Source organism: Eptesicus fuscus, chromosome 2 (assembly GCF_027574615.1).
Source record: "Eptesicus fuscus isolate TK198812 chromosome 2, DD_ASM_mEF_20220401, whole genome shotgun sequence".
NCBI lineage: Eukaryota > Metazoa > Chordata > Mammalia > Chiroptera > Vespertilionidae > Eptesicus > Eptesicus fuscus.
Window position 1 is genome coordinate 91,450,785 of NC_072474.1, and position 144,179 is coordinate 91,594,963.

Sequence of the window (144,179 nt, forward strand, 5' to 3'; positions counted from 1 at the left end):
TTTTGTATCTTTCTTCAATTCTTCGAAGTCACTTTTCTGGGTGTTTTTTTTTTGTTTGTTTTGTTTTGTTTTTTTAAGAGAACGTTTTTCTCCCTTATCTCTGAATGCCAAGAAAATGTTAAATACTTGATACCCAAGTAAAAGCTCTCTGTTATGTCAGGGAACTGACCAAAAATCGTCCAAAAAATTCCATTTGATCCAGTGAATGGAAGGGACAACCAGTGATGATCTATCTAGGAGAGAGACGGAATCCAAGATTTCCTTCCAGTATTTTGTACATTCACACTTTAAACTCATCTTTCCTACTCACAGTATCTTTCTATCAGGAGGGGGCAAAAACCCTGCCGCTGCTACTCATGACCCTGAACAATGAACAGTTGCTGATTATATGTGGCTTTAATTTAATTTATTTATTTACTTTATTTTTAATCCTCACCATGGACATGTTTAGAGGAAAGGGGGGGGGAGAGAAAAAAGCATTGGTGTGAGAGAGAAACCTGGATCTGTTGCCTTCCATACACTCCCCGACCGGGGATCAAACCCACAACCCAGGTATGGCTGTGTTTAAGTTCGGGAGTTGAACTGGCAACCTTTTGGTGCACAGGACAACGCTCAACCAACGGAGCCACTCTAGCCGGGCTGCTTATGGTTTTTAAATAGTGATCTGAGTACAGAAGCCATGGCCAAAGTGGCATGATGGTGTCTTCTCACTTTGAGTTATTGTATAAAATACAAACCTGACATATCAACTCCTATAGAACAACATTGAAGTATTGTTTTCTAAATCAGACTAAGTGAACACTAAGACAAAACACATTGTTTCATTTTAGGGAAAATCTAAAGATGTTTTACTTTTGCACTAGAAGATGCAATGTCTTAACCCATAGTTATGAATGGAAGAGCAAGAATTTAGTCCAAATAATCTGAGTTTGAATTGGGATCACAATTAAAATTATTTTATTCTAAAATAGTAAAAGGATTAAATGACTTGGGGTTTTGGATGTTTTGTGGCAGTTTGTACAAGGTAAAACTATAGATCAAAAAAGTATTAGGAACAAATTCTGCAGGATACAAGATCAATATATAAAAATTAATTGTATTTCTAGACACTAGCAATAAGTAAGAAAACAATTTCATTTTTAATAACATTGGGAAGAATAAAATATTTAGAAATAAACTTAACAAAATATATATATAGGCTCTGTATACTGTGAAGACTACATCATTAGAAGAAAATTTAAAAGATCTAAAAATAATGGCAAGACATCCCATGATAAAGGAGTGGAAGAATTAATATTGTTAAGGTGGTAATACTCCCCAAATTGATCTACAGGGTTATTGCAATTCCTATCCAAATCCCAGCTGACTTCTCTTGAAATTGGCAGGCTAACCAAAAATGAAAATGCAAGAAATCCAGATGGGCAACAAAAATAAAGCCTTCCGTTTGCAATCAATTGATTTTTAACAAAGGTGCCCAGACAACTCAATGGGGAAAGAATGGTCCTTTTCACAAATGGTGCTGGGACAACAGGATATCCACATCCAGAAGAATGGTGAGGCCCCTACCTCACACCGTGTACAAAAGTTACATAGACCATAGACCTCAATGGAAGAGCTAGAATTACAGAACTCCTAGTAAAACAAGAGTACATCGTCACGATCTTGAATTAGACAATGGTTTGTTCAATATGACACACGAACGACAAAAGAAAGCAATAGGTAAATTAGACTTCATCAAAATGAAAAACGTTTGTGCTTCAAAGAACACTACAAAAATAAAAACCCACAGAAGGGGAGAAAATATTTGCAAATCATACATCTGATAAGTGACTGGTTGGTGGCTCTACAACAAGAGAGGGCATATGATCTCATGTGAAGAGTCTGCCGGGAGGGAGCCAGGGAACCAAAACCCCTCCTCCTCCCTGCCATCTCCTCTGAGGCGCCACGCCAGCCGAGAGCCACTGAAACCTGGGGCAGGAGCACCCATTGATGTCCATGCAGGTGAGCCCCTCGCTCATGAACAGGGTGCAGAAGGGCTAAAGGGAAGATATTAGGCACCGTTGATAATGGGGGTGAGTCAGACAGTTCAAAGGTACCTCTGGTTCCACCTCATGGAAATCTAGAGTTAACTTCTTTACATAAATGACCCTAACTCTTAATAACTTGAGTAGTTAACATTTATTAAGTCAGTAGGTAAGTGCTTTACTATCATTATTGCATTGAATGTTCTTAACGAGCCCATGAGGTAAACTCTAATATTACCCCACACACACACACACACACACTCTAAAGGTGAGAAAACTGATGCTGAGCAACATGTGCCCAAGGTCAAGAGCTCGCAGTGGTGAAGCCAAGTTACTGGTGAAGCCAGGTGGGCCAACTCCAGGTGAGAAGCCCATGTTTTAACGCCAGAACAACTGATCCTCCAAGGTAATATCTTTAAGACTTTCAAGACTGAGAGAAAAAAGTTGCGACAGTGAGCCTGGTAAAACAGTAACTACCTCTTAAGACTACCCAGCTCTGGCTGATCAAACTATAATTCATCTCTCAATTTGGCCTGAGAAGACGGCTGCTCAAAACCCTGGGAAAAATGCAGGATGAATACAGGTGCAGTTCCTGGGTGCCAGGCGAGTCTTGGTTCTGATTCAGTCCTGACGCTCCACAGAGACACAGCCTCAGTGCCTCCGCCAAGCAGTATTCTCTGCTCCTGATTTTAAGAAACCTGCTTGCTTCTATGAATGAATGAATAAATGATAAAGTAGAATATCTTGGTCTTTGTACTTATCAGTTGTCAAATTTTTATATATTGCAGTCAACCATGGTTTTGAAATACAACTTTAAGATAAACATTCTCATTTCATAAAAATGTTATGGACCAGATTAATCCATTTTATTTTTACCACCTTTACTATTAAATCTCAAAACTCATCAAGCCAAAAAGGAAAAAAAAAAAAAAGACAAAAAGAAAAAAACTCATCAAGCCACAAGAATATGTAAGAATACTGCTAATGAAAATGAAATACAATTAACAGTAGGCTGCGTAGTGAAATAGAAGCGGGGGGCCAGAAAATGGAACCAAAAATGAAAACAAGTTTTTTAGTTCTGGCCTGGTAGCTCCGTTGGTTAGAGCATTGTCCCGATGTTGCAGATTCAATCCCCAGTCGGGGCACATACAAGCATCAACCAATGAATGCATAAATAAGTGGAACAGTAAATCGATGTTCGTCTCGCTCCTTTGCTCTTTCTAAGATCAATAATTTTTTAAAGATATTTTTTAAAACCCAAGGTCCAATTTCCAGCAGTAAGTGAGATTTAAAACCGACACTCTTCACTCTACACAGATTCCAGGAAGAAATCCAGGCCCTGTCTGGATGTGAGGAACAGGGATATGAAAATGTCTCCTAGTCTGTCTCATATTTTGTGCCAATTATGATTTTTTTCTCCTTCCTGGCAACACAGAAGCATTTTTAATTCAATTGAAAAAAAAACAATAATTGTGTTTAATTGTGGCTTTTGTTGTGTTTTCTATTAACACTTTGTGCTAAATAATTACCCTTTAAGTTTCTGGTGTATTTTTGGATAGACCGCTTTTTCTGTGACTACAGAAGAATGTCAAAGCCAAAACTAGGCTCATGACGTGTGAAATACATGATAGCTTTAAAATGGGTAAAGAGTGAAGAACTCTGACACATGTCTCCTTAAGGATACATAATAGGGAAAATCTCATGCATCTATAGGGAACTATAAACATTTATTTAATGAAGAAGTATGTAATCCTGGTGAAAAGTATGAAGGAAGCCCATTCTTTGAAGTGTCAATCCATTCCTTCTATGGGTAGAAGAAATTTATAGATCTAATTCAGTAGGCAGTTGCCATCACTTATGGAAAAGTAAGGCCCAGAAAATTCTAACTTGCTCAAGTTCATGCAGTTATTATCAACTAGTGGCCCGGTGCATGAAATTTGTGCATGGGGTGTGGGGGGTGTCCCTCAGCCCGGCCTGCACCCTCTCCATTCTGGGACCCCTCGGGGGATGTCCGACTGCCGGTGGGATCGGGCCTAAACCAGCAGTCGGACATCCCTCTCGCAATCTGGGACCACTGGCTTCTAACCGCTCACCTGCCTGCCTGCCCGATCGCCCCTAACCACTCTGCCTGCCAGCCTGCTCGCCCCCAACCGCCCCCCTGCCGGCCTTCTCCCCGCAACTGCCCTCCCCGGCTGGCCTCATGGCCCCCAACTGCCCTCCCTGGCTGGCCTCATGGCCCCCAACTGCCCTCCCTGGCCGGTCTCCTGGTCTAATTAGTATATTGCCCTTTTATTAGTACAGATATCTAAATGAATATCAAAGTAATCCAGTCCCCTGGAACCATGAGGTTTTTTACAACCACTTGTCCAAATTCCTTATTTGGGTGTGTCTCTTTTTTCCTTGGTTGCCAGGAAACTCAGTGTCAAGTTGTATCTCAGTTGATGCCTCCCTTAGCTCAACTTTTCGGACAGCATGTTCTCTACCACCATAGACCACCTTTTTTCTACTCCTGTCTTTGCATTAATCTTAGGAAATTATAACAGTGCTTTATTATTATAAGCTGCCTATTTCTACCTGGAAGTAGGTGATGTACATTAGAATGCTTCCTGGAACATAAATGGTGTTCAAAAACTAACCTGAGAAATCAGACATCTCCTTCCCCCCTCTCTGCCGTCTACTCCCCGCATCCCCACACCAACAAAAACATTTAAAACTGTTTGTTCCAAATTAGGCACCTGGAGTCGATATCTTCTCAGCCTTGCTGTCACTGGACCTCCAGGGTTCTGCCCCCTCTTTGTCCACAACGAGGATAAAAATCTGATGGATAAGGAAAAAGGAAGGATTTTGCCTGGAGGGAAGTGCATGAGACGCCAAGGCTCCTGATCACTCCTTCTCTGGGGTCCTAGGTGGGAGCCGTTAAGCAGAGCAAGCTCTGAGCACGTATCTGACAAAAGAGTTGGAAGGGGAGGTAATTTAAGAAGAAGCAACTGTGGTTTAAATCACGGAGGCCTCAGGGTTAACTTGTTACTGCAGCATAACTTAGTCTATCTTGACTTATCACAAGAGTGATTCTAACTCTTGGGTAAAGAAGACCATTCTGAGAATCTCATAAAAATGAGGGACTCTGTCCTTAGATGAGCAGGTACTCAGCATTTCCCAGGAAATTTCAAGGACTTCTTGAATCCCCTAAAGCTAGTCCATGGTCCCCACATTAGGAACTCCTAATCGGGAACCTTATTCTATGCTCAGAATCACTTTTTCCCTGACAGTTTATCTTACACTTCGTTTCTTCTCCTTATAGCACTTGGCTGCATTGAAAGGCTTTGGAGTAAAATATGGTGATAACTGCTGTAAAATGTTAAATGAATTGCTCAAACTATTAGTCTAGAAAGAGAGTATTAGAAAGGCAAACAGATGAGCCTGTTCCCACAATGAAAATTCCACTCTTAAAAAAGCATTGTGCTACCATCATTATTGAAGCAAAGCAGCTTCGCTCCCCCAAACACCCTAACCATTAATGCGTGCACGTCTCAAAATTGTGCCAAGCCTTAATCCGATGGGTGCTTTAATATTAAAAACTTTATGGTATAACTTCCCTGGCCAGATGCATAATTTGGAACAACTGCTTAGCTGGTTATAGTGTCTCCCTTCCTCTCTCTAAAATCAATTTAAATTTTTGTTTAAAAACGTTGTGGTATACTAATAAAAATATGTACAGGGAGACATTTTTAAGGACAATTATTCCATGCTGGAAACCATCCTTCCCATTTTGTTAGACAGACAAGCCTGCCGATTTATTTTGCAGGCAGGACACGCTGCAGACAGCCACCCACATCATTCCCTGCGAGTTCCTGCCCTCCCCACCCTCCCCGGTGCTCTAATCAGAAAAGCAGGTGGAATTGTTTGAGTGCCTTCACTGTGCAGTGGTATCTGTTCAGCACGCAGATGTTTCCATTGCCTAGGTACTAAGTGCCTTGCCATGAAAGTACTTGGGGAGAATATTGAAAATCTGGCCACTTAAATTTTTTCCTAAAAGGAAGCTACTTTTACAAACAAGTAACCAGATAAGGACCCAATGCTTTTGCCAGGTACCTTTAAAATCATTGTTTCTTGTCTCTTCCTGTCCTGGTTCTTAACCAGCAACTAACAAAAACCAACTTTAGTTCCATCTCCCTTTTGAACTGTCAAAGATAAACACCCATTTTATTTCCTATTTCTCTTCTTTTTCCTTAAAAAAAACGTTTTGTAATTTTATTTATCGATTTGAGAGAGAGACACATCAATTTTTGTTGCCCCACTTATTCCTTAGTTGATTCTTGTTTGTGCCTTGACCTGGCATCAAAGATGATGCTCTAACCAACTGAGCCACCCAGCGAGGGCCTTTTTTTTTTTTTTAAAGCGTTGATGGAGTGGTTAGGAGATGCGAGGCACTCTGTGAGTGGTCAGTCCTGGGCCCTGCCCTTGGCTCTCCATTGTCCCATCACCTGGGAAAAGATGGGATATGGAGGAAGAGTATTATGATCTTTTCCAGGAAGACACTGGGGCACCTTTCACACCAGCTGAGCTGTCACTGGGCTCCATCCAAACAGTGGGCCCTGGTTGGAAAGAATCAGAAATAGCCCCTCTGAGAGCTGATCTTTTTGAGACAGGGCCGTGGGCTCCTGCAGGGACCATGCTCGGCTCAGTTTCTCCCAGGACACAGTTTGTAATGAATACGTGGATCTGGGTGGGTCCCTGATACTTAGGTCACCTAGGTTACAGCCAACCTTACAGCTTTTTAAAAATCCACACCCATTTTTAAATGACGTGCCCACAGGGAGGAGTTTTCTCCTGGAGTCCCATGGTTAAAGCCTGTGTTATAGCAAAAAATCCCTAGTTAGATCTTTATTCTTAAAAACCATCATTCTTTGAGTAGAGTAGAAAGGATGAGTAACTTTCAAAATAATTGCAGGCGACAGTCCTTCCTACTCAAGAGAGTACGCTAGAAATGCCTTGTGAAAAAGAAATCCCTTGGGCCCAAACGTGCGAAAGTTGAAAGATGGTTTTATTACTAAACTGTATTCCTTATTGTCAACTTTGGGCCTGGTGGTTTTGTGATAGTTTCAAAGTCTTCAACATGTTTGGCAAAGGAAGAAAATGGCTCTTCCCGTTGAAATTGTGGATAGCAGGGAATAGCCACAGGAATACCCTGGAAATCTGAAAGGAAAACAAGCAACATTACCGGGGTAATAATTCTCAGGGGACTCAGGGGTTGTTCCACTGTTTCTCCTCCAACTGCTCCCAGTAGGTCCTCCTTTATCTGTCACGGTATTCTGTTGCTTTCCTAGCACTATGACAATATTGTCATTAAATGTGTATGCCTCGTGATACTTTTAGCTCTGTGATGTCAGGGGACCATTTTTTTCACCTTTTTATATCTTTCCTATTTTTTTGAACTTTATTTTTGAATTACAGTTTACATTCAGGATTATTTTGTACTAGTGGCCCAGTGCACGAATTCATGCACATTGAAAGGGAATTAATTAGAAGAAATATTTTAATATTGCTATTCGCCCTTTCTCTATAATAGAAGTGTCAACCAAATTCACAATCAAAACACACACGTGCAATTGCCACCAGGGAGAGCTTTATATGGATTGTGCATGTGTGAGTCAACTTAGCCTTTTATAGATATAGAATAAACTTGCTTAATTAGACCTGCTTTTGATTTAGCTAAACTTTTTCCAGCCCACTGAAGCACCCCAACTTCTCTTTCAGGTAATTGTCAGCAACACAGCAATAAATATCAACATGAAGCAGATTATTATTGTAGATCATGCAGGGAGAACAAAGGGTAAAATATTTAACTGCAGCAGGGTTTGACTATATTACATTTACTTCTTCTAAGCCCTGGCCGGGTAGCTCAGTTGGTTAGAACATTGTCCTCATATGCCAAGGTTTCAGGTTCGATCCCTGGTCGGGACAGATATAAGAATGAGTCAATGAATGTATAAATAAGTGGAACAACAAATTGATGTTTCTCCCTCCCCCCTTTCTCCCTCTCTTTAATTAAAACTAACATCTTGCTATTTTTTATTTTTTGTCATGTTTTTTGTGTTCCTTGTTTACTGCCTTGTTTTGGATTAGTTGAGTATTGATTCCATTGCATCTCCACTGTTGGCTTAGTAGCTACTCCACTTTGTGTGTGTGCATGTGTGTTGTAGAAGTTGCTCTATGATTTACAGTGTGCATCTTTAACGTATCACAGTCCGCCTTGGAATGAAGTCACATCACTTCATGAGTAGTGTAAGAATCTTACAACAACACACTTCCGTTTCTCCCTTCCTGTCCTTTGTGCTATTGCTATCATATATTTTAATTCTACATTTTATGGGTTTTTAATTCAACTCTGTTTTGGTTGAAGAACATATTTTGTGTGATTTAAATCTTTTAAACTTTAATGATACATGTTTTATGGCCAAACATATGGTCTTTATTGGTAAATATTTTGAGTGCCCTTCAAAAGAATGTGCATTTCTGCACTAGCTGATTTGGCTCAGTGGATGAAGTGTTGACCCGTGGACTGAAGGATCTCAGGTTCGGTTCTGGTCAAGGGAACTTACCTCAGTTGCAGGCTCGGTCCCTGGCCCTGGTGGGAGCACGTGCGGGAGGCAACCAATCGATGTCTCTCTCACATCGATGTTTCTCTCTGTCTCTCCCCCTCCCTTCCACTCTATCTAAAAATAATCAATGGAAAAATATCATCGGGTGAGGATTACCAAAAAAAAGTGCATTTTTGTTTGGGGGTGGAATATACTATCCATGCCAAGTTGATACCTTGTTCATAATCTACATTCCTACTGATTTTTCAGTCTATTTCTATTGATCATTGTGAGAGGGCTGTTATGTAGATTTATCTATTTCTTCTTTCAGTTCTGTCAATTTTTGCTTCATGTATTTTGAAGCTCTGTTTTTATTTATTTATTTATTTATTTTTATTGATTTCAGAGGGCGGGGGGGAATAGAAACATCAATGATGAGAATCTGATTGGCCACATCCCACACACCCCACACTGGGGATCGAGCCCACAACCCAGGCATATCCTGGGCCTGGAATCAAACCATGACGTCCTGGTTCATAGGTCAGCACTCAACCACTGAGCCACAAATTTATTTATTTGTTTTTAAATAAATAAATCTTAGGATACTTTTGACCTCTTGAAGAATTAGCCCCTTTATCATTATGCAATAGCATTCTTTATCCCTGGTACTACTTTTTATTCTGAAATCTACTTTGTCTGATATTAATATATCTACTCCAACTTTCTTTTGAGTGGTGTTGGTATGGTATATCTCATTCCATACTATCATGCTTGATCTATGTGAATCTTTATAATCACAGTGGATTTCTTATAGGCATTCTATAGTTGGTTCTTGCTTTTTTTTTTATCTAATCTGACAATCTCTGCCTTTTAATTGAAGTGTTTAGACCATTTTACATTTACTTTCATTAATATAGTTTATTTTAAATCTACCATATTGCTATGGGTTTTCTAGTCCCATTTCTTATTTCCTTTTTACTCTTTTTTGGCCTTGTTTTAGGTTCTATATTTTTATGATCCCATTTTATGTCTTTTGTAGGCTTATTGTATCTCTTTTCTTTTTTTTCTTGTTCCTAGTCTTTGCTTTACCGGTTAAAATATATATCTTCAACTTTTCACAATCTGCCCTCAAGCAATATCATACCCCTGCAGATATAAGAACCTAATAACAGCATAGTATTTCTTCTCTGCTAGTGTCTGTTCTGTTGTTGTATACATTTCAGTTCTACATTTAAAATATACCACATAATATTCTACATTATTTTTTGCTTTAAACAGTAAATCATCCATTTTGTCTTTTTTAGTTTTATTCATTTATTTGGATATTATCAGTCTTTTTTATTGAATTTATTGGGGTGACATTGGTTTGCAAAACCATACAACTTTCACGTGTACAACTCAATAAAACATCATCTGCACACTGCATCACCCCATTTGCCCATCACCCCAAGCAAAGTCTCTTTCTATCCCCTTTTCCCCCCACTTTGCCCACTTCCTCCTACGCCCTGGCTATCATCCACTGTTGTCTGTGTCTATAGGTTATGTGTATATATTTTTTGGCTAATCCCTTAACCATCCATTAATTTTAAAAATAAGAAAACATTTTTATATTTAATCACTTCAGTGCTTTTCATTCCTTTGTGTAGGTCCAGATTTTCATCTGGTTTCATTTTCCTTCTGCCTAAAGAACTTGCTTTAACATCTCTTGTAGTCGAGGCCTCCTGGTGATTAATTCTTCCAGTTTCATAATGTCAGAAAAAATTATTTATTTCACCTTCATTTTTGTGAGATATTTTCACTGAGTATAAAATTCTAGGTTGAGCATTTTTCTCTTTCAGCACTTTAAGATGCCAGTCTATTTTCTTCTGGCTTGCATAATTTCTAATGTTACGTTTCCTATATTTCTTATCTAAGTATCTTTGTAACTATATGTCCTTTTTTTTCTCTGATTGCTTTAGATGATCACATCTTCAGATTTGACTGTGATGTGCCTTGGTGTGGCTTTCTTTATATTTCTGCTTGCAGTGTGTTGAACTTCTTGGACCTGTGGGTTTCTCTTTTACATTCTATTCGAAATTTTTTCACTCATTTCTTCAAATATATTTTCTGATCTTACTTCTCTCTCCTCTCCTTCCAGCACTCTGATTGCATGTTGTGGAAAACAGAATAATGACTCCTCAAAGGCATCCCTAACCCCCAGAATCTGTCAATATGTTAGGTTCCATGGCAAAGGAGACCTGAAAACAGGGAGATTACCCAGGATTATCTGGGTGGGCCAGTGTAATCACAACGGTCCTTAAAAGTGAGAGAAAGAAGCATAAGAGAAAGTCAGAGTGATGAATGTGAGGAGCTGACTCACTGTTGCTGGTGTTGAAGAGAGATGGAGGAAGCCTCGAACCAGATGCAGGTGCCCTGTAGCAGCTGGAAGAGGATTCTTCTCTGGGGCCTCCAGAAGGAAATGCAGCCCCGTCACCACTGTGAGGCCTCGTTGAACGCAGAGTCTTCAGAATTATAAGGTAATGCATTTGTGTGGTCTCAAGCCATCAATGTGTGTTAATCTGTTATAATAGAATTGCAAACAAATACACACATATATTACACTGCTTGATATTGTCTCACAGGTCACACGGGCTCCTTTGTTTCTGCCTGTGCTTTATTTCAGATAGTGTATATTGCTTGAAATTCATTAACTTTGTCTTTCTCAGTGCCTAATCTGCTATTAATCCCATCTAATGTATTTTTCTTTCCAAATACATTATTACTTATTTCTTGATGTTTCCATTTGTTACAAATAAATATGAATATATATATATATTCATTCACATCTGTCTTCATTATGTTCATATTGTCAATGTAAAGAAACATACAAACCTGTAGAGAATTTTTATGACTGTATTTGAGCCAAACTGATGACATATGCCAGGGAGCAAGATTCAAAGGCTCCAGAGAATAGCAGTTTTGCAGTTTCTTTTATGCATCTAAAATTAAAGAGCGAATATAAGGAAGATTACATGAGGGTGGGAGAAAGCAAGGCAGGGATCAGATCACCGGCTACTTAAGATTCTAAACTCTTTTGAGAATGGTCATGCTTTAGAAGGGGTTATTTCAAAGGTGTGTTAACCTAGATGCACAGGAACAATGGACAGGGCTTGCTTAAGACATAGAAAAGCCTTTTAGTAAAGCAGTTATATGCCTGGGGCGTGACTACCCACTATGACCTGCCCAGTTAGGAATTTAGGATCAGGTCACCCTGTGAGGTTGCTTTCCATAGAACCCCTTTTTACCCACAATGCTTTCATTTACGATCCTGAGCAAATCTACATTTATATACCTGTATTTAATCTCCTGTCTGCTGATTTCTTCATCTCTCTCCTTTCTGGGTCTGTACCTAATGATTGCTTTTTCTCCCCAGTTATGGGTCGTCTTTTCCTGCTGGGAATTATTGATCAGATGCTAAATATTGTGGATCCTAGGTTGTTGACCGATGGATTTTGTTGTATTATTATACAAAGTGTTGGATTTTGTTCTCATATGGAATACTTGCAGGTCAGTTTGATTCTTTTGAGGTTTGCATTTATGCTTTGTAGGGCAGGTCAGAGAAGCCTTTACTAACTTAACCTCACTAAGGTGTGACCCTTCCAAGGACTCTACCGAATGTTCTGAATATAAGGTTTCTCTCCCTTCTGGCTGATGGGAAAACAAACTGTTCCCAGCTTTGCGTGAGCTCTGGGAATTGTTAGACCTACTGACTTCCAATTTTTCCCAGTTTTGAGGAATTTCACCACATGTATGCACTAATCAGTACTTAACCACACTCAAGGGAATGTCTTTACAGATATGCAGAGCTTTCTGTCTGTGTACTTCCCTTCTCTCTTATAATATGCTCCACAAATTCTGTCTTCCTTGAACTCCAATTCCACCTCAGAGATCTCCAGGCTGTTTGGGTTATCTTTATCTGTGCTGCAGCCTAGAAACTGCTTGAAGCAGTAAGCTGGGGCAATAGTCAAGGCCACTTCTATTTGAATTACTTTCGAGAATGATCTATACCAGTGTTGGCGAACCTATGACATGCGTGTCAGCACTGACACGTGTAGCCATTTCTGATGACACGCGGCCGCTGATGAAACATTTGCTGCTCCTGAGGATGAAACATTTGCGAAATAATGTCTTTTCCTCAAAGTGACACACTACCCGAGTTATGCTCAGTTTTTTGGCGCAGTTTGACACACCAAGCTCAAAAGGTTGCCCATCACTGATCTATACTAATAAAAGGGTAATATGCTAATTAGACCGGGTCAACTGGCCATCTTCCAGCCGTCCGACTTCCTTCCGGACAAAGCCATGGTGGTGGGGGCCGAGGCGGACAGGGAAGTTGGGGCGATCAGGCCAGCAGGGGTGGGCAGTTGGGGTGATCAGGCAGGCAGAGGCAGTTAGGAGCGATCAGGCCGGCAGGGGAGAGCAGTTAGAGGCAATCAGGCAGGCAGGCAGAGAGGTTAGGGGTGATCAGGCAGGCAGGGGGGCAAGGTAGGGGCAATCAGGCCAGCAGGCAGAGGGGTGAGAGGCAATCAGGCAGGCAGGCAGGCGAGTGGTTAGGATCCAGTTGTCCCGAATTGTGAGAGAGATGGCTGACTGCCGGCAGTCGGACATCCCCCGAGGGGTCCCAGATTGGAGAGGGTGCAGACCGGGCTGAGGCACCCCCCCTCTGTGCATGAATTTCATGCACCAGGCCTCTAGTAGTAATAATATCAGTCTCTAACCAGGCATGAAACAGGATAGTGTTTTACATCTGATGTCTTATTTAATCCATCTGGGGTTGGGTGATTCTGTTTTCGCCATTTAATAGTTAAGAAAACTGAAGCTGGGGTAAAGCAAGCCAGGTACAGAAGGTCACCAGGGTGGAAAGCCCAGGAGCCTAGCAAAGGACAATTGCTGGAGGAACCTCACCCCCAGGGTGGCTTTTCCTCCTCTAGCATATCCTTAGTCTTGCAGTTTGGGCCCCCTGACCTTTCCTCCCTAGAGACAACATTTAGGCCACAGTTGTATTTCAGCTCTAGGTCCCAGAAGGCAACAAAACCAGACTAGTGACTTCATGGCTAACCTCAGGACCAGCTGCATTGTATAATGACCCCCTGCCCTGGTGCCAGTCAATCAATCGGTGGAGACCACAACCCTGAAAGGACACACCTGGAAAACTGCTGAATATTCTATTAAGATCTTTCCCTGGGACCTCTCCTAAAAACTCCACCTTAAAACCATTAGGACAGAGGACCCAACACTCCCTCCTGGGTCCTCTCCCTTTTCCTTCCCCTGAGCCTTTCCCTTTTCCTTCTTCTCCCCCGAGGCAGGTTACCATTACCTTCCTCACTCCCAAGCAACTAGAGCCCTTCCAATCCTATCTAATAAAAGAGTAATATGCAGATTGACCACCACTCCAACACACAATATGTCTGCCCCCATGTGGTCAAAGATCCTGCCCCCATGTGGACACAAGATAGGCACCACAAGATGGCCAGCAGGGGAGGGCAGTTGGGAGGCACCCGGCCTGCAAGGGAGGGAAGTTGGAGGCGATCAACCCTGCAGGGGAGGGCAGTTAGGGGTGACCAGGCCGGCAGAGGAGGGAAGTTGGGGGCAAACAGGCTGGCAGGGGAGCAATTAGGCATCAATCAGGCTGGCATGGGAGTGGTTAGGGGGTGATCAGGCTGGCAGGCAGAAGTGGTTAGGGGCAATCAGGAAGGCAGGCAGGCAAGCAGTTGGGAGCCAGCAGTCCTGGATTGTGAGAGGGATAACCAACTGCCCATTTAGGCCCGATCCCAGAGGGATAACCAACTGCCCATTTAGGCCCACTGGGATCGGGCCTAAATGGGCAGTCGGACATCCCTCGAGAGGTCCCAGATTGGAGAGGGTACAGGCTGGGCTGAGGGACACCCCACCCCTCCGTGCACGAATTTTCGTGCACCGGGCCTCTAGTCCTATATAATAAAAGGCTAATATGTAAATCGACCAAATGGCGGAATCCACCAAAGGCTAATATGCAAATCGCTATGACATGCACTGACCACCAGGGGTCAGACATTCAATGCAGGAGCTGCCCCCTGGTGGTCAGTGCGCTCCGACAGGGGGAGCACTGCTCAGCCAGAAGCCCTGAGTCCCGCTCACAGCTGGTGAGCACAGCAGCGGTGGTGGGAGCCTCTCCCACCTCCGTGGCAGCGCAAAGGATGTCCAACTGCCAGCTTGACACCCCCGAGGGCTCCTGGACTGTGAGAGGGCACAGGCCAGGCTGAGGCACCCCACCCCGAGTGCATGAATTTCGTGCACTGGGCCTCTAGTAATTCTATAACTTGTTTCCTAAGCCCATTTCTTCTAGAAATTATTTTTCCTACCTCTGTAATTTTATAAATAAACTAGAGGCCCGATGCACGAAATTCGTGCAAGAGACTTGGCCCTTGCAGCTGCAACAGCTTGCCTTGGCCCTCGCAGCCCCGGCTTCGTCTGGAAGGTCGTCTGGAAGGACGTCCGGATGGATGTCTAGAAGGACATCCAGAAGGTCATTCGGCTGTCCGGACTAGAGGCCCAGTGCATGGGTTCATGCACTGGTGGGGTCACTCGGCCTGGCCTGTGGGATCAGTGGACCTCCATGCTGCTGCAGCCCGGCCTTATCCACCAGCTCATCAGGCTCCAGCCCACTGTCTGCGTAAGTCCCACACAGCACAAGGTAGTGGGGGAAGCAGCAGGCGGCCGTGGAGTAGCCTGAGCCCGGGCTGGGTGCCACGGCGCCTCTTCTCATCCCAGCCCTGCTGCACCTGCCGCACTTGAGCATGCAGGGGAGTGTCCACGGGAGAGGTTTGTGCCCCCGCAGCTGCACTCACCAGCTGTGAGCCTGGTGTCTGGCACCATCTGTCAGCTGAACGGGGCTCCTGTGACTGACCACCAGGGGGCAGCTCCTGCATTGAGCCTCTGCCCCCTGGTGGTCAGTGTGCATCATAGCTATTGGCCAGTTGTCCAGTCATCCAGTTGCTTAGGCTTTTATATATATAGATAGATGTTCTCTTATAGTTTGGGTCTTGGCTCTGAATTCTTTCCTAGCCAGAACCCAAGAACCGAGGGTGCTAATCCCAGATCCCTTTTGTCTGCAACAAAAGGACAGGAACTTATTTTAACAATGTTCATAGCATGATTAGGTCTCTTCCTACAAAATGAATTGATGATTCACAAACACAAAACAGATTTTGTTATAGTGTTCTTTTTTTTCCGTCAATAACCCACCTTACCCATCCACCATCTTCATCAGTCTTGGGTCTAACTAGGTTTAACTGCTTCCTAAAAATCAAATTTATCCTCAACAGATGAAATAGTGACATTCCGTCAGACCTATTTTCACAAATGGGTGACATATACTCCAGTTAACTCCCAAACAGGCGTTCCAAACATATCCTGAAGATGGCAGCATTGTTAGAATAAGATAGCCTCATAGGAGATTTCTTTTTAAAGGAACTCTTAGTTGAACTTTAATGTTTACTAAAAATACTATTGACATTATTTTATGGTCATACTTTGGATACAATTCCAAATCTACCCCACCCCCAATTAATTAGGTAAAAAATATTATTTTGTAAGAGAATTCATGGTGATCTTTCTTTAAATTTTACAACACCAATAACTACCTATCATGTCTTATTGCAGCCATGCCTGGCCAGTATGACTCAGTGACTGAGTGTCAAGCTTTGCACAAATAAGTGGAACAACAAATCGATGTTTCTGTCTCTCTAAAAAAAAAAATCAATAAATAAATATTTTAAAAAGAAAGTTTTTAAGAGAATAGATCTTAAAAGTTCTCATCACAAGAGGAACATTTTGTAACTAAGTATGGTGACAGACCTTAACTAGACTTATTGTGGTCATCATTTTGCAATATATGCAAATATTGAATCATTATGCTGTACACCTGAACTACTATAATGCTGTATGTCCATTATACCTCCAAAAAATAAATGAAGTAAATAACTAATAAGAAAAATTGAATTCCTTTAATCTGAAAACACTGCCAAGCTTTGAGGGGTGGTCTTCAGGACACAGCAAGGCCCTGGGCCTCAGAGAAGTGATGGTAGCTGAGACCCTCCCCCACGAGGAACGCCAGGCTGGGCAGAAAAGAAGTCCCATGGATCAAATGAGGTGGAAACAACTCTGACATATATTTCTTTCCTTCTGGAAGTCCAGACTTTTTCACATTTAGAAGAAATAGAAATTCTATATCAAATATACACTGCCCATAAAATTTTAAATTGCTTCAATCTGAGTTTAACAGCCACCTCTCCTTTCATCTCTTACTAAATCATCTAAGGCTATATCTAGAATTCAATAAGAAAAATTACAATAAAAATGGGTTTTAGAGTTTTCTCAGATTTATTTAATATTTCTACTGAGAATGGGTAAACCACAATTCAGAACTGCAGCAGGAAACAATACCTTGAAGCTACACTTAGGAGGAAACACGTTAGATACACAGAACTACAAGAGACAGTATATATACCATTTCAAAGCAGACACGAGAGTCTTATCCATTATGATTCTCCAGATCCTGCAGAAATGTAGCCACGTGGAATTCACTCAATACTGAAGGCCACAGACCATCTGTATCTACACTCAGGGAATGAAAATGCATGCTGAAATTCCTGTTAGAATAAGACTGGGTTAGACTGATTGGACATACTTTCCAGTGAAGAGCAATGGGCATATTCTGCACATATTCTGTCCCTCTTGTCTAGAACACTCTCCACCCCCACTGTCTGTGTACCTGGCCTTGAAGGGCACTTCCAGGAGGAGGCTTTCCTACCCACGCTGCCCAGGTAGTTACAGGGTAGCACAAGGCACTCAAAAATATTTGTTGAGTGAATGTAATGATTAAAGGCTCAGTTTTTAGATTTTATTTTGCAGTCTTCTCTGACATTGTTTTACAATGACCAGTAGTGAGATCTGAGAGTAGTTCAGATTCTATAAAACAGAGTTAAGCACACCACCATGTTGAGTTCCAACAGTATATGCCCCTATCACTGGGGGTGGAAATCCCTATGGGAAACTTTTGAAATCTAATGTTAAATTTAACCCAAGTTAAAAACAAGAGAGGAGAAACCAAGATGGCGGCATAGGTAAACACCTGAACTTGCTGCCTCGCACAACCAATTCAAAACTACAACTAAAAGACAAAATGGACATCATCCAGAACCACAGGAAGGCTGGCTGAGTGGAAATTCTACAACTAGAAGGAAAGAGAGAAGCACACTGAGACTCAGAGGAGGTGCGGAAGTAAAGTGCAGAGGTACGGAGGCACGCATGCATTGCTTCACAGCTGGGCCTCATCTGGGCACCTCCAAACCCCAAACAAAGAAGAGGAATCTGCAGATCTCTCCATAGCTCCTGCTGGATGGCTTTAGGCAAAGGCTAACTTAGCACCTCCTTGGAGATTCAAGAGCCAGTGTACCCAGTGGTCATAGTAGGACCATCCAGATTACAACTCTTCAGATCCATAAGGGACACACTCGGGGTCAGACTCAGTGAGCACCAAAGCCCCACTGAAGCAAGTCTTGCCCCATAAGGGTGTCTCCAGCACAGAAGTTCTCCCATTGTAGACACAGCTGATCCTCACAGCCAATTGGCCTGGAGGGTAATTCCTCCCAGTGATACCAACAATAATCAAGGCTTAACTACAACAAGACTGTGCATACAGCCCACAAAGGGGTGCATCAAGAGTGTCCACCTCAGGTAACTGGGGAGGCTTAGCCACTGGGCCCTATAGGACAGGGAGAAATAAAGGGTTTGCCATTTTATAAGGGGCAGCGAGGAAAGGCCTCACTGATAAGGTGGTTTTGGAGCAGATATTTGAAGCAGCATGCTGTGCCGGTAGTGGTGGGATAAATACTTCAGGCAGTGAAAAGGCCTGGAGTTGAGCGCATGCTTAGGGTGTGTGAAAAGCAGAAAGGCCAGTCTGGCTGGAACAGTGAGGGAGAGAACAGTAGGAAATGGGGTCAGAGAGAGAGAGTGGGGAAACTCAGGGAGGACTTGTTAGCTTCTTCGGGACTTTGTTATTCTGTGTGAGAGGAAAAGCCATTGGAGGGCTCTGAGAAAGGAAATTACATGATCTGACATATTTTCAAAACATGACAAGCTGCTGTGCTGAAATAGAATGTGTGGGCTAGGATTGCAGGGGGAACCAGTTAAGAGGCTATTTTGAAAATTCAAGCAAGATAGGATGATGGCCAACATTAGATAATAATTGAGATGATAAATGGATTCCAAATATACATCAGTGAATCTTGCTCAGGTGTTGAATGTCCATTGTATAAGAAATGGAAAGGAGTTAGGCATGAGTCCGAGGTTTCAGGCAATTGAAATTATGAAAATACCATTTATTGTTAAGAAAAAGACTGCAAGAGATTTTTTTGACAATGAAAAAATTGGGGATTTTGCTTTTGGATATGTTGAGTTTGAGATATTAGTCATCTCCCAAATCTCAGTGGTGCTCACAATACATTGGTTGGTTGCCTTTCTGTCCCATGTCTTTTTCATTAAAAAATCTAGGTAGAAAAACAGCCCCTATCTGAAACATACCATTCTCAGGGAAGAGGAAAAACAACTATGGTGGAATAGTGCGATAGCTCGTAAAATACCTGCTCAAACATGGCATATGCTCACATTTTATTGGCCAAAGCCTATTTCATGACGTAGTCTACTGTCAATGGGAGGTACTGCATGGCAATGGGATGATTATGGGATGTATAGTATGGTATGGCAATGGGATGGTTATTCAACTGGGATGTATAGTCCTCTTACATAAGGGCAGTGAATAATTGGGAACAACCATATAATCTACCACATCAGCCAAGTGGAGATGTCAAGAAGGCAACTAGATTTGAGTCTAGGGTTCAGGTTCAGGTTTCAACAATAGTTTTTGAAGTAATGGGATTGACTCACTAAGAAAATGAATGTGGCCTGAAACGTGTAGCCCTGGGACACTCCAATGCTTGGAGGTAAGAGAAATGAGAGGAACTTGCAAAAGGCACTGAAGAGTGGCCAGTGGGGTAGGTGGAGAACAGAGTGGAGTTCTGGCAGCCAAAGAATTCAGTGTCAAATGCTGCTAAGAGGTCAAGTAAGATGAGGATTTAAGATTAATCACTGTGCCCGGCTGGTGTGGCTCAGTGGTTGAGCATGGACTCATGCACCAAGAGGTCACCAGTTAGGTTCCCAGTCAGGGCATATGCCCGTGTTGTGGGCTCGATCCTTAGCAGGAGGTATACTGGTATGGGAGGCAGCCAATCAATGTTGATGTTTCTCTCTCATTGATGTTTCTATCTCTCTCTCCCTCTCCCTTCTCTAAAATCAATTTTAAAAAATCTATAATAATAAAAGAGTAATATGGTAATTAGACCGGACAGCCGAACCACCTTCCGGATGTCCGGATGTCCTTCCTGACAAAGCCGGGGCCCGAGGGAAGCCGGCCAGGGTCCTGGGTGCCTGCAGGCGGCCCGGGGGGAGCCAGCCAGGGTCCCAGGTGCCAGAAGGAAGCCAGTGCTGGCAGGCAGGATAAGGAAGGCCTACTCTTGCACAAATTTTCGTGCATCAGGGCTCTAGTATATATATAAAAGATTGACCACTGTACTGAATAGTATGGAGGTCAAGGACAGGGTGAATGGAGATACTGACAAAAGCCTGATTGGAGTGGGCTTCTGAGAAAATGGAAGAACTACAAGTATAGACAACTCCTGTGAGTTTTGCTGTAAAGGGAAATAGGAAAGTAGTTGAAGGGGTTTTTAGTGTGTTATTGTTTTAGTCTGTTTTCCTAAGATGGCAGAAATAACAGCATGTTTATAAAAATCCAGGAATTTTGTCTCCGACCAGGGCTGGGGATGGAGCCTGCAACTGAGGTACATGCCCTTGACCAGAATCGAACCTGGGACCCTTCAGTCTGAGGGCCAACGTTCTATCCACTGAGCCAAGCCGGCTAGAGCCACAAATAAATTCTTTATTGGCATAGCGCAGAATACCTCCCATTCCGTGAATTCATAATAGGATCACAACATAGTCTATACCTGAAATAGCCTGGCCATCACTGACCCATAATTACCAATTGCTTGTTTCTGATCCTGGCAGACCTCAGTGAACCTAGGAAAGCCAGAGGTCACAGCCAGGAGTAATTTCACTGTTCTGGTTCTCAGAGGAGGGGATAATCTAGATGAGACATCCACCACCCTAGACCAGCAGAAGGGATTAGGGTAATATGGTAATTAGACCAGACAGCCGAACCACCTTCCGGATGTCCGGATGTCCTTCCTGACAAAGCCGGGGCTTTGTTAACACTGCATTATCTTCCTTCTTCTAGTACATCTCTCTCTCTCTCTCTCTCTCTCTCTCTCTCTCTCTCTCTCTCTCTCTCTCACACACACACACACACACACACACACACCATAGTATATAGTAAGTGCTCAATAAATTTTGACATGGGCTGTCAATCCATACAAAAAGTACCATAAAGAAATTAAACCGCCCTATCTGGTTTGGCTCAGTGGATAGAGCGTCGACCTGCGGACTGAAAGGTCCCAGGTTCAATACTGGTCAAGGGCATGTACCTTGGTTGTGGGCACATCCTCAGTAGGAGGTGTGCAGGAGGCAGCTGATCGATGTTTCTCTGTCATCGATGTTTCTAATTCTCTATCCCTCTCTTTAAAAAAAATCAATAAAATATATTTTAAAAAATTAAACCAATCCAAGCAATTCCTTGGAAATTCCAATACTATTGGTATTAGACCATCTATCACCCAATTCCTTAATGTCCTTCTAACTCACCTGACCTGCTATAGTTCCAGGAGCAATCTAGTCAATCTCCTTTCAACAGGATTAAACAAAACAGAGATAATAGGATTCACATGGCAAAAAGATTTCTTTAAATCATGATCTTTAGGTGCTTTCAAAAATACAGATTTAAAAATACTTAATTTACACAACTTCCAGGAACTTATTTCTTATATAAAATGTGGTAAACTTGTAACTTCTCACCATTTGGGCCCACCAATTCTCAGTTTCATCATCATTTGGTGATGAATGGTGTGATAATGATTTAGCACCTTGCTGGAACACCATGTAAATCAATATTATCCTTCATAATCACATAATAAACATAGGTAAGAACTTCTAATGGCTCAAGAACACTTTATGGTTGACTTGTTACTTAACATTCAGAATGTTCATTGTGCATTTGAATGAGAGTTGAAGTCAAGTTCAAACTATTTTGAAGATGAGAAATTTACTTGTTCTAAGTAATACTAGTTGGTAGCTTCAAGTTTTAGCCCAAGAGCTAGTTATATATCAATACATTTATAAGTGCTAAGCTAGAATTTAACTTTGACTCCAATAAAAACTAGGCACTATTCTATTATACACTATAAAGATGCTCTCAAATATTAGAGAGATTAGGATTACTTTTATCTGCCATATTAGTGCTGTGCAAAAGAACTTTCTATAATGATGGAAATGTTCCATACCTGCCCTGTCCAACAGGTAGCCACCAGCCAGCCACATGTAAGCTACTGAGCACGTGAAAATGTGCTAAAGCCACTGGAAGACTGAATTTTTAATTTTCTTTAATTGATTTAATAGCCCTATGTCACAAGTGGCTATCATATTAAAGCACAGTGCTACATTGTTATATACTCTTGATATAAAAACTTTCAGTGAACACAAAACTCTGAAAACTGGCTGTGTACTTTTTAAATTATAAGATCCATTAATGTATATGTATTTTACCATCGGTGTAGAACAGAAGAAATATAAATTACAAACATATGTATGTACACACAGAGTGTCCCCCCAAAATGTATACACACTTTGAATAATTTTTAATTCCAATGGGTTAAATCTGAAAAGAAAGAAACATCAATTGAGCTATCAGCTGTTAAAGCATGTATCATTTTTTGGGACACTCTATGTTTGTGGTTATGTATACATCAAATATAAGAACATATCACAAGCTTGTAACATTAGTTGCCTCAGAAAAATAAATGGGTAACAAGGGATCAAATACAATTTAAAAATTTTAATAGTTTGATTAATGCTATTTTCCACACCTTGCCCCAAATTTCTTTCCTACATGGTTCAAGTCAATGACTGGCAGTTGAATTAAATATTATCTTCTGGATAAGTGTAAAAGGTGGCCTGTAAGTAATGTTTGAAAATAAACCTCCACTGTAACAGATAATTCCTTGGCTTCCATTAATATCAACATCCCACCCCAAATCCATCCTGCCATCCCCGTTGCAAGCAATCCCTGTTAGATCTGGCTAGTTGTTCTGACTACTGAAAACTCATTCATTTGCTTATTTTAGAACACAATGAATAGTTTGATTCTACTTTCCATATAGTGTTACTTCTCTTGGGCTCTTCTGCTCAGCAGTGACTTACAGAGCTAGACCATCTGATTTCAAATCCTAACTGCTCCTTACCAGCTGAGGATCCTCAGACTCGCTGTGTATCTGTTTCCTCGTATACAAAACTGAATAAGACCCTTACTTCACTGGCTCTTTGTAAGGATTAAATGGGTTAATGCATATAAAATGGTACCTGATATAACTAGCTTAAATTATCCTGTTGATAGCTATCCTATATAACAGAGTCCTCAAACTTTTTAAACAGGGAGCCAGTTCACTGTCCCTCAGACTGTTGGAGGGCCGGACTATAGTTTAAAAAAAACTATGAACAAATTCCTATGCACACTGCACATATCTTATTTTGAAGTAAAAAAACAAAACGGCAAAAACACCTGCATATGGCCCGTGGGCCGTAATTTGAGGACGCCTGCTATATAATAAAAGCCTAATATGCTAAGTGTCCTGTCGGCCATTCAACCAATCAAAGCATAATTTGCTAATGATATAAGGCCACTCAACCTTATGCTATGACATGCACTACCACCAGGGGGCAGACAGTCGACCGGTAGGTTAGCTTGCTGCTGGGGTCCAGCAGATCAGTACTGAGCGAGACTGGCCAGACATGCCCTGGAGCCCTCCCACGGTCCCTCCATGGCTGGCCAAACTCCCGTGTCCCTCCCTGGCCCCCATGGTGCACCGGTGGGATCACTTGGCCTGGCCTGCGCCTTCTCGCAATCTGGGACCCCTTAGGGGATGTCAGAGAGCTGGTTTCGACCCAATCCCACAGGTCAGGCTGAGGGACCCCACTGGTGCACAAAATTTGTGCACTGGGCCTCTAGTTATAATATAAACAGGTATGTTTTTACTTTAAAATCGCGTTTTAACCCTCTATAGCCCTTAAACACGAACACACAATTCTGTATTTTGCTCTAGTTTATCAAAATGTAATATTATCTATCGCTAAAGAATATACTTTCTTAGATTTGTGCTTTAGCAAACACATGACATCCTAATAGCAGACTAATAACAAATAGTTCTCTTTATACTGAAAACTGACTTTAGAATTAAGAATTGTTGAAGCCTTAACCAGTTTGGCTCAGTGTGTCGGCCTGCGGACTGAAGGGTCCCAGGTTCGATTCCAGTCAAGGGCATGTACCTCAGTTGCAGGTTACTCCCTGGCCCAGGCCCTGGTTGGGACTCATGCAGGAGGCAACCAATTAATGTGCTTCTCTCACTTCAATATTTCTCTCTCTAAAAATCAATGAAAAAATATCATTGGGTGAGGATTAAAAAAAAAAAAAGTTGTTACAGTTTTGTGAAACCAGGAAACTACAATCTAACAAACATACTCAATGAATAAATTCTGTTAAAAAACATAAGCATGATTTTTAAGGTAAAATATATCCAATTACACAAGCTTAGTTTTTTTGTGTGTGTTTTTTTTTATATTTTTATTGATTTCAGTGAGGAAGGGAGAAGGTGAGAGAGAGAGAGAAACATCAATGATAAGAGAGAATCATTGATTGGCTGCCTCCTGCACACCCCCTACTGGGGATCGAGCCGGCAACTGGGCATGTGCCCCTGACTGGAATCGAACCCGGGACCCCTCAGTCCGCAGGCCGACGCTCCATCCACTGAGCCAAACCAGCCAGGACACAGAGCTTAGTTTATAATACATGAGGTAAAGAAGGATTTGTTACCAAAAAAACACATTTATTTATCAGGGGGAAAAATCCCAAACTAGTAAGTGAACTGCTCTTATTTACATAAGACATTTATTAAGAAAAAAAAAAGCATCCTGAGGGACCAGGACCATCTTAATCTGCCAGTGAAATCAGACAACTGAAACACAACGTAACAGAAATGAAATTTCTCTTTTTCCATAAAACCAAGTCTAGGAATGCTAGTAAACTTAAATGCAAATATAAAGGCTGCAAGACCAATTTTCTATATAAATCCTTCCAAAGTCCCATTTCAGAGACAGGGAAAGGGAGTTAGGAGAGACAATCTCTGAATCCACCTTTTACATTCAATTCTTTGCTTCACTGACTTCTGACAGTTTGGCGAATTGGAGGTCAGCATTATTTTTAAATGCCCAAACTTGACAAATACAATTTGAGAAAGACAGTATAAATCCCAAATGCCTGTGCAACTTTCTGTAGTTCCTAGAATTCTACCTCAAAAAGTTACCAGATTTAAGACATAAGTAATTTCCTTTATTTAGATGGTACAATTTTAGCAAAAAGTATTATCCAAATTATAGGATAATTAAGGTAGCACTAAAATCATATACCCCAAATTCAAGTGTTGTTATGCCTTTTGTTATTCTGGGTTATGTGGGGTGTGCGTAGGATGATGTATGCAGAGATTAACTTTTCTGGGGGGGTGTGTGCGGGGGGTGGGGGGGGGGGCGGGTGTAGATTTCCAATCTGATCCTAGCTCAGTTTCCTCTCTATGTTCAGAAATCTTCCTCTTTGTAATTGGATACTATTGGCCAACAATATGGTCCACTTAAAAACAGGTTTCCATCCCTCATCCTCCCTCCCTCTGCCATGGTCTCAAAAAATGTGCCACCTTACCTAGTTCGGGACCTGATTAGAGATCCATTCTCAGCCAAAGCTGAAAACAAGCACACTTGACCTCCAATAGTTCCCAGATTTCAGCTTAGTACAGAGAGGGGTCTGGGCCCTTGGCCGTCCTCTTCTGTCCAACATTATTCTTACTACTATTCTACTACAGGAGCTAGTTTCCTTTAAAATATTAAGATTTGTATGTTTAAATATTCAAATGCTATGGAATAGGACAAGACTTAAAAGAAGAAGTATTAATTTGGAAACACACACACACAGACACATACAAATAAGAAACCTGAATGAGATACCTTATTTTAAAAGAGAGACCCAAAATCCCTGGCTTTAAAATTCAAATTTGACTCAAGTTTAAAAGGAAAAAGGTCCAGAGAGGTCTTACATTTCCTGATCCCACAGAAATATTCAAATTGCTTGATATGTACTATGCTTCTTCATATCCAATTTTGCTTAAACAAACTGTAAAATACCAGTGCACAACAGCACTGAGAATAAGACAAACATAAGCCTTCAATTATTTAAGAATAGTTATGACCTCAATCAAATCAGATTAGAAAACCAAATTTGAGATATTTTTTAATGAGTTAAGTTATTATTGTCTAACTACGTGAAATTTTTCAGAGTAATTTTACAAGGAGAGAATTGGATAGAATTTGGTACTTTCCCATATTGGCATTGACATAGAAAAACAAATGGCAGGTGAAAAGGGGAGAGAGGAAGAACACAAAGTATAGAGTGAATTATAATGGGGGAAAAACAGTTTCAGAAAAAAATGAGTGAAGAATTTGAAACCATAAGAACAGAGAATCAAATTATATATATATATATATACAATAATTTTTTATCTTAAAAAATAAAACTGGAATGTAATTTCATTTAAAATGTACAGCATGCAAAATGCTCTGTAATGGTAAAAATAAATGTACCACAATGTACACTTTCACAATTTTCCAGTAGATAACATTTATGGATCAAAAATTATCATTATAAACCCTTTAATCAAATGTTATTTTTTTTGTTTCAGCATTACAATTTGCTATAATTCATTAACTTCGATCTAAGTAAGTTTTAGACACTGACCTCATATAGGTCGTTAGGTCCTTATGTCAAGCACTCATTTACCCAGCAAAGAGATCACTCAGCCATCACTCGTGTGGACAATGCTCAGTGCTACCTGAACCATTTAAAGTGCATGAGTTGTTTTGATGAAAGGGGACAGAGCTGTAGTTTTGCACTAGATTTTTAATTACTCAATTGTATTTCTTTTCACCTTGAGACCTTATGATCATTAGAAAGCTACTTACCTAATGTTATAGCCATATTTATGCTATATGACCATTTATAACTGTGAGGAACTCAGGTTACAGACATGCTACAGACTATGGTGTTATAAAAAATCAAGGACACAAGTTCTGCATAAGAGATTTACTTCTCTCCCTTTCTCTTAAAGCAAGAAACATCCCACAGTTCAGATTTACATAAGTAGTGCCTTTTTAAATAAATTAAAAGTAAAATGTTACCTTATCTATAAAATTATAAATATTTCTAGCCCATTATACAGAATGTCAAAATACTTATAAATGCATTATGTCCTAATAAATACACAGGATGGCACTGAAGCCAGTTAAAAAAACAAAAAGCCAGTCATTACACTGGCCCATGGAAACATATAGGGTTATTTTATATCTTTTGCCATCAGAAAAATTAAACCAAATAAGAAAAAAAGCAAAGAAGAAATAAGAAATTTTACAAAATGGCAACTACTCTGACCTTAAAGGCTGTATTAAAATGCCTTCCTTCAATTCAGTAACCACGCCCATTCTGGAATGAACATTTATGGATAACCAGGTTAGGAGAGTGCTCCTCTTAATGCTCAGGGCAAAATTATAAGGTATGTAAAAATAATTTCCATATTCTATAAAGGCAGACTGAAGCGGTGTTACTTTAAAAACCACAAACCAAGATTTAGCCAGCATATTCAGTATTGGCAGGTTTCAATGGAGTGAAGTCTTCAGTGGAAATAAAATTAACAACCCTATGGATGCTGCTTATTTTTACCAATATGAAGAAAGGAAACATGATTGTAAGGTACAATATACTCCGACAGGCCAAAATGAGAAATTGTGATTAATTTAAGTTAACTATTTCCTATTAAAACATAAAAACATGATGATTTCCAAACTGGTTCAACTTGTAATGTGTCTCTTAGAAGTAAGAAGTAGTTTTAGTTCTGTAGATTGTTGAATTGCCCTTTTACATAAAATATTTCCTTCATCTTAAAAAAGAGTGGCTTCTGAATGGCGTTGACTCCTTCAATGTGGGAGAGAAGGCTCAACAAAATTGTTTCCAAGGTTCCTCTGAAGTGATTCATTCCATCAAATCTATAATATCTCCAAATCAACATGTCGAACTTCAGGATTTCGTTTCTGGAAGGAAAAATCACCACCATGTTATTCAGAGCAAAACAGAATCTTCTCTTTCTTGTATTCCTTTTGATCACTAAAGCCATTGAAAACATTTGATCAAACTATTTCATTGTAGCATACTAGCAAGAGAAATGATTTGATGAGGAAAAAAACAAAACCAATAGATGAATAGATCAAACATACTATAAACGATAGAGTAAGTAGTCTCACCAATATGAGTTTGTTCACATGTCCATTAACACAGAAATGGTTTAAGGATCTATTATGTGCTAAGCATTACAAAGCACTGAAAATATGCTCATTTGTGGTAAAAAGAAAATCATTGCAAAACAATAATTGGAAAAAAATACACTGATATTCACTTATTTTAGTAACAATCCATATAGTCTTGGGCCAGGCATTTTGCCAGGAAATGGAGCTATGATTATTATTTTTTAAAATATATTTTTGTTGATTTCAGAAAGGAAGGGAGAGGGTATCAATAATGAGAGAGAATCATTGATCTGCTGCCTCCTGCACACCCCCCACTGGGGATTGAGGCCTGGGCATGTGCCTTTAACTAAATGAACCCGGGACCCTTCAGTCCACAGGTCGATGCTCTATTCACTGAATCAAACTGGCTAGAACTGGAGCTATGATTATTAAATAAGACTCTTAATACTCAAATGCTAAGGAACTTAGGTTAGACAGGGAGATTAAGTGTAGCAATAACCATCCATGAGCTTAAGCACTATCTATACCAGTGATGGCGAACCTATGACACGCGGGTCAGCACCGACACGCGTAGCCATTTCTGATGACAGGCGGCCGCATGCCGAGGATGAAACATTTGCGAAATAATGTTTTTTCCTCAAAGTGACACACTACCCGAGTTATGCTCAGTTTTTTGGCGAAGTTTGACACACCAAGTTCAAAAGGATGCCCATCACTGATCTATACTAATAAAAGAGTAATATGCTAATTAGACCAGACAGCCAAACGACCTTCTGGATGTCCTTCCAGACAAAGCCACAGTGGCAGAGGCTGAGGCAGGGGCAATCAGGCAGGCAGTAGAGCAGTTAGGGGCAATCAGGCCAGCAGTGGAGCAGTTAGGGGCATCAGGCAGGCAGGCAGAGGTGATTAGGGGCAATCAGGCAGGCAGGCAGAGCCGGTTAGGGGCAATCAGGCAGGCAGGCAGAGGGGTTAGGAGTGATCAGGCAGGCGAGCAGTTAGAAGCCAGCGGTCCCAGATTGCGAGAGGGATGTCCGATTGCTGGTTTAGGCTGGATCCTGAAGGGGTACCCGATTGGAGAGGGTGCAGGCTGGGCTGAAGGACCCCCCACCACCCCCATGCATGAATTTCATGCACTGGGCCTCTAGTAGTTAATAATAATAGTTAACATTTAATTAACACTTACTCGTGTCAAGAACTGTGCTAGTAAAGGGTTTCACGTGCAGGTAGTTTTATTTTTTATTTTTTTAAATTTCTTTATTAAGGTATTACATAAATGTCCTTATGCCCCCATTACCCCTCACCCCCCATTCATGCCCCCACATGTACATGTAGTTTTAAATCTTACCTAATAATAAACATGTAAATTGATGGTACCTCTGCTATGCCCACAGCCAATCAGAGTATGCAAATTAACCCAACAAATATGGCGGTTAATTTGCATACATACCTGGGTCCCGGGAACTTCCTCGGCACCGAGGTCACTCTCAGCCAGCCATTGGAGGGGGGAAGGGGCCGAGCCTGCAATCGGAGGGCCAGGAGGGGGTGCTGCTTCCCAAGCCTAAAGCCTGGGGTGAAGGCTTTAGGCTTGGGAAGGGGCTGAGCCTGCGATCGGAGGGAAGGGGAAAAAAATCAATGGAAACATATCCTCAGGTGAGGATAAAAAGAAAAATAAAGAAAAAAATGTCATATCCTATGAAAGACACATCTTGAAAATGCCTAAAGAAAGTTGTCGTTTTTTCATGGTGAAGGGACTGGAGTCCGTGTTGATGAAAATACCCTGGTGGCTGCAGTGACTGGCAGTGGCTGCAGCAGTGGGGTAATGGGGCTGGCGCTTTCCCCTGATCAGCCCAGTGGCCTCCCGCAAAGGGAGGCCAGACTGCGGCTTAGGTCCGCTCCCAACAGGGAGCGGGCCTAAGCCATCAGTAGGACATCCCCTGAGGGCTCCCAGTATGTGACAGGGGGCAGGCTGGGCTGAGGGACCCCTCCCCAGTGCACGAATTTTGGGCACCGGGCCCCTAGTCTATCATAATAACCCAACTGTTTCCATTTTACATATGGGAAAATTTAAGTTTGAAGAAATAATCTAACCTGTCCAAAGTCACATGGCTAGTTAATGATGCAGTCAGCATGGATTCCAGGCCTGATTCCAGACATTAATCTCTTAACTGTTACAATCTATAATAATAAAAGGGTAATATGCTAATTAGGCCAGAAGTCCTTTCGGACGGAGCCGGGGCCAGAGCAAAGCCCAGGTCCCAAGTTCCTGCCGGCGGCCAGAGGGAAGCCCAGGTCCCAGGTGCCGGAGGGAAGCCGGTGCTGGCAGCAGGGAGAAGGAAAGCCTGCTCATGCATGAATTTTCATGCATCGGGCCTCTAGTATACTAAATGATAACTCTGGGAGCAAAAATGTGAGATATATTACATATGATCATGAGATCCAGAAAAGCTTCACTGAGGATATAATATGAGGTTTGAACATGGCACTTTCCAGAGAAAGGATGAAGAGGGTCTAGACAGAAGAAACAGCATGAGCAAAGTCAGTCTGGAAATGTAGGCAAGAAGCCAGGTTGTGAAAAATCTTAAATGCTAGCTTAGGAATTTTCAATTCAGTAAAAACAAAAATATCTTTAAAACACGCCTACCCAGGGCCAGGCACTGAAGTATGTACAACAAGCATGTCAAACTCAAAGGCTAACATAGGCCAAATAAACAAGGTTTAAGTTTATGTAGGCCACAAAAAAGCAAAAGCTTCAATTCTCATAGAAATGTAGGTTTATTTCGATAGAGACATGCTGAATCCAAAGGGCTGAAATAAATGAGTAATCGTTAACATAAAATAATAGAACATTTTAATAAAAATATATTTTCTTGAACATTAACTTACCAGACACTGAATAACTGCACAAATTAAGCATAACGCAAATAAACCTATTTTTCTTGTTCTCCAAAAGTGAAATATTTCTGGTTGCTCACACCAAACAAGTCAGTCCAAGACTAATGACGTGGCAATTGGCTGCTAAAATATTCGCTGCTAGTATTAGTGGAGAGAAATGGTGAGTCTGCGCATAAGGCGCGTAAAGGAAATGAGTGCAACACGATTTTAGTAATCAAGTCGTTAACAAACGTTGTAGTTCGTTATTAATAATTATGTATAACAGAATATTGTAAAAATTAAGTTACAAAACTTTTATTAGAACGTTTCTTATATACCGTTATATTAGCTAGGCCGTAAAAATATTTGTTGTGGGCCACATGTGACCCGTGGGCCACAAGTTTAACATGCTTGGTGTACAACGATGAATAGGAAACAAATACTACTTGTCCTTGATGAACTTATGTCTAGTGAGGATATACAGGTAAGCAAGCAGGCAATTACAATAGTTTGCCACTACCGAGCAAAGGAAAGGTGTTGGCTTATTTTTTCCCCATGGGTACATAAAGGAAGTACACCTAACTCAATTTGGAAGGGAATTAAAAGTGCAAAAAAGCCCTGACCAGGTAGTTCAGTAGGTTAGAATGTCATTCCAATACACCAAGGATGCAGGTTTGATCCCATTCAGGGCACAAAGAAGAATCAACCAATGAATGCATAATTAAGTGCAAAAACAAACTGATGTTTCTCTCTTCCTCTCTCTCTCTAAAAACAATAAATAAAAAAGTTTAAAGTACAATAAAGTGTAATATAATGATACTGTGAGAATTCTCAGAGGGGAGAAGAGAGTATATAAAATAACTAAATCTACACCTATCAAAGACAAAATAATGTTTAAGTTAGGAGCAGTATAAGACTTTAAGTAAAAATATAACAGTAAATATAAAAAATGTGAGAAGTATTAAAAATGGTTATCTCTGAAAAATAGAATAAGGAATGAGGAGGGTGAGGCTGGTGACACTTATTTCTGTTATAAGCTTTTCAGTTCTGTTTGATTTTATAGACTTTGTATACTATTTGGTTAAAACTGTAAAAATGAGTCAGCAAAGGAAAAAGAGATCCTCTAAGTCAGAGGTCGTCAACTGGTGGTCCGCGAACCACTGGTGGTCTGTGAGGTCCGAAAGGTTGGCGAACACTGCTCTAAGTGATCTGATAATCAGTCAGGATCAGTAATTCTTAAGTTAACCCTTTGCACTCGTTTGCTTTTTTCTCGATTCCTTTATTCTAATGCTAACCGTGTCGAGTCACACTCGACATCCGAGTGCAAAAGGTTAAAAGGCATGCTAGGAACATTTACATATTACTCACGTTAAAGGAATCTATCTATCTATCTATCTATCTATCTATCTATCTATCTATCTATCTATATGAGCCTAAGCTACCGAAAGACCAGTCAACCGGTCGCTATGATGTGCACTGACCACCACAGGGCAGGCGCTCAACGCAGATCAGGGGCAGCTCCTGTGTTGAGTGTCTGCCCCCTGGTGGTCAGTACAGGTCATAGCTACTAGTCGGATGGTCAGTCGGCCAGTTGCTTAGGCTTTTATATATATATATGTACTAATAAAAATCTTGTCTCAAGAAAAAGACACCAAAAAGTTAATTTACTCTGCTCTTTTAAAAATCATTTTCAGAAAAAAAACTAATCACATTCCTACAATATGTGTCCAACACAAAGCAGATACACAAAGGTTTGCCAAATGAATGAAAAATAAAATAAGTAGGATTAATATCCTTAAATTTTAATATTTAGTACCTAAGAAGCTGCCAGGTACATAATAGAAATTGAATAAATATTTGTTAAATAGAATTGAAAATCAATAATTGTGTCCAACTTTTAATTTTCCTTCACTTATTCAACAAATACTTATTGATCTATTGTGTCCCAAGCTCTGTTCAATGAAAACAAACATTTTACACACCACAGATTTTATTCCAACACTCATATTATGTAGCGATAAAGACCCAATTATGTAATCTATTTTGAAATGCTGCAGTCTCAAGTTAAGAAAATGCTATAGGAGGATGCAATTAGAGAAGCAAAAGACAAAGTACAGGGCAGAGTATTTAACTGGAACATTACTTATTAGGAATTTGCAAATGCTATGGCATTTTTCCCATTTCCAACAGAATTATTTCCTTACAAAGAAAAAACTTCTTGGAGGTATAGAGAAGGGTTGACCAATAGATTGGAATATAGAGGTAAGACAACAACAACAACAAAAATCTTTCAAGTTAACATTTCAAAGAACAACAAAATAAGAACAAGATATATCTCACATTTATAATATGGGACTTTGTAAATTAGATTCTATTATTTTTTTATATCTTTACATAGAACTATGCAAATTACACAGTTTAAGCTAAAACTACCACCTATTCTAGTAGTTGGATCAATGGCATTACTCAACAGAGATCACTATTCTGCTGCAGAATTTTCTCACTGAGTGTGACCTTCCAAAGTAATTCAATAATTAGGAAAATTTAAAATTAGAAGGCAAGCATTCTTAGGTACTAAAAAGGAAGAAATATGCCAGTGTACAATGGTTCAGTTTTCAAAGAAAATCAGTTTATTTTCATAAGAAGAAAGGAGAATTATATTCATGCATTTTCTGTTTGATGCCTTAACTATAAAGAACTTTCTTTGACTTAAAATTACTTATGCCTTATTATCTTAGTCAGAGATGTTTCCACCTGAAAATGTGGGCTTCCTGGTTTGAAAGGCTTATATAATTGAAAAACACTTCTGAGATAGTCCAAACTATTAATGATTAAATAGTTTCTTATTAAAACATAAAGTTAGCAAAAAAACAGTAAGCTTATCTACATTATAAAAGGCCAGGGGCCGTCACAACCTAAACAAACAGATGGACGACCAGGAAGTGCATGGAGCACCCCTCAGTTCCTCCCCCATAGCTCACAGGCTCCTATCATAGCAAGGCTGGTGGCCGGCGGACGGGCGGGGTGGTGGTGGTGGTGGGGGGTGGGCTGGGTGAGGCGGGGTCATTAGCCTCCAGTCCGGGGCCCAGCCAGAGGCCTAACGACCTCACTGCTGCCATGGCGGCTGCAGATCAGGCCTGGAGAGAGAGGCAGGGCCTGATCCGCAGCCACCACGGCTACTGGTGAGGCCTGGAAAGAGAGAGAGGTGAGGCCTATCAGCAGCCACCTTGAGAGAGAGAGGTGGGGCTTTATCAGCAGCTGCAGTGGCTGCTGGCAAGGCCCAGATATATATATATATATATATGGAGAGAGAGAGAGAGAGAGAGAGAGGTGTGTGTGTGCAGGGCCTGATCCACAGCTGCCGCGGAGGCTGCTGAAGAGAGAAGCAGGGCCTGATCTGCAGCTGCCACGGAGATAGGCCTGGAGACACTGACTGGCACAGAAACCGACCAATCAGAACCAAATCTGGGTGAACTGCGAGGAACCAATGGCTGCCTAGGAGGCAGAGCTTTTGACACTGACTGGCATAGAAACAGACCAATCAGAACCTAATCTGGGTGAACTGTGAAGGCAGAACCTAAGGTGGGGGCTGAGGAGGGGTTTTAAGGGCAACAGCTGTTTGGTGTAAGGTGTAAGAAAGCGGTTCAATTTTTTCGTGACCGGTTTGGCAGTATAGTGCATATGGCTGGCTATCAGTCCAGATATAGGGATTATGTATTTTTGTCTGCCAAGAGCATCTCCTCCTGCTGAAAAAGGCTTCTCCTCCCCCCCCATTTAAGCAATCCTGTCCTATATAATCTATCTATACTAATACAAGGGTAATATGCTAATTAGACCAGGTTGACCGGCCATTTTCTGGACATCCGACTTCCTTCCAGACAAAGCCATGGTAATGGGGGCCGAGGCAGAGGCAGTTAGGGACTATCAGGCTGGCGGGGGAGGGCAGTTGGGGGCAATCAGGCCGGCAGGGGAGCAGTTAGTGGTGATCAAGCAGGCAGGCAGAGGTGATTAGGGGCAATCAGGCAGGCAGGCAGAGTGGTTAGGGGTAATCAGGCAGGGAGGCAGGTGAGCGATTAGGAGACAGCGGGCCCAGATTGCAAGAGGGATATCGATTGGAGAGGGTGCAGGCTGGGCTGAGGGAAGCCCCCCCCCCCCATGCATGAATTTTGTGCACTGGGCCTCTATAGTCTGATTATAATATGAGTATAGTTGAGAATGATCAATTTTGTCTTTATTCTTAAATCTGGCTTCTGACTTCTTGTTTCTATTAAAGAGCAAAGCTAAAATATTGAGTTTAAAAGTCCATTATTTTCTCTGGAACAGATAGAATGCAAAAGCGAAGTTTATTCATTCTTGTGTAACCCTGCATAAAAATAATCATCTCACATTTTATTTAAACCGTGGTTCTCAAAATGTGCTCCAAGGATCACTGGAGTTTGAGACCTTTTTAGGGGAACTCCAAAGTAAAACTATTTTCATAATAACACTAAGATGTAATTTGCCTTTTTCACTATGTTGACATTTCCTCTGATGGCATAAAAGCAATGGTGGATAAAACTGCTGGCACCATTGCACAATTCAGGGCAAATGGTAACAAACTACAATGGCAGTCATTTTGTTCTTTTACTGCCACTCACAATTAAAAAAGAAAAGAAAAAGGTAATTTCACTTTAAACTGTCCTTTACGAAGTAGTGAAAAGTACTGGTTTAGCCCTAGCCAGTTTGGCTCAGTGGGAAGAGCGTCAGCTTGCGGACTGAAGGGTCCCAGGTTCGATTCTGGTCAGGGGCACATGCCCAGGTTGTAGACTCGATCCCCAGTAGCGGGTGTGCAGGAGGCAGCCGATCAATGATTCTCTCTCATCATTGATGTTTCTGTCTCTCTCTCCCTCTCCCTTCCTCTCTGAAATCAATAAAAAAGTTGTTTAAAAAGTACTGGTCTATTAAACCTGAACTCCTGAATACACTTTAAAAAATATTCTATGACCAAACAGAAAGTATGTCATCAGACTTCAGTCTGATGTCACAAAGAAAAGTACTTTTGTGATTGATTTAGTTATGAGCTGAGTCAGATGCTTTTTAAAAAAATCTAAACACCATTTTGACTTAAAAGAACAATTAACAAACTACAGTTATTCAAATTTGGGTATTTGGCAGGCATCTGCTAAAAAATAAAATGAGTCTGTTACTTCAAAGAAAACAGCTAAAAGTATTTGTGAAAATCAGAATGTTGGAAAACTCATAACCATCACTGTGAACCTGACAGCTTCTACTTCAAAATGTGCATAGATTCAGTCAATCACTTATTTTCCAAATGACCAATGCATAATACTACAGAATCATGCATGGGTAAAAGATCCATTCAGAGTACCAAGACAGGCCAACAGATTTTAATATAAAAGTATCTGGTAGAGAATTAATCGTACCCAAAGAGAGGTGCTACTGGGAGGTGATCTCCAATCCCTTAGAATATCCTGCCTGATAATTATGTCTTTGTTTACCTTCAGCCACACAGTGTCTGCTCTACCTCCAAAAGAAGCTGAAGATATAAAGTCAGTTGCTTAGACAGTCAACTATGAAGCCTAAAAAAATCTCTCGATATGAAGGCTTAGTTAAGCTTCCATGATTGGCAATATTTTTTGCAAACTGTCAAACAGTTGCTAGGAAAGAAATACTGTCCATGACTCTATGGGGAGAGGATAACTGAAGCTCTGTGTTGGAACTCAGACCTATGCACCTCTCTTCCCTTGGCAAGTTTTGATCTGTATCTCTTCATTGTAATAAACCATAACTGTGAGTTTAATAGCATTTAGTGAGTTCTGAAATTCCTAGTGGATTATCTAACCTGATGGTGCTTTTAAGGAACCCCTCAAACTTTGCAACAGCGTTAGAAATGAGGGTGGTCCCATGGACTGTGCCCCATAACTTCATAACGATATGAAAAGTTCATTGATATGGTTTCAGATTCCACATTGCAACTAAGCTTTAAGAGGCTACCAGTTGTGCCTAGCCAGTGTCAACCCATGAACCAGGAGGTCGGGGTTCGATTCCTGGTCAGAGCACAGGCCTGGGTTTTGGGCTCGATCCCCAGTAGTGGCGTGCAGGAGGCAGCTGATCAATGATCCTCTCTCATCATTGATGTTTCTATTTCTCTCTTCCTCTTCTTTCCTCTCTGAAATCAATGAACTATATACTAGAGGCCCAGTGCATGAAATTCATGCACAGGTAGGGTCCCTAGGCCTGGCCAGCAATCAGGGCCGATCTGTGGGGTGACCAGCGGGACAACTGAGGGGTCCCCTGCTGGCACCCGCCTTGGCCAGCCTGGCGCCGCCCACTCACCAGCCCCGCCCCCACCCCTCACCCCCCAACCCCACTGCCGGGTGACCAGCGAGGTAATTGGGTGGCCCCACTGGCACCCGCCTTGGCTGGGCTGGGGGCAGTTCCTAAGTTGAGCATCTGCCCCCTGGTGATCAGTATGCGTCATAGCGACCAGTCGTTCTGCTGTTCGGTCCATTTGTATATTAGGCTTCTATTATATAAGATTTTTTTTTAAAAGAGGTTATCAGTTGTCAGGCTTTGGTATATCAAAAGAGAATAACACAATCATTTGAAAAGGTATAAGAATATGCTTGAGCTCCTTCCTTTCTTCATATTATTCAACCAAAACAATATATGGCAGCAGACTGAATGTAGAAAGATATAGGAATCTAGCTGTCTTTGATTTTTACAAAAGTGTGAAACAATACCACTGTTCTCACTAATTTTTTTTCATTTTAGAAAACTTATTTTTTGTTAAAATGTTATTTACATTAACATAATCAACTTATGTTTTTAAATAAAATATTTTTCAATTTCTCAGTTTTAATTTATGATTTGGTAAATATCAACAACTATAAACAAACAAAAGCTCTTTGGGTCCTCAATAATTTTTAAGAATATAAAATATGTGAGAATTGCTCATGTACAAACTTCAAAAATATTGCCTGACAAAGTTTGTGAACTATAATATTAACATTAATAAAATAATCTTAATTGAAGTACTTCTATTAACATGATCAGATCTAGATTATAAAAGTAAAGAGAGTAAGTAGTGATATGTTTCCCCTCAATTTTTGCTTTTGTCTCCCTTCAATTTTTAACAAAACTAAAGAATGGTCGCCTAGCCAGTTTGGCTCAATGGATAGAGCGTCGGCCTGCGGACTGGGGGGTCCTGGTTTGATTCCGGTCAGGGGCACATGCCTGGGTTGCGGGCTCGATCCCCAGTAGGGGGCATGCAGGAAGCAGCCGATCAATGATTCTCCCTCATCATTGATGTTTCTTATCTCTCTCTCCCTCTCCTTTCCTCTCTGAAATCAATAAAAATATATTTTAAAAAAAGAATGGTCACCATTAACTGAAAAAAAAATGCATGGCCTTCAAAAAGCTATGTTAAAGATCATTTACAAATTTTATTTACTGCAAACAAATAGAACTCAAATGTCAATAAATGACAATCTGAGAACACTGAGAGTTTTTAAAATTTTTCAGTAAAATAACCAATAGGTTGTTATGATCTCCAACTGAACAAAACAAACAGAAAATATAACGTCAGATGGACTAAAAAAGCAAGATGCATGTGTATGTTTAAGGTCACACACCATTTTTTCCCTAACAGACAAAAACATTTGACTATTTTAAATACTAAGCAAGCAGTATAGAATAGTGATAGATGTAAAGAAGTTAGAGTTGAGCTACATAGGTTCAAATCCCAATTACCCTACTTCCTTGAACAAATTATCTAATTTTTCCAACCCATCATTTCTCACCCAAGGCAACCAATACATCATGGGTTACTGAGAGAATATACATAAGATGCAATTAGCATAGTGTCTGACATACAGTAAGTACTCAAAAAATAAATTATTATATTATATTATTATATTATATTATATTATATTATATTATATTATTATAATGAATATATCTTACTTTTAGTTCCTTCTCAAGTCTATCTACTTCAGCTCCTAAAGTATCAATAATATTTTCTCCATGTTTAAGCATAAATGTCTCTAGTTCTTCAGGAGTTTTTACTTCTTGAATTTCCTATAAAGAAAATGATAGCAGAAAAACAAAATAAAAATTTTATAAAATCATAGTAATATGTTGATGATTTCTTTAAAAAAGTTGTAACACCATTAAGTTTAATGAAAAATGAAAAACTTTTTCAAGCCAGCCCTGCTCAGTTGGTTGGAGTGACGTCACATATACCAAAAGGTTGTGGTTTTGATCCCCAGTCAGGGAGCTTACGAGAAGGCAACCATTGATGTTTCTCATATTGACGTTTCTCTCTTGTATTAATGTTTCTCTCTCTCTCTCTCTCTCTCTCTCTCTCTCTCTTTCTCTCTCTCTCTCTCTCTCTCTCTCCCTCTCTCTCTCCCCTCTCCCCTCTCCCCTCTCCCCTCTTCCCTCTCCCCTCTCTCTCTTAAAATGAATAAGCATGTCCTCAGGTGAGGATTAAAAAAATAAAAAGATGCCCTAACCAGTTTGGCTCAGTAGACAGAGCGTCAGCCTGCAGACTGAAAGGTCCCAAGTTTGATTCTGGCCAAGGGCATGTACTTTGGTTGCGGGCACATCCCCAGTAGGGGGTGTGCAGGAGGCAGCTGATCGATGTTTCTCTCTCATCGATGTTTCTCACTCTCTATCCCTCTCCCTTCCTCTCTGTAAAAAATCAATAAAATATATTTTAAAAAATAAATAAATAAAAAGACAACTTTCAAGCCACTGGCAATAAACAACCTATTTCCGAAAAACTTATATTCAAGAAAAATTGAGTAAAATGCCACATTAAGGTAGCATAGAAATTAGTGGTAAAAAAACAAAAACAAAAACACTATTCAATAAATAGTGCCAGGGCAATTATTTTTCTATAAAGAAAATATTAAACCTCTACCTCAGACCATTAAACAAAACAAAAACAATTCTAAGTAGATTAAAAACCCAAGAGTAAAAATCAAACCATAAAACTTTTAGAGAATAAAAGAAGTATGTTTATGATAATGGGATAAGGATTACTTGGGCAAGATTATAAAACACGCAGAGAAGAAGATTGTAAGTTTGACATTGAAATTAAAAACCACATTACCATTAAGTCTTCTGTACATTGAAGTGGTAAATCACAAACTAGAAAAAGATATTTGCATATACTCAACTGAGAATTAGAATCAAGCATGTTAAAAATAAAATGTTTACAAATCTGTCAGAATAAGAGAAATTAACTAAAAAAAAAGAAACAAGCCCTAGCTGGTTTGGCTCAATGGATAGAGCATCTGCCTGAGGACTAAAAGGTCCCAGGTTCGATTCTGGTCAAGGGCACATACCTGGGTTGCAGGCTCGATCCCCAGTAGGGGGCGTGCAGGAGGCAGCAGGTCAATGATTATCTCTCATCATTGATGTTTCTATCTCTCTCTCTCCCTCACCCTTCCTCTCTGAAATCAATAAAAATATATATTTTTTTAAAAAAAGAAACAAGTAGAGGGAATCCCAGTGGTCAATGAATTTCAATATTTATTAACCTCACAATGACCAGGGAAATATAAATTAAAACAAGATACCATTTCACACCTACCATATGACAAAAATTTCAAAACACTATCATATCAATACAATCTAGGAAGAATGTGAAGCAACAAATTTGATAAACTAATCGTGGAAATTAAATTGACCAACTTTGGAGAAAAGTTTGCCAATATCTAGAGAAGTTGAAGATATGTTCACCCAAAGGCCCACCTATTTTAAATTTAGCTATATATTTCCCTAAAGAAATTCTTCATACATGTGAACAAGGAAACACATATGAGAATATCACTGTAGCACTGTTTCTAATAGCTTAACATCAGAAACAATATAAATGTCCACTAACTAAAGACTGGGTAAATAAATTTCAGAGATTCATATAATGGAATATTATATAGCAGGCCAATGCTCTATCCCCTAAGCCAGTGGTTTGCAAACTCATTAGTCAACAGAGCCAAATATCAACAGTACAACGATTGAAATTTCTTTTGAGAGCCAAATTTTTTTTAAATTTAAACTTCTTCTAACGCCACTTCTTCAAAATAGACTCGCCCAGGCCATGGTATTTTGTGGAAGAGCCACACTCAAGGGGCCAAAGAGCCGCGTGTGGCTTGCTAGCTGCAGTTTGCTGACCACAGCCCTAAGCCAAACCAGTTAGAGCATCTTTTAAACTATTCTTAATAAAAGAAACAATGGATTCTGGAGGCAACAGAGATATAAATTCCTGTGTGACTCCATATATGGCTCTCCAATTTTAGGCAAGTTACTTAATCTCTCTGTGTTTTTATTTGCCTATATATAAAAATGAAAATATTGTTTCTTTTTTTTTAACTTTATTTATTTTTTGTTAATTCTCACCTCAGGATATTTTTTCTGTTAATTTTTAAAGAGAGTGGAAGAATGGGGGAGTGGGTGGGAGAGAAACATCGATGTGAGAGAGACACTTCGATCGGTTGCCTCCTACACATACCTGACCACTGGGGCCAGGGGATAAAACCTGCAACCCAGGTACGTGCCCTTGATGGGATATCGAACCCGAGACCCTTTGGTGCATGAGCTGACACTGTAATCACTGAGCCATGCCAGCCAGGACAAAAATATTATTTCTTTACCTCACAAGGTTGTTAAAAGTACATTAGGTAATATATATAAAATGTCTGGCCAGCACTTTATACGTTTGCACTTCTCTCTCCTCTAGTCCACTCTACAGTAAATAAAAGGATCTCTGTCAAATTTTGGAACCCTAAGAAGTTGAAGGCTAAAGTGACTTTATGAGCTATAAAAAAAAAAGTTTTATTTTAGCCCTGGTCAGTGTGGCTCAGTTTATTGGGTGTCGTCCGTGCCCCGAAAGGCTGCTGGTTTGATTCCCGGTCAGGGAACATGCCCAGGTTGCAGGCTCAATTCCCATAGGAGGTGTGCAGGAGGCAGCCCATCAGTGTTTCGCTCTCACATCAACGTTTCTCTCTCTGTCTCTCCCTCCCTCTCTTTTTTTTCTCTCAAAAAAATATTTTTTAAAAGATTTATTTCATTTACTTAAAGAGTAACTTTTTAAACCGCTGGTTTTATAAGAAAACAATAAATACATACACACTTACCTGTAGCATTTGGTCAAAATCTTGTTTTTCCAAATATGATCTTGTAACAACTCGTCCATCAAAATCTACTTCTGCCTTAAATCTTACTTTACCTAGTCCCAAATCTGTGGCTTTAACATCATGAATTGCCCTGCAATCAATAACAATGGTTACAAATGGTTACATGTATATACGTTTTAATGGCATAGTCTAGAATTATTTTTTCCACCAGTGATGAAAATGGACTAAAATGGCTTTCAGAGTGTTTACCATTAAGTGCCACCTATCATTTTCCAAACAAATGTCCATTTAGCTATATTTACATAATGCCAAAGGTGTAAACTTAATAAACATTATTTTATGGTAATCTGTATATATATAAATTATAAAGTTGATAGATTTTTAATAATCAACTCTAAATTACTTTTCTATAATCTGGTCGTTCTATCTCATAGTCCCTTTTTTCTTTTTTAAATATATTTTTAAAATATATTTTTATTTCAGAGACGAAGGGAGAGGGAGAGATAGAAACATCAATGATAAGAAAGAATCATTGATTGGCTGCCTCCTGCATGGCCCCTACTGGGGATCGAGTCCGCAACCCAGGCACGTGCCCTTGACAGGATTTGAACCTGGGACCGTCAGTCCACAGGCGGACGCTCTGAGCCAAACCAGCTAGGGCTAAATAGCTTCTTTAAAAGTTTTCAAACAACGCTCTAAAGTACTCTATTAGAATAGCTTAGTAATACCTAATGAAACAAATGTAACAAATTGAGTCAACACATATATAAAATGCCTAAAGTTACCAATTCCATGGCAGACATTGTTTTCCCCTGCCAGCCCGATTGCCCCTACTGCCCTCCCCTGCCGGCCATCTTGTGGTGGCCATCTTTTGACCACATGGGGGTGGCCATCTTGTGAGAGGGTGTGATGGTCAATTTGCATACCTCTTTATTATATAAGACTAGAGGTCCTGTTCACGAATTCAGGCACAGGTGGGGTCCGGCCGGCCTGCCCCAGTCGGGGCCGATCGGGCCGGGCCAGCCAGGGGGATGGGCCGTGGGTGGTTGGCAGGCCCTGCCCCCTGGTCTAACTCCTGGTTGAACTCTCGGTCCAGGGGGTAATTTGCATATTAGCATTTTATTATATAAGGACAATTTGAAAGATAAAGATTATAAGGAAAAACTTAAAATAAGTTAAAACAATACATTTATTTTTGAAGGGAATATAAATTATATTAAATTTGGTAATCACTTCCCCATGATAAAAATCTTCTTAAATTTAGTATATTCAATTTATAATTGTAATACAAATATAAGGCAAATATAAATATGAAAGATCCACCCAAGTGGTTCCACATTAAGGAGGCAACTACTTTGCAAATTTCTGTTCCTTATTCTAAAAATTAAACATACACAAAATTTAAAAGGATACTTAAGGAGTTTCCTAAATGCTTTCACTTGCTAATTGTTGTAAGTTTGCAACTCTGAAAAGTAATAGATTAAAAAGTTCTGAAGTCTAGGAATCTAAAACCTCTTCTGGAAATATTTACAACCAAACATACCTATTTCTTAATGATTCTATAAACTTTAGCAGCAGCATAGGAATAAACTGACCTTACTGATGGGTCATTCTCCAGGAGTTCAGTAAGCCGCTGTACTTGTTCCGGCTGGATGGATCGCCCTAGCAGTGCTTCTGTGTTAGTGTAAATGAGGAATGCTGAGACAACACCTAATAAGGTGCCCACACCCAAAGAACCTAGGCTGTCATACAGTGGATTGCCTAAATAAAGCACATAAGAAGTCAGTAAATTAACATTTTCTATTATTTCAACGAGCTTTAGTGAGCAAAGAACATAATCAATAAATCAAGGGACTTCAAATTCATTCTGATTCCTTTAATGACTTTCTCCTAATAGATTTAGTTACCTTACTACAAAAATGGGAATGATACAACTTGCTTCATATTACATGGGAGTATTATGGGGCTTAATTATTTAAGATCTGTTTTTTGCATCTGGCCATTATATGGGTGAAGCTTCAGAGCATTTTCAGATTAGAGAATTTATATACATACTAGAGGCCTGATCCACGAAATTCGTGCAAGGGCCTTGGCCCCGGTCCCGGCCCCCTCCCGCCACCATTGCGGTCGGGGGCCTCTGCCACCTCTGCTGCGGCCCCCGCCTGCTGAGGCTTTGTCCAGAAGGAAGGACATCAGGAAGGATGTCTGGTCTAATTAGCATATTACATTTTTATTATGATAGAGTCCATTTCTGTTAGCAGTATCAGCACTTTTCCTATCCCAGGTTGACAAAATAATTATAAGATCAAAAACGGAAAGAAATAACAATTTTTGTGTCTTATTCCTCCCAACGTTCTATGAGAAAATGATAAAAGCCATATTAAAACGTGTATGGTTTACTCCTTTATCATTCAACCAAGGGTGATTACATAGCTAATACTATTCTGGATACTAAAAAGAAAGTTCATTCACTGCTGCTCTGGGTACCTTTAAGCAGTGGTTCTCAAAGTAATATTTTTGGTCCTTTGACCATCAGCATCAGCATCACTTGAGAACTTAGTAGAAATGCAAATTCTAAGGCCTTACCCTAGATCTTCCGAATCAAAAACTCTGGAGGTGGTGTCAGGATTCTGTGTCTTCCCAACCTCCAGGCAATTCTGATTCTAAAATTTGTCTTTGATTGTTAGGGCTTAATTCTCTTCCAAAACCAATGAGATGATTTATCATCTATAAATGTATAGATTTATCATCTATAAATGTGTAGATTAATCTATATAGATAAAAGCCTAAGCAACTGTTACGACCGGTCGCTATTAGTGACCACCAGAGGGAAGATGCTCAATGACCACCGGTCGCATCATGACCACCAGAGGGAAGATGCTCAATGCAGGAGCTGCCCCCTGGTGCTCAGTGCACTCCCACAGCCAACCTCCCGCAGCCGGCCAATCTCCTGTGGTCCCTCCCCCGAGCCAGGTGGCCCCGATTGGACGAGACAGGACCAATTGGCCCCAATCACTCACTGTTTGGGCCGAGGGACCCCACCCGTGCACAAATTCGTGCACCGGGTCTCTAGTATTTATATAACAGACATCAATTAAATATTACAACACATGGCTTTTATGATTAGAGAAATCTTTTTATTCTAAAGATAAAATGTCAATATTAAATTTAAGTCTTAATGCTTGATAAACCATATTTTACTAAAAAACTCAATTTACATACTAGTTTTACTAATATTTAGTCAAAAATATAACACTGAAAAGTAAACTGACTTATATGTACTAAAGTCTTAAAAATGATCCACTTGTGAATACAGTATAATGTACTAGGAGGCATATAATTATAGAGTTTTAAATAAAATATATTGCTTTGCACTTTAGAAATCCAAATTTCATCATTTTTATTTAAAAATATATGTATATAAATAATCCTAAAGAATTCACAGGAATATTATCCAAAAAAATATATTTAATTATTGGCATGTTATTTAAATTTAATTTAAATGAATTAATTTAACTAAATAAAATTTAATTCATGTGAATACGCTTAAAACAAAAATTTTATGTTTGACTAACATTATAATATAAAAGAAAGTAATCTATTAAAAGTTGACTTGTCAAGTCACACTTTTCTTAAGTCTGAAATTTTGCTAAGTAATGATTTATGTCTAAAATGATAAAGTTAGCCAGAAAATCAATAAAACATCAAATAATGCTTGTTCAGACTTAAAATATATATTCAAAATGAGAAAGACCGGTTCATATTTTAGAGTATTTTTAAAAACACTGCAGAATTATGAGAGCTTATCACCTCCAATTATTTAAATATGCAAGAACAAATGGGTAAGAATGGAAGGAGTTCCATTCCAAGACTATTCCAACCTCAGAAATTTGAGTCTTTGCATACTAAATGACTCTGTTTTACATTCTGACTTCTGATTCATTTGTATTGTACTGGCCTTTAAAACACTTAACTAGCTACCAAAATGAGGGTGGAACCAACTTGAGAGTCAAGGAAATAGGAAAGCAATAGCACTTATTATTGGGACTAATGGTGCAAAAGACAAATTAACAACAGCCACAATATGTATTTATTTAGTGCTTTAGAGTTTATTAAAGTTCTCTCTTGCATTTATCTTAATAAACTTGTAAGGTCACTAGAACAAATATCAATACTTCTACACAAAGAATAATTGTGTAACTTATGGTAAAGAATAATTGCGTAATTCATTAAGTCACAATTAGAAAGGTTTAGAGTATTACAGAAATGCTCTATTAACAGTCTTCTTTATTTCTAAGAGAAATTCTTAACTCAGAGAAATTTTACTTTTACTGACCAAATGTTTTATACAAATAAGTTAATAAGTTAGGTTAGTATAAAATTAGCATCTAACAATCTATCGATTTAAAATTATTCAATGATGTAAAAGAAAATTTCCACATAGGATTATTTAAGTAGTACAAATAAATCACCTGTAATATGAGGAATATTTACCTGTTATAGAAGTAAGGCCCATACAAGTGGCTGCTATTGTCACTCCCAAGACTGCTGCAGTATCCTCCAATAAAATAACATTTGTACTAGGATCACGACTTTCCATTACTTAATCATTCGGGAGAGATAAAAAAGAAACTTTCTGAAATCTTAACTTGATACTCTCAGATAACATTTTAATAAGTATCCATTTAAAATTAAGATATAAATGAAGATTAAAAATGTGTCATATCCTGATTTTAAAAACACTGCTCAGAGCAAACAATTTCTTGGCTTACATGTTCAAATGGCTTTTTAAGTTATATAAGCATATACATAAATACTGTAGTTTACTTAAGTTAAATGCAAATATAAAGTATTCATGTTCAAATCACATTACATTTCTCTTTTTAAATGAACTGATACAGTGGAGGGGGGGCAATGGGGCGATAAAGGACACATATTTATGTAATACCTTAATCAATAAAGAAAAAAATTAAATTTAAAAAAATGAACTGATACATATATAAGAGCCACACATAGGGAAGACACTGAGATATACTAGTATTTTGTACATATTTATAAGGAACAAAGCAAAAGTACTAGGCAATTTTAAGCAAATAAAGGAGATAAAATAATACACCTGGTTTCTAAAGCACATACCATACTTGTAAAATGACATTCCTTTGGCCGCAGCACTCCTACGAAGTTCATTTATAGCAACAAGAAGTGTTGCTGAAAGAAAAGCATTCATATCAGCAAGGAAGAAACTTCATTCCTCCCAACTTTAAAGATGGTATATCAAAAGATAAATAAATATGTATAACACTTTAATGCCGGTTGGAATTAAGGGAAAGTTCTGTATTAACTAGTCATTATCAAGTCCCAATTAATCATCACAACATAATGAATCCCATATTTCAAAACCACAGTAATTTAAATATCATTACCACAACAACAGCCTTCATTTATTGGACAGTTACTATTTGGCAGGCACCACACTAAGTAAGCATAGTCATTCTTGATCCTCCCAACCTTTTGGGGCAAGTAGCATTATCACCATTGTATAGACAAAGATGAACGAAATACTATGCATAGAAAGTGACAGTGTTTCAGAAGTAAACATACTATGAGTAAAGCAGTGAATTAGGCAGTTTCATATATGATAGTAGCACTTCTCTGTCATAATACTGCTACAGCTGAAACTTTCAGAAACTTTCACATACTTGTATTACAAAAAAGGCAGCCTTCTTTGATTAACATACTAAAACCTCATTTTTTTTAGAACTCTGTATATAGTTGTATTTTTATACTTCATTTCAAATGTTCTGAGTTTTATGATATGACTAGAGGCCCACTGCACTGATTCGTGCACTGGTGGGGGCGTGGCCTGCAGGGATCGGCTGTTGGACATCCTTAGCGCTGCCGTGGAGGCAGGAGAGGCTCCCACCACCACCACTGTGCTTGCCAGCTGTGAGCCCAGCTTCTGGCTGAGCAGCACTCCCCATGTGGGAGCACACTGACCACCAGGGCGCAGCTCCTGCATTGAGCATCTGTCCCCTGGTGGTCACTGCGTGTCATAGCGACCAGTCGTTCTGCCGTTAGGTCGATTTGCATATTAGCCTTTTATTATATAGGATACTCTAGAAGAAATAGCTTTCCCCTTGCCCCCACCCTTTACAGAAACAGCCACAGTACATCATATAGAGTTTACTCCTTAAAAGTAGACAAAGCTTAGATTTCTTTTCCCAGTTTTTTTAATTAACTACTAAATATATACTACTAAATTAAGAATAAAGAAATATTATGCCAGTACATACCTCCTTCAGATACCAATGATCCTGCTAAAATACAATATGCCTGAAAAATAAATATTAAAATAAAGCATAAATGAATATTTCACTAAAAATCACAATTGTTCATACATAAAGTTTGTAATATTTAAAATGGAAACATGAATTTGAATTCAAGCCAGATAAGGATCTTGATGGGATCCTTCAAACGAGGAAAATGAGATAGGTGGTATCTTCATATGAGAAAACAGATAAAAGCTTCAAAATGTTATGGTCACCTCATTTCATAATAATATATATATTACTAGAAGCCTGATGCACGAAATTCATGCATGGGTAGGGTCCCTAGGCCTGGCCGGTGATCAGGGCCGATCTGCGGGGCGATGGGCGGGGCAATTGGGGGACCCCCACTGGCACCCGCCTTGGCCACCCTGGCGCTGCCCCCTTGCCGGCTCCGCCCCCCACAGCTGCCACCAGTCACCTCCCTCTGCAGTGCCAGGGCACCTCCCTCTGCGGATCACCTCCCTCTGCGGGAGGCGACTGGTGGGATGATCGGGGGGCAGCGCTGTCCTGCTTGCCGGCCCTGCTCCCTGCTGCCGGTCGCCTCCCTCTGTGGGGCAACCGGTGGGATGATTGGGGGACCCCTGCTGGCACTCGCCTTGGCTGGCCTGGGGCCTGTGGGCGGGGGGTAGCTCCTGCATTGAGCGTCTGCCCCCTGGTCGTCAGTGCGCATCACAGCGACCAGTTGTTCCAATGGTCGTTCTGCTGTTCGGTCAATTTGCATATTAGGTTTTTATTATATAGGACTAGAGGCCCAGTGCATGAATTCGTGCATGGGTGGGATCCCTCGGCCTGGCCAGTGCTATTGGGGTGCTGGCTGGTGGGGGAGAGGGACCCCAGGAAGTTGGCCGGCCAGTCCCCCAATCAGGGCTATCGGGAGGCTGGCCTGGCGGGGGGGGAGGGGCTGCGGGAGGTTGGCCAGCCGGCTGGAGGAGGTGAGGGAAAGGGCTGCGGGGGGGAGGGGCCACAGGATGTTGGCTATGGGAGTGCACTGACCACCAGTAGGCAGCTCCTGTGTTGAGCGTCTGCCCCCTGGTGGTCAGTGCATGTCACAGCAACTGGTCGACCATTCACTCTGGTCGTTTGGTCATAGCAGTCACTTAGGCTTTTATATATAGAGAAATGTATAAATGGGTGGGCAAAAGAAGTTTACATTTGTGAGTACACAAAACAGTTTATTTCTGTATTATTTATTAATCATACCTAATAAAATGGTAATATGCAAATTACCATCACTCCGCTACGCCCACGATTGGGCCGGCTGGAGGCACGGGGGGGCGGGACTCAGGGTGGCCGATTGGCTGGTGGTAGGAGCGGGGGGCGGGGACTCGCGAGTCCCCGACCCCTGCTCCTCCCGCCGGCTTAAATGGCCAGCGCTGCTTAGGCCGGCGCTGCGGAAGATGCTGGTGGTGGGGTGGCCGATTGCGTGGCTGCTGGCACCAGTTTTCCGCCAGCAGCAGTTTTCCTCTGGCCACCCGCCCGATCAGAGCGCCTCACGATCAGAGTTCCTCTCGGGGTGGCCGATCGTGCTGGCGGGAGGCGCTCTGATCGGCGGGTGGCCAGAGGAAAACTGCTGCTGGCAGATAACTGGTACTGGCAGCCAGGTGAAGGAAAAGTCTATTGCACAAAACTTCGTGCAACGGGCTCCTAGTTATTATATAATTTTCCATACATGCCCACCCCTATATATAATATAGTCCTAGGTTATAAGTACCCCACATTCCAAAATGAGGCACTATACTATTACAGAATGTATACCATGACCTAAGCTCAATTAATGATATAAAAGGTGAAAGTTTATTTAATTAGTATAAAATTTTTGAACTTCAAAATTAACACAAATTATTTGAAATCTGGGGTTGTGAATACCAGAGGCAATAAGGTCCACTCCCATGCTCAAATAACTTATGGATATGTTTGGATACCAAGTATAAAGAGAATCCTTTCTGAATTCTGATTCCAAAAGATAACTATAAGCGTAATCTTTTTTTTTTTTTTGTAACACTACTTTCCTTATAGTCCCAGGACATTCTTGGAATTAAATAAAGATCTCAGTAACTGTAATCCAAGGCATATAGAAAGAAACTAGCAACACAAACTTTTAAAATTTTTAAATGAAATTTAAATCGATCATCTATAGAATTTGTAACATTACTTTTTTGGACCCCTAAGCTTCTCTAAAATAGAGGTTAAAAATTTTGAACCCTGTCCAACACTTTCATAATTCTGTTAAGGCAGTGGTCGGCAAACTCATTAGTCAACAGAGCCAAATATCAACAGTGCAACGATTGAAATTTCTTTTGAGAGCCAACTTTTTTAAACTTAAACTTCTCTTAACGCCACTTCTTCAAAATAGACTCGCCCAGGCCGTGGTATTTTGTGGTGTTAAGGAAACTGAGATTTCCAAAGGCTATGTGATTTGCTTGAGAACACAAAAATGATACCACAGCAAGAATTAGAACACACACACCAAAAAAAAAAAAAGAATTAGAACACAGGCTTTTCCGTTTCAATACTAGGTTCTTTACACTTAATGATGCTGCCAATCTGAAACACAGTAACTAAACTTCCTTATAATTGTTTTTAATCCTTCTATATCTTTCCAGAAAGGATTTAATAAAGGGAGATACCATATACCAACCGAGATTCCAAAATAATACCTAATAAATATAAGCTGGTTTATGGTGTGCTGAGTCTACTTTTTATAACGGTCATAGTCCTAACTAAAAGGAACCCCATTTCGTTACTAAAAGATAGAAGAACTTCTAGAAGCTTTAAAACTTATATACACAATTGAAAATTTGATTAATCAATGCCTAACTCCAGAGCAATTAACTTCTTTGCCTCTATAAAATAATATTGTACTAATTAAATGAATGCTAAGACAATAAGATAACTATAACATGGTCAAACCCCTGCAGAATGGAGGAAATACCATTTTAATTATCTGAAATGTATTATAGTAAGAAACTAATCAATAAGAACTATAAAAAAAGCCTAGTTTAATAGGCTTGTTATTATGTAGGTATATAGGTGTAACAAGGTATTAAAATGAGATGTACTCCAGTTGAGAACAAAATAGGTTACAAGCACCCCACATTCCAAAACGAGGCACTATACCATCTATTCAAGCCTTGCAAGGTGGCCCACGCCTGATTTTACAACCTTAGCTCCAAACCCACCAGCCCGCATAAACACAACTGTGCTCATCAAGGGAGCTGCCAAGTAGGGTAATTTCCTTGAAGTGCCCGTGACAGAAGAAACCAAAACCCAAGAAACAGCTTTAAATCTCTACAAAGGAAACTGATGCAAAATGACATTGATGCCAAAAAGTAGTACTTTCTTGTCCCCTATCCCTATTTTCAATGCTGCCAGAAGGCAACCTAGGGGTGGGAGAATACATACAGAGACTATGCTCCCCTCCTCCCATTCCTCCAGTAAGGCTTACCAGGATGAGGGAAATGAGAGGCTTTAACTTTATAACAATTTCAACATATGACTATTACATGGGACTGGATATTTTAATCACTGATTGGTGATTGTTCTTGGGACTAAAAGTGAACAGAAGTCTTTCTTCTTACTTTTCAACCAAAACTAGAAAAATTAATGGGCTGCTCATTATTATAACTGTACCTACAGAGATGATCTTGTTCGACATCAATGAATCATGTATTTAGAAATCATGCTCAACCATACTCTAAAAAATACAATTACAGATACATAACACTACATAACAGTCAAGAAGGTATGTTAGTCCTGTTCTTTAAGATCACAAAGGTATTCCACTAAAATTAAATACTATTTCATATAACTTCAAAACTGAGAAGGGGGAAATAATTACCCAGAGCAGGGATTCCATTGGTTGAGGATGAAGCAATCCCATAATTCCATGGTACCAAGATAATCCTGCACCCATCATGAAAATACCAACACCACTAATTAGTGAAGCAATATAGCGCATATTTGAAAATCCATACCTGGAAAATAAAAATGGTAATATAGTTTACAAGAAATACAAATGGTTTCCTTTTAAAATATATGTTATAATGAAAATGAAAAACTTCTTACAATATTAAGGTGTTATGGTTTTAAATTTAAGTAAAGTTTAAGTGCTAAACTCAAATCTAATCAGAAAATCAACATGTAAAGTGGACAAAACTTAAAACTTATATTTAAAAATACATAAATACAATGAATACAATTTAGTATAAGTATCTGCTAATTCCTTTTGCATATAGTCTGTTTTGATTTAGAACTTTACTATCATGTAGCACAACAAATGCTGGTAAAGTTAATCTTTTTTAAAAATGCAATCAGATGTTTATGAGCAGGATAACATTTAAATTTCCTGTAATGAAGCTTCTGATTGGATTATTTTTGTCTTTTTGTACAGCCAATGGATGATTTATATTGCCCATATTTGGTGCTGAGAACTTGCTTCTGGTTCTACATAGTTTAGCACAGAGCAACTGACTACTATTGTTAGGACTAAAGAGCTTCAGTTTTCTCAATGTTTCTAATGACAAATTTTAAAATCTAAATTATTTTTTCAAGCATCTTTGGTCTTTATGTGCATTCTTTTGTATTTCTATATGTACCAATAAAATACTGAGCATTAAGTTAAAAAATATTATATACTATAAAAGGAAAATAATCACTCAATAATAAAAATATTTCCTAAGAAATTTACTCCCAAACCCAAATGCCATGGCAACCTTTCAGCAGATGAAAATTTAAACAAGAATTCTTACTAAAAACCAATTTTTAAATTCTTTTTGTAAGTATATAATCTTGACATAGGGAATTCTTATAGAAATGATAATGTTCTACAAGCTTGATTTAAAAAATTTACTTGCTTCTAAAAGTTTCCTCCACCAAAGTAATATTGGAGATAAATATAAGTTAAAGTAAATGAAGATCTAAATTAAATAGCATTACTTTCATTATGTATTTTCAAGAAATCTGTAGGTTCTTATTGAAATTTTTAATTCAGTAGATCTGCACCGTTCAAAATAAATCATTAGCCACACATAAGGCTATTTAATTAAAACTAAGTAAAATTTTAAATGTAGTTCTTCAATTGCACTAGCCACATTTCAGGTGCTCCATAATGAACAGATTTTGTAGAAAATTCTACTGGGCAGCAATAACATCAGTGGTCGGCAAACTCATTAGTCAACAGAGCCAAATATCAACAGTACAACGATTGAAATTTCTTTTGAGAGCCAAATTTTTTAAACTTAAACTTCTCCTAACGCCATTTCTTCAAAACAGACTCGCCCAGGCAGTGGTATTTTGTGGAAGAGCCACACTCAAGGGGCCAAAGAGCCACATGTGGCTTGCGAGCTGCAGTTTGCCGACCACGGACATAGGTTATTGAAAATATCTTAAGAAATCTTCATTTTAAAAATATCTTTAGAAATCTATAATTTAAAAATTTTAGCCTGTTTTAAAATTTTGGTGAACAAAGCTGTTCACCAAAGTATAATATTTTTTAAATGTTATTATTTAAACACACACACACAAAACAACAGTAGTGTCTCGCCCTAGCTAGTTTGGCTCAGTGGATAGAGCGCCGGCCTGCGGACTGAAGAGCCTTGGGTTAAATTCTGGTCAAGGGCACATACATCAGTTGCAGGCTCCTCCCTGGCCCTGGCCTTGGTCAGGGCTTGTGCAGAAGGCAACCAATCAATGTGTTTCTCTCACATCGATATGTCTATCTTTCCCTCTCTCTTCCACTCTCTCTAAAAATCAATGGAAAAATATCCTCAGGTGAGGATTAAAAAAAAAAAAAAGAAAACAGTAGTGTCTTGCTTTCAAGTAAAGAAAGGCTTTTATATAAAGCATAGAGATAGACTCCTTTACAGCAATAAAAGTGCTTTTTTTGTCTTAAGATTCATCGAATTCTACTACTGGAGTGTTTTTTAAAACGATGCATGTGGAATTCAAAAGTTTTAGCTGGTTATGTTAGAAGCAACAAAAACATCTCTGTATCAAACAACTGGTAGAATTCAAAATAATATATTCTAAAAAGCATACTCATTTTACAAGTAAATAATCTGAAATATTAACAGAATGCTATTTCCAAATCACAATAGAAGCATTAAAATAGATTAAGTATGGATTTAGTAGGAGTTATTGCTAAGATTTTATTTATATTTTTTAAAGCTCAGCCCTCATGGGCCTTGCATTCTTATCTACATATGTAGACAAAGAAATCATTTATTTATTGATTCATTTTGTTGTTAATCCTCACAAGGATATTTTTTCCATTGATTTTTAGAGAAGTTAGAAGAGAGAGGGAAAGAGAAACATCGATGTGAGAGAAACACATCGATTGGTTGCCTCCTGCAAGAGCCCCAACCAGGGCCCCAGCTGAGGAGGAGCCTGCAACCAAGGTATGTGCCCTTGACCAGAATCGAACCTGGGACCGACCTTTCGGTCCACAGGTTAATGCTCTCTATCCACTGAGCCAAATCGGCTAGGGCCATGGTCAGCTAACGGTGGCTCGCGAGCCACATGCCGCTCTTTGGCCCTTTGAGTGTGGCTCTTCCACAAAATACCACGGCCTGGGCGAGTCTATTTTGAAGAAGTGGCATTAGAAGAAGTTTAAGTTTAAAAAATTTGGCTCTCAAAAGAAATTTCAATTGTTGTACTGTTGATAATGAGTTTGCTGATAATTAGTCTGTTGACTAATGAGTTTGCCGACCACAGGGCTAGGGCTACTGCTAAGATTTTAGATTGAGTGGTGTATTAGTCTCAGTATGAAATATATGTTTCCTTTGACCAAATAAACAGAACTCTAAGATCAAAATATGAGCTTTGTTTTAAATTATCAAATATAAAAAGTACAAGATCTCTATGCCATGTTACAAAGCATATAAATAATTTAAACACTATTTTCAAATTATATCTTAAATTTACTTTGACACAGCAGTGAGTACACTTCAGTGGAAGAAATAACCAAATCTTTAACATGAACTGCAGGTACAGAAACAGCAGGCTTCTAAAATTAAGTTGCTTTTATTTCAATGACTTGCCCCCAAAACAAACAAAGAAGATAAAGGCATTGTCCTTACGGATGACTAGGATCTGGTGTTTGAATAGACTTACTGATGCCCAATGCCAGTAAACCCTATGGAGAAGAAGCAAAAAGATAAATAATCACTAGCAAATGAGGAGTGTAACATGGTAAAGCCAATCTGGAGAATGCAATCTGAAAATGACAAACACAAATACTAATGTCCAATAGCTAAGCTATCTGGTTTCTAATACTTACCCGAGAGAAATAAAAATGAACACAAAGGGGTTCAGAACACCATGCTTATAAAGATGAAAAATCTGAAAGCAACCTCAAATCCATCATTGAGGAATGGCAAAATAACTAAAACCATAAATTACTTCTACAACAGTTAAAAGAATAGAGTTGGGATAGAGCTTTATGTACTGAATGCTAAAAGCTCCTACACATACCATTAGGTGTAAGGGGGTGGGGAGGAGGAAGCGTATTTAGAAACAGTATTTACAGTACAGAACTTAACATTTTGTAGTTTTTTTAACTACATATAATATATAGCATAAGGAAAGGACTAGAAGAGGGATGGGGAAAGTTCAGCCTGTAAAATCAGATGGTCTGGCCCTGCCAAGGCATTAGGGGTGAGTTAATTAAATGTTTGACAAAATATAGCAGGCTAATTTTTAAGTTGATAATTTTGTATGGCCTGCAAATGATGTTATAAATATTCAAATGGCCCTTGGTAGAAAAAAGGTTCCTCACCCCTAGTCTAGAAAAATGCACATTTAACTATATTTTTACCTCTGAGGAGAAAAGCAGGATTAGTGGTGTCTGTAATATCTTTTATTTATATATAAAGAATAACTTGTATAACTGTACAAGTAAAAGGTTGTCAAATTTTAAAACAGTATATATTGTCTATGACACATACATTACTAGTAAAACTGCAAAACCATGCACAGGAATTATACATATCAATTATACAAAGCAGTGATTATCAGGAATGTGGAAGGTGGAAATAAAGATGGAGGACTAGTTATAAATAAGACTTTACTTCTTTACAAAAAAAAACCACAAAAACCTAACGTAAATATGGCAAAAGTGAGAACATGAATTTTTAGGTTTAGATACTGGAAATCCCACGCTAAATATACAGACTATTACAGTTTTGTTTTTTCCTACTGGACTCCAAAGGAAAGAGGGTTAAAACTACCTAAAAACAAATGGCTTTTCAATGAATTAAACTAAGAAAATAAAAATAAAGAACATATAATTTTTAAACCTGTACATTAAAACTGAAATATTCATTAATTCACACTGTGTATAAATGTCTGTGTGTTTGTTTATGAAAGTCAATGAGGATTCAATTATTTTTAAAATCTTTAATATTAAAGTTTACTCTGCAATATAGTGTAGAAATATCAAGTATTCTATAAACTGAATCTGAACCATATTAGTTCTTCTTATAAAAATATCACAGATCCTCTAATCCTGTCCTTCCCCAGAGGCAAGGTTGCATTAGTTATGTTTGATATGTCCTTCCAGACCTTTCTCTGGTCATTTACAACATATGTATATATGTGCATATATATATAACCTACACTAGAGGCCCAGAATATGAAAATTCAGGCACTCTGGGGGGGGGGGGTGTCCCTCAGCCTGGCCTCCCCCTCTCACAGTCCAGAAGCCCTCAGGGGCGGGAGGCGACCAGGCAATCAGGGGAAGGCGATGCCCCATCACACCTCTGCTGCTGCTGCCACTGCCAGCAGCGCAAGCCTCGGGCTGGCTCTGGGCAGCTGGGGAGCTGAGGCTACTGGGCGCCACCATCTTTGAGGGCGTGACAGTCAATTAGCATATTCCCTCCTTATTGGCTGTGGGTGCCACCATCTTTGAGGGCAGGACAGTAAATTAGCATATTCCCTACTTATTGGCTGTGGGTGCCACCATCTTTGAGGGCATGGCAGTCAATTAGCATATTTCCTCCTTACTGGCTGTGGGTGCTGCCATCTTTGAGACAGTGTGAGGGTCAATTAGCATATTCCCTCTTTATTAGATAGGATTTGTTTGGTTTATAGCACTAATATTATTAGCACGTAGTAATTAAGAAGCATTATTAATGTTTCCCCTTCTGTAATCATCTTTACCTTTTAAGGTTTTCCTCAGACTATCATGCAACTGTTTAAATGTTGTCTTAGAATATCTTTCTACTAGTAGCTATTTTGTGTGTATGACCTTCTTACAGAAGATAGAGCAAGGACTGTCTTCTTTTCCTAAACACTTAATACATGGCAAACTCAAGTGTGCAATAAATTCATATAAATTAATATCTAGGAGAATCCTCATAGTTTTTGCTGTTATGTTTGGGCCTATGACCTACTTCAAATTTGTATATGATCAGTGGCGGGGATCAAGGTACTTTGATTTTTTTCCATAAGGCTATCCAAACCTTTCTAGTGCCACTTGTTAGAGAGTTTCCTTTCTTCATTCAATTGCTTTGGTGCCTTTATCAAAAACCGATTGACCACATGTAACTGTGATTCTGTTGTTGGATCCTCTACTATTAAGTTACATTGGTCTGACATTCCTTAGGCCAATATCTCACTGTTTTAATTACTGTAGTTTTATAAATTTTGAAGTCCTTTAAATTCTCTTCTTTAAAACTGCTTTGAATAGTCTGAGTTCTTTCCATTTCCATTCCAAGTTCTAGACTTTATTTGGTTTTTCAATTTCTATAAAAAAAAAAGTCTTCTGGGATGATTGCAGTTACATTAAATCTACAGATCAATTTAAGGAGATTTGACATATTACATCATGACATCCAATTCATGAACATGGTATATCTCTCCATTTCTTTAGGTCTTCTTTAATTTCTCCCAGACACATTTTAAATTTTCACTGTAAAAGTTTTGCACATCTTTCATTAAATTTACTCATAAGTATTTAGTATTATTTATATGATTTTAAAGAAAATTTATTAAATTTTTAATTTGCCATTTGTTTGCTGATAGTAGAAATGCAAATGATTTTTCATGTTAACCTTCTATTCCTATTGATTTTGAATGTTAAATTAACTTTATATTCCTAGGATAATACTCACTTGATTATGATATATTATCATTTTTATGTATTGCTAGATTCAATTTGATTATATTTTAAGGATTTTTGCATCTATGTCCTTCAGGGATTTTAGTCTGCATTTTTCTTTCTTGTAACATCTTTGTAAGGTTTTGGTATCAGGGTTATGCCGGCCTTATTAGAGGAGTTGAAAAGCATTTCCTTCTCTATATTTGAAAGACTGTACTATTGGTATTACTTATTCCTTAAATGTTTGATAGTATTCTCTTGATATTGTCTCACAGGTCACTGAAGCTCCCTTCATTTTTTTCAATCTTTTTCCCTCAGTATGAATGTTTGTTTTCTACTGCCATATATTTAAGTTCATTGATTGTTTTTTCTATAGTGTCTGATTTTAATTCTATAGTTAATTTTTCATATCAGACATATTTTTCAGCTCTAAAAGCTCCATTTCGTTCTTTATATCTTCAATTTCTCTTGTCATTATACATGTTTTCCTTTCAATACATGAATGTAGTTGTAATAGCTATTTAACATCCTTATCATACGTCCATTGGTTCTGTTTCTATTGACTGATTTTTCTCCTGGTTATAAGTCAAATGTTCTGCTTCTTGGATGTCAAATTCTTTTTTTATTATTATTAAATGCTGAATACCATGAATGTTATATTGAGTTTCTGAATTTTATTGTCTTCCTTCTAGAGTGTGGGGCTCTGTTCTGGCAGGTAAGTAAGTTATAGCTTGATCCTTTAGAGCTCTGACCCTCTGTGGAACTCTGCCTTGTAACTGCTAGCCTCCTCAGACTTGATAAACTCTAATTTCTGCCTTCTCAGCTTAATGAGACTGTTATCTCCCACTATACTACACCATCCCACATGTTCCTCCAAACAAAAGCCAGAGATCATAGAGTTCAACTAATTTGTTTTCTTTCTCTCCAAGATCATGGTCTTGTCCAGGATCATGGACTATTGTCCAAAGTTTAAAAATATTGTTTCATATATTTTATGTAGTTTTTTAGTTGTTTACAGAAAAAGACTAAATTCAGTTCCCATTAGTTCATCATGGCGGGAAGCAAAGGTTCTTTATATAATGGTTTACAATTTGATTTTTTCCCCCTCAATTTATCATGTTACCATTTCAGAACAGTACACAACTATAATTACCACATTCTTTTAAACCCTTAAATAGTCCTTCAGAGTATGGACACTGAAAAACTATCTTCAATGTTTTAATAATAACAGCTAAGAATGAAACCAGTCATTTGTACATAACTCCTGGCCCATATGTACAAATATTTTTGCATTTCAATTTTCATAAGTCCAAATAACTTTTTAAAAAAATAGAGATTATGTGATATGTATATCTCCCCAACCACTCTCCTCTCTCTCCACTCCACAACCGACTGGGAAAATATTATATTGATACAAATTATTAAATATTTACTGCACAAAAATTTAATTCAAGGGAAAGATTTGTTAAGTACTGATAGCAAATGTTTGACTTCTTTCCTTACTTTTGCAAAGGGTTTTAATCTATTTGACAGTGAGTTAGGCAAGTTCTTGGGTTTAATTTTTAGTTAAGATGGCTCTCCCTACTCCCTACCATTTTATTATTTTTAACTTTGTCTTAAATATTCTTATTGAATCTGCTGTCTTTTATTGTAAGTTCTCCCAAATTAGTTCTTATATAACAGTGGTATAAATAAATGAATACTGAAAAAGCATTCTCTTAAAACAACACATTGTTTAAAATGTGAAATAATAACACAAGTAGAAAGTTTTGTTGTGTTCTTTAAAAAGGCTTAAATTTACAGTATTCAAAATTTGGATTAAAGAAGGTATTTTAATTTTATAAAAATCTTTCTTCATTTGCAAATTCAGAAAAGGAATTCAAAGTACAAGTCTAATGTGAAATTTTAATTTATCAATCACATGGGACTAATTTACATAGTTATTCAAAAAACTTAAATTCATTGGCTCTTAAATTCATTGAAGAATTTGTTCAGATATAAATTTATTATGTTCAGATATAAATTTCCACCTACAGTAAGAATCTCTTCTACAAAAACTTCTGCCCAAACACTTAGTGAATGATAATCTTACACTTCATATTCCACGGTTGTAAGTCCTTAAAGCCTAAAAACCTGTTTTAAAATATCATGTTCATATTTCTATGTGCTTCATTGTTCAAAAGTAAAACAATTTTCTTTTTCTTCCACATGCCAACTACAGGAATTATTCAGTTTTTAAAACAGGCCAACTTTTAGATTAAATCAGTAAAAAATTACTTTAAAATTAATAAGAGTAAAGCTTTTATCCCTCACCTGATTACAAGTATCAGATAAAGAATGTATAGCTTCGGAGAACATACTTGCTGAACCCGTATAAATCCAAGCAAGAAATTTAAAGAAGCAATTTAATCCATTGCTAGGAGAGAAAGAGAAAGCAATTTACCATTGGTTTAGACAAAAATTTTCACCTAAAGCTTATTTAATTGACCATATATATCTCTATACTAGATTTTGTCAAAGGAAATTAAAAAGAATCTCTAGCCTTCAAAAACTGTTTCTGGTAACAAGAGTACAAATTTCAAAAATACAGATTTGGTATTAAATATTCAAATGAAGAGGCATGATGCGTGTAAGCAAATTAAGTGCATTTTAAGAACTGATAAGAGGATGTTCTACATTTGGACAAAATAAAATTAGAAAGGAAATTATGTGTCTTAAGTAGGTAAAAGATCTGCATCAATAATGTCCAGTAGAACAGTGTCAAAGGCAAGACTTTGGTGAAAATCTGTTTACTTAAATAGATGAAGACAAATGTAGACCCAGCAGTCTCTGAGTCATACTAGACCATAGATGTTAAAATAAATATGGTTAGCTCTGAGCAAGCCAGCTGCTCAGATTCCAACAGTAATGACGAGCATGACTTATCTGAGGCACTATACTAGTCATTTACCATGTTTTATTATAATTCTATTATACAAATATTATCATCCTCATTTCATAAATGAGAAAACTGTACATCCCCTTCCTCCACTTCAAATAATGTCTTGAAAAAAGCATATCTGCTCCTGTTTCTCTATTCTCCCCACTTTGTACAGTCTTCAGTGCACTAAATAATGGCTTCTGCCTCCAATACCTCCAACTATTTCTTGCTATAAAGTTCTTAGAAACATTTTTCTTAATCTCAGAGAAGCATCTGCTATTATTTTCTTCTTCTTTTATTTAATCTTCACGCGAGGATATGTTTTTCAATGATTTTAGAGAGAGGAAGAGAGAGGGAGAGAGAGAAGTGCCTCCTGCATGTGCTCCCCCTCCCCGCAAAGGAGGATCAAACCCTCAACCTGGACATGTGCCCTCATCAGGAATCAAACCCACCACCCTTCAGTGTATGGGACTGCGATCCAAACAACTAGAGCCACACTGGCCAGGGTTGCCACTATTTTCTTAAATCACTGTCTTCCTTGGCTTCCATGAAGCTCCTGGTTTTCTTCCTACCTTGCTCCTTATTCTTCTTCAGTAGGCTCTTTTTCTTCTACCTAAGCATTCATCAAGTTTTTTTCCTAAGGGCTTTTTCTTCCTGACACTATACACATTCTTCTATGGCTTTAATTATTACCTATATACTAATAACTCTCAACCCTAAATCTCTAATACAAATCTCCCTCCTAAGCTTCAGACCAATAAATATTAACAATAATTATGAAGTACTTATTATGTACCAGATACTATGCTAAGCAATTTACATATATTACATACATTCCTCTGATAAAAAAAAAAACTTTAATTACTAACCCAGTTTTACTGACAAAAAAAATAAATTTAATCCTTTGACCAACTCCACTGAGGAGTCCTATAAAAACTCCAATTCGAAACTCAACATTTCCTTTGCTCCAACCCTGCTCCTCCTTCCAGTGTGTCCCTTCTCTCAGGGATGGTGCAATATCTATCAAACTAGTGGCCCAGTGCACAAAATTCGTGCATGGGGTGGGGGGGTGTCCCTCAGCCCAGCCTACACCCTGTCCAATCTGGGACCCCTCAGGGGATAACCAGCAGTGGGACATCCCTCTCACAATCCAGAACTGCTGGCTCCTAACTGCTCACCTGCCTGCCTGATTGTCCCTAACTGCTCCCCTGCTGGCTTGATTGCCCCTAACCACCTCTGCCTCGGTCCCGTACTCGGGTCCCAGGATTCCCTCCTCCAGCCGACCACAGGCACCCGGGATACAGGCTTCCCTCCCTCTGGTCAGCCATAGGCGCCCGGGCCAGCTGCATCCGCAGGGGATGGTGGGCAGGTGGCTTTGCCTGGGCTGCAGCAGCAAGTGCTGGTGCCCAGGACTGCGGGGGGGGGGGGGGGGGAGGGGGCGGGATCTCTGTCTACCAGGCTGTAGCTAGCCTCAGGTGCTGGCACCCAGTTTCTCTGTCTCCCCCAGGACATGAGGCAGGCGGACGTGAGGCTTCTGCAGCTGGCTGTGGCCTGAGATCATGGAGCAGGCGGCTTCTTTGTATCCCGGGCCACAGCCAACCTCGGGCGCTGGCACCCGATTTCTCCATCTCCCCCAGGACATGGGGCGGGCGGACGTGGGGTGGGTGGCTTCTGCAGCTGTCTGCGGCCTGGGATCACGGGGCAGGCGGCTTATTGGTCTCCCTGGCTGCAGCCAGCCTCAGGTGCTGGCACCCGACTTCTCCGACTCCCACAGGCCCAGAGCAGCTGGGGGGGGGGGGGGGCCGCAGCCATCTTTGCCAGGTTAATTTGCATACTCGTTCCTGATTGGCTGGTGGGTGTAGCAGAGGTACAGTCAATTTGCATCTTTCTCTTTTATTAGTGTAGATTGTTCAGAAATATGGGCAACATCATTTTCCATACCTCCTAAATACTTTCTGAACCTAACCATGTTTCTCTATCCCTCCATGAATACTACCACTATCTTAGTTTAGTGTAACATTATCTCTTTTCTGTATAACTGTAAATGACTTCCTCTAGTTTAGTGCCCCTCTAATCCTTGAAGATAAGAAATTTGTATTTTCAGACCCTATCACAATTCCTGACACACATATTATATATATATTTTGGAAATAAAAGAACAAACTAATGATTTATGAAATTAATGCTTTTAAATATTTTAAAATAGGTTATTCAACAAAATGGAAAAAAGATAAACAAAACAATAGGAATCAAGAAGACAGAGGACAAAAATGGCAAAAACAGCAATTATGTTCTACACCAAGATAAGTGGGAGAAAAATAATAGTGCAGATACTCTTCAATAGCTATAACCTAAGTTGATTTAATTACTCTAAAATAAGTTTGGCTATCTCAACCTTTTTTAAAAAAGACTTTTATCAACTTCAATGAAAATAGGAATTTTCAGATAGCAACTGTTCTTGGATCTTAACCACATAAAAAATATACACAGCACAAGCATGGGTATATACACTGAGTGGCCAGATTATTATGATATCTGAATACATAATAATCTGGCCACTCAGTGTGTGTGTGTGTGTATGTGTGTGTGTGTGTGTGTGTACATATATATATTAGAGGCCCAGTGCATGAATTTGTGCATGGGTGGGGTTTGGCCAGCCTGGCCAAGGGGGAGGGGACATGGGCGGTTGGCCAACCTGCCTGCTGGTCGAACTCCTGGTCTAGGGGACGATTTGCATATTAGCCTTTTATTATATAGGATATACACTGAGTGGCCAGATTATTATGCGTTCAGAGATCATAATAATCTGGCCACTCAGTGCATATGGACTCTTCCCCCATCAACTAACTTACAAAAACAAATACATTCAACTTCCTCCTAAAACAATGTAAGCCTCTAACTTTTTATTAAGATACCAACTAATCCTATCTAATAAAAGAGTAATATGCAAATTGACCATCATTCCAACACACAAGGTGACTGCCCCCATGTGGTCAAAGATGGCTGCCCCCATGTGGACACAAGATGGCCACCACAAGATGGCCAGCAGGGGAGGGCAGTAGAGAGGGACCAGGCCTGCGAGGGAGGGCAGTTGTGGGCAATCAGGCCTGCAGGGGAGGGCAGTTAGGGGCAAACAGGCTGACAGGAGAGCAGTTAGGCATCAATCAGGCTGGCAGGGGAGTGGTTAGGGGGTAATCAGGCTGGCAGGCAGAAGTGGTTAGGGGCAATCAGGAAGGCAGGCAGGCAAGCAGTTGGGAGCCAGTAGTCCTGGATTGTGAGAGGGATGTCCGACTGCCCATTTAGGCCCAACAGGTAGGATCGGGCCTAAACGGGCAGTCGAACATCCCTCGAGAGGTCCCAGATTGGAGAGGGTGCAGGCTGGGCTGAGGGACACACCCCCCCGTGCATGAATTTCATGCACCAGGCCTCTAGTAAAGAATATAAACTGCCCTAGCTGGGTTGGTTCAGTGGACAGAGTGTTGGCATGTGGACTGAAGGGTCCCAGGTTTGATTCCGGTCAAGGGCACATCCTGAGTTGCTGGCTCCATCCCTAGGAGGAGGGATGCAGGAGATAGCCCATCAATGATTCTCTCTCATCATTGATGTTTCTATCTCTCTCTCCCTCTCCCTTACTCTCTGAAATCAGTAGGAAAAACAAGAACAACAAAAAGAATATATACATAAAATAACGTAAGTCTATTTTAAAAGCCATATTTTTCAGTACTTACATGCAAATGGCAACCATCACCACCTTTCCTGGCCCCTTAAGAAAAACTGATGTCATTCTGGAACGTGGCTAAAAAAAAACACAATGTTTTAAAAATCTCAAAAATTTCTAGAAGCATTTTAATGCTTATAAGTGATTCTGACACACCAGAAAATATCTCCTCTATCAATACCTCTATACAACTAGGTTTACTTATTTGTTTCTCCATAATTTCCTCTATAAAAAGTGGGAAGATGGAAATCTAAAGGACATCTAGGTCCTATTCCAGAATCTTAATTATTTATTTTGTTTCCTTATAACTGATTTCCTGCCTACTTCCAGAAAGGACCCTGGCCAGTGTGGCTCGGTTGAGCATCTACCTATGAACCAGGAGGTCACAGTTTGATTTCAGTTCAGGGCACATGCCCCGGTTGTGGGCACGATCTCCATAGGGGACGTGCAGGAGGTAGCTGATCAATGATTCCCATCACTGATGTTTCTTTCTCTCTCTGAAATCAATAAAAAGATATTTTTTTAAAAAAAGAAAATTAAAAGTGGCTATGAGAGAGCTTACTCTTGCTAAAAACCTGAGAAAATAGTTTTCTCTCTTCCCTATATGTTAGGCTTACAACACAGTCTGGAATTTAAAGAGAACTTATGTCCCAATATTTAAAATTTCATAAAGCAGACAGGAGCAAAAATAGATTGTAAATTACAAAGTGCTCAAGAAAATCTTGAATTAGGCTGGCACAGGAGTAGTACGTGCTAATATTTCGCAATGAACTAACACTAGAATTTCACTGTGCAACACCTACATATCATTATCAGAAAAAGATCCTTACCTTGGTGTTTCCAAGGAAGTCGCTATATTCTCTTAATATGCTTTGGTTTCTAAATAACCCTATAAGAAAAGAATTACAAAACCCATTTAGCTCATATATATTCTTATCAATCACATTTTAGATTAACACAAGTATTCTCTTTATGACTATGTTACATATGCTCCATTAGCTACCAGCAAAAACATCAGGTTATTATAAAAAATCTGGATTTGCAACCCAATTAAAAAATGTGCAAAGGATTTGAAGACTTTTTCCCAAAGATAATATGCAAATGGCCAATAAGCACATAAAAAGATGCTCATGTCATTAGTCATCAGAGAAATGCAAATCAAAACCACAATGAAGTATCACCTCACACCCTTCAGAATGGCTACTATCCTTAAAAAATAAAAACAGAAAATAACACATGTTGGCGAAGATGTGGAGAAACTGAAAACCTTATGTACATTGGTGGGATTGTAAAATGGTACAACTGCAATGAAAAACAATATGGAAGTTCCTAAAAAAATTAAAAATGGCCATGTTATCCAGCAATCCCACTGTAGATATATATCCAAAACAAATTAAAGCAGGGTCTCCAAGAGATATTTACACACCTATGTTCATAGCAGCACTATTCACAACAGCCAGGAAATAAAAGCAACCAAAATTTCCAAGAATGAATGAATACAAACAAAATGCTGTATGTACATACAATGGAATACTACTCAGACTTAAAAAGAAAATCCTGTCACATGGATGAACCTTGAGGACACTATGTTATGTGAAGTAACTCAGTCAAAAATACAAATGCTGCTCAGCCAGTGTTGCTGTGGTTGAGCATCGATCCATGAACCAGGAGGTCAGGGCTCAATTCCCAGTCAGGGAAGATGCCAGATTGTCGGCTCAATCCCCTGTAAGGGGTGTACAGGAGGCAGCTGATCAATGATTCCCTCTCAACATTGATGTTTCTCTCTCCCTCTCCCTTCCCCTCTGAAATTAGTAAAAATATATTTTTTAAAAATACAAATGCTATATGATTCCATTTTTATGAGGTATCTTCAGTAGTCAAATTCATAGAAACAGGAAGTAGAATAGTGGCTATCGGGCTGGGGGAGAGGAAAAGGGAGTTCTTGTTTAACAAGTTTAGTTTGTTTTGTAAGATGAAAAAGTTGTGGAAAAGAAAACTTTCTGGAGATTTGTTTTATAACAATGTGAATATACTTAACACATCTGAACTTTACACTTAAAATTTGTTAAAATGATGAATTTTACATTGCATTTTTTAACCACAATAAAAATAAAGGCAGGGAGAAATCTGGATTTGCAATGAGATAAAGGCGGTTTGGTAAGATGCTCTTCTTAAAATTACCTAAAATTAATGAGTTATTTAAGCTTAATATAAGAATCAATTCTTCATTTTTAACTCCAAGTTAAAAAATATAGGATGAAATATTTTTCTATTAGCGTGTTTCCTCAAATTTTGTTACTTTAAATATTTCCTTTAATATATGCACAAAGCTATTCATGGTATCACTATCTGAAATAGCAAAAGACCAGAAACAACTTATGGGAGAATGACTGAATAAACTATGGTATACCCACCAAAATGGAGCATTATAAAAGAAACAAAGAAAAGTCCCTATTTATTACTCTAGAGCTCCCTGGGACATACTCTCAAATGAAAAAAGCAAGGACAGAAAGTATGTTTAATATGTCTTATTTATGAAAGGGAGGTGGTGTTATTTTATTATATTTTGTATGTAATATATGCATGTACCTATACTATTTTATGTTTAAAAATAGAAAAAATAACCCTAAGACTAACTGTTTAAGTGGTTATCTATGTGAGAGAAAGGGATCAGGGTGGAAAGGTCTGGGATGGAAGCTAAATTTCTCTGAAATATTTTGTAAGATGTGACTGGAATCATGTAAATGCTTTATACTTATTTGATGGTTTATTTACACAAAGAAATTTCAACAACAGTTATGTCTAGGAAGAAAAATGAGACAGTTACTAGAAAAAATAAAAGGAGACTTCTTCACGTTTTTGTATCCTTTTTAAAATCACAGATATGCATCACGTCATTAATAAGTACATATATATGTAAATGAAAAAATTATCTGAAACCTATTTTATATTATATAAATTCTATAAGGTGGTTCTGTCACTAAACCATTGGGTTGTTAAATTCCCTAAGAGTCTTATGTACATCTAAATCTCAAGCATCATGCAGTTTCCAGTTCATAGGTGTTGAATAAATATCTGCTGATTTAATTAATTAAGGTAGAAATGTGGTAGCTGAATTAACAGACTTTTCTCTAAAAAAGCACCATTATTCTATCACTTTTAAAACAAGCATAATCTTCAAATTAGACCATTGGTTTTAATATTCATGTCTTATGGAAACCACAAACTAACTTCACTTCCTCTCATCATCTTTAAAAAGCTACAGAGGACAAAAAAAATAGGTATTTTTTTAATAAAATAATTGAATCCCAAATGGATATTACTATTTGCTACAACCAAGAGAGCCAAAGCCAAAAGTATGCAACCATCAGGGAGTACATAATTACAGGCACTATTCTTACCTACCAGTTACAGGCACATCTCATTTTATTGAACTTTGCTTTACTGTGCTTCACAAATGGTTTATTTCAGAAACTGAAGGCAACCCCCCGCCCACCACCACCAGCAAAAATAGTGTGGTGGTCTGGAAATGAACCTGAAATAGCTTTAAACTGAATATACTTACTTTCTCTGTATTCTATTTCTGCTTTTTTACGCAGTTTTTTCTCTCTGGCAAGAGCTTCAGGGCTTCCCCAAACTTCCAAAGATCTACGCATGAACACATGACCAATGAACAATTTTAATGACTTTATTGTAATCATATTTAAATCTAGATGAACCATCTAAATAACTATATGAGGATCTTACAGCAATACATAAGGTCCTTTAGAAAAAATATAAAGCATTTAAGAAACTTCGCTAAACTACATCTAAACAAAACAGTAAATTAAGCAAATTTTCTTATAAATTAGGACGTATTTTTAGTTAAGTAGTATATACTAGTAATTCCCAGAAAAATTTACAATTATAAAAATATTCTACCTTTAAAAAGATAAAATATATCCTTTAAAAAATTCTGAATCTAAGATGTGTTTTTATTAATCCCAATTTCAGCTTGTACTTTTATTCTAAAAGAACTATATTCTTACTTTGCCTCCACATCTGATCTCAAGTATACAGTAAAGGATTCAGTATCTTCATGGGGACTTCGTTGTCTGATTTTTCGAAGTTGTTCCAGATCACTAAAGAAAGAAACATGTTAAATTTATTCGGACAATATTCATACAGTTTATGTACTTAAAGAAATTATTAGGAACAGATAAAAACCACTACATTGATCCTCATCTTAAAAGACTATAGATCGGCATAACATTTAAAGATCAGTTTATAAAGATTGCACTTTGTACACAAAAACTGGTTTAGAGACAATGAAGAAACAATTATTCTTGCCCTGGCTGGGTAACCAGGTTGACACGTCATCCTGTGCACCAAAAAGTTTCAGGCTCAATTCCAGGCCAGGGCACATACCTAGGTTGTGGGTTTGATCCCCAGTCAGGGCACAAATAGGAGGCAACCAATTGATGTGTCCCTCCCTCCCTCCCTTTCTCCCTCCCTCCCTCCTCTACTCCCTCCAGTAAACACATCCTTGGGTGTGGAAGGAAGGGAGGGGGGAGGGGAAGGAGGGAGAAAGAAAGGGAAATATTCCTGTTGTTCAATACAGATACTGTAACAAAACATGTAGAGATTAAGTTCCTTACAAAGTGCTTACATTTTATCTGCTATGTACGCAACCCTGCAGTGTCTCATGCATCATAAAAAAATGCAAAAAGTAGAAAGAACGTGGATTAGAGTATCATCCCTCTAAGAATTTAAAATTTACAGCCCTTTTTGTTTACATCCAGATTAATACTAAGTGTTAGTAGCATTTAAAGGTATCAAGTCACAGAGGTTTAATGTCAAGTCCATGCTATTTAATAATTGTTCCTTCTCTTATATTCTAAAAAGGTTATATATTCATCCAAGTCACAACTAAATAGTCATTCTATATTTGATCATTGGTGTTCCTAAGAAAATTTTGTAACGGCAATGAAAAGACCTATAAATTAAAATGTGGTAACGATGGACTGTTACTAAGTTCTAGAAACTAAACCTGGAGTTTAAAAATATCAACAACCAACTATCACACATAGGTAAGACAGTTTGGACCAACTACCAAAAGATTATGCTAGTTTCCTCTCTGTCACTGACTCACTAAATAAGATGGGTCATCAGTAACATCCTTATTATGTTTCCTGGCCTGTGGAGACAGCAATACTTAACCTACTTAATTCCCAAAATTTTTGTGAGAATTAAATGAAATACTCTACATGAAACAGAATATATTTTTATAACGTTATAATTGATTATTATTTTATTAGTTATATAAGTTATAAACCAGATTGTTGGATTCCCTATTTCTTGATACTATACCACAGAGAATAACCATGAGGGAGAGGGGAAAAAGAATCGATCACATCTATTTTTAGAGAATAGATCTCTAAAAAACCAAGAAATCTTCCATATAAATATGACTTTTTTAGATAAACACATAAAGGAAGGGAAAATTTAGAAATATGTGACAAGTATAATTTCCATAAATCTCTATGATGGCAAGAAATTTAGTAAATAATCTTATCTTATTAATAATAATTCTGACATATGTGAACATAACAATAAAACTCCTATGATCTTGTGTGACACAGAGATTTTGAATAACTTGCCTTTTTGAATTTAAGAATGCCAGAAAGACAGAAATTGCTTATGCTGAAGCAGAATTCAATGTTGCAAACAAATAATTTTAACATTTTTTAAACTAAATAAACATATTTCTTTAATTAGGAAGAAGTTATGGGAAAGTTCCACATGGATGGAAGATAGCAGGAAACACATTCTAAGAAATACATGGTTATTTACATTAGGTAGATAAAACTACCCTTTAAAAATAATAACTGTACCTGGATTTAAGGCAGAACTCATTTATTGCTCTGACTCCAGTGATGAAATTATTCTGAGTATACTTTGGTCCATACTCCCTCTTCTTAAGGACTGCTTTGACTAAAACCAAAAAAACATAGGAAAACAAAAGTATACACAACAAAAGTCATACTGAGGCTTTACTAATGAATTCCATAAAATATCAATCTTTTTCCTGATGCACTGAATGACATCAGAAAAAAATCTTCTCCAAGTGCAGAATAGAATGGAATATTTGTAGCCACCTAGCTTTTATTTCCATAGTTCATCTGTAACTGATGCCAAAATGCCAACCCTTTGTCTAATGGACACCTTGTATATATCACTTGTTGGTTTAAATTGTACTAACAAACTTAAATTTCTTAGGTTCTAAATGAAAATTAATTTCAGCTTCAGTTAAAAATTACAGGCTAGTTCAGTGTTTTTAAAACTGTGGAGTAAAACCAGCATTTTATAAAAAGTGAAAATAAGAAGTAATCAGTACGGCATAAAATTAAGAACAAGTACTTTTTGTGAACACTTTTGTTACAGTTAAATAATCTCTATATGTTTGAAAGCCACTGGACTGTTTCACATAATGCAACAAAGCTGAGTAAACAAAAGGAACATTTCTATCAGTTAAAAATTATAAGAAGTTTATACAGATTTTAAGTAAAATACTATCTTCTATTAAATTATTTACCTACTATCAAGGATCAAATGTTCATAACAAGCGAGATACATCAATAACATTGATCTATGTTTACAAGTCATATTATAAAGTCGACTTCTGGTCACGATATAAATAACATAAGCAAATATCTGAAGCTCAAGAGAAAAACAACAGAAGAAACTTGTATTGTTCTGTTACAAATTGTCACCTAGTCACTTCACATTCTAGTCTTATATCTATTAATTCATAAATTTTCTGTTCTACTTTCAAGTTCAAAGAGCAAATTTAGACTAAAACTATATATCACTGCAGTAGGTAAAAAGATTCTTAAAATAACACGATTAAAATAAAATGTACAAAAAATACTTAAGAACATTTCAAAAATAAAAGTTCAATATAAAAATCAAAACCTTAATTGAAAAAAGCAATATATAAAGAAGTTCAAGTTTCTTTTTACATGAGTTCAAGTCTCTGAACTGCCTTTCTCCAATAACCCTCAAACTCAAAATCCAGGTGAGGTCCTCTGGACCAGAGAGGGGAATTACATCTCTCTTTTAAAAGATTAGTTGTTTTTTTTAATTACTTTTGTAAAATTTCTTCAAAGTAGCTAGAAATCCCTGTTGGCCTGTCCTGGCCAAGGTTACTAATAATAATGATTGCTATCATAATATCATAATATTAATTACTAGAGGCCCGGTGCACACTACTAGTATGTATCATCTTCAAAATTATCCTACAAAAGAAATTCTATTTTTAGCACCATATTACAGAGGAGAAAACTATGGCTTAGAGAAGTCAGGTACACTGCCCAAAGCCATACAGTTGGTACATGCTGGGGCCACCAATTGAACCCAGTTTTGTCTGACTCCAAAGCCACAGTGCTCCTCATCACAGAGTTACTGCCTCAGTGAAACATACTGATTTGGAAACGGGAGTCATAGCTCATTATAAAGAACAGAGCCGCAATTATTCCTAGAAAAAAAAGTCAGATAAGAATGTCCAATCTCTACCTGGATTTGAAAAAGTTGAAGCTGAAAGTTGTTGACCTCTTGTTTTGTTCTTTAATCACATTACTTTTCTAAAATGATAAAGTAATTGATAATTTTTATTTGCCATTACTCTTTTCCTTGGGCTTTTGAAAAAAACAATTACCACAAAATTTGTGACCAAAATGAAAAGTAAACATCAGTAGATAATTAGCTTATAAATCAGATACTAAATCCTTATGGTCAATAACCCTTACCCTAGCCCTTATTTATGTAATAGAGGACCGGTGCACAAAATTCGTGCACGGGTAGAGTCCTTAGGCCTGGCCGAGATCAGGGCTGATCAGGGCCTTCCAGCTGCCGACCAGGGCTTCCCTTTCCCGGCTGCTGGCCGGGACCTCCCTTCATTCCGCACTGCCCCCTGGTAGTCAACACACATCATAGTGAGCAAGCAAACTCCCGATCTCCCTGTTGAACTCCTGAGGGGACACTTTGCATATTAGCCTTTTATATATATACTAGAGGCCCAGTGCACGAAATTCGTGCACGGGGGAGGGGGGGTCCCTCAGCCCAGCCTGCACGCTCTCTAATCTGAGACCCCTTGCCTGCCTGCCTTCCTGATTGCCCCTAACCACTTCTGCCTGCCAGCCTGATCACCCCCTACCACTCCCCTGCCAGCCTGATTGATGCCTAATTGCTCCCATGCCAGCCTGTTTGCCCCTAACTGCCCTCCTCTGCAGGCCTGGTCACCCCTAACTGCCCTCCCCTGTAGGACTGGTCACCCCTAACTGCCCTCCCCTGCAGGCCTGGTCCCTCCCAACTGCCTTCCCCTGCTGGCCTGATCACCCACAACTGCCCTCCCCTGCTGGCCATCTTGTGGTGGCCATCTTGTGTCCACATGGGGGCAGGATCTTTGACCACATGGGGGCAGCCATCTTGTGTGTTGGAGTGATGTTCAATCAGCATATTACTCTTTTATTAGATAGGATAGAGGCCTGGTGCTCGGGTGGGGGCCAGCTGGTTTGCCCTGAAGGATGTCCCAGATCAGGGTGGGGGTTCCATTGGGGTGTGGGGCGGCCTGGGCGAGGGGCCTGTGGTGGTTTGCAGGCCGGCCACACCCCCTGGCAACCCAAACGGAGGCCCTGGTATCTGGGGTTTATTTATCTTCTACAACTGAAACTTTGTAGCCTGGAGCGGACCCAAGCCTTCTGCTTGCTCCGTGGCTGCAGCAATTTCTGTTGGGTTTTATTTACCTCCTATAATTGAAACTTTGTAGCCTTAAGCTGAGGCCTGGGCTGGCCAGGGTGTGCGGAAAGCTTGGCTTCCTCCATTACCGGGGACAACCCTAGCCTCCTGCTCTTTCCAGCTCCGTGGCTGCCGCCATTTCTGTTTGGATTTATGTATCTTCTATCATTGAAACTTTGTAGCCTTGAGTGGAGGCCTAGGCCGGCAAGGGCAGGCAGAAAGCTTGGCTTCCTCCATTGCCTGGGAAACTCAAACCTCCATCCTGCTCTCTGTGGCCATAGCCATCTTGGTTGGATTTGCATATTTGCTCCTGATTGGCTGGTGGGTGTGGTTGGTGGGCGTGGCCAGTGGGTGTAGCAGAGTGATGGTTAATTTGCATATTACTCTTTTATTAGATGATATATATATGATATAAAAGCCTAAGCAACCTTTCAACCAGTAGCTATTATGCGCACTGACCACAGGGGGCAGACGCTCAATGCACAGGCACAGAAACATGGAACAGGCTGATGAATCTCAGAGGGAAGTGAGAAGTGGGGAGGATGGGAAGAGATTAACCAAAGATCTTATATGCATTCTAGAGGCCTGGTGCACAGATTCATGCACTAGTGGGATCCCTCAGGCTGGCCTGCGGGGATTGGGCCAAAACTGGCAGTCCGACATCCCCCGAGGGGTCCTGGATTGCAAGAGGGCACAGGTCAGGCCAAGGGACCCCACCGGTGCACCAGGCCTCTAGTGATAATCTAATCTAATAATAGACAAATATGCAAATTGACCATACCTCCGACACACCCACAAGCCACGCCCACAAGCCACACCCACCATCCAATCAGAGCGAGTATGCAAATTAACCCAAACCAAGATGGCTACAGCCACAGAGAGCAAGGTTTCCTAGGTAACAGAGGAAGCCAAGTTTTCCGCCTGCCCTTTCCAGGCCTAAGCCTCCACTCAAGCTACAAAGTTTCAATTATAGAAGGTAAACAAATTCAAACAAATGGCGGCAGAATGGAGCTTGAGAGCAGGCCAGGGTTGCCGCCGGCAACAGGGGAAGCAAAGCTTTCCGCACACCCTGGCCGGGCCCACCCGCTTAAAGCAACATAGTTTCAATTATAATCCCAACACAATGGCTGCGGCCTCAGAGGGAGCCCCAGGCTTGGCTTGGCTCCGCTCCAGGCTACAAAGTTTCAATTGTAGAAGGAAAACAAATTCCAGATACCAGGGGCTCCGCTTGGGTTACCAGGGGGCGTGGCCCGCCTGAAAACCACCACAGGCCCCTCGCTCAGGCCGCCCCACACCCCAAGGGAAACCCCACCTGATCCGGGACGCCCTTCAGGGCAAACCAGCTGGTCCCCACCCCTGTACCAGGCCTCTATCCTATCTAATAAAAGAATAATATGCAGATTGATCATCACTGCAACACACAATATAGCTGCCCCCATGTGGTCAAAGATCCTGCCCCCATGTGGACACAAGACGGCCACCACAAGATGGCCAGCAGGAGAGGGCTGTTGGGAGGCACCCGGCCTGCAAGGGAGGGCAGTTGTGAGGGACCAGCCCTGCAAGGGAGGGCAGTTGAGAGGGACCAGGCCTGCAAGAAAGGGCAGTTGGAGGTGATCAACCCTGCAGGAGAGGGCAGTTAGGAGTGACCAGGCCGGCAGAGGAGGGAAGTTGGGGGCAAACAGGCTGGCAGGGGAGCTGTTAGGCATCAATCAGGCTGGCAGCGGAGTGGTTAGGGGGTGATCAGGCTGGCAGGCAGAAGCCATTAGGGCCAATCAGGAAGGCAGGCAGGTAAGCAGTTGGGAGCCAGCAGTCCTGGATTGTGAGAGGGATCTCATATTGGAGAGGGTACAGGCTGAGCTGAGGGAGAACCCCCCTCCGTGCACGAATTTCGTGCACCGGGCCTCTAGTATAACTATAAAGACCGCTGTATAAACTAATTTTATATATTTCATTCAAAACATCATCACAAAAAATAGGATAAAAAACATATTTACCTCTTACTTGGAGAGGTTCTTGCTTAGTAAGTGGAGCTTTGAGTTGTGCTGTAAAGTTTCAAAAAATTTACATTAAGCAGTGGCTTGCATACAAACCTATAAACTTATGAGCTAACAATCTGGCAATGTGTTAAAAAGATAATATATCATAGACAAGTTGGATTTATCCTAAGAATGTTAAGAGTAGTTAAACGTTAACAGATTAAAGGAGAAAAACTATAGAATCATTTCAGGAGGTAAAGAAAAAGCATTTAATAAAATTCAATACCCATACAAGTTTCAAACCCTTTTTGAAACTTAGGACAAAAAGAAATTTCCATAAAGGGTAAACATTGTATTCAATGGTGAAACTCTAGAATCATTCCTTTAAAATAAGGAACAAAACAAGGACAGACACACTGTTGATTCTTCTACTTAAAACTGTCCTGGGAATACTATTCAAAGAAGAATGAAGTAGTTATTGAAACTACTGTATAATCCCATCCCCCCAAAAAAATAAAAAAAGGAAGTTGGAATCCACCTCACATCATCAACAACCAATTCCAGGTAGATTAATGACTTTAATGTTATAACATTTACATGCCTAACAAAACAATATAGCCTATTTTTATGGTAGAGTCAGATTTCTTAACAAGATATAAACAATACAAGGAAAAATGGACAAATTCTGCTAAATTAAAATTCAGAACATCTGTTCATCAAAAGATCCCATTTAAAAAAGAAAGAAAAGTCTCAGACTGAGAAGACATTTCCAACAATTTGAATCAACAAAGGGTAAGTATCAAGAATATTTAAGAATTCCTCCAGATCAATAAAACACAACTCACTAGAAAAAAAAAAAAAAGGCAGAAGACAAGAACAAAATTGCACAGAAAAGCATTTATATATTGCAATATGATCCTTCCTATATTTTTTAATTTTGGAATTTGCAATGTTATTCTGAATAAGCTATATCCTTTCCCCCTCCTCCTCATGCTCCAGGGCTCAGAACTCAAGTCTGTTCTGAACCAGATCTCAGTCTGGCAGTTAGAATTCCTACCACTCAATCAAGTCTCCAAACCAGCAAATGGCAGGTTTCATTCCCTGTTCCCTCTTACCACCCTGCCCTACTACCGCCTCCTGTAAGACACAGTCTCAGGTAACAAATGGAAGAGACTATTTTCAGCCTGCTGCATAAGGGTAGGTGCAGAAGTTCAAACAGTGAGTCTGCCTCCAGTACCTCACTATAAATGTAGCACCTGCAAATCCATTACTCCAAACAAGCCAAACTACTGGCTGCAAGTGCCTACTTACAGACCCAGAGTCTGGCATTTTCTATTCCATTTCTTGGACATAAGCCTGTCTTTTTTTTTTAAATCGAGCTGTTCCTTCAATTTTCTCTTTTTATATTTTATCTATGACTCCAATGAGCGAGAAGTGAAACAGGTACTAAAGCATCTGTTTACAATGCCATCTTGATCAGAATTTCTGATTTATCTTCTTTCATGGCTTTTATGGATAAACTAGAGGCCTGGTGCATGAAATCCGTGCACAGTGGTGAGGGGTCCTCTCAGCCCAGCCTACACCATCTCCAATCCAGGACCCTGGGGATCAGGCCTAAACTGGCAGTCTGACATCCCTCTCACAATCCTGGACCGCTGGCTCCTAATTGCTCACCTGCCAGCCGGCCTGATCGCCCCTCACTGCCCCCCCTGCTGGCCTGGTCGCCCCTCACTGCCCCCCACCAGCCTGGTCATCCCTTACTGCTCCCCCTTCCAGCGTGGTTGCGCCCAACTTCCCCCCCTTCCAGCCTAGTCGCCCCTAACTGTCCTCCGCTGCTGGCCAGGTCGCCCCTAACTGCCCCCCCTGCCAACCTGATCTCCCCTCACTGCCCCCCTGCTAGCCTGGTCACCCCTAACTGCCCCCCCTGCCAGCCTGGTTGCCCCTAACTGCCCCCTCCCCGCTGGCCTGGTAGCCCCTCACTGTTCCCCCTGCCGAGGTGCGGCTTGGGCGCGGCAGTGACAGGGAGCACTTGGCACCAGGTTTGAAGGCTGGCCACGCCCCTGATCAGGGGAGACCCAGCGTTCTACCTTGCCCCGGCCAGGGCCCAGAGGTCCCTTCTGCTGCCACACCCCAGCCAGGGCCCAGGGCCCAGCCATTTGGTCATCCCTTACTGCCCCCCCCTGCCGGCCTGGTCACCCCACACAGCCTCCTGCTCAGTCATCCGTTCAATTGTTTAGGTCATGACGAACCCTGCCTTTTATATATTAGGATTAAATGTCTATAGATTAGATACTAACAAAGGTAAAACTCCCTTTGAAATAAAAGCAAAAAATCTTTTATGTAACTTTCAGTATATGTCTTGATTATTTTTCAGTGAAAGTCAATGATCAAATGACTTAACATAGTATGTTTATTATGTTTTGATAACCAAAACATTTACAGAAAATTCCAAAAGGCTTTTTTAAAATATATTTTTATTGATTTCAGAGAGGAAGGAAGAGGGAAAGAGAGATATAAAGATCAATGATGAGAGAGAATCATTGACTGGCTGCCTTCTGCACATCCCATACTGGGGATTGAGCCTACAACCTGGGCATGTGCCCCTGACCAGAATCAAACCTGGGACCCTTCAGTCCACAAGCCAATGCTCTAACCACTGAGCCAAACCAGCTAGGGCAGTGGTCAGCAAACTCATTAGTCAACAGAGCCAAATATCAACAGTACAACGATTGAAATTTCTTTTGAGAGCCCAAATTTTTTAAACTTAAACTTCTTCTAACGCCACTTCTTCAAAATAGACTCGCCTAGGCCGTGGTATTTTGTGGAAGAGCCACACTCAAGAGGCCAAAGAGCTGCATGTGGCTCGCGAGCAGCGGTTTGCTGACCACTAAGCTAGGGCATCCAAAAGGCTTTTTTTTTAACTATTCACCAAATCCTAAGTAGGTTATAATAGCATATTGATAAATTAAAATAGGCTTCAAAACACTTCTATTTAATAACTATACTTTACAACATTTGACATTTAACAGTTAAATGATTATTATGATTTGATTATTGTCTACCTTCAAATTTGATTATTGTTTATAAGCAAATTCTAAAGCATCTTTATAGAATCTATATATCCATTTCTTAAATTTTTGCTTTGGTGAACAAAAAATAGAGCAGAGAAAAGAGAATGGGGTGGTGGAATAATGAGCTTCCAACACTCACCTAATATCTGAACTGAAATCTACTGTCAAACATTCCAACAGCCCTCCTTTCCACAATAATCAAAGTCATTCAACCAAACAAGAAAATGAAGTCCTCTAAGAATTTCTGGATATTATTCTCACTACAGACTGTCTAGATGTCACTAATTATGTAGTGTTAAGAATTACAAACAAGAAATGCTAGCAAATGGCTCAAAAATAGGTACTGATACCTATTTTGCACACTGCCATCTTAATAAACTTACATGTTATCACTGGAGTAGAATCTTTATGATTTCATAAGTAACCAGGCATTTTATGCATGAATATCTCTACACACTTTGTTTTAAGCTCAAGTCCTGGCTGTCTGCCACACATCTGCTGTCATTAGCAAAATTAAAACTAATTTTACTAAAATTTAAAACATCTGAATGCTCCTTAAAAACTTAAGGATTCCTTAGCAAATCTCTGCCTCTTAATGAACGGTGCCTGACTGTATCATGCAATTTGAATTATTCAAAAGTCAATCTCAAACTCTTAAATATACAAATTATCTTTAAAACAAGCAATTACTTGCTGTCTACCTGATGGCTAACAAGATCTAATCTGGCCTGAGCTAATTCTGAAATACTGAGCCCAAAATAAAACCATCACAAACAATATATTTCTAATATAAGAAAATAAACTATCATTTTTATTCCAGTCAGCATAGAAGAAAGAAACTACTCATATTTTCAATTTCAAGTATTTTATATAGAGGGACCAACATTAAGTATTTTTTGCCTGAGTCTAAGTTCACCTCAGAAGAGCATTATAACATAAACTACCTTTAATTGTATTATTTCATCCCTTGTTTCTTCTCCCATTCTAATGATCTTATAAATAGGCTTTCTGGAACTTAAGAACTCGGTACACTCTCTATTCCTTCATTCTTTAATATCAAAATTCTCAATCAATATTTACCCCAGCAGTTCTCCATCACCACAAGAAAAAGAAATGACTAAAATTGCACAGTAAGAGTAGAAACCAAGATGGCGGCATAGGTAAACACCTGGAATTGCTGCCTCGCACAACCACTTCAAAACTACAACTAAAAGACAAAACAGACATCATCCAGAACCACAGGAAGACTGGCTGAGTGGAAATTCTACAACTAGAAGGAAAGAAAAAAGCACACTGAGACTCAGAGGAGGTGCAGAAGTAAAGTGCTCTAGGCTCTGAGGTTCCTGCTGTCATTGGGCTTGCAAACAAGTGGGAAGTGGGAAGTAAGTAAATAAATATTGAAAATACCAGTCAATAATAAATACAATTTAAAAGAGAATTAAAATTAAGATAATATTAAAGACTGATTGGGTGGCTACTTTAGATTGAGTGATTAAAAAATTATGTGCAGAGATGTAGTTTCAACTACAATGTAATGACCAGCAGAGGTCAGCCATGTGAAATACACCTTGGATTGAGAAAGCAACTAGAGCAAAGGCCCTATAAATGAGAAAAAGCTTGGTTTTCTAAGAACCAAAAGGAGATGGTTTGGCTGAAACATAATGAGCAAGTAAGAGTGGAAGCAGGGAGCCCAGGGAAACGGTTATTGCAGTAATCCAGTCAAGAGATGATGATGTCTCACAGTGGACTAGTACAGGTACAGCTTGTTTTATTGTACCTTGCTTTATTGCACTTCACAGATAATGAGTTCTCATCAACATGAACAAAAAGATTATAATTCACTGCAGGCTCGGATGATGCTTAACATTTTTTAGCAATAAAGTATTTTTAAATTAAGGTGCAGACCTTTTTTAGGCATAATACCATTGTACACTTAATAGACTACATATAGTGTACACACATCTTTTATATGCACTGGGAAACCAATAAGTTTATAACTCACTTTACTGTAATATTTGCTTTATTGCGGTGGTTTGTAATGACCCCACAATATCTCTGAGGATTGTCTATAGTATACCCAACTGCCTACTAGATATCTGTTAAGATGTCTCAGAGGCACCTACAATTTAGATGTCCAAAATTAAATCATCTTCTCAAAATATACTCCATCTAGCTTTAGTATTGCTAATTTTAGAAACCAATGACATTACTACACAATTGCCCAATGCAGTAACCATGCACTGACCTTTACTTGACCCCTTCCTTCATTCCCCCAAATCCAATCACCAAGCCCTAATTATTCAGCTTCTAAATTTCCTGAATTTATTTACTCCTTTAAAAGAATCATTGCCATTAGCCTGGTCTAGACCCTTATTTTTATTACTGCCTCCTTTGCAATCTGTTTTCCAGTCTGCAACTAGTTATCATTCTAAAACTTTAAATCTGGTCAAGTATTTCCTCCACTAAAAATACACCAATAGAGTACTATTGCCTACAAAGTCCAAACTCCTGAACAAAACCCTGATCTGACTACTCTGTTTACCTCTTGAGTTTCATCCCTTGGACTTTTCAAAACTACCCACCCCAACACCAAGATCCTCTACTCACAACTTCAATCACACTATATTACTTGTACTTTTTACCTTCTTTTCCACCACTCATCACACCAATACCTAATTAGATATCCTTCAGTTCCCCAATTAGATATCATCTCCTTATGGAAACCTTTCCTAACCACTTGAGCTCAGGGGCCCTTCCCAGTATGTTCCTGTAGCACACAGTATTTCTCCTATCAAAGGACTTCCTATACAGTATTATATTTCTTTGCTTAATTTTCTGTTTTAGCAATAGACTATAAACTCAAAGAGTGGTTCTCACTTGCTGCCATATGAAAAGTACTCAATAAACACTTCTTGAATAAAATAATAAATACGTGAATAAAGGACTTCTTTTTAATGCTGCACAGCAAATTAGACAGCCTGAACAAAATTTTTTCAAATGCATTGCTAAAGTAGCAAAAAGTTTTCTTAAGAGGGCAAAGCGAAGGAAAAACTGGGCCTCTAGAGAGTAAGTGAGCACACCAAAGCCAGTTTTTGCCTTAGTAATTTCTGTTGAACTTATACTTTTTGAGCTTCTACAGAACTTCATGGCTACAGGGGGCATGGGAAACCAGAGAAGACGACTATTTCTGCTCAAGATGGAGACACTCAGAAAAAAAAAAAGTGTCTGCTAACAGAAAACACTCAGGAAAAAAGCCACACACCTGGTATAACCGTGAACTAAAAATAATACACACAGAAGGGAACAACAGGGAAGCATGCCTGCCTTTACTTTCCTGTTACGTAGCAAGGGGAAAACTCCCCTGAAAACCCTAAGAATAAACCAGCCCTCATGCAAATTTGCACTCAGAATTCATGCTAGCAATGTGGTCTAAAAATGTAAAGCAGAGAATTTAATATGGTCCCAAGTTGTATTCCCAGTAGCTAAAAGGCAAAAAGCAAACTCTCAGTATAGGACCACATCTTCAATCCAGAGACATCAAATAATTCCAAGATACAGAACTGCACAGAAAATGAACAACTCTTGGTTAAAAAACACAAATATGGTATCATGAATGAAAGCAAGAAACAGAGAAAAAAGATAATGTAATAGGAAGCAAAAGATTTCAGATAGTATAATTTTCTGTCGGAATATATAGTAATGTTTAATGTGGCTAAGTAAGAAAAGAAAAGTTTGAAAATATAAGCAAGAAACATGAGATGAACCAAGCAAGATAAAAAAACAAATACTTTCTAAAAATGAAAAATATAATAATTAAAAGCCCAACATATGTATCAATCAGCAGATTAGAGGTAACTTAAGAGGTAATTAGTGAATTAGGCAGACCTAAAAAAAATAATCCGGAATAGAAATATTAAAATGACAAAAATAGAAATATAAAATTCAGAATAGAAAATATGGCAGGCTTAGAGACATGGAAAATAAAGCAAGATGTAACATATTTCTAATGAGAGTTCCAAAAGGAGATAAGAGAGAAATGGAAAGAGACAACATTTGAAGGGACAGTGACAGAGAATTATAGAATTCCAGAACTGTATAAAAATATTCTCAAACAAATCATTCCAGTATACAGAATGATTTTAAAAGATTTATACATACCTGCTTCATCAAATGATGGTATTTTTTCCACTTGGAGAGTTTTTGATCCCTGCCCTTCTTTCTGAACATTCGTAGAATACAACTTTACTTGATTCAGTGTACAAAAGTATGAGTGACTACAGGGAACCACGTTTGAAAAGCTTCCAAATGTCACCAAATTCTGCCATTCTAAAGGAAAAAAAATTATTTTAATTTCAAACAAACACAAGAATTTTTATACCCAATAAAACATGCCTACTATGATTAGAATGAGAAGTTTTACAGAATAACAGTAAAACTTTCATACTGCAAAAGATACCCAAATGTACAGTGCCAAACCACTCTCTCCCCTGGAGGTGGTTCACTGACACCTAGGTATACAGGGATATAATTTTATAAAGAAAAAAGTAAAGGATAATACTCCTATTTTCTCTCATTTGTAAACTTAATCACATGGAAACCTTTAAAATATATTTTAAAAACTCCTATTATTCAGCTATTCTGAAATACTCATTTTATATGCTGGTTACATGTTAAAAAAAAAAAAAAAGGCATGTACTTTTCAAGATATAGAAATCTTGAGGTGGGAGGAGATCAGGAGGGCTTCCTACTTAAAATGCCCATATACTAAACTACTCAAAATTATAGTGTTCTCTTTCTACTAGCTGCAGATTTATTCCTTTCATTTCCTAATCAATGAGTGAGTTATGGTGATTTTAATTGAGGGAATAGAATATTAATTATGAAGCACTTCAGCTGCTGCATCTGGGTTGGTTATGAGCTTTAGAGGGCTGAAATACAGAAGGAAAAAAAAGATTCCATACTTGCCCTGAAGTGGTAGAAAAGCAAATCTGTCTACCTCTAGGCTCATGTAACCCTTCTCTTTTATTTATACGTCTACTTATAATTCTTCCTAAAAGAATTCAAACCCTGTCTAGTTATAACATCCCGGAAGCCAATTCCAGCATGTCATAATTTCAAGAGTTTCATCGAAAGGTTGATGGAACTTGGGGACTCAACAAGGGCTGAGTCACATATGTTATCACCTATTGGGAATGGCTAAAGGCATTTCCCCAAACCTGAAAAGGATACATAAATTGATTGTGTGCTGCCAGACAGTTCATGGGCATCTTCATCTACATGTTATTGCCTCCTGTTGGCCAAACACCTAAACAGCCACAGGCAATTCCCCAATCTGACAATGGACTCTGTAGACTAACCCTGGCCTATGATGTGTATATCTCCACCTTGCCTTAGGACAAATTGTGTTAATAAAAAGCAAGGGGTCCTGAGACAAGAACTTAGTTTCTTCAGCCCAGCTCCTCTGCCCCCGCCCCCCAAATGCCTTTCAAAATTACATTTCGTCTCTGGACTCTTTATTAATTTACGCACAGCCCCTTCTCCAGATTCCAGAACCCTTCTAGATGCCAGATCAAGACCCACCGGCGATAAACGGTGCCCAACGTTCAGCAATAACATATATAAGGTGTCCCCAGAAAATGTATACACACACTTTAAATAACTTTTGTTAATCCTCACACGAGGATATTTGTTCCATGATTTTTAGGAAGAGTAGGAGAGAAGGAAAGACAGAGAAACACTGTTGTGAGAGAAACCTACCAACTGGTTGCCTCCAACACAAGCCCTGACATGGGAGGCAACCTGGGCCTGGGAGGGCCTGGGAAGAGCCTGCAACCGAGGTACATGCCCTTGACTGGAATTGAACCTGGGACCTTTTGGTCTGCAGACCGATGCTTTATCCACTGAGCCAAACTGGCTATGGCCACTTTGAATAATTATAAACACAGTGTTTATTACAATACATTTCATTTTCAAAATTGAGCTATTAGTTGTTAAAGTGTGTATACATTTTTTTTGGGACCCCCTAAAGGTTTAGATGTATTAATGAAATTATATTGTGAGATAATTGTTTTTCCAAGAGTGGCTGGTTAAGTATTTAATAGTTAAAACTTCTCTAAATGCTTAATAATGATCTTACAAAATGTAAGATCAGAAGGCAGATATATGCCTTCTGAAATGAAAATAAATACTTTCTTAATGGCTCAGCAAATTCATCAGGAACATAAAATACTGTAAATGTTGAAGATAATTTGAAAAGCATAAGGGACAGAGGCAGCATAAGTATTCACTCGTTTCAGGCTTGGAACTTATTTGCTTTAAAAACTTCTTGATGTCAACGTACTTTTTCATTTGGCAAATAACTGTTGAAGGCCCAGTATAGTTTTGGTCATTTGCCTCTATTTCTTAAAGTCTGAGAAAAGCAAATATAACAGTGTATCTTCTTGCACATTAAAATATGTAGGCTACCAGCAAAATTAGTGAAGCAAAGGCTAAAGCAAATTCTCCCAAGAAACCCATCCTCCAGGAAAGCATCTTCACAGCAGGCCAATAGTGTTGTCTTGTCAGCCCTATTTGAAATATCTTTTGTGATTACTACATAACAAAGACAATATGCCACAACACCTTTTTTTTCCCCACCCACTGATGAAATGGTTTTATAGAGACTGCACTAAGGTGTTGAAAGAGGGATTACTCCACAGTCTAAAAATCCTTCTTCAGGAGATGACAATGTTTCCATGACTTGATCCTTGGGTTTTTTTTCCTCCTTAGATTTTAAAACATTTTATTATAGAAATTTTCAAACATATGCAAAGGTAGAAAAAGCTGTACAATAAACACCCACATACTTAATGCCTACTTTCAATAAGTATCAACTCAGAGTCAACCTTGTCTCATCTCTATCTATACCAGTATCTCCTCACCTCCATATTAATTGATGCAAAACTCAGACATAAAAAAATCTATAATAATAAAAGCATAATATGCTAATTAGACCAGACATCCTTCTGGACGAAGCCGCGGCATTGGCTGCGGCGGTGGGCAGGGGCCGGGGCTGAGGCAGAGGAGGCAGAGGTGGCCATCGCCACAGCAGCGGGAGCCGAGGCCCTTGCACGAATTTCGTGCATCGGGTCTCTAGTTTCATTCATAAACATTTCAGGATGAATTCTTAGAAACAAGAACTTTAAAAAGCAAAAACTAATAACAATTTCTTAATATCATCAAATACCATCGATTTCCAATTTCCAGTTGTTATAGGTATTACAATTTTTGTGTGTGTGAACAGATCCTAACAAGGTCCACATACTGTGACCTTTTAAGTCTCTTTTAAGCTACAGGATGTTTGTTTGTTTGTTTGTTTTTTTTTTTTTTTAAGAGCAGTTTTTATATTGAAGAGACCAAGTTGTTTGTCCTAAATTTTTGTCCTGGTAGTTTTCCAATCTAAATTTTGTTGATTTAATTCCCTGTATAGTTTATCATGTTCTATATATTGATGGAACTAAAGGCTTTATCCAGGCCTGGTATCTCAGTTGGTTAAAGCATCATCCTAATAAACCAAGGTTGCTGGTTTGATCCCCGTCAGCGCACATACAGGAATCAACCAATGAATGCATAAATTAATGGAAAACAAATCCATCTTTCTCTCCCTCTCTCTCTCTAAAGATCAATAAAAAAATAAAGGCTTTAAGAAAAAAAATAATAAAAAGAAAAAAAAAATAAATAAATAAAGGCTTTATTCAAATTCTGGTTCTTTTTATTACAACACTACTTGTTTAGGTGGTGATGAGTTCTTTCATCAAGAGCCACATATTTGATTGTCTATCTGTGACAGTGTATGCTGTTGTTCAAAGCCTAGAACCATTAATTCATTAGATGGTTACAAAATAGTGATAATTTAATTTTATCACTTCTTCATTATTCATCAAATACTTCTACAAAGAGAACATTCCCTTCATTTATTTGGTTATTCGGCAGTATAGGAAAATCAGGCTAAATACTTAACTCTTTCCCTTATTTCTTAGTTCTCAAAATAATGAGTTCATTACCATCCTACAGTAGTGACAATTAATTTGTGTGTGTGCATGTACTGTTATGATTTCATAGATTTAAACATTATTTGATGTATTTCAATCCATTTTAATCATTATCCTGATTAATGCTCAGACTGTCCCATTTTTGGCTAGTAGTCTCTTCAAATTGACACCTGTGTCCTTTTGGCACTATCCTAGTAATCTTTGATAGCTTCCTTGCCAGCTGTTTTGAAAAGTCCTTAATTTTTAACTTCAGGAAAATTTCAGGTATCAGCAACTTTAAAAGTACATATTTGGGCCCTGGCTTCTGTGGCTCAGTTGGTTGAGCACTGTCCCATGCACTGAATGATCACTGGTTTGATTCCGGGTCAGGGCACATACCCAGGTTGTGGGTTCAATTCCTGGTTGGGATGCATACAGGAGGCAACCAATCAATGTTTCTCTCTCACATCGATGTTTCTCTCTCTCTCTCTCTCTCTCAAATCAATAAATACATTAAAAATTTTTGGCATTAAAATTTTACACTATTAAAAAATTACACAAAACTTACAGAATGCATTACTACCTTTAACATTTTATATTCTAAAAAATACACACGACCACATTTGAGTCAATAAAGCAAATATACTAGTAATACTTTACACATAGCAGTAAAAACACAAACATCTATCAAATAAATGATTTAATTCATTAATTAATTCTAGGAGGCAGAAAAATATTAAAAAATATTACCCACCATTAATACCCTTTCTTCAAGGTGACTTCTAAAATAAGCTACATACAGATCAGTCTTAAGTTTGGTGCTCACTCTTCTGCAGGTCTAGACAAGGACCTTCTTTTTGCTGTACAAATAAGAGCGATTTCTTCATCAAGACTGCAAGCTACTGGTATTTTATCAGTCTGGTCACAACAATTCCTCTTCTCCGCTTTTATTTTACTGTACCTCTGTAGCTCCTAATGACCACTGCTACTGATCACCTCTTGTCATCCCTCTCCAATCTGGTTTGTCATCTACCACTTACTCTGGCTTTCAGAGGAAATGTAGCCTTCTTTTTCAGACTACAACAACAAACAACACAAGAAACACTTTTTCTCCCATGTAAACTGACATACTGTACATGTTGTTAGGTAGTAACAATAACTAAAAACAAACAGAATCAGAGGCAAATGTGCACCCTGTCTTCTAGAGGCCAGTCTCATTATTTAAGAAACTATTTCAGTAGTTTCCCCCCAAAATTTCTAAAGCACTGACATGTTGAAAACTAAATCATGGTTACTAAATCACTTAATTTTAAAGAGGTTAGTAACTGTGAATTTAAAATAGACAATAAGTAGAATAGCACAGCAAAAGCTTGCTTGGCCCATAAAATATACTATTATTTTATAGAATACTATATGCAAAAACTGTTCTTTATGGTATTATTTATCACAGCAAAAACTAGAAACAACTTAAATGTTCCCCAAGAGAATGATTACATTATGAGACATCCCTGTATTTTCATTGTGTTCATCAAAAAATTTTAATAACATGTAAAAATACTCATGCTATAATATATTTATAGGAGACAAAAGAATAAAGTCTGAATTCAACTACTACAAATGTTACTGGTAAAATATTTGGATTTTGCATAGTTTTTTCTCCATACTTTTCTGTATTTTCAAAAAATGCCTAAATTTTAAAAACTAAAATATTATCATTGCTAGATTACTTTTAATATTATTACTGCTAGTATTAACACACTATCTCTAGTTTACTTTTATGCTTTCAGCTAGGCAAAAATGCAGAGAATTCTCTTTTATGCCTAATCAGCTAACAAGCAAAAGTGTGACCTCAACTGGGTAGCTCAAACCTAAAAGACTAGTGCTGATGTGATTTTTCTCCAGAACAGAGTAAGCAATAGGAAATCTTTTTTTTTTTAAGTAAAGAATATGAGATGCTGGCAACTTCCTTCACTGCTTCTTGGCATACATCTCTATTGCCTTGCTTAATTCTTGTTAATATTTGCTTTAAAAAAAAGTAAAAACAGTAACAGGAAAGCTAGAGTCCCAGGCCAGCATAAGTAATGAAACAGTCCATGCTGGCTACTTTCTAGCCCAGCACCCTGCGTATTTCTTGCACAACGCTTATGTTTTCTCATTCCTAGTGTCTGCCCAATAAAGGTGAAAACTGTGTCTCTTGTTCAGCATTACATCATAGTAACTACAATGTCTAGCACCTCTTTATTGAATAATCCTTACTCACAAAAACTCGATGAAGAACATACTAAGGTTACCCTCATTTTACAGTTATAAATCCGATAATTAACTTGAACTACACAGAATCATGCTGTCCGTCTGCCAAAATGGTCTCTTACAATTGTCAATGTTCCTATTAGTTATTTAAGGGAGGGAGTTCTGGGGACAAAAGTTAAATTGTTAAAATCCCTACTCTACTTTTCTTATGGTAGTAAATATGAGCACATTACAGGAATAAAATACAAAGCTTTAATTTCTATATTTTTATTTAAAAACTTTCATTAATCTCAGATTTAAACAAAAGCATGTGTCTGTTCATTTGATATGCGGTAAGTACTTAAAGGAGCATCCTCTGACCTCAAATTTTGGTCAATTTTTTTTATAAATATATGAAAAAATTAGCCCTAGTTGGTTTGTCTCAGTGGATAGAGCGTCAGCCTGCGGACTAAAGGGTCCCAGGTTTGATTCTGGTCAAGGGCACAAGCCTGGGTTGTGGGCTTGATCCCCAGTAGGGTACTTGCAAGAGGCAGCCGATCAATGATTCTCTCTCATCACTGATGTTTCCATCTCTCTTTCCCTCCCCCTTCCTCTCTGAAATCAATAAAGATATATTAAAAAAAAAAAAAAAGTTAAGTGTTCTATGCAAAGCCAAAGAAACTTAAAACAAAAAAGATATATTCACTATAGAAACTAAGTAACATTTTATTATTTAAAAGTATGTTTATTGTAGATCATTTGAAAAACACATAGCTAAATATTTTTCCTAGAGAAACTCAGTTAATATCGCAGTATATTTTCTTACTAAATTTTTTTCTAATTTTACCTAATAGTACAAGAGCATTTTTCCATGTCACTAAATGTTCTAAATTATTACTTTAAAAAGGGGTTGCATATATCACCAGTCCAAAATAAATTTACTATATTTCAGTTTTTAATAATTTATAATTATGTTGCCAATTTATTACTATGAATAATGAACTTATGCACACATTTTAATACATACCTGATTATTCCATTAAAGTAAATCCCTTTAAGTAGAATTGCTGGGTCAGAAGTTTTTATAAAAGTTTGTAACCTTTAAAGTTATTTTTATACAAAGAATAACTGACCTATAAAACACTGGTCAACTATATGTCCCAATCAGTAGTAAGAGAGTTCCTGTTTTCCTGGACTCTCAATATGAGGCATCTTTATGAAAAACTTAGCCAACACAGACAGGCAATGAGTAGTAAACCCTTTAAACTTATATTTCTATGTTTATTAGTGAGTATAAAACATTTTTGCATTTTTATTGGTCACTTGAACTCTTTATTTACCTCCTTTGCCCACTTTTCCACTGAAATGTACATTGGTTTATAAAAATTTTTTTTAAATTAGGGATACTAACTCTAACTGTATCCGATAAAGTAGTCACTGTTCATTGAACACTTGAAATGTGGCTACTCTAAACTAAAATGTGCTATAAGTGTAAGATACACACTGGACTTCAAAAATTTAGTACAAAAAGATAACGTAGACCTAGCCGGTTTGGTTCAGTGGATAGAGCGTCAGCCTGCGGACTGGAGGGTTCTGGGTTCGATTCCCATCAAGGGCACATGCCTGGGTTGTGGGCTCGGTCCCCAGTAGGGGGGCGTGCAGAAGGCGGCCAATCAATGATTCCTTCTCATCATTGATGTTTCTACTTCTCTCTTCCTCTCCCTTCCTCTCTGAAATCAATAAAAATATTTTTTAAAAGATAATGTAAAATATCTCAATAATTTTTATATTAATTACATGTTGAAATATTTTTAATATACTGGAAAAATATATTAAAGGTAATTTCATTTCTATTTTTTAAAATATGGCTATCAGATAACTGAAAATTAGGTACATGGCTCACATATTTCTTTTGGACAGTACTGCTCTAGAATACTGTTTTCCTTTTCACCTTTAAATATTTTCTGTGGTAAGTTTGACAAACAGATATTTCTCATTTTAAGTATGCAAATGAAGCAATTGTTTCCCTCAAGGTTTCCTCCTCTCCTTAACTCTTCATAAATTTTTCCCAATCCCATATTCTCCCACACAGGAACTTTATAAGCATAGACTAAACTTTATTTCTTGACAAAAAAGTATGTTTTTAGAATTTTTTCCCAGAAGTTCTTCAAATATTGTTTTCTTCTTACACTTAAGCAGTACTCTTTTTCTAAATGATTTTTAAATTTTACCATAATTATAGTAACCCTCTTAAAACAATTTCAGTATTACTGAAACTAAATTTTCAGAAACAAGATTATTTTTAAAACCCACTAAGTGTTTTTAAGTGTGAAAACACATTTTAATTTTTTAGCAATAAACATTCCAAAGAACTCTGCCAAGTCATTCTGACTGGTGAGATAGGAAATTATTATTTATGGTTCCCAGATGATAAGAGCACATAATTTTTGACATGCCAGTTACAGAGAATATGATTACATATTACACTATTTCAACTCCTTTTAACCAATATTTGAAGGGCAGTTTTGCCTAAATTCAACAGCCACTACAACTAATTTAAATGCAAAGTGCAGAAATTATGTGGTCAATAGAGGCAATGCTATAAAGTTTACTTGGGTATTTTTTGTTGTTAATCCTCACCTGGGGATATTTTTCCATGAACTTTTAGACAGTGGAAGGGAGGGGGAGAGACAGAAAGAGAAACATCAATGTGAGCAAGACACATCGACTGGTTTATCGACTGGTTGCCTCCTGCAGGAGCCTGCTGGGGACTGAGCCTGCAACTGAGGTATGTACCCTTGACTGGAATCCAACCCGGGACACTTCAGTCAGCGGGCCGACACTCTATCCACTGAGCCAGACCTGCTAGGGCTTACTTGGGTATTTTTTTAAAAATATATTTTATTGATTTTTTACAGAGAGAAAGGGAAAGGGATAGAGAGTTAGAAACATCGATCAGCTGCTTCCTGCACACCTCCTACTGGGGATGTGCCCGCAACCAAGGTACATGCCCTTGACTGGAATCGAACCCGGGACCCTTCAGTCCGCAGGTCCACTGAGCCAAACCAGTTAGGGCCTTACTTGGGTATTTTAAAGTGAGTATAACCAAATGATACATTCTGCTCATAAGAGAATCAGGTATATTGCCAATATAAAAAAGCTCAACAATTATACTTTTCCATCACCACCAAAAAGCCTCAAGAACATTTCTGAAAATTTGAGCCCATTTTTACATTTATTGCAAATAAAAAATACAAATGTATTATTTGCACAGCATAGGCGTTGCCAGATCTTATAGTGTACATTTGAATAACTTGACAACTTCTATTGCGACGTCACAAACATTCTACAAGTGTTTCAAACATGAATTTTTGAAAAATGTCTCTGCAAATACTCTTTGTATCCTCAAGAAGCTGGAGGACTAAGGGTGGGTTTGGCTCAGTCTCCCCCCTCACTGTTTCTATCACAGTTTTCAAGTGTCATCCTACCGCAGGCCAATCTATGGCCAAAAGGGAGGCAAGCCTGATTAAAACTTACAAGCTCAAAACTATTTTGGAAACTATCGGACAATGTGAATTAGAAAAGAATGTTGAAGTAGAGGGATAAAAAATTACAGCTCGGTAGATATTTTTTCACCAAAAAGATTGTTCAACGGAAAATAAAAGATTGTTCTTTTGTTTTTCAGCCAAAAATTGGGCTCAAGTCAATGACTGTGAGAGGGCCATAACCTCATATTTAAGAATGATTTGTAGCCCTTAGCTGGTTTGGCTCAGTGGATAAAGCGACGGCCTGCGGACTGAAGGGTCCCGGGTTCGATTTCGGTCAAGGGCACATCCCCAGTAGGGGGCGTGCAGGAGGCAGCTGATGGATGTTTCTCTCTCATCGATGGTTCTAATTCTCTCTCCCTCTCCCTTCCTCGAAAAGAACTGTTTCCTCATTTCATTAAAAAAAAAAAAATGTTTTTTTTTTTTAATGAAATGTCAAATAGCAACCCCCCGCGCCTTCGTCCTTTTAGGAAATTTAAGAAAACAAGATGGGAATACGAGAAAGGAGCAGGGCAAGAAAATCTACTCCGCTACACGGAAGGTGAGTCGTGAGCTCAAAACACCTGGAACTTGGAGGCGTCAGTCATTGCCCGCTGCCCAGGCCAGGGGGTGAGAGGAGAGGGTGTCATCGCCGGGCACGGCGATGTGCACTTAATGTTTGTTAGGTACAACGTGGACGGCTTCAAGGTGGCGACCCCGTCCGCAAGTTTCTGGGAGACCTGCCCTGTGCTAGGATCGTAGGCGACACCAGGGTCACCGAGGCCTGTCAGGAGCCCCCCTGGCGGGGCGGGCCAAACTGCAAAGGCGGAGACCCGAAAGGGTTTGGGGCCGGAGGAGGGCTAGCGGGCGCCCCGCCCCGAGGAGAGGCGCCGAGCACCGAGCTCGGCCTGGCCCTCCGGTCCGGCTTCCGCGGAATCGGCGGTCGGCCGGGGCGCGACACTCACCCTGGAGCTCGCCGGAGCCGCGGGCCGCCGCCCTGCAGCGCAGACGGAGCCGGCACAGGGAGGACCAGCCCCATCTGTGGGCCGCAGCGGCGGCGGCCAAGCCCGGCAACATCCTGGCGGGGCAAAGGCCCCTACTCGGACAGCGTCTCCGGCCTCCGCGCCACCACCGGCACCAACGGACTCCATAGACCGGGGACCAGCGAGGTACCAGCGAGCGACGACGCCTGCGCCGCCACTGGCGGCCTCAGTGACCCGGAAATGGAAACGTCATTTATGGGCGCCGGCGCGGAAGCAGCGGAAGTGACGTAACGCGGAGCGCGAATCAAGAGATTCTTGAGTCCGGGGACCTAGACTGGGCCGGGGTGGGGAGGGCGTGGCTGCAGGTGAATTTTGGTGTGTATTTTTTTTTCTTTTATAATATATTTTTTAATTTCTTTATTGATTAAGGTATCACATATTTGTCCTCATCCCCCCATTCCCAGCCCACACCCCTCCCCACACATGCCTCCACCCCCCTGTTGTCCTTAACCGCTGATTAGGCTCATATGCTCTTTTTTTTTAATGTATCTTACGGTTGAAAGTATTACAGGTGTCCCCTTTTTTACCCATTGACCCCCTCCACCCCAGACCCGCCCCCCTGGTGTGTATTCTTCTTGTCTTCCTCCGCACCTGCACTCCTTGCCTGGAAATCATCGCGTACGTTGTTTGCACCTTAACAGTCAAGAAAGCCTTGAGAGAAGTGACAGCCTTTGGGGCTTTTGCTTGCTTTTTTACTTTTTTTTTTTTTTCCGAACTCGAAACCCGAGCCATGTGTTGTTCGTGGGAAGAAAGGTGGGAAGGAAGGACGGACGCTGGTCTTCTGATTCTCTCTCGGGTGCCTTCCCGGATAAGCCCAAAAGGAGGCCACCATGTCTTCAGTGCTGCCCGAACCTTTACCGGAGCACATCGTTCTTCGCCTGTAATGCCTTTTTGCACCCAGGACCTCGAGGGCAAGTACCGACTTCGGAATCAGTTACTTGCCCTACTAACCTTTGGACCGCAGATTCTCGTCTGTAATACGGTAGAATAAGCATTTTATAAATTCGAGATTTGTCTGCATAATCGAGATGCGCAGACATTGATACCAGGAATCAGAAAGAGTCCGCACCGATATTCGCCGCGGCGTTAACTGTGTTTATCTCTGACGTGCTTATTCAGGTCTTAGCGCAAACTTAAGAGAGGCCTTCCTTGAACACCCTTGCTGGTTGGGCCTGGTCATGCTCTGCCTTGTTGCCCTGTATGCATTTCAAGACACGTATCACTATGTGAAAGTATCAATTTTATTTTCTGTCTCAAAATAGAAAATCAAGTGTCGTGATGCTGGAATCTTGTGTCTTGTCCATTGCCGTTTCCCAGGGGTTAAAACAATGTGTGGCACAAATAAATTGGTTGAATGGGAAGCACAGTAGTTTGTTTGCATATTAATCTCAGCCACTTAACTATATTACTACACAATAGCTATTTCGAGGGGAAATCAATTAGCATATTCCTAATTTTAAAAGAATCAACCGTCTTCTACAGACTGAGATAAGTAAAGCCAAATTCGTGAAGTCCTGGTGATTAAATTACCACAATATTGGTAAGCAAATTTAACTTTCTAAGGCAAACATAGCTTAAACATTAAGTGGTCAAACATTTAAAAGTGCTGTTCACCACCACATGTTCTTAACTTTCGGGATCTCCCATACTCACTTCCTCATGCTACCCATTGAGCTGGTCTCACCCACACCTGCCAGGCTGGGGTCAGGCAAACCCACTATGGGCTGTAAACCTAAATGCACTAAACTAGCACCATGGCAAGGTCCAATTGGATGAGTTGCCTTGGCAGCCACAGTGTGGCCCACTGGTGGAGCTTGGGTCCCACTTTTATTTCTGGCTCCCGAGGAGGACCTTCTCTGTCTGACCCTCAGAGATCCTGGCCCTGAGATTGGCTTCTGATGTGGGCTGAAATGTGCCATCCCCCCAACTTCTTATGTTGAAGCCCAAACTGCCATCACGTCAGAATGTGACTGTATTTGGAGATAGGGCCTTTTAAGTGGTGATTAAGTTAAAATGAGGTCATTAGAGTGGGTCCTAATCAAATCTGACTGGGATCCTTTGCAGAAGAGGAATTTGGACATCCAAAGAAACACCAGGGATGTGCACACACAGCGGGAAGACTATGCAAAGGCACAGTGAGAGGGCCTCCATCTACAAGCCAAGGAGAGAGGCCTCATCAAAACCAAACTTGCCACACCTTGATCTTGGACTTTCAGCCTCCAGAACTGTGAGAAAATACATTTTCTGTTGTTGAAAACACCCAGTCTGTTGATACTTTGTTATGGTAACCCAAGCAAATTAATAGACATTATCACTGGCCTTTGCTGTTTTCTGTTACTACTACTAATAATAAAAATAAAAGTTAACTTTTATTACATATCAAAAAAATGCTGTTCCATAAATATTCATAATCTCAAATTGGCTCAAATATCTGAATATTACTATTAACATAGACTTTAACAGAAATTCAACTTTATGACATAAAATACATAAAATACATATACCATAAAATACTTAACTCTTAATTTTATGGTAACTATGTAAATATCACTAACCTTTGTGATAATGCTATTTAAATGCTTTAAATTCTTAAAAATAGCCCCTGGTTTCAGTTATCATTTTAATCAAACTGATCAAAGCTTCTTAGAGTCTTATGTACTATAGAATTTTAATTTTTGTTTATATACATTTTCTGATCATTCTTTTAGAGGAATATTCATCCCTTCTGTGATAAATATATTTTTTGCGGGGTTGTTAAAATAATACAGCTGCATGATATGTAAAATGTTGGTGCACAGTACATTTTCACCAGCATTATTTCCTACTCTCCTTTCCCCTGATATAGTTGGGGTATAACTTGACTTAAACACTGTATTAATTTTTATAAACATCCAGAAACCTTGGCTTGCCAAATAAGTTTGAAGAATAAAGTGGATTATGCTTTTTTTGTTTAACCCTCACAATGCTATATCACATAATAAGGTCTCCATGTACTTGGATTAAAATATTTCTGCAGTTGTCTTGGTGCTTATACCTGTATTGTCATCATATACTTTGTTCTGCTAGGCAGTCTTCAAAATTTCCCCTAGTGCTGGAAATTGAGGCAATTTCAGTTTTAGAGTTCGTTAGAGGAATTTCCTTTGACCCTAAATTCTTTGAGAAGTCCCATCCTTACCAAGAGACTGCTTTAATGCTCCACTTGAGACACATTCGGCAGTTGCCTATGTGTATAAACAGGTAAGATTCCAGCATCATGGGGCTTATTTTCTATTGGAGGAGACAAAATTTTACAATAAACACATAGAACATTTTTAAATAGTGATATTCATAGTAGTAGTATTGATCATTTATTAATTGTCACACTCTCTATTATCTCATTCATGACACTTTAGCAAGTTATAGATGAAGAAAGTAAGGCAAAAAGATCTTGCTCTTTACCACCATGCTTCTAGGTCAGTGGGTTTTGTCCTTTGAAAGAAAATAAGAGGTTTTTCAAAAGATGTGAATGGCAATGTGGTCTTTCATTGTTTTCTAAAATATAGATCAAGAAAGAGCATTTCCCCAGATTTTCTTACACCATTTATGTGTGATCAACATATTAAATTGTTTTCATTTTGTGAGGATTTGTGTTATAAATAGATGCCTAAATATAGGTAACTATTAAGTCAGATAGATGAAAATAGAAGTAGGAGAGAGGTGAAGTGTCAGTTGATTAATACCATACACCAGAATGCCTACAAGAATGTCTGAAATCAAAAATATATTTAAAAAATAAAGGCAATGTCCACCAGCTTCTACCAAATATGTGTGTATTTTATCTATATACTAGAGGCTCAGTGCATGAAAATTCATGCACTGGAGGGGGGGCGGGTCCCTCAGCCCGGCCTGCCCCCTCTCTCAGTCCAGGAGCCTCAGGGGCGGGAGGCGACCTGGTGGTCAGGGGAAGGCGATGCCCCATCACACCTCTGCTGCTGCCACTGCCAGCAGCACAAGCCTCGGGTGGCTCTGGGAAGCTGGGAAGCCACCATCCGAGGCTTGCCTGCACCTTGGGCAGGCCCTGAGAGGCTGGGCAGCTGCCATCTGAGGCTTGCCTGCACCTCGGTCCAGCCCTGGGGGGCTGAGGGGACTGGGGGACTCCAGAGGCAAGCGCACGGGCCCGGCCTTGCCGCGTGCCTGCTGCCCCAGCAGGGCTGAGGGGACTGGGTGCCGCCATCTTGTGGCTGTGGGTGCCGCCATCTTAGAGGGCGGGACAGTCAATTAGCATATTCCCTCCTTATTGGCTGTGGGCACTATCATCTTTGTGATGGCATGAGGGTCAATTAGCATATTTCCTCTTTATTAGATAGGATATAAAAGCCTAATATGCAAAGTGTCCCCTTAGGAGTTCGACCAACTGGGAGTTCAATCGCTCACTATGACATGTGCTGACCACCAGGGGGCAGCATGAAACGAAAGGAGGCCCTGGCTGGCAGCTGGCAGCTGATAAGTACCCTACCTGAGCATGGATTTCATGTACTGGGCCTCTAGTATATATATATACATACATACATGTATATGTAAAAATACATACCCTACCTAATAAAATAGTAATATGCAAATTGACCGCACCTTCGCTACACCCAAGCCCCGCCCACCAGCCAAAGCTACGCCCACCAGCCAATCAGGGCGAGTATACAAATTACCCAACCAAGATGGCGGTTAATTTGCATACGCTGAGGGAGGGAGGAGTGAAGACTGAAGACAACTTAGAAGGAAGAGGGAGGAAAAGCGGAAAGCAAGGTGGCTGCCAGAGGGAAAGCCCGGGTGGGGCGGAGCGGGGCGGAGCAGGGCGGGCGGCATTGGCGAGCGGGTGCAGGCGCGGCGGCTGCAGCAGCAGCACATGTGGCCGCAGCGGCCGCTTGCAGGATTCTTCCTGCAAATGGGCTACTAGTAGATATATAAAAATGCAAATGCTTATGTATTACATATATATTAATTGATTTCAGAGAGGAAGGGAGAGGGAGAGATAGAAACATCAACGATGAGGGAGAATCATTGATTGGCTGCCTCCTGCATGCCCCCTACTGGAGATTGAGCCTGCAACCTGGGCATGTGCCTTTACCAGGAATCCAACCGTGACCTCCTGGTTCATAGGTTGATGCTCAACCACTGAGCCATGCTGACCAGGCAGTGTATGTATTTATATATTTTTTAAATTCCTAAATCTTTACACATGCATCTTAATACTAATAGTTTTTCCCATCCACCAGCTCTGTCCATGTCTAAAGCCAGTTCCCCAGTTCAGCATCACTGCTGGGAATCAAGGAGAGAGAAGTAGGTGGTAATATCCATCATCCTAAAAAAAAAAAAGTTTTTATTGATTTTAGAGAGAGAGGAAGGGAGAAGGAGAGAGAGAAACATTGATTGACTACCTCCCGCACCCCTGACTGAGAATTGAACTGGTGACCTTTTGGGGCAACACTCGACCAACTGAGACACACTGGCCAGGGCTTCCTCTTCTTTTTGCCTCAAATATCTATACAAGTGGGATAGGACAGGCCTAGATTCTTGCTCTGTTTTATTTTCAACCTTCTGTGAACCCATCTTCCAAATATTTCAACAGCATGGACATCTTCCTTAGAGTTTCATTGTTCCCACTAACTCTAGTACACTTTCTCCTGACACCTCTAACATTCCTTGTCATTGGGTAGCTTGCTGGAAAACCTTCATCTGACATGTATCAGATTTCTGTGAAAAGTTTACACCAAATATTCAGGCCTTTATTTTATAGCTTGATGTTTTTTAATTAAAAAATAGGTTGAATTGAATTGATTCTGGTATTAATTTTGGCTACATTTACTCCTGGACACAAACAGCTACAGAGAAATTGAGACAAGGGTGTGGGGTCGGAGGAGAGGGAAGAAGCCTGTCCCTGCCTTGTTTCCTGGTTAAGAAGGAGCCAGCTTTGGAGAAGGGAAGCCAAGCTGAATATATGCCCTTGAAAGCTGAGGCCAGCACAACGCCCGTGAAATAGTAAACAAGCTTGACTGTGGTTTTGGCTTATTTACAATAATGAGTAAATCAATTGAAGAATTTCAAATGTCTCTTTTTACTTAAACAGAAGTGGGCTATTAAGAGCCATAAGACTTTCCAAAGAATTTGGGGTAAATAGAAGAATTTAACAAATAAAAAAGAACGAAACAAACAAAAGAAAATCTTAAAATAAGCAGCAAAAGAATAATTACTTAACCCACATGGCTGTGACAAATGAAAGGCCAGAGTACAAAAAAATAATTACTCATTAACTTGCACTGTAGCATCTGCTACATGTTATTTCAGCAACTGAATTACACAGTAATGACAGAATTCTAAACTTAAGTATCTAATAATTTAGCAGTCATTCCTGTTCCATATTTGAAAAAAAAATGTATTGAAAAAGTGGTTAAATAGTATCACGACTAGTCATAGAATCTAATACTGTATACATTCAAACTGGCCAGCAGCTGCTCACTGACTGACCTAGCTGTTGAATACAGTGGTTTTTATGGCAACAAGTGAGAAGCTCTAAGATGGTTCAATATTTTACACCCTCGCTATTTTTTTTTTCTGATAATGGGCTTGTTCTCTTACTCCTTTTCCATAAGTAAAGAAAGCATCTAATTATTTAGTCGCTGCACCCCAGCCAAGAAGTACAGTCTGTGATGGAAACTGTACTCCAGACAATGGGTTTTGGCTATTTATGAGGACGTCAAAAGAGAAAATATGCAACTGCTTAAGCTTAGAACCAAGGTCAGAAATGAAGACATATAAATTTGAAAGCAGACAGATTGTATAACAGTTGCTATTGAAAACAAATTCTGGATTAAACAAAGTTTTTTACTAAATTCAGGTATCCTTATCTGGAATTTATTTATTTATTTATTTAAAAATATTTTTAAATTATTTTTGATAGAGAGGAAGGGAGATGGAGAGAAACATCGATGTAAGAGAGAAACAGCGATCGGTGATCAGCTGCCTCCTGCCTGGCAATCTTTTTAGTGCGTGGGATGATGCCCAACCAACTGGCCAGGGCTGGAACTTTTCCTTAAATGATAGAACTCGGTGCCAGTGAAGGACATTTATATTTTGTGGCTGCCCAGCATATTTTGAACATACTTCCAATACTGTGTACTTTACTGCGGGAAAAGGAAAAAAAAAATCTCTTAACAGGTCAAACGTTTCTCTTTTGCCCAGAAATTTATTAACTTGTGGGTTTACCTCCCCAAGGTAGGTGTTTGGAATTTGCTTTCCCAGGCTCCTTTGCAGCTAGGGCCCACAGATGTGACAGAGGCTCTAACCAAGCATTAGAAAGGCTTCAAACTGAAAGAAAAAAATGGGAAAAGCAAGGCACCTCGTGGAATATATTCTGGCAAGGGAAGAGATATAAGGCACAGATACATCCAGTTTTCAGAGGTAATAGGGGCAGAAGTCCAGGAGAGTGTCCCCACAATAATGATGACTGTCTCCAATAGAAACTGCAGTAAGAAACTATCTTTGCTCTAGCCGGTTTGGCTCAATGGATGGAGCCGTGATCCTACCTAGCCCCAAATGTACTCTCTTGTCTGTCTTCTTTAATCCTTCACCGCCCATCCTCAGGTTCACCCCTAGCTGTGCTGGATGCGGTTCAGTTTTGTTGCTTTTCTGGGCCTGGAGCTGAAATACAACTGAGGTCTAAATGTTCTCTCTAGGGAGGAAAGGTCAGGGGGCCGAAACTGTTGCAGAAGACCAGAGAAAAACCAAGCAACACTTTAGAGAAAAGGAGTTATACTGTTTATTACGCCGGCGGACTCAGCGGAATAACTTCCCAAATCTGAGTAAAGTAACATGCAGGGGGCTTCTCTTTTATATCTTTCTGGGGTCTTTGTCCCTCAAATATGGATTATGCTTCCAGTCCCTTTACGGGCTTTGCAAAAAGGCCCCAGGTGTTAGGGGTCTTGACACCCTATCTGATGGTCTGGCCTGGCGCCAGCACTAATAACCCCCACCCTCTGGGGCTGTGCATTGTTCAGAGTTTATGGCCTCCGTATTTAAGTAACAGGTTTTGCAAGGCCAGCTTCTGGGAAAGAGGCAGTGACTTAATTATAGGTTATCAAGAATGTACACTGGGCTTGCTGGCACAGATTCAGATTGCTAGCCCCCCAAATATCAAGGTTACGTTGGAATTAGCCTTTTTAGCCTTCTCAAAACTACATGACCAACATATGCTAGGGGAGAAAAGGACACCCTGGAGGCAAGGTTCCAGCTACAATTGTTCTTTGCTAGTCACCTGGGGCTTTCCATCCTGGTGACCTTTTGTACCTGGTTCATTGTCCTTGCTCTGCTCATGTCTATCTGCCTACCACACTTCTCTTAAATTTAAATTCTTTATTGTTTAAAGTATTACATATGTCTCCTTTTCCCCTCATTGACCTCTCCCCGGCCACTCCCACCCCCCAGCACATGTCCTCACCCCACAACTGCCTGTGTCCACTGGTTATGCTTATATGCATGCATAGAAGTCCTTTGGTTGATCTCTTACCCCCTCTCCCCACCCACCCTCCCCTGCCTTCCCTCTGAGATTTGATGGTCTGTTCGAAGCTTTGATGTCTCTAGATCTATTTTTGTTCATCAGTTTACGTTGTTCATTGTATTCCACAAATGAGTGAGGTCATGTGATGTTTATCTTTCTCCGACTGGCTTATTTTGCTTAGCATAATGCTCTCTATATCCATCCATGCTGTTGCGAATGGTAAGAGTTTCTTCTTTTTTCAGCACCGTAGTATTCCATTGTATAGATGTACCACCGTTTTTTAATCCACTCATCTAATGATGGGCACTTAGCTATTGTACATTGTGCTGTTATGAACATAGGGATGCATATATCCTTTCTGATTGGTGTTTCTGTTTTCTTGGGACATATTCCTAGAAGTGGGATCACTAGGTCAAATGGGAATTCCATTTTTAATTTTTTGAGGAAACTCCATACTGTTCTCCACAGTGGCTGCACCAGTCTGCATTCCCACCAGCAGTGCACAAGGGTTCCTATTTCTCCACATCCTCGCCAGCGCTTGCTGTTTGTTAATTTGTTGATAATAGCCATTCTGACAGGTGTAAGATGGTATCACACTTCTATTTTTTAAAAAGCAACAACAAAAAAACACACCCTTCTATTAATGTAGCCTCTATAATTCAGTGTTCTAGAAAATGGAAAGGAATGGCAGGGAAGAACACCCCATCTCATCATACATAAATAATTTTGATCTCATATTGCTCTATTCTTTAGAAGAATGAACAGACATGAAGAGTGGTTAAATGTATTACAGATAGTCATAGATCTGTGTGAAGTAGTTAACTACTGAAACCTGGTTCTGATGCTTATTCTATGCTCTTACCATTATATTACAACTAGTGCCCAGTGCACAAAATTCATGCACATTAAAGGGAATTGGAGGAAATATTTTAATATTGCTATTTGCCCTTTCTCTATAATAGAAGTGTCAGAGATTAAAGAAAATTAGTAAAATGTATATGAAAATCTCCCTCCTGTCAGAGTCTGGGGTGCGCCACGGGACCTAGAGTCAAGTCCCCACCCACCACCCGCAAGTGCCTCAAAAATGGAGACCCATACCCAGCCAGCCCAACCCCCATTGGGTGAGACCCAGACCCGGCTGGCCCCACCCCTGTCCAGCCCCTCCAGGCAGGGGGCGCAGCCTCAGGTCCCCTGGCAAGCACTGGGGTCAGGGGGCACGGCCTGAGGTCCCCATCAAGCCCTGCCAGGCGGGGAGTGCGGCCTGAGGTCCCCCGGCCCGGCGCTGGGGTGGGGGGCGTGGCATGAGGTCTCCCGGCCCGGCACTGGGCAGGGGCCATGGCCTGAGGTCCCCTGTCAAGCCCCACCGGGTGGGGGATGCAGCCTGAGGTCCCTGTCAAGCCCCACTGGGCAGGGGGTGCAGCCTGAGGTCCCCCGGCCGGGTGCTGGGGCGAGGCGCCATGCAGCCTCAGGTCCCTCCTGTTTGGTCCTGGCGTTATGGCATCCTGGCTAATTTGCATATTCCTCTATTATATAGATAGATATCCTGTAATCTCTAAAATTTAAACTTTTTTTGACAATTAAAAAATTTACAGCACCTGGGTAGGGGAGAAAATGGGATGTGGTCAACACTACAAATATTAATTAGTACTCACCAAACCTGGAAAATAGTTTGTTATTTTCTAACTGTTTGAGATATAAATAAGTGGGAAATTATAACAACTACTCAATTTATTCAGTAATGCACTCCATACAATTGTTCTAAATTACAGATCATGACAGCCAAAATGTGTTGAGCCTTTTTATCTGAAGCACTATTTTAAACCTCTATGTGGCTGGCTCATTTTGTCATCTCACAATGTATGGGGTATTATCACCATTTTATAGGAGAAAGAGAGATCACACAGCTAAGAAGTGACTGAACCCTACAGTTTGGCCAAGCTCTAGTGCCTTCCTGATGATGTTCTTATTTCCTCTACTTCCTAGGTGTCTCACTTAGGATAAGAATCAAGTCACTCCCCATTTTTGGCAGATTTCCTAAAGAAGACAGAATTGTAATTCTGGGCCTCATTCTGTGCACATTATAGATAAATTTAGTTTTGAGCATTTTATAGACTATTTTTGCATCCTTTTTATGCATTCATTTGGGGAAGTTTACAAAAGCATGTACTGAAGGGGACTTTTAATCAGTTACTGATTTTGAAGATGTACTTCTGGGAGAGCTCTTGTTACAGAAACTGATCTGATTTTGCTAAGTAATAGCACTTTTACTTTCTGTTCCTGGAATTTACCTGAGAGTAAAAAAACAAAACAAAACAAAACAAAAAACCTGTCAACACAAGGTTGTGTACTTTACTGAGGGAAAGGGGGAAAAATTCTCTTAACAGGTCCAAACTTTCTTTTTTGCACAGAAAGGTGTTGACATAAAGCTTAGCAACATAAGTTTAAACCACCACTGATTCATCAAGTAGGGAAGTTCTTTAAATTTCAAGAGTCCCAGAATCTCCTAAGGCAGTGATGGCGAACCTATGACACGCGTGTCAGCACTGACACGCGTAGCCATTTCTGATGACACGCAGCCGCATGCCGAGGATGAAACATTTGCTTCTCCTGAGGATGAAACATTTGCGACTAGAGTCTTGGAGTTCATTTTTTTCCTCAAAGTGACACACTACCCGGGTTATGCTCAGTTTTTTGGCGAAGTTTGACACACCAAGCTCAAAAGGTTGCCCATCACTGTCCTAAGGTAAAATGAGAAGCATAATATAAAATGTAGTTACTCACCTTTAACAATTCTCAACATAATTCTATGCTGGCCACATTCTACAAATGAAGAAATTGAAGGCCAATGAAACAAAAAGAATGTGTACAGGTTGGAGGCACCACTGTGGGTTTCCTGACATTATCCTGATGCCGTATGTATTTGTAACATTTGAGCTGAGCCATCCTGGATTTAAAAAGAGCCCAAAGAATGTGGTGCAACATTTATTTACTTTTCCCATGGAGTCTCTTATCAGACCACAGAGTCTACCTCAAATAGATAGTAGTTTCCTTTCTCTCTTGGCTCCCTGCCTCTCTACCATCTTCTTCCCTCTACCCATCCAATCTTCCAAGTCTTTTCCTGCCCTCTGTCTCCCATTAGGTTCCCATCTCCATGTTGATGGGCAAGAAAAGATCATTCAGGTGCATCTATCTTTGGAGAAACTTTTGGGTCCTTCAGATTCTTCAGAATAAAACCCTACCCAACAAACCTTTCTCTGAATGCTTACTGATTCTCAAATCTCAAAGCCCAACTTTGGACTGATTTGTTTCCGCTAGCAGGGTGAACTAGACACACCAGAAATAATCTTTAAGCTAAAATCAACCAAAAACATGTTAAATAGGAAATACACACCTTAAAAGCAATTCCCAAGAAGGCAAAATGTAAAGAATTTTCAGAATATATGAATGCACACAGGTAATCTATTCTAGATCCTAGTGAACGTGGGGTAAAGGGTGGGACACTGAATGCAGGAGATAAAGAAGGCCCAGCCCAACTGAGCATCAACCCATGAAACCAGGAGTTTGTTTGATCAGGGCACTTGCAGGCTCAATTCCCAGTGAGAATATGGTATGCAGGAGGCAGCCAATTGATTATTCTCTCTCATCATTGATGTTTCCATCTCTCTCCCTCTCCAGTCCTCTCTGAAATATATATATATATTAAAAAAGGACCACCCAAGGAGGAAAATCTAATAGACATTTGCATAACCACTGTATTTGAAGTCAAATGAGACAACTAGGAAAGTTGCCTTTTTCTACCTGTGTGCCAGGTGCAGTGAAGAAAAATTTCTCCTAAGAAGTCATAACCAAAAGCCAGTATTCATAATATTGTGCCCCAAATTTATACTTCCTATACAGAAAAATAATATCCAGAGCTAAAAATTTAGTTTGAAGTGTTCCCAGTTTGGTAGTGCTCCAGGCATCTGGCAGAAGCAACTGTAAATCTGTTTAACCTCAAACTTTATTAAGTATGCATGTTCAGATTTCTAAAGTTTAATGAAAACAACAATACAGTAGCAAGTGTGTATAAATTTCAAAATGGTAGGCGGTATTGGGGGGAAATGGGATGGAAAAAGCCAATCAAAACAAAACCCAACCATATATTATACAGAAATGACATTAAAATAACCAGTGTTAAGTTCTGATGTCTAAAATGATAATGTGCTAACTCAATGAAAGAATTGGAATATTTGGTGTAAATGGTTATGCAGTACTTTTTTTCTTGGCATGGTAGTTACATCCATTTATAAGACAACCAATATTGATAACCAAAAAATGTTCATTTACAGAAGAGTATCTCCGCTTGTCCTTCTTTGCTCAAAACTTGGAAGACATGTAAATGTCTACGATGACCTTCTGAGATTGGGCAAACAGCAAATATGATAGAGGCATCTCCTAAGTATTGAATCATTTATTCTACAAATTTTAAAAAAGAATGAGCTGATTGTATGAGTACCCATTAGGATGGTACACCAAAGAACATCCACAGGGGCTGCTGTTTCCTAAGACTGTCACTTAGACTCTAAAATGCATACTCAGTGAACCTGGCCTGAATGAGGGTTGTACTCTGTAATGATTTATGTCAGGAATTATCAGTCAGGAATTCCCACGGACTCATCTGTGGAATTTGGGTTTCTCAGTCTTAAAATAGAGACAAAAAGTCTGCATACTTGTCATAAATGTAATGGGAAAAAATATTAGCTTACTTAGGCATGTTGAAAACAAATAGTAAGTATTAGCCAATGATAACTGTCTAAAAACTCTTTTAACATTAAAGGTTGAAATCATAATAAGCGCCTTATAACCTTGGTTAGGTATTTAATGTAAAAACCAACTGGAAATAAAATTAAGAGCCAAGCAATGTTTCTTTCCTCCCCACCCCTATGGTTCTTATTACATGCAAAATGAGAGGCACTAGGATTATTTTGCAGAAAAGTTGCCACCAGGGGGCAGTTTGTTTATAATTAAAACTAGAGGCCTGGTGCAAGGATTTGTGCACTAGTGGGGTCCCTCAGCGTGGCCTGCGGGGATCGGGCTGAAACCGGCATCCAACATCCCCCAAGGGATGTAGTAGTGTGCAAAGCGGCAGGCAGCCAGGGAGGAGCTGCTCCCGCTCATCCCAGTTCCACTCATCCCGGTCAGCTGAGCGTCTGCCTCCCCCCACCCCCGTCTTCCCCCACTGCCCCTCGCATCTCTTGGTCTGCCACACCCAGCTATGGAGAAAGGCAAAAAAATCCCTCTGGTAGGTTTATTAGGGTGTTTAATTACTGTTCACTTTGAAATATATTTTATTCCCAGAAATATATTCTTATAACTGAAAATATAGAAGGGCCCAAATTAAAATGTTTTTCTAAACATTGTTCCAATATTTTTGTAAGAAATGTTCTGCCCTAGCTGGTTTGACTCAGTGGATAGAGCGTCGGCCTGTGGACTGAGGGGTCCCGGGTTCGATTCTGGTCGGGGGCACATGCATGGGTTTTGGGCTCAGTCCCAGTGGGGGGCGTGCAGGAGGCAGCTGATCAATGGTTCTCTCTCATCATTGATGTTTCTATCTCTCCCGCTCCCTCTCTGAAAACAATAAAAATATCCTATCTAATAAAAGAGTAATATGCAAATTGACCATCACTCCAACACACAAGATGGCTGCTTCCATGTGAACACAAGATGGCCACCACAAGATGGCCAGCAGGGAAGGGCAGTTGGGAGGGACCAGGCCTGCAAGGGAGGGCAGTTGTGGGCGATCAGGCCAGCAGAGGAGGGCAGTTGGGAGGGACCAGGCCTGCAAGGGAAGGCAGTTGGGGGCGATCAAGCCTGCAGGGGAGGGCAGTTAGGGGTGACCAGGCCCGCAGAGGAGGGAAGTTGGGGGCGACCAGGCCTGCAGGGGAGGGCAGTTAGGGGTGACCAGGCCTGCAGGGGAGGGCAGTTAGGGACAATCAGGCTGGCAGGGGAGCAGTTAGGCATCAATCAGGCTGGCAGGAGAGTGGTTAGGGGGTGATCAGGCTGGCAGGCAGAAGCAGTTAGGGGCAATCAGGAAGGCAGGCAGGCAAGCAGTTGGGAGCCAGCAGTCCTGGATTGTGAGAGGGCAGTCAGACATCCCTCGAGGGGTCCCAGATTGGAGAGGGTGCAAGCTGAATGAGGGACACCCCTCCCCCCCCCATGCATGGATTTCGTGCACCAAGCCTCTAGTATATATATAAAAAGAAATATCCTGTTTTTATTTTGAAATTGAGGATTGTCCTCAGTTAAGGGAACTATAAAGTTCATATAAAAAACACTAATTCAAACCTTGCCTGGTTGGCTCAGTTGGTTGGAGCGTCATCCCATACACTGAAAGGTTGCAGGTTTGATTCCTGATCAGGGCATATACATAGGTTGCAACCAATTGATATTTTTCTCTCTCCTTCCCCTTTTTGTTAAAAATCAATGAAAACATATCCTCCAGTGAGGAGAAATAAAAATAAAGTTGACCTTAAAAAAACACACACTAATTCAAAATATGCCCAATTGTACAAGTCCAAAAATGAAGTTTAGCCTTTTAGGTAAAGGAACAAAAATGTAATTTATAAACATTTGAAAAGATTATGCTTTTACTAAATTGAACTATGAAACATGAACCTGATAATTCAGTGTCAAAGATTGTTACTTCAGATTGGAGAAGCCTGTTTATATAACTGTATCTTTTATGAGTTGAAAAAAAGATATATCCACTTTATTCTGGATCACTGCAAATTTCATTCTTTTGTCTTCAGGGATTTTGATTTGTTACTTAAATGAATTGTCCTATTACTTTTGGGACTGTAAGTAATAACGTTTGTAGAGCTCCAAATTTGAAGAATGTAATGAAAAAAAAACAACCACCACCAAAAACAAAACCACAAACTACTGGGTATTTTTTAAAGGATATAAATTTAAAAATAAAATTGGGAGTAAACTGACCTAAATCTCACAATTATTTGGAACTATTTACAAGGAAATTTAACAAGAACAATGGTTCTAATATTACCTTAAAACATTTTTTTCCCATCACCGTTTATCCCCTCTGCCTTCTCCCACCTGACATCCCTTTCTTAATCTAGTGTCAGTGCCAAATTACTTACCCCCTTCTATGGGTAGCAGTACTCCCTTTCTTTGAAGAACTTACCTGCCCCACTGTTTCTGGTAAGACCACCAAAATCCCACACTTCCATGTTTTCAACTATCTCCTTTAGGGGAGGATAGTATAGTGTGGGAAGGCAAAAATCTATCATCTTGCCAAGAGGATGGTGGCCTCTGTCTTTCTCTGAGGGCACAAATATAGGGAGAAAAGTCTTCTTCTGAAAAATAGCAGAATTTCCCTCTCCCTTCATCTCATGCTTGTTATAAAACTGTGGAAGCCTTTTTCACATCAGGGCATTATTCTTAGTCACTTCTAGTCATCCATTCTAAAAAAACCCGTTAATTATTTTTTTTATATTGATACTAAAAAGGGATTTTTATTTGAGGCACATAATGAAAATTTTACTAAGTGGTGTGAAATTACTTAAATCAGAAGGGAAAGTGAACACAGGTGAGGATAAGGCAGGGTTGCAGGACTGGTTAAGGCTGGGTAATAGAAGGGAGGTTCATTATACATTCTATTTTTATGTAAGTTCATAACTCACCATAATAAATTTTACAAAGCACTTTGTTGACAAATCACCTGCTTAGACTGACAACTCTCAAGGATCTCAGTGGGCCATTTCTTTGGAGTCTCTCCTATCAGCCAGCCTTGAGGAATGAGATGACCCCTCCCTTCTCAAAGCACAGAATTATGTTATAAAACAGCTCCATGTATTCCCACACAATAAAGGGAAGAACATATGAATCAACAATGTATAAGACTCTTAGGGAAGACTCTTCACCATTAAATCTTTAGGAAATCAATTTTCCTAATACTCTTTTCCCCTTATGTGGATAATTCATGTACTAATTCAGTATTTATTCAACTATCAGAATGGTCTTTACACAACTGATTTCCATAATGCCTCTTACATTATGATCTCTAAATGGACAAAGATTTGTTTAACTTGCTTGTACTGTGTTTTGCTTAGTACATGTTAAAAATTTCCACAGAAAATAAATCTGCCAACTATAAACACCTACAAGGAAAATACATTGTGTCGTCCTGTATTGACTTAAGACTTTGGATGTACTGTATATTGTGAATCATTTTATGGTTATAAAAAATTTTTACAGTAGGCTGTAAATTTCACTAACAAAAAAAGTACAGAAGGAAGCAGGCAAGCCACTGAGAGATCCACTATAATTTTTTTTCCAGTTTCATATTAGACCACAAAATTATACCATTTCTATTATTTGTGATGAACTGAGGACAACAGAAATGTTCAAATTCACCTTATCCTAACAGTAAGGCAATGAAGCACAATAGAAAGCTGAATTCTAACTGTAAATGTTTTCTGCAACATAACATTTTCAAATCTGCTTAAATCCAGAGAGGTTTTTATTATACAATTTGATTTTTACATCAATAAAATCTTAGATATAACAATACAGATGAAGGAACAACAATTTAATTTGTACTGAAATAAATATTAGACATACAAAGAACATACAGTGAAAAAGGGGCACAATAAATTACAAGTGGAGACATTATTTTGCTCAATCACCAGAGAAAGCCCTTGACACTTCCAATTCCACACCAGCAAATTTATCATTCTTGCTGATTTAAGCAGAACACAAAACAAATGTGGATCCCAGGGCTTACTTTCACAGGTACCAGCATAGATAATTTACTACAGTGATCCAATTTGGAAATCAGTAGGGACCAGTAAATCGCTGAATAAAAGAAAGAGCAAATGAGGTCCTTTTTCCTTAGTGTCAGCAGGCTATGATTATTATGTTTATTAGATTTTCCTGAAGGGACTTCACATTTTCTCAAATATTCAGGAGAAATATATTTCCCCTCTGAGCCCTACATTAGCATTTATGTGCTTTGGTCTTGAATACCAGGGAGTGATGAATTTTTCAATTTATTTTATAAATTTATATAGTCTGGATAGTATTGGCCTGAAAAGTATAACTCCCCAACCTGTACAATATTAGATATTAAAAATGGATTCGAGAAGTTACTAAGAAATGCTGACATATCATTTATACAAATTTTTAGTTCAATATATCCCATTATATAGAGCACCAGAAGTAATGCATTTATAAATCAAGCAGTTTTTTTTTGTTTTTTTTTACTCTAATCTTTGCGACCCTTTAACATTTCTTCCAATATAACACATCACAAATGTTACCTGCCCAAGACTTTGCCCATCTGGTCTTAACTTATGTATGTATGCAAAAATTCATGTCAAAAGCAATTGTTTTATTTTAAAGTTATAAAAATATAGTCCAAGTTTGGAGCTAAACTGTCATGAATCAAGAAAAAAATGTTTAAAAAATACTGAACACATCAAAAAAGTAGCTTCAGAAGGCTAGAAAGGAAAAAGTGAAATGATTTTTGGGGCCCTTTTCTCCTGGAATATGAGCTAATTTTTAGATTCCTGCAAAGATATCCATCAATAATTTTTTACCATCACTTTCTAAGAAAAATAATCTACTTTAGATTTTAAAAAATACTGTACTTTATTCTCTTCTCACATCATCTAAAAGTCAATGCAGGTCAGTTTTCCTATTTGCACTACACAAATAGAGAAAGACTACTTCGAGTTAATCCCTCACACAGGAATGTGTTTAAGAACCCACTTGAATGTCACCTTAGGAGGTAAACATGTCCTACAATAACTACAACTATCAGGAAACCTCCCGGCCCAAATTCTTTAAGTTGAGTTTATTCGAGTGACACTGGTTAATAAAATTATATAGGTTTCAGGTGTACAATTCTATAACATATCATCTGTATATTGTATTGTGTTCACCAAGTCACCTCCCAAAATTTTAGCAGCTCCTTTCTTATCCTTAATTTCAGATCCCATAACAACGTCCCACCTAGAATATTATAAGAGGAATGCTCATTAAATAACCCCTGGATATATAAACATGTTTTTGTATACTATCTGTTGAGCTACATTATCATTAAGCTTCTGTAGAATTCTCCTAATCCTAGAGAAATTCCAATGAGGTGTTAAGAGGAACTAATTGTCTCTGAAACTCAAAGAGAATTTACAAGTCTAGGTACCATTCCTTTTCTTTAAAAAAAATTTTTTTTAAATATATTTTTATTGATTTCAGAGAGGAAGAGAGAGGGAGATATAGAAACATCAATGATGAGAGAGAACATTGATTGGCTGCCTTCTGCATGCCTCCCACTGGGGATCGAGTCTGCAACCCAGGCATGTGCCCTTGACTGGAATCGAACCCGGGACCCTTCAGTCCGCAGGCCCACGCTCTATCCACTGAGCCAAATCAGCTAGGGCTAGGTACCATTCCTGATACAATATCCAAAAATTTCAATATGCATTTGTATTTCTATGAAAGTTTAAATTTTAAGAGATTGAACTGCCTATACCTTGTGTACCTACAAAATGACCATGGAAAAATTTTATTTATTCTACACACCTGAAAATGAAGGCGAAAGAACAATTTTATAATTGATATGTTTAGGTGATGTAGAAACTTACAATGAAATTTTAAAAAAAGAGAGAGACCATGATCTGAATATACCACTCATAATTGTGGCCTATTTTATTTTACTGTTTACCTAGAAAGCAGGTATTAGCAGGATACTTCTTTCAGCTTTTGAACATTTTAAAATTGTATTCAGAATAAATGCTTGCTAAATACTGGTTGAATATTGAGTAATTACGTATTTTAAAAGGTCGTGGAATTAAGATCCTTAGTTTTATGGCTGTCTCGGCCCTTTTAGTGGCTTGTAACCTTCCAACAGGGCATGTGAAACTGGGAGGGTACTTGAGGAGAGTGCCACCTACTGATCTGTAATTACCTGTCTGTAATTATTTTCTCCCTTGAGGTTTTGGACAAAATAGGTAGCGAAGTTAATCTAAATCTGGGTAATAGCGTTGATGCTAGCAGATCTTAAGGGGATTTGGGCAGGGAAGAAGCTTTAGAATAACTATATTAATAAAAAGTCCCATAATCTCTCAAAATTAATATCATTCATTCTGATAGCAAACTTTAAAAAACTAAACCAGTTTTACTTGTCTTATTACATATATACTCATTTTATTTTTCCAGATGAATAACATTTATGTCCTAAACTTACAAACCTAATCTGAATTTGTGATCCTGACTTTTAGGAAGAAAGGAAGTATTCTGACAGCTTTATAATTCTTAGTTATACAAGACCTCATAAATCTTTAATAACTTCTGGTCTAATATTAACATGCCTTGATTTTCCCTGTAAGGGAGGTTCTTAAATATCTAAATTTTAAAAAAAATTTAAAAAGCTAGCTTTTATTCTTGCTTACTTCCAGGAGCATCTACCTTGGTAACTTTATTCCAAGTAACTTTAAATATAATTTGTTATTTAGAAATTTCTCTTTGGAATGATGTTAGAGTTTAAATTTATGAGGACTCAAGTAGAGAAAAGGAATGTAGACTTGCTGCTAGATAAAGCAGGTTTTGTAAGATGCTTCCACCTGTCTGAGAGAGTGTGATATCTAAAAGTGCTAGAAAAACAGCAGCACTGTAACACTTACTCTTAAAGAATTCGATATTTTGGATGTTAAATCAACTTTTAAAAATCCTGTTAGTAGAAATAAGTTCAGCTATGCTGCTATTTTTCCTACTGCATTCATTCTATATACTGCTATTGTGTTTCCTTAATTTTGATTCGATAGGTATACGTTGCACTATAATTTCAGATGCCATTATTAGCTGGTTGTACGTTTTTATACCATAGAATTTCTGACTACAAATTCATGCAAACTGAACATCTGGCAATGTTCAAATTGTAAAATTTACTTTGGCATGAGTATAGAAATGTTTTATTTATAAATCAAGCCTCCCTTTAAGTCAAACATGAGCATGTCAGAAATACAATCCTGTTTTTGATAGAAAGCCTTTAAGGTATAAATGTTCATATTCTTTTTGTTAAAATCAACATGAATTCTTTTCCTTAGAAAATCTTTTTGACCAACAGTAATTTTCAAAAGAAAAACTCGGGGGCAAAAGAGGACAAAATGGGGAACATCTGTAATACCCTCAACAATAAAAAGAATAAAAAAGAAAAACTCAAAACAGAGACACACTTAAAGGGCATTAAAAGTAAACCATAATAATCATGGTAAAAACAGAGCAAAAAGAATATTAACAAATGTAAAAACTGGTGAAATCTGAATAGGTTCTATACTTTAGTTAACAATATTATCCAGGGTTAATGTCATAATTTTGACAAATGTTGTATAGTTATATAAGATGTTAACATAAGGGTAAAGGATATATAGGAACTCTATTATTTTTGCAACTCCTCTATAAATCTAAAATTATCTCTAGATTTAAAAAATTGCAAAAAACAAAACATAAAAAAACCTAAACTTAAAAATAAATATGCCTTCACTGCCAAAATTTCTTGATTTAATTCAAGACGTAATTTTTAAAAACTCATTAGAAATCAATAATATACTGTTCACTTAACATTATAGTCACTTTATTGCTCTAGAAAATTTAGTTCTTGAAATCATCAGATTACATATATAGTGATAATGAGCCACAAACATGTACATACACAAAATCAACTGTATATTATGAGGCCTCTTCTCTAACTTAGTAGAAAAATATTACAAAAAGAGCTGGTTATGGTTGAGCTATCAAGTAGATGTCACATTCCTATAGATCTGAAAGTTGAACAACAAAAACCTGATGTTACTAATAAATTACCAATAAATGTATTTGAAGAATCCATATTACATGCAGACAGAAGAAAATTGGTTACAAAAACCATTACATTATTCTGTACTAAAATTTTTGCAACATTTTAGACATTTCCAATCATGTAACAACAAAGATCAAAATAAATTTTATAGTTGATAGAAGCTCAACAAGTAGGATTTAACATATTACACAACTCAAATCACAGTTGCATAATACATCCAATTCCCCCAATTTTATTTATCCAGCATGAAACTGAAATGTACACTATTCTCCCAAAATGCCTCCTCAGGCACCATTCCCAATCAATCACCTTACCTATAAACCTTTCCGTTTAACCTTTCAATAAGATTTGCTGGGTATATAAACTACAGGATAGTCTTCATTATTATTTCAGAACAGACACTAAGTATCAGTCATATGATCTTCAGTTATATTCTTTTCAAAAGGTACCTGCACTGCTGCAACTGTCCATGAAAATTCAAGCCTAAGAAACAGAGAAAGTTCGTAGTCAAGAATCTGATCTAGGCAATTCTAAAACTATACTAATAATGTGTCTACACTGTAAAAGAAGGATTTTCTGTCTGAGAAATATTCCTCAATGGGTCTGAAAGGAAAGTTGTAGGACTACTGCTCTCTGATGTAAAATGGTTAGGTAATTCCAAATATTTACTTAATAGGCTAGTAAGCTATAGGTGAGCCTTTTAAAAAATATTCAAATCCACAGAATTATGGAAATAAAATTTTAGAAGGTCATAGTGTAAGACACATACAGAACTCCTCTTATAATGGCACATCCAAAATAAATCTGTCCTAACAAAGCAGCACAAAATCAATTTAATAATCATTTGAAACTAAATACAGGGGGAAATGCTTTAGTTAAAATCATCAACCAAAATTCATAAATGGCAAAAGAATACTGTCTCAAAATATACTGAATTCACATATGTAAATTTACCATAATGAACTAATGCCAGATATAAATAAATTCAGATTACCAATTAGGTTGAAATAAATTTTAGAACTATTTTCACAAGAGAAATAAATGTACATGATAAAGGCACAGTAGCATCTAAAAAAAAAAGTGATACCTTTATTACAAAAATACAAACTTTCTTAACCATTAACAACACAACACAGAATTTTCTTGGAAACTTTTTTTTTATAAAGGCTTGATTTAGCATGCCAGGAAAATATTATTTTTCCATTAAGATGCATTTATGTAAATTATGTAAGTTGGATTGAGGTCAGTTTCACACCTGGAATTCACAACCCCTGGCAGAAGTACCAGCTGCTAATAATGCTTACTTATATCATATATAACTTAGCTGGATATTAAACTACGCAACTGTTGGTGCCAATCTGCTTATAAAGGCAATGCTCTGGAGACAAAGTCTTCTCACAAACAGAGGGCAAGCAGGTTTCATTATTAAATGTTCAACAATAATCCTCAATTCATTAAACAAGGTCCTGCAAGATAAAATAGTTTTCTTTCAGAAACACAAGGGAAAAAGCAACACAATGCAAGGCAAATGCTGATGACAGAATTTCCCACAGCCATTAAAGAATCTGAAGAAGTAAAAGAAATAACTAAAATGTATTGCCAACAGTTTTCCCTAGAAAACACAAAATAAAATTCTCAAATCAACACCTATCCTTCTGGGGAGAAAAGTTCATTTAACAAAAGCATTTAATAAATGGCTACCTCTGAGGGCTGAGATTAGGGATGATTTATATCTTTACAGTAGAATCGTATCATTTTCACATTAACTTAGGCAAATTCAACTAGTTCTAAAAAAGCGAACAAGAAAGTGAAAATTATATAACATGGGCAATCCCACCTACCATTTCCTTAAATAAACATACTGTTTCCTAGAGCTTTCATCTGAAAAATAGGAATAGGCACTTTATGGAGTTGTCGTGAAGTTTAAATGAGATAACACAGAAGATGCTCAATGGATATTCCTTCCCAGTTGGATCATTACACTGATCAAACTGGCACTTGTCTTCCTTCAGACTAAAGCCCAATTCCTTAACATCTAATGCCCTCCAGAATCTGGTCTCAATCAAATTTTCTTCTTCATCTCCTGCCACTCTCTGCCCCGACTCTCATGTTCCACTTATGTTGCATGTTTGTGCCCAAAACAGGTTGAAGACTCGACTTTGCCTTAATTGTGCTCGCTGCCCACAAAGTACTCTTTATTATACACGGTACACATCACACATATATAGTACAGGCTAGCAGACACAATATCATGTATCTTGTACTGTAATTGATCATCAAAGGTAATAATTTTCAACTTATGTGCTGACTCATCCTATATAAAGACAACTCCTGCTCTACTTTTCTGTATCTTCCATGTTATTTTTATGGTTAGGAAAAAGCAATAATGTACTGCTTAAAATAACAAATAAAAAAGGAGCCCTGGCCAGGTGGCTCAGCTACTTAAGAGCATTGTCCTATACACTAAAAGGTTGTGGGTTCAATCCCTGGTCATGGTACATATGGGAGACAACTGATCGATGTTTCTCCTTTCTCTCTCTCTCTCTCTCTCAAAACAAACAAATCAATGAAAGCATATCCTCAGGTGAGGATTTAAAAAAAAAGGGGGGGGGGGTCCCTAGCTGGTTTGGCTCAGTGGATAGAGCGTCAGCCTGAGGACTGAGGGGTCCCAGGTTCGATTCTGGTCAAGGGCATGTGCCTGGGTTGCGGGCTTGATCCCCATTGGGGGAGGTGCAGGAGGCAGCCAATCAATGATTCTCTCTCATCATTGATGTTTCCATCTCTCTTTCCCTCTCCCTTCCTCTCTGAAATCAATAAAAATATTTAAAAAAAAAAGAGGGGGGATGTAATATGCCCTTGCACAAAGACAAGAAGGAAATTTGGAAATATCCATGTGTGAGCAAAACACCAATCGGCTGCCTCCAGCATGCCCCCTAACAAAGATGGAGCCCACAACACAGGCCTTGCCCTGACCCAGAATGGAAGCAGAAACCTTTTGGTGCATGGGACAATGCCCAATCACTGAGCTACACCAGCTAGGGCCAATCTCAGTTTTTGAAAAGAAATACAACCACCACCACCCGGCCGGCATGGCTCAGTGGTTGAACATCAACTTTTGAACCAGGAGGTCACAGTTGGATTACTGTTTGGGGCACATGCTGGGTTGTGGGCTCAGGCCCCAGTGTGGGGTGTGCAGGAGGCAGCCAATCAATGATGCTCTCTCATTGATGTTTGATGTCTCTTTCACTCTCCCTTCCTCTCTGAAATCAAAAGAAGTTTATTATTTTTAAAAAAGGAAATACAACCACCTTCTCACCAACCCTAGACAGTTCTAAAGCCTAGAACTGAAATGTACAAAAACACTGTTTGCTTGTAAATTCTAACATGAAACTGAACTAACTTAGCCTGGCCAGCATGGCTCAGTGGTTGAGCTTTGAGCTATGATGAACCAGGATATCACGGTCAATTCCTGGTCAGGGCACATGCCCAGGTTTTGGGCTTAGTCTCCTCTCCACATTGGATGTGCAGGAGGCAGCCAATCAATGATTCTCTCTCATCATTGATGTTTCTATCTCTCCCTCTCTGAAATCAATTAAAAAAAATATATATATATATATATAAATAAAGCAAAATAACTTAAACATTACAAATACTGTATTTAACAACACTCTTAAAAAAATAAAACAAATTTGAACTAATCACCAGCTTACCGACAATATGGATTTCTTCGAGAAGAGTATCGGAGAGTAAGAAATCTATAGTATATAAAAGGCTGGAGCAAACTTCCTTGACCGCTAAAAGAAACAAATACAGAGGTAATAAGTATACATCATTAATTCATATATATACTCTCAAAACTTAAAGGCAATTTAATTGGAGGATGTCTTTATTAATCAAACTAGAGGCCCGGTGCATGGATTCATGCACCGGTGAGTCCCTCAGCCTGGCCTGCACCCTCTCACAATTCGGGGTGCGGGTGAAACAGATTTGGGGCCAACAGTGCCCCAGCAGCAACCTAACCCACGCCAATTCCACAAGGAATCGGGCTCCCTCCTCTACTGGTTGGAGCGTCTGCCCCCTGGTGGTCATTGTGCATCATAGCTACCGGGCAAACGGTCACATGGTTGCTTAGGCTTTTATATATATAGATGGTCATAGTAATACCTACCATATCTAAATCCATTATATCGTTCCAGAACTTTATTTAGGTTATACTATCTATTTGGGACCCAACAACTTAAGTAATATGTGGTGATTCTGTTTTTTTGTTTTTGTTTTTTTTTTCCAGGGGAAAACATAACTTAAAAGAATGGAACAGATGCCTTTGTGAGGAAATCTACAAAACTCTTACTACCTTGAAAAGAGAGTGTTAAAGAAAGGAATAACTGTCAGGTACATAAAAACCTCAGGCAATGAACATTAAAATACTTCATAAACCATGGTCTATTAAATATAAAATGCACCCAGCTTAGACTCAGCAAAATCAATTTAGGTATCTATGTTAGAGATAACACTGAGAGAAAAGTATAAGCAGGCAAATAAAAACATGTTTACTCCCTCCCTCCCTCCCTCGCCTTACTTCTACAATTAAGATACAAACTACTGAGGTGGTAGTAAGCAACAATTAATTCTAGACCATAATTAATTAGAAGAACAATAGGTAACAATTCCAGATTTTTCTCTAATATAAAGAAAAATCAACTTAATAATAGAATGTACTAGACTTCCCAAGATTCTTTCAAATGTAGTTATTCTGAAATTAACTTTCCAAATGTTAAATGATAAATGACAAAGAATGATAAATAAGACATGTTCCCAGGTTTACTTTAATGTCTCAGGTTCTCCACTATAAAGTGAAAAGATAATTGCTAAGATCCATCTAGCTCTACATATCAGGATCTACTTCAACAGATTGAAGCAGGATAAAATTTGAGTTAATATATTTATTACAGTCACTTAGTCATCAACCTCCTAAAACAAATGTATTTTCATTCTTACCTAAAGAGCATAAAAACTGTAGCAGGCATCAAGAGTATTTCATTACAAGCAATGAATTTCAGAATATTCTGTTGATTAGCACTTAATTTATCCAAGATGGATCTCAGCAGAGGTAAACTATTTGAACCCTTTGCCTAAAACAGAAGAAAACAAACATTAGGAATAACAAAGCATTTCTGATCACTCTATTATTTTCTTTCTTTAGATAAATAGCATATTCAACAGGCCATACAAGCAAAAGACAAATATTTGGAAATGATGATATAAAATAAGAAACTACTTAAGGACAAAAGTTAGTATATTTTCTTGCTTTATTATATTTTATGTACTTGAAAATTTAAAAATAAAAACAACTTTAATACAAGTCCTTTACATTTCTTAAGATTAGAAAAATGATGGTTATTTCTCTCCAACCATAACAAAACCTGACTATCCAGTAATACAGTTAAAGTATCTGTGACTCCTTAGCTAACTAAAGGTAGAAATCACCAAGTCCAATTACTGCTGTGACCAAAGAACAATAGGGATAAAGAAAAAGGCCAACACAAGGCAAATTTTGATATTTTCATTCAAACTTCAGTGCATATGCAGTCAATCTGCCTAGCACACTTATGTTAGGCTTAATGTTCCAACCCAAGGATAAGAAATTTTAGTAAAGTAGCAGTTCAGAACATTAGAATAAAAGAAATTCAGTACACTCTACTTGACTGATATGTTAGAATTTAATACTGACAGAACAGCTAACAACTTATCAAACCTAAAAGATTCAATTCCTTTAAATAATGAAGAGATCTATTTCAACTTCAGAAATTCCTCTGGCAACTAAGGGATAATTTTAAATGCACTATTTTATCTACAAAATATACTGTATTATGAAATGTAAATAAAATATTCCAAACTTAAAACTTTCAAATCATTAAATAATTTAGGACAAGTTTGTAAGGATTAGAGGAGCTTTTTGTGACAAAAGCTAAAATGTCTTAGTGTTCAAATTGTTTAACTAAAAAATCAAAAAGGTTGATCCCTGTTCGGGCGCCATAATGCTGGGGTTCTTGTCCCAGCCTTACAAAGCGTTCAGCATTCTGGAGAAAGGGGCTGCGGGTAGATGATTCAAGAGTCCGGAGACGAAAGATAATTTTGAAAGGCACTGGGGGTCAGAGGAGCTTCAGCTGAAGGAACTAAACTCTCTCGTCGAAGGACCCCATGGTATTTATTAAACACAATTTGTCCTAAGGCAAGGTGGACATATACACTTTAAAGGGTAGGGTACAGAAGCATTGTCAGTTTGGGGAATAGCCTACAGCTGTTCAGGTGTTTGGCCAACAGGAGGCAATAAAATGCCCTGAGCTGTCTGGCAGTTAACAATTATCCTATTCAGGTTTGGGGGAAGTGCCGTTTCCAACAGGTAAACTACATTTGTGGCTCACCCTTGTTGAGCTGCCCAAGCTTCACCAACTTTTTGGTGAAGCTCTTGTAATTATTACATGCTGGAATTGGTTCCCGGTACAAATTCATGTCAACTAGCTCAAACTCATGTCAGGGGTAAAAAAGAAAACAAACAAACAAACAAACAAACCCTGCATAGTTTTACTTACATCAAGAACCTTTTTTGTGTATGTGGCAGCATGAAGCAAAGAGAATAACAAGACTGGGAAAATACTCACTGAAGAAAACAATTAAGGAAACATTTTAAATTTATCAAGTACTTTGCAAAATAGGCTATGTATTATGTCCAAATATTCACATCTGAAATGGCATCTGCTAAAATGAGTTCAATGACAATTTTTTTCAGTGTTACAAGGATTAAATATGTCAAATTCATATATAATGGCGAAACAGGTGCTCAAATAATTTCACTTTCCTCCTATTCCCTTTAAGACTTATCTAAAAAGGCAGTATTTAGTCTTAAAAGATATATTTTATTGTGCTTCCATTATGTATAGTTGTCTAAATTATTCAAAAACTCTTAAGAGCAGCACTTCTCACTTCTCAAAGCACAAATCACTTTCCTGAGAGATGATCCACAGGAGGAAAATAACAATTAAAACAAGTAAGTTTAGAAAACACTAGTAACTTAGTCTCACAAAGTACATTAGCATTTCAAAGGTCCTATAGTAAAGAAACCTATGGGTTAACCTAGTTCTTTCCAGACTAAACAGCACACCCCCTTCTTTATCCCTTCCCCATTTGTTAGAATACCTATTATCATCCCACAACACTTTTGAAATGTGTAAACATACAAATTCCAGATGAGTTCTTTAATTTTCATTAGCTCCAGAGATTATCCAGTGACTATATTTTCTACTCTGTCCATAGCAATGGGCAATTTCATTGTCAAAAGGTACAAAGGATACTTGTAACAGGGTAGGAATTGACAAAGATGAGTGAATACAGCAGGTAGTGGCAGCTGTCCTCTAGCAAAGCTTGGGCCAGGAATGCTCTGCTTAACTGGAAGTGCGGTAATCTTTGGTGCAGCCTCAGAGCACTGGTAAGAGCATTTGCCAGCAAAGCGCGTTGGTAAAAGCTTGCTGCTTCATGCAACCTGCAAATTACCAGAGGAGAGGTTATCATGAGACATAAACAACTACCATGCCTCTTCCTCCTTTGTGAATTGCATCATAATTGCACAACACCTAAATCTATTACTTAATTATAAGCAGAAAAAAATTACACTGGTGTGGCTCAGTGGCTCAGTGTTGACGTATGAACCAAGAGGTTATGGTTCAAGTCCCCATCAGGGCACATGTCCGAGTTTCAGACTCGATCCCCAACGAGTGTGTGTGTGTGTGTGTGTGTGCGCGCGCGCGCGCGCGCGCGCGTGCGAACAGGAGGCAGCAGATTGATGATTCTCTCTCATCATTGATGCTTCTATCTTTCTCTCCCTCTCTGAAATCAATAAAAATATCTTTTTAGAATTTACTAGAATCATTAGAAGCATCATTTCATATATATGCCCAATTGAATTTTACAAAGCAGCCATTTTTCCTGTTAAGTAAAAAATGCAAAAAAAAAAAATAAACTCATTTCCACACATCTATTTTCTCTCAGATTTCAATGTGATGTCAGTTTCCACATAGCACGTAATATATTCCTCCTGTTAGTAACATTAGGTTATTAGTGCCTTAAAGACTTGTCTTTTATTTGTCCCTGAATCCCTTGCAGTTTAGCAAGTCTTACACTTAAAAGATATTTCATAAAAACTGACTGAACAACTGAATAACAAAGGCAGAAATAGATATAATACATACCCAAGAAGAGGCAGAACGAATAAAGCAGAACAGTACACTGTGAACAGGCGAGAAAGCCACATTGCTGTGTCCAGTTTATTGGTCATCATGAATTGCTGAATTTAAAAAGAAAAATATTGTAGTAAGCTAAGGCTGAAAAATGTTTTTAAAGATGAAAATTATGTAGTTTTATTCCTATTCAAAATGTTTGAACAATTCTGTAATAATACATTGTTTTTTTTTAAGATCATTAGGTGAAAACTCTTAAAGCAATCACTTCACCTAACAAGTCCAAACACCCTACTGTTTTGATGTGGAAAGCACAGAAGTACTTAAATAGGAAAATACCAGTAGACATATAAAAAAATAGTCTAATCAGGAGCCCCACCAGTGTGGCTCAGTGGCTGAGCATTGATCCATGCACCAAGAGGTGGCTGGTTCAATTCCCCATGGTCAGGGCACATGCCCTGGTTGTGGGCTTAATCCTCAGTAGGGGGGTACATAGTAGGCAGCCAATTGATGTCTCACTCTCCCATCGATATTTCTCTCTCCCTCTCCCTTTCTCTCTAAAATTGATTTTAAAAAGACTAATCAGGAAAGAAAAATTTGTTCAGAGATTTAATTACAGTTGTCTGTATTCCTTCTATACTTGTAAAACTGACTTCATCTATTTTAAGACTGTTAAATAAGAAGTGCTCTCAAGAGAACCAGAATGCCTGTTCTTACAAAAATCTCAAACTGAAATAGGTAGGTCTCAGATCTGAATAAAAAGGTAGTATACAAAGCCAGTTTGGATTAAGTAAATCTTACAAAGTAGAAAAGTAAAACCATGCTAACAGTAACTCACTACTGAACTCAGCTGGAAGGTGATTTGCCCATGTACACACAAGGGCACGACATACTCTAGGTCAGTAGTCAGCAAACTCATTAGTCAACAGAGCCAAAAATCAACAGTACAATGATTGAAATTTCTTTTGAGAGCCAAATTTTTTAAACTTAAACTTCTTCTAACGCCACTTCTTCAAAACAGACTCGTCACCCAGGCCGTGGTATTTTGTGGAAGAGCCACACTCAAGGGGCCAAAGATCCGCATGTGGCTCGCGAGCCAGTTTGCCAACCACGGCTCTAGGTGCTCAAAATATGGCTGTCTGGTGTTAAACAGCATCTGCCTCTTCGATTTTATAACTTGCTCATCCCCAGGAAGCTCCCCCACAAGTCTTACCCTGGTTTCAGTGGCCCTCGATTAAACTTGTATATACCATTTTCTTCTGTTTTCTTCTCATTCTGTTCCTTTACTGCTTTTTGCCAATAGATGTGTCCATCACCAATAACTTAAAATATCTTTTTACATTCAAAAATCAACTTATATTCAAATTCTAAAGTGGCTTTCAAATTTTTGATAGGACCTACATAAATAATTTTTACATCAAGATCCAACACAAATGTGTGAATATATAAACAAAAGTTTCACAAAACAATACTTACCCATACTATGTGTGATAGATTTTGGTATTTTGATTTCTAGGTTATGTTTTAAAAATTAAGTGTTGCCCAGTCGGTGTGGCTCAGTGGTTGCGTGTCAACCCACGAACGGGGAGGTCATGGTTCGATTCCCACTCAGGGTACATGCCTGGAGTTGCAAGCTAGATCCCCAGTAGGGGCGTGCAGGAGGCAGCCGATCAATGATTCTCTATCACTGATATTTCCATTTCCCTCTCCCTTACTCTCTGAAATCAATAAAAGCATAAAAAAAAAAAAAAAAAGACTTAAAGTGTTCCCACTAAACTGATTTCAAAACTCACTAATGCATCTTAATCTGGAGTCTGAAACAGGTCGTTCATTCAACCAATCAAAGTGTAATATGCTAATGATATGCTAAGGCTGCTCAACTGATCACTATGACATGCACTGACCACCAGGGGGCAGATGCTCCGACTGGTAGGTTAGCTTGCTGCTGGGTCTGGCTGATCAGGACTGATCGAGACTGGCTCCACACACCCTGGAGCCCTCTTGTGGTCCCTCCCAGGCTGGCCAACCTCCCGGGTCTCTCCCTGGCCCTGATCTTGCACCAGTGGGGTCCCTTGGCCTGGCCTTTGCCCTCTCGCAATCTAGGACCCCTCAGGGGATGTCGGAGAACCAGTTTCAGCCCGATCCCACAGGCCAGGCTGAGGGACCCCACTCGTGCACAAATTCATGATATATATAATATAATTATCTTTTGCAAGAAGATATAGTAAAAAACTTTTGGAAAAAAATGCTAGTACATTTTAAAATTCAAGGATGTTTTATTGCATGTCTTTTTAACAGTATGCTGGTAACTTTGGAAATATGCCTCTAGTTTATTCTATACAACTATATTGTTGACACCTTTAAGTTTAAATGATCATCAGTAGCCAAGTGAAAGGATGAATCTAGATCACTATGCTGTTTCTATACTAATATTAAGATTCTACAAATGTTCTAATTTTAGAACATTTTCTTAAAACCTATTTGTGTTTAGGGTGTTCACTCTGTGATAAATCATTGAGCTACGCATTCCATTTTATACATTTTTATGTGTGTGTAACTTGATTACACAACAAAAAAGATTTTAAAAGGTGTATTGGTCTAAATCCGTGGTCGGCAAACTGCAGCTCGTGAGCCACATGTGGCTCTTTGGCCTCTTGAGTGTGGCTCTTCCACAAAATACCACGGCCTGGGCGAGTCTATTTTGAAGAAGTGGCATTAGAAGAGTTTAAGTTTAAAAAATTTGGCTCTCAAAAGAAATTTCAATTGTTGTACTGTTGATTTTTGGCTCTGTTGACTAATGAGTTTGCCGACCACTGGTCTAAATTTTAAGAGTGAACTGCCCAATCATGTTATAAATAGTTCAGGCAAAAAATATTACTGGATCTTTGAGTGAAAAACTATTAAGGTGAAAAACTATTCACACAGTGTCAAACTACTATGTCATAGACTTTAAATATATATATATTTTTTTCATTGATTTTCAGAAGAGGACAGGAGAGGGAAAGAGAGAAACACTGCTGTGAGAGTGTAACATCAATTGACTACCTTGCAAACCCCCTACCAGGGATGGAGCCCATAACTGAGATATAAGTGCCCTGACTGGGAATTGATGGTGAACCCATGGATGATGCCCAATCAACCGAGCCACCCAGGCCAGGGCTCATAGACTACTTTTTAATTACGAAGGCAAAAAAGAAGATATCTTTACAATGGAGAATCTGGTGGATACCACCCTAACCAGATAATCAAACTTAGTATCTCAAGTGAGGGGATAAATCAACATAAAATGCGTCCTGATATATATATAATGTACTGAGAAGGACAGAGTATCACTTATCAGACAACTCCAATTTGAGGAATATTCTGCAGAACAACGGGTCTGAATATGGACTGAATATTAGGTTATAACATGAATCAATGTTCAATTTCCGAAATTTAACTGCAAAAACTGCAGTGATGATTGCATTGTAGTCATGTAGAATACGAAATTATTTATGGGTTTGCCATCATGATGTATGCAACTAACTCTGAAAAGGGTCTGCAAAATAAAAAAGAGTGTACATATAAATAGAGATAATGGCATAAACTGAGCAGAAACATTCTCTGCCAGCACGCGTGTGCAGAATGAGGCGTGTCCTGGCACGATCTCACGTGGCATCTTCAACCTTGGGACCTAGGATAGAGACCGAGGAGTGGGAGAGGCAAGAAGGCCCAGCTTCCACGGCATACAGGTGTGGGCCACCTGCTCCAGGCTGGCCCGACAACCAGCCTGATGTCGCTTCGGAAAAAGAAACGTGTGGGTGCCTTCCATCTTCGATCACCATCTCCCTCTGCCCCACCCTCAACCCTACCCCAATCACTAACGCCAGTCCTGAAAGCCAAGAGCTTCTGGAGCGCCTCGGACCCTACCGGCAACACTTCCTGCTCCTTCCTAACTCTTGCACATCAAGCCAGAGCACCTGGCCTGCTCACTCACCACTGCGCCCGCCCCTTGGGGGCCGTTCGGGGTCGTATCCGCCATGGAGGGCACACACGCGCGCGCGTCTGGGACGCTGCAACTAGGAAAAGAAACAAATGTCAGCGCGGAGCCCCGGCCCCCGTCACCGGCTTTTCTGCCGGTGCCACAAGCCAGGAGCGCCCCCGCGAGAACTCCCAACTCCCCTCCATAGAGAAAAGTTCTCCCCGGCACCAGTGCGGCGGACTACCCCGGGGACACCCGTAGCGGCCGGGAAATACCTGTCCGGCACCGCCAAGAGCAAAGCGGGGTTTCTAGAAAGACCTGAGCGAAGGCGGAGCTTCGGAGCGAGGCCCAACAGGGCTGACCTAACGCCGCCGGCGCGGGGTTATTGCCGGGATCGGAAGTGCTCCTTTCACTTCCGCGAGGAAGAGGCGGTGCTGAAGAGGGGAAACCCGGAGCGGTGCCCCGGGGCATAGTGGGAAATGTAGTTTTTCTCGTTTTGGCTTCACCTGCCCTGCACGACTATTAGCCCAGTAAGCTAAAAAATCGAGGCCGGTGAAACAACTTTTTCTCTCTTCTCCAGCTCACAGATGCGCCCCCCCCCCCGCCCCCCCCCGCCCCCTGCCATTGCCAGGCCACGAAATCTCTTTACTCCCTAATATAGGAGGCTCAGCAACGTCTTCTTTGCTGTTTTCCTCCAGGGGCTCATTCAGCCCCATGGTTCTACTTCTGAAATGAATTCCCTCAACGGGCACATAAGGCGGCTGCTATGTGACAGGCCCGAAGCTTGGCATAGATTGAAGATAAAAAGATGAGTATTGTAGACTGCAGGGGAGACAGACAAGTAAACCGAAATCACACACAGTGCTGTGTAATACCAGCAGAAGCCTAGTTAATCACAGGGAGCACTTAGGAGGGGTTCCTAGGTCTGAAGGAATCTGGAAAGGTTTCCTGGAAAAGGTAGCACTGGCCCTAAGTTTTGAAGGGCAGGCGAAGTTGGCTACGTGGGGGAGGGGATTCCAGACAGCAACAAAATGCATGAAGCAACAAACAGGAGTCAGGTGGTTAGTTGAGTATGGCCAGAATGAAGGTGCCAGTGAGGGAGATTAGGAAAGACTTGAGCTACAGAGTCATGCAGCTGTGCTAAGGAGACAATCTGAATTTAACCTTGCAATCCAGGTACAATTTTAAGCAGAAATGTGACAGTGTGAGATTTAAGTCATTCTGGCAACCGGATTGAAGATGATCACAGTAGGGCAAACTAAAAGCCCAGAGATCAATTGGGAGGCCATTACATACATAGAGGAGAGAAGTGATGAATTCTAAATGGAGGCAATGTTGTGGGGGAAGAGAAGAAGAAAGATGACTTGAAGAGGCCATCCAAGATTTGCCTTTTATTACTCTCCATTATTATTGGTTTGTTAGAACTTTAAAAATGTATACTTAAATGTTAAAATTATGTTTTGATGCTAGTCTTTTGTTATGAGTTGAAAATTTCCCTTTCCCTTTCAAAGCCTGGGGGGATGGGGGGACAACCTAAGTTTATGTATGAGGGGAAGGTGGAGGAACACTCTGTTCCACAACCTTAGACCTCACACTGAACTGCCAGGCCATGCTCCGTGAAGCTGCTAAATTAAGATAAATGAAAAGGGGACACAAACCAGGTGGCTTTCCAAATGGTTCATGGTTTGCTTTCTTGATTTATGAACGATGATGCTCCCCATTAAAACTCTTTTTAATAGTTTGACTTCATTTTTGCTGAATGAATCACCTTTTATCTCTCAATTTGTTTATGTGATGTATCACGTTTATTGATTTGCGGATATTGTACCATCCTTGCATTCCTGGAATAAATCCTACTTGGTCATGGTGTTGAATGAATCACCTTAATCATATTATTCTAATAATTGAGTTATTTTGATTTCATTCTCTTTGCTTCATCTGCATTCTCAGATGTGCTGAAGATAGACTAAAAAGCACCACAGATATAGGCCTACAATGGAGGTTCTAGAAAGGTTTCAAAGGAGAAATAACTTGTTTTTAATGGATGAAAATAAGGGACAATTTATCAAATTGTGCTATAGTTATTCTTACAAATAGCACTCATTTTCAGTAACAGCTAGATTTTCTTCTGTTATCTCTCCCTAGAACATAAGTATATACAGGCAGACTATATTTTCTACATTTCTGTATCATTCCCCCAGGCTGTAGATGCTGATATGGATTCCAAGACAGTGTTTCAGGCGATTTAGGAACAGTATAAAATACATCGTGATTATAGTAGAAGTTGAAGCCACTTTGCCAAGACATTGGTTTCTGTAAGAGCTTTTAGTGGTTAGTGTTAACTATTGAATGCAGTGATTATCAAGAAGTATCATGAATAGCTGAAACCGGTTTGGCTCAGTGGATAGAGCGTCGGCCTGCGGACTCAAAGGTCCCAGGTTCAATTCCGGTCAAGGGCATGTACCTTGGTTGCGGGCACATCCCCGGTGGAGGGTGTGCAGGAGGCAGCTGGTCGATGTTTCTCTCTCATCGACGTTTCTAGCTCTCTATCCCTCTCCCTTCCTCCCTGTAAAAATCAATAAAATATATTTTTTTTTAAAAAAAGAAGTATCATGAATAGATTATATTTGGTCCTTTTTTTATTTTTAACAATTGAAATTTGTCTCCTCCACCCTAAAGTGTATTTATTTATTTTCTTCCTTTATTATTCTATTTGGTAATGTTAAATTAATTAAATATAAAAGCCATTAGACCAAGGTAGTTCTAATACTTTAGCTATCCAAAACACAAGCCTATACATGCCTCAAGGTTAGAAAGGCAAAACTTAAGGACAACCAACCACAGACAACTAGTCTTTTTCAAATAAAGCAAATATTTAAAGTATAGCCTATCAAATAATTCCATTGCTTTGCTTCTGCTGTTTCCCTATAAAAGTCTTTTCTCTAGCTCCTGTCAGTGGAGTGCTTCTAATCACTTTTGATTTGGCACTACCTGATTTGAATTAATTTTTGAAAAAATAAACTTAAAACTTTTAATATGCCTTGGGTTATCTTTTAACAGTAGTGAGATAACTTATCAAATATACACTGAGTGGCCAGATTATTATGCTCTCTGAACACATAATAATCTGGCCACTCAGTGTATGTCCTATATAATAAAAGGCTAATATGCGAATTGTCCCCTTGACCAGGAGTTCGACCAGCAGGCAGGCCAGCCAACTGCCCATGTCCCCTCCCCCTGGCCAGACTGGCCAGACCCCACCCATGCACGAATTCATGCACAGGGCCAATAATACACACACACACACACACACACACACACACACACACACACACTGAGTGACCAGATTATTATGTGTTCAGAGATCATAATAATCTGGCCACTCAGTGTACATGGTTGTCTTAGTCAGGACTGTCCTGATAGCAAGTAACAGAAATTAAGCCCAAACAGACTTATGAGGGAAAGGGGACAAAATAATTGATTATATTGGAAAGACCAGAGGTAGATAATTTTGTAATAGACATGACTGGAATTAAGAGTACAAATGAGCCTGGCTAGTGTGGCTCAGTGGTTGAACATCGACCCATGAACCCTGTGGTCCCTGGTTCAATTCCCAGGCAGGGCACATGCCTGGGTTTTGGGCTCGATCCCCAGTAGGGGGCGTGCAGAAGGCAGCCTATTTATGTTTCTATCTCTCTATCACTCTCCCTTCCTCTCTCTCTCTCCAATCAATAAAAACATTTTAAAAAATACCCCAGAGTACGAATGATATCAAATGACTCTGTGTTCTCCTTTCTGCTTCCCTCTGAGTTGACTTCATTGTCAAGCTGATTCTCCCTCAACTCAAGTCCATATTCTACCACGTCAGCAAGACTAGACCATAGAAAGTGCCTCTTGCCTGATACTTTTCAAATAATGATCCAGGCTTGATTCTTAGTAGGTCAAATTTGATCCCATAAATTCTTTTTTTAATTTTTAAATATATTTTTATTCATTTCAGAGATGAAGGGAGAGGGAGAGAGAGAGAGAGACATCTATGATGAGAATCATTGATCGGCTGCCTCTTGCACACCCCGTACTGAGAACCAAGCCCGAAACCCAGGCATATACCCTGACTGGGAATGGAAACATGACCTCCTGGTTTATAGGTCAATGCTCAACCACTGAGCCACACTGGCCAGGCTCATAAATTCTTAAACCTATCATTGACACAGATGGGCCAGGCTTGGGTCATTCACCCACTCTTGTCTGAATGGAGTGGTAAGAGGAATATGTATGAGATCAACTTCCTCTGAAACTCTTAAGTGTTGTTATGAAAAGAATGAGATATAGATGCCAGGAAAGCAAAAGTCATATAATTCTGCTTTAAACTTCATTTTTTATCTGATGCTTTTTATATTTTTGTGTGTTTTTTTCAGTGTTTGTCAATCAATTTCTACTTGATAAGAATTTCCATAGGATAAGAGTCCAGTCATAAGTGTTACACAGCTTATTTTAATTGAAGGAAAGAAAATTTTAACATAAACGCTGAAGCTGAAGCAGTTCGATACCAAGAGGCTATTTACTCCTTTTGGCTAGAAATTGGCTGATGGAGCAAGAATTGATTCCAGAGTTATTGATGATTTGGCTCTCCCCAGTTTTCAAGGGAGATCTACTGAACCATCAAGTCATCAATTTGCTCATTTCTGCTTCCATCAGTGATTAATGATCCTGTGGTTGGATAGGGCATCTTTGTAATTGCTAAGTGCTGAGTCATTCATCTCATTAGGAGTACACTCCAACTTTTATTTGCTGCCTGAAAAGGAAGCTCCATAAGCTCTGCTGGTGTAGCTTAAGTATGAGGTCTTAATTATGCCCGTCGCGCGTCCCCCCCCACCCCCCCACGTCCTCCCCACCCACCCCAGCACCTTTGTTTTTCACTAGGCTATTTTTAAACTCTGACTAGGCTATTTTTAAACTATAAATCGTAGATAACTGATAGCAATGTAACTAATTCTTGTCTATTACGTTAATTTCCTACTGCTCCTTTAAAAATTTAACACAACTTTACTGTCTTATAGGTTTGGAGGCCAGAAGTCCCACGTAGGTCTCTCTAGACTAAGATCAAGGTATCTGCAGAGCTCCACTTTTTTTTTCTGGAGGTTGTTGGGAAAAATTCATTTTCTTTCCTTTTCTAGCTTTTAGAGGCCACAACATCCTGGATTCTTGGACCTCTTTTTCCATCTTCAAAGCCAGCAATCTTGCATCCTTCTGACCTTTCTTCAGTGCTTACAGCTCCCTTTAACTCTCTTCTGCTTACTCTCTTCCACTTTCAAGGGCCCTTGTGGTTACATTGGGCCCAGATGGATAATCCAGGATAATCTCTCTATGATCAGGTCAGCTGATTGGCAATCTTTTTAAAAAATATATATTTTATTGATTTTTTTACAGAGAGGGAGAGGGACAGAGAGTTAGAAACATCGATGAGCAAGAAACATTGATCAGCTGCCTCCTGCACACCCCCCACTGGGGATGTGCCCACAACCAAGATACATGCCCTTGACCGGAATCGAACCCGGGGACCCCTCAGTCCGCAGGCTGACACTCTATCCACTGAGCCAAACCGGTTAGGCTGATGGGCAATCTTAATCCCCTCTGCAACCTCCATTCCCTTTGCCATGTAACCTAACATACCCACAGGGTCTGAGTGTTACCATAGGGCATCTTGGAGGTGCAGGAAGTAAGGCATCATTCTGTCTTTCATATCTACAGACACACACAGGTAAATTCACCTGGTGGAGGTTGAATTGACTTCTCTAACCACCCACTCACTCCTGTAGAAAAATTCAATTTTTCTTTTATTTGTAAATTTATTTCAACATTCCTTTACTCCATATGAATTTGTAGTTCTTTGACTCCTCCTTCAAATCATTTTTAACAAATTCCCCAGTTCTCATTATTTCATGAATTGCATAAAAGTCTTTGACATGTGTTTATTTTACACATACTGTAAAATAATCTCTTATTTTTTATTTTTTTTACATATATTCTTTATTGATTTCATAGAGAAAGGGAGAGGGAGAGTAGGAAAAATCAAGGATGAGAGAGAATCATTGATCAGTTGTCTCCTGCATGCCCCCTACTGGAGATTGAGCCTGCAACCCGGGCATGTACCTTTACCAGGAATACAACCGTGACCTCCTAGTTCATAGGTTGACGCTCAACCACTGAGCCATGCCGGCTGGGTATAATCTTTTATTTTATAAACTAGGGGCCCAGCATGTGAAATCACGCAAGATCCAGGACCCAGAGTCTTGCGTCTCGGCGGAACCCAGAAAGAGTCCCTCGGCCGCCTCTGCCACCGCCGAAGGAGGCAGGACCCAAAAACCCACCCACGCCTCTGGTCAAGTCCTCCAGAGTCAAGTCCCCGCCCACCCGCGTGTGCCTCGCCATGCACGCAGCCCTGCCCACCCTGCGCATGCAGCCTCCTGATTATCGGTCATGACAGTGTGATGGCGTGACGACCAGGCTTTTTATATAATAGATATAACATATTTCTTATACATGTCATAATTTTACCTTGTTTTGAAAATTTATCAGAGACTTAGCTACTCAAGATAGAAAAACATATAGATACACTAGAAATATGTTCTAGAACTTCAGAAAATGAGCATATTCCCCCACTCTCTTGCATCTTATAAATTTCAACATGTGCAGGAGATGGACCTGGCTGGGAATGTAATGCCTACTGGTTGAAGGTCAGAGATCAGGTTACCCCTCCCCCCCATTTGAAACTCAGGTTGTGTCACTATTAATTCAAAGGAGTTGTTTAAAATCACCTGTTTATTACTCCTAGCTGGAAGTTTTACAATCTACTTCTTAAAAAGAAAGCTCTACTTCCCTACCTCCAGAAACGAATGCAAAGAAGAAAGGAATGTGCGCTCTAAAATTTTTCTAATCAAGTGCTTCAGGGAGGGTCAGAGGAATGGCAGACCAGGAAGGCATTTGAGCAAACACTTGAGGGATATTTAGATGGGGACCTACAGAGATGGAATAGGAGGGCATTCCACGCTGAGGGCATATTGTGAACTTGCATGGGAACTAGAGGTTATTCCTTGGCTAGAGTGCTCATTACATGCAAAGGAAGAGCAGGAATTAAAGCCAAAAAGACAGGCCTGATGCATGCATAGGAGAGAGAACAAACCAGGTAATGCTTAAGTCCAAGACATCCCTAGCACAACAGTTCCTAGTTACCTTTCTGGGGTGTTAACATTTCTACTTACAGCCAGAAATAGAAACTTATCCTTTTGGACAGCTTGTAAACTAATAAAAACATCCCCTCCTGCAAAATGAAATTTCATTAAAGGAATAGGCAATGTACCGCTATTAGGTGTTATACCACGGATATATTCCTGTGGTCCATAGTCTCACCTTGGCCCAGTACGCTTAGGGAGGGTCAATCAAATGGGCATAGCCTAGCCCCAAGCTGGTTTAACAGCACCTCTTGAGCCCAAGGGCCCGTTTTCAGACTCAGCTGCCCCAGGAGGCTGAAACTGACAGTATAGCTTTAACAAAGCCTAGGTGGGTTTCCACAGACAGCGAAGTGCAGATTGTAGGTCTTCGGTCTGGATCTTCCCATAAGCCGCAATAAGGGTCAGCCTTGCTATTTCTGGGTACATCTCCCAGTTCAGTTTTCCACAGGGCTTCACAACTTCCCATAGGTTCTCCCTAAATATTTTGGGGGAAACTCATGCATTTCCTCTTACATGTATAACAGCACATTTTTAAAAATGGGTACATGTTGTTTGTAAACCATTTCAGCATCTATAGATAAGCAATGATAATTATTAAAGCTACCATAATCTATCCAGACATAAATCCCAATTACAGTCTGGAATTTATTTTTCCAGAATTTTATTCTATGCTTATGTTTCACAGGTATCCTAAAATTCCTGCATTCAGTAGGTCCACTAGTTCTGCCTAGAGGTCCCCAAGGGGGACTTCACTTGTGCTTGAAAAGTCATTTTCGGACTGGGGTTCCTGGTCTGCCAAGAGGGAGGAAAAACACTCAGATAGATAATATCTGTGATCATTAGCATTATCATCAAACCAGTCTATCAGCTTCAGGCATCTCATGGCTGACTTCCTGCCTGGCAGCAGCGGCCCGTAATCCCAATCTCTGCCTGAGAGCCCTTTGGTAAAGGCTCACCCTGAACACGCTCCTAATGTAAACATTGATGGCCATGCAAAAGGACGTTATCCATCCAAACCTCCAGTCCTTCCCAAACCTTCCAGTGCTCAGATGCCAGTGCTCTGTTATGACCAGGGGTGGGGGAAACGGCCTGCTTTGGACCCTGTGGTCACTGAGCTTTGCAGAGCAGCTCTCCCTTTGCAGAGGTGCGTTTACTGTGAAGTTAAAGAAGCTTAAGCTTGTTTCTATTACTTGCACAGCCTCTTCCCAAGACGCTGGGAAAGGTTGAGGGTTGTGTTCACAATGAAGGCTGCTATCTCTTCCTACTCCAGCTTCCTCTGCACGCGCTGCCCCTCATATCAAGGCTGTAGGAATTTTGGCAATCCAGCCAAAGGGAAGTCAGTTTGCAAATACACTTTGTCTGGGTTTAGTAGGGTGTGGTTAAGTAGTTCCTAGTCACTTTGATGTATAGTTAAGTTAGTTATATTAAGACATTCGGGTGTAGAGGAAGCTTTCAAGAATATTCCTACCACCCACTGTGTGGACTTACCAGTTTCATGACACGAAGGTGCAGGATCAGAGATGATTTTGAACATAACCTACCGCATCTGGCAGAAAAAGAACATCTAAAATGTATGAACTGGAAAATGGTCTGTGGAAAATTGTTCTCGTCATCTCACATGTAAAACTGTAAGTGAAGAATTGGGTTTTCATTAAGGCTTAGTCAAAATGAGATTTCTCTTCTGTCTGCAATATACTCAATAATACAGCATATGCAATTAAAAATGTGCCACTATAGACTGCTTGATAAATTAATTAATGAGGAGGAATCTATATATATATATATATGGCTAAAATGCTAACTGTCCATCCAACCGTCTGACCGATTGCTATGATGTGTACTGACCACCAGGGGGTAGACGCTTAACACAGGAGCTGCTGTGATGCACACTGGGCATTTACAAAGAAATAGCACTGCAGACCTGGCACCCACAAAGCAACACTCGGCTTCCCCCAAGTGGGACAAAAGCCCCACCACACCCCAGAGCGACAGCACACCAAATCACAGCCAACGCTGCCAAGACCCCATGGCACAAAATGCGGCCCACAGCCCAGCCCAGCCTGGAAATGGTTGCTCTGGGCACCGGGTAATGATGTCACATAGCAACACCTGGCTTCCTCTCCCTAGCGACTAGCCTCCTTGGAGTTTCTTCAGCCCAGGAACACGACTTGCTTTATAGCCAGGTGCAAACATTTTACACTTTAACCAAATGTCTGTGAAGCATTTTCATGTGCCTAATTTCATTTGATCCTCACAGAAGTCCTGGAGTAGATAGGTAGGAGACTCAGTAGAATCCTATTTTCATTAGCCAGAAAATGGAGATTTAGAAAGTTTAGAAACTTGACCCGAGTGAAAAGAAGTAAGAAATGGTGGACCTTGAAAATGACTTCAGGTTGTCTCACTGTGCAGAATATAGTCAAACACTGCTACAGTTAAATATTTTACCCTTCATTCTCCCTCCATGATCTACAATAATAATCTGCTTCGTGTTGATATTTACTGCTGTGTTGCTGACTTCCAGAAGCCAATACCAGCATGTCATAATTGCAAGAGTTTCATCAAAAGGTTGATGGAACTTGGGGACTCAACAAGGGCTGAGTCATATATGTTATCTCCTGTTGGGAATGGCTAAAGGCATTTCCCCAAACCTGAAAAGAATGCATTAAATTGATTGTTTGCTGCCAGACAGCTCAGGGCATCTTAATCTATATGTTATTGCCTCCTACTGGCCAAACACCTGAACAGCCATAGGCTATTCCCTAATCTGACAATGCTTCTGTATGAAACCCTACCCTTTGAAGTGTGTATCTCCACCTTGCCTTAGGACAATTTGTGTTAATAAAAATCAAGGGGTCCTAAATAAAAAAAAAAAAATCAAGGGGTCCTGAGACAAGGAGAATTTGGCTTCTTCAGCCAGGCTCCTATGACCCCCCAATGCCATTCAAAATTGTCTTTTGTCTTTGGACTCTTACTTAATCTACTCACAGCCTTTCTCCAGATTGCTGAACCCTTCTTAATGCTGGAACAAGACCCCCGGCAGCTGACAATTACCTGAAAGAGAAGTTGGGGTGCTTCACTAGGCTGGAAAAAGTTTAGCTAAGTCAGAAAGCAGGTCTAATTAAGCAAGTTTATTCTATATATATAAAAGGCTAATTTGACTCGTGCATGCACGATACATATAAAGCTTTCACTGGTGCCAATTGCACACATGTGTTTCAATATGTCATTGTTGATTGTGAATTTGGTTGACACTTCTATTATAGAGAAAGGGCGAATAGTGATATTAAAATATTTCTTCTTTTTTTAAAAAAATATATTTTATTGATTTTTTACAGAGAGGAAGGGAGAGGGATAGAGAGTTAGAAACATCGATGAGAGAGAAACATCGATCAGCTGCCTCCTGCACACCCCCTACTGGGGATATGCCCACAACCAAAGTACATACCCTTGACTGGAATCGAACCTGGGACCCTTGAGTCCACAGCCCGACGCTCTATCCACTGAGCCAAACCAGTTTCGGCTTAAAATATTTCTTCTGATTAATTTCCTTTCAATGTGCACAAATCCGTGCACCAGACCTCTAGTATGTAAATCATAGATGCTTTGGGAAAATATTTAAATTTAAATTTCTTTCTGCTTGACATGTAATACAATCATCAATGAAAATAACATAAAACTTATAATGTCCCACTACCATGAGTCTCATCAGTTCAAAGGTAATGTATTCACCACATAAGAACATTTATTTGAAAGGCCCTTATATATTCTTATAGTCATACATGAAAGAAACTTGGTGGAGGTTTGCTCAACCAAGTTTGCCAATAATTTAAAAAGTTTAATTACCAATAATGTTGTATGAGGCTTAAAAGAAATGTTCTAAATTACTGGTAATAATTTTTTCAATCAGTCATGCTAAAGGAAAGATTAAATTATCTTTATGATCTTTCTATAGAAAATAAGTTGGCAAACGGTTGTCTTCTGAAGAGAAGATCAAAGAGTTTGCAGCCAAAACATCTATGGAAAATTTTAATATATAGGTGAGTCAAGCAATTAATTAGTAAATATACCATGTTATTTTCCTAGGTTTGCATGATATTTGTAGTATTTTTGTCCTAAGATCTTTTAATACATTGAGATTTTTTTTTTCTCAGTCTAAATAAATTTTCACTTTTGTAACCTAACTTTGTATTAGTAATGTGGGACTTTTTTTCTTAAAGAATGTCCCCAAATATATGTGAGCTTCAAGTGCATTAAAACCTAGTCATCATTCATTTATTTAACAAATATTGGTAGATCACCTGCTATGTATCAGGCACTGTCTGGTGCTGAGAACACAAGCAATGAGCAATCAGATACCGACAGAATTCATCCTACCTAGAGTTTCTCAGAGTCTCTCCTGAAGAGTTGCAGCAATTTCTGGCCCACACCTGCCAAACCGGAAATGCTTAAACTTATTTTGGTGCAGAAAAGAAAACAGATGTTTTTGACCATCTTCTGGGAGAAGTTTTTCTTCTTACTCAGGTAACATATTCCTCAAGGGTCAGCTGTGGCTCTGCTCTGTGTTCTCTTCATTCAGGTTTCAGGAGATGTCCCTTGTGGCCCAGGAGAAAGAGAGTTGGCAGATCACATGACAGTCCTTAAAGCATCTGCTCAGGGTGGTATATGTCATTGCCACTCACATTTCATTGGCCACAGTAAGTCACATGACCAAGCCTGAAGCCAGGACTATAGTTATCCAATAGGAAGGACTCCAAAAATATGATTGTACACATTTAGAACAATAATACAGCCTACCTCATAAGCCTTCTGGGGTTGATTAGAGAGAAAGATTAGGGATAAAGATATTTGAAATGTTTGTAAGATACCTTTCCAGAGTGTTGACTTTCTTTTCTTTTTTTTTTTTTTAAATATATTTTATTGATTTTTTACAGAGAGGAAGAGAGAGGGATAGAGAGTTAGAAACATCGAGAGAGAAACATCGATCAGCTGCCTCTTGCACACCCCCTACTGGGGATGTGCCCACAACCAAGGTACATGCCCTTGACCGGAATCAAACCTGGGACCTTTGAGTCCACAGGCCGACGCTCTATCCACTGAGCCAAACCGGTTTCGGCCAGAGTGTTGACTTTCAAATATCCATTTGTAGGATATAATTAAAACTAACATATTACATATTACACACATATGTGATAACATTGCCCTTACTGCTTTAAAGTAGGTTATAGATCAGAGTTGTCAATAGAAATATGATGCAAGCCAGGTATGTAATTTAAAATATCTTGCAAAAGTAAAAAGAAACACATGAGCCCTAGCTGGTTTGGCTCAGTGGATAGAGCATCAGCCTGTGGACTGAAGAGTCCTGGGTTCAATTCCAGTCAAGGGCACTGGTTGTGGGCTCGATCCCCAGTGGGGGGCATGCAGGAGGCAGCCGATCAGTGATTCCCTCTTGTCATTGATGATTCCATCTTTCCCTCTCCCTTCCTCTCTGAAATCAATAAAAATATATTTAATTAAAATAAAGTAACACATGAAATTAATTTTAATATATTTATTTAACCAGTATGTTCAAGACATTATCTTTTTGTCATGTAACCTATATAACAACATATTAATCAGATATTTAAAATTTTTTTTTCATATAAGTCTTCAAAATCCAGTGTGTTAAAGCACACTTAGAGTACCTCTTAGTTTGTACTACTCACATTTTAAGTGCTCACTAACTACATGCAGCTAGTGACTATTGTATGAGACTGTGCATGTCTAGACAATCCAACCTCTAAATATTCTCATAGAAACAGACTGATTATTTGCTAGATAGATTCTTAAAACTAGAGGTCAACATTCTTCTTTGTAAAATGCAGTTTCAATACTTTTCAGGAGAAGTAAGTAGACTTCAGTTTAATTACTATTGAGTACTTAGCTATATCCTCTTTCACCTCATAAAGAAATGTAGCAAAGCAAATTAAAACTTTTCCCCAACTTTTATTCACCTTTCACCAGCTTTTGATTTGGTGAGCTGGAGCCAGCTGGGCCAAGAGTGTATGAACTTTACTTAGATTTCTGGTATTAATATTTCTGTCGACTCGACCTTCTAATACCATCTACAGAAACAGGGTGGGCAGGAATGGCTTCTTGACAGAGCACACTATTTTAAGTGTGATTATAAACAATGTGTCTTGAGTAGCACTTCCTTTAAATGTATGTTAATAGTTTGGTATCACTTTTGGATGAAAGGATAGAAATATTTACCTTCTCTCTTGAAATAGTAAATAGGAGTGTCCTTGAAGATGCTGATGAAGTTATTCTGTTGTCATGAATCAGCCATAGCAATACAAGACAAAGTTTCTAGTATCAGCAAGCTGAAGGGATCATCATTACCTGTGAAAAAAAGAAAACAAAAAATAATATTAACAAAATAAAAATCTATAATAATAAAAGCATAATATGCTAATTAGACCGGATAGCCGAACGACCTTCTGGACACCATTCTGGATGTCCTTCTGGATGCCGCCGCAGAGGGGGCTGAGGCAGAGGCGGTTAGGAGTGATGAGGCAGGCAGGTGAGCAGTTAGGGACGATCAGGCAGGCAGGTGAGCAGTTAGGGGTGATCAGGCAGGCAGGCAAGTGGTTAGGGGCGTTCAGACAGGCACACGAGCAGTTAGGAGCCAGTGGTCCTGGATTACAAGAGGGATGTCCTACTGCCGATTTAGGCCCACGGGATCAGGCTTAAACTGGTAGTTGGACATCCCCTGAGGGGTCCTGGGTTGCGAGAGGGTGCAGGTCAGGCTGAGGGACTCCCCTCCCCTATGCACAAATATCGTGCACTGGGCCTCTGGTTTAAAATAAAATACTTAAATTAAATATCTGATTTAATTTTTAAGAGTTCAATGTTAAATGAAGCTACACAGGAGTTCAGTTTGTTCACTTAACCTAGATGAGTGCTTTGTGGTTAATTCATATGGGTAGGTCCCTATTTTAGATATGCTTATATCCCTAACATCTACCACAGTTCTGGGCACCCAATGTGCAGTCCATAAATATTGCTGAATTGAATTAAAGTTAGCCATCTGGGTCCTCGCTGGTTTGGTTCAATGGATAGAGCATCCACCTGTGGACTGAAGAGTCCCAGGTTTGATTCTGGTCAAGGGCACATGCCTGGGTTAAGAGCTCAATCCCCAGTAGGGAGCGTGTAGGAGGCAGCCGATCAATGATTCTGTCTAATCATTGATGTATCTATCTCTCTCTCCCTTCTCCCTTTCTCTCTGAAATCAATAAGAATATACATACTTTTAAAAGTTAGCAATCTGGAAGCATGTGGTGTGTGTGGCAGGGGAGAAGGCAGGGGAGTTGAGATTGGGCAGGGAACTCTTAACAGAATGGCAAGAATCCTCGAGACATTCACACTGAATGCTGAGATGACTTTGAAGGTCTCTCAGGAATCCTAAGCTTCAAAATAGATACCATATGATAATAAGAAAACCACTCATAGCCAATATAGTGAATTTAAACATCTTAAACACTAAAACACTGTGTGTTCTAGTTTGCAGATTCAAAGGATGTTTCTCTAAGTCTGGTATTTACCCAGCAGTGGCTTTAGTGCTCTTCCTTCCAGACGCCTGATGTCTCCAGAAGCAGCCCGACAACGTGAAATAGTGGATGTAAGTCCCCAAAAGGGACACAAATTACTCCGCCAGCTGCATTCCCTCATGTCAGGAAGAAGAGAGTCCAATATATTTCTTATCTAATACAAAATCTCAGAAGGTTGAAACACACTAACACAGAAGAGAAAATGCAGTTAGGATTCAACTACTTGCTGTCATGAAAAGTATCAATAGTTAATAATGCTGAAAATTCATAGCATGTTAGAGATAAAAGAGTCCTCAAATATCACCTTTTACAAATGGGACAACTTCAGCCCAGAGAAGTAAGGAGTCAAGACTTCAGTCTCACAAAGTGGTCTGACAGTCATAGCTCACTGTCAAGCAAGTCCTTTCAACTTCCAACCAGCAGTGCTCCCTGACTCCATGAGGGGGACACATTCTTTTTTTTTTTAAAAAAAGAACATATTTTTATTGATTTCAGAGAGAGGAAGAGAGAAGGTGAGAGGGATAGAAACATCAGTGAGAGAGAATCATTGATGGGCTGCCTCCTACACGCCCCCTTCTGGGGCTGGAACCCACAATGACAGGAATGGAACAGTGATCTCCACTGGGCTCCTTTTTATTTTTTATATATTTTTTAACTACCAATCTGTATTTCTCAAACCCTTCCCCAACCCCCTCCTGTCTGGTAACCATAAGTCTGTTCTCTGTATCTATGAGTGTGTTTCTGTTTTGTTTGTTAGTTTATATTGTCCTTTAGATTCCTTATGTAAGTAAAATCATATGGTTTTTGTCTTTCTCTGACTGACTTATTTTAGTTGGCATAATACTCTCTAGGTCCACCCATGCTGTTGAGAGGGACACATTCTTAAAACATAGCTGGAATATCAAGTAATTACCAAATGCCCCTTTTCTACTTTTATTCTTCACTCACCAGTTGCTTAGCACTCTATTGATTATTTTAATTTATTGATTGATTTTTAAAGAGAGCAGAAGAGAAAGAGAAACACTGATTTGTTGTTCCACTTATTTATGCATTCACTAGAGGCCCGGTGCCTGAAATTTGTGCATGGGTGCGGTCCCTAGGCCTGGCGCAGAGGGACAAGTAAGGGGAGCAGTGAAAATCCCAGAACCGACATTGTCAGATTCCAAGGTAAGCTTCCTCCCAAAAGGCAGAAAGTGCTTCTGGCCAAGGAAGGGGTTCCCCTGCAGGGATGGTGGGTTCCCATCTCCCCACTGGCTAACCTGAAAACTGAGCCACCTGGCTTTGATGAACAAGCACGTGGGCCTGAGACCTCTGTTCCCTTTATTACCTTACAAGGCAAATCGAGCTGGCTCTGAGGAGAGGGCGGCTGTGCTTCCTCCTGCCCCCCTCACCTGTCCCGCCAAGCCCCTAAACACAGCTCGTTACATCAGATGGAGCTTAGAGATGTCCAGTCCCACGCCCGCCCCACGCCGTGCCCACTGCCCGGAAGGCCTCCTGCCTCTTAGCCACCTGCACGACCCACAGGCTTGACTCAAATGCCGCTTCCTGCAGGAAGCCTGGAAATTAATTTGCCAGGGAGATTCCTTACGGCCCGATTCCCTCAGGGGAACTACGACTCCCTGGCGCCTCTGCTGTTATCTCCAGGGCACTTGCCCACCTTGCAGAGATGTAGTTTGCAAACACACCCAATGTTCAGTGCAAATTCCAGAGCCTCCTCTAGGAAGATTTAGTGCAGGAGTCCGGGTAGCGCTGGGAGCTTGGGGGACTTCACAGGAGACCAGACATAATGAATCTCACCATGAAGGAGGTTTTGTGGGAGGGCAATGTGGCCCCTT

General features: G+C 39.4%; 2 protein-coding genes across 7 annotated transcripts; both read right to left on the reverse strand.

Moving 5' to 3' along the window:
- Positions 1 to 27,014: 27,014 nt before the first annotated feature.
- Positions 27,015 to 94,126, reverse strand: SLC30A9 (solute carrier family 30 member 9). Of its 2 annotated transcripts, none has more exons than XM_028143721.2 (18): positions 93,871 to 94,093; positions 83,302 to 83,469; positions 76,091 to 76,138; positions 71,195 to 71,294; positions 69,350 to 69,442; positions 68,887 to 68,969; positions 66,152 to 66,210; positions 65,332 to 65,399; positions 60,997 to 61,099; positions 55,664 to 55,719; positions 52,426 to 52,561; positions 48,552 to 48,591; positions 47,395 to 47,466; positions 46,753 to 46,860; positions 43,854 to 44,019; positions 42,259 to 42,388; positions 39,080 to 39,193; positions 27,015 to 28,030 (listed from the first exon to the last, which is right to left on the reverse strand). In XM_028143721.2, the coding sequence occupies exons 1-18, from the start codon at positions 93,980 to 93,982 to the stop codon at positions 27,986 to 27,988; spliced, it is 1,701 nt and encodes a 566-aa protein (XP_027999522.2). In that variant the 5' UTR covers positions 93,983 to 94,093; the 3' UTR covers positions 27,015 to 27,985. The 2 variants fall into 2 exon arrangements, with proteins under 2 accessions (XP_027999522.2, XP_054585335.1); XM_054729360.1 differs by lacking the exon at positions 27,015 to 28,030 and adding an exon at positions 40,233 to 40,270 and having other exon boundaries at positions 39,136 to 39,193; positions 93,871 to 94,126.
- A 20,963-nt stretch (positions 94,127 to 115,089) lies between these two features.
- Positions 115,090 to 127,927, reverse strand: TMEM33 (transmembrane protein 33). 5 transcript variants are annotated; one of them, XM_054729372.1, is made up of 10 exons: positions 127,802 to 127,926; positions 127,542 to 127,623; positions 123,578 to 123,672; positions 122,684 to 122,871; positions 121,925 to 121,992; positions 120,330 to 120,463; positions 119,042 to 119,125; positions 116,677 to 116,797; positions 115,781 to 115,814; positions 115,251 to 115,293 (listed from the first exon to the last, which is right to left on the reverse strand). In XM_054729372.1, exons 2-9 carry the CDS (start codon positions 127,584 to 127,586, stop codon positions 115,809 to 115,811), a joined length of 741 nt encoding a protein of 246 aa, XP_054585347.1. In that variant the 5' UTR covers positions 127,587 to 127,623; positions 127,802 to 127,926; the 3' UTR covers positions 115,251 to 115,293; positions 115,781 to 115,808. The 5 variants fall into 5 exon arrangements, with proteins under 5 accessions (XP_054585357.1, XP_027999521.1, XP_054585347.1 ...); XM_054729382.1 differs by lacking the exon at positions 116,677 to 116,797 and having other exon boundaries at positions 115,090 to 115,293; positions 127,802 to 127,927; XM_028143719.2 differs by lacking the exon at positions 115,251 to 115,293 and having other exon boundaries at positions 115,749 to 115,814.
- Between the last annotated feature and the right edge of the window lie 16,252 nt (positions 127,928 to 144,179).

What these genes read in the sequence shown, in the direction of transcription:
- SLC30A9 (XM_028143721.2), bottom strand. Translation starts at nt 93,982, where the DNA reads ATGTTGCCGGGCTTGGCCGCCGCCGCTGCGGCCCACAGATGGGGCTGG. An exon ending in AGAAATAGAATACAGAGAAA is followed by an intron (nt 66,211 to 68,886) that starts GTAAGTATATTC and finishes CTTTTCTTATAG; the next exon opens with GGTTATTTAGAAACCAAAGC. An exon ending in GAGAATGACCCATCAGTAAG is followed by an intron (nt 42,389 to 43,853) that starts GTCAGTTTATTC and finishes TATTGATTGCAG; the next exon opens with GGCAATTCATGATGTTAAAG.
- TMEM33 (XM_028143718.2), bottom strand. Translation starts at nt 127,586, where the DNA reads ATGGCGGATACGACCCCGAACGGCCCCCAAGGGGCGGGCGCAGTG. An exon ending in CCCAAGGGGCGGGCGCAGTG is followed by an intron (nt 123,673 to 127,541) that starts GTGAGTGAGCAG and finishes TTTTAAATTCAG; the next exon opens with CAATTCATGATGACCAATAA. An exon ending in TTCGTTCTGCCTCTTCTTGG is followed by an intron (nt 122,872 to 123,577) that starts GTATGTATTATA and finishes GGTAATTTGCAG; the next exon opens with GTTGCATGAAGCAGCAAGCT.